The sequence below is a fragment of the Chelonia mydas genome, chromosome 1, assembly GCF_015237465.2.
Source record: "Chelonia mydas isolate rCheMyd1 chromosome 1, rCheMyd1.pri.v2, whole genome shotgun sequence".
NCBI classification, from domain to species: Eukaryota; Metazoa; Chordata; order Testudines; family Cheloniidae; genus Chelonia; species Chelonia mydas.
In genome coordinates, this window is record NC_057849.1 from 342,941,967 (window position 1) to 343,084,197 (window position 142,231).

General features: G+C 52.3%; 2 protein-coding genes and 2 non-coding genes across 4 annotated transcripts; 1 reads left to right on the forward strand and 3 right to left on the reverse strand.

Annotated features, from left to right (window-relative positions):
- Positions 1-12,213: 12,213 nt before the first annotated feature.
- Positions 12,214-44,398, reverse strand: SMO (smoothened, frizzled class receptor). Its single transcript, XM_037889427.2, has 12 exons — positions 44,026-44,398; positions 31,516-31,721; positions 29,657-29,866; positions 29,248-29,420; positions 28,647-28,866; positions 27,784-27,907; positions 24,112-24,204; positions 23,298-23,406; positions 22,241-22,426; positions 18,942-19,090; positions 17,035-17,169; positions 12,214-16,100 (listed from the first exon to the last, which is right to left on the reverse strand). The coding sequence occupies exons 1-12, from the start codon at positions 44,372-44,374 to the stop codon at positions 15,478-15,480; spliced, it is 2,577 nt and encodes an 858-aa protein (XP_037745355.2). The 5' UTR covers positions 44,375-44,398; the 3' UTR covers positions 12,214-15,477.
- A 7,476-nt stretch (positions 44,399-51,874) lies between these two features.
- On the reverse strand, positions 51,875-81,355 carry TSPAN33 (tetraspanin 33). Its single transcript, XM_037889428.2, has 8 exons — positions 81,129-81,355; positions 62,235-62,292; positions 61,721-61,848; positions 60,557-60,631; positions 59,740-59,835; positions 58,575-58,703; positions 55,760-55,921; positions 51,875-54,648 (listed from the first exon to the last, which is right to left on the reverse strand). The coding sequence occupies exons 1-8, from the start codon at positions 81,234-81,236 to the stop codon at positions 54,547-54,549; spliced, it is 858 nt and encodes a 285-aa protein (XP_037745356.1). The 5' UTR covers positions 81,237-81,355; the 3' UTR covers positions 51,875-54,546.
- Positions 81,356-132,180: 50,825 nt separating this feature from the next.
- On the reverse strand, positions 132,181-132,252 carry TRNAP-UGG. Its single transcript has one exon. It is a non-coding gene; the product is annotated as a tRNA-Pro (tRNA).
- A 5,990-nt stretch (positions 132,253-138,242) lies between these two features.
- Positions 138,243-138,314, forward strand: TRNAP-CGG. Its single transcript has one exon. It is a non-coding gene; the product is annotated as a tRNA-Pro (tRNA).
- Positions 138,315-142,231: the final 3,917 nt, after the last annotated feature.

Sequence of the window (142,231 nt, forward strand, 5' to 3'; positions counted from 1 at the left end):
TTTGTATTTGTGCAATTGCTTATGCCTTCCGAAGTGGAGTACTTTACATTTGTCCTTATTCAATTTCATCCTATTTATTTCAGACGACTTCTCCAGTTTGCCAAGATCATTTTCAATTCTAATCCTGGCTCCAAAGCACTTGCAGCCCCTCCCAGCTTGGTATCATCTGCAAACTTGACAAGTGTACTACCTCCACCATGATCCAAATCATTTCTGCAGATATTGAATAGAACCAGACCCAGGACAGATCCCTGTGGGACCCCACTCGATATGACCTTCCAGCTTGACTGTGAATGACTGATAACTACTCTCGAGTATAGTTTTCCAACCAGCTATGCACTCACCTTAGAATATGTTTGCCTAGGCTATACTTCTCTAGTTTCCTTTTGAGAAGGTCATGTGAGATAGTATCACAAGCCTTACTAAAGTAGAGACATATCTCATCTACTGCTTCCCGCACTATCCACAAGGTTTGTTTTCCTGTCAAAGACGGATATTATGCACAGGAGCCGGCTTCTAATTTTCCCTGAGGTGCTCAACCCCTGCTTAGCCCCACAGGCCCTGCCCCCTCTCCACCTCTTCCCCTATGTCCCCACCTCTGCCCCACCTCCACTCTACTGCTTCCCTTAAGGCCCCACCCCGCCTCTTCCCACTCCTGCTGCACCCCCACCCCGCCTTTTTCTGCCCCCTCCCCCGAGCGCGCCCTGTCCCTGCTCCTCCCCCTTCCTCCCAGCCCCTCCTTCACGCTGCAGAACAGCTGATCCGCAGCCTTCAGGAGGCGCTGGGAGGGAGGGAAGGAGTGGATTGGTGGAGGCCCCAGGCGGGATTGGGGGAAAGGAAAGGAGCTTGGCTGCCAATTTTTTCTCCATGGGTGCTCCAGCCTTGGAGCACCCACAGAGTCGGTGCCTATATTAGGTTGGTTTGACAGGATTTGTTCTTGACTAATCCATGTTGACTGTTACTTATCACCTTCTTTTTTCCTAGGTGCTTACAAATGGATTTTTTGATTATTTGCTCAATTATCTTTCTGGGTACCACAGTTAAGCTGGCTGGTCTATAATCCCCTGGGTTGTCCTTATTTCCCATTTTTATAGCTAGGTACTATATTTGCCTTTTTCTAGTCCTCTGGAATCTCTCCTGTCCTCCACAACCTCTCACAGATCATCGCTAATGCCTCAGAGATCTCGTCAGCCCGTTTATTAAGTATTCTAGGATGTATCTGTCAGGCCCTGCCAACCTGAAGACATCTAAGATCTGATCTACTCTAAAAAGTTCGGCTGGCCCAGTTATGTCGCTCAGGGATGTGAAAAATCCACACCTGTAAATCATTAGTTAAGCTGAACTAACACCTGGTATAGATAGCACTGGGTTGACAGAGGAATTCAACCTAGTTCCTGGCTCTTGGGAAGGTGGATTACCTACACTGACAGGAGAACCGCTGTAGCGTTTCAAATGCTAAACTTTTTTGATGAAAACTGAAACAAAAAAAGGCAGTTAACACTTCTGCCATTGCTACATTTTCTGTGATTGTCTTTCCCTCCTCATTGAGCAATGGGCCTTGGTCTTGGTCTTCCTTTTTGTTTCTTAGGTATTTGGAAAATGTTTTCTTGTTACACTTTGTCCCTCTCTAATTTAATCTCATTTTGTGCTTTGGCCTTTCTAATTTTGTCCCTACACGCTTCTGTTGTTTTTTTGTATTCATCCTTTGTAATTTGACCTAGTTTCCATTTTTTGTATGACTTCTTTTTTTGCATTTCAGGTCCTTACAGATCTCCTGGTTAAGCCAGTGTGGTCTCTTATCATACTTTCTATCTCTTCTACGCAGTGGGATAGTTTGCTCTTGAAACATGTACGGTGGAATGTCTTGTTTTGTTTTTAAAAATAGGAATATACCTGTTGTTATGCATTTATATTAGAGAAGGCAGGGTCACAGAAATCTCCAATGCACTTGGAGTGAAATGTGGTGAGACTTGATGAGGCAGAGAGACCCCACACTGGCAACAAGTGGGTTAAGGAGGCAGACAGGCTCTCCCCTGGCAATGAAAGGGTTAGGGAAAGCCTGTGGACCCAGCTGGCCCCGCCTCGCTATACATGCAGCCAGTGGTGGGCATGGAGAGAGGAGATTAAAGGAGAGGGCCTCGCCCAGTTGAGTGCTGACCAGGATGGAGGACAGAGCTTAGCTTCTCTTGGTGGGAGAGAAGCCTGGTTATAGACCTGAGACTGAGCTTTCTTGCCAAACCAGATCAGCCTCCCTGGAAAGAACAACCGGATGCTGGGAAGGGAATTGGTGGAAGCACAGACTATTTGGGAGACCAGCCCTGAATAGAAGGGTGGGGCTCCTGTCATGCTGTCTGGAGTGGCTCACAACCATGAGTGCCAACCTCAGGGCAGACACCCCAAATGGGTGGTATATTCTGTAATGAGATTTCACTAACCGTGTACCAAGTGTCAACTCCTAAAGTACTAGAACAGTCTTACCATGGAGTCACAGAGGGTCCCTTTGAGCTCTCCAGCCTGTCTTGCCACCCCGGCTACTTGGTCTTAGTGACAGATGGTCCCCTACACCAACAATCACGGCAATATTCAGGTTACTCTCAGTCCCAAAGGACCAGTCACTTACTCCAGATCAGCTGTACTCAGATCTCAAACCGAAGACAGTCCTTGAAGCCAATCCTGTAACAAACTAAGGGTTTATTAAGGGGACCGAGGGGGAAGAAATGAGAGTGATTTACAAGGTTAAAACAGGAAACACACACACACACAAATGAGTTACAGTCTTAGAGTTAAAAAGATAATAGAAGTGTCTCTAATAAGCAGCTCTACATACCCTTTAGGGCTGACTCAGGCCAAGCTGCATGGGGATCTCTTGCTTTTGTTTAGGAATCTTTGCCCCTCAGAGTCCAGACAGTGGAAAGAACCCAGTTTCTCCTTGCCAGGGATTTTATCCCCTTCACCCCAGAATCCAAGGTGATGGGATGAGTTCATGCACAGGTCTCCCCTTCCCAGAGGGAGTGAGGAATGCAATCAACAGGGTCTCTGTCCTTTGATGCTACACAATGCCTCATTTGCCTTCAGTGGACCATGTAGTGTGCAGGAGGAGCACTTTACCTTATTTAATGCTTCTTTTCCTGGTTGGTGAGTGACACAGTTAGAGGTTTACAATGCAAACTCTCCATATAACCGTATAACATGGAATACAGATGTTATAAAATAGGATTAATACATGCAGCATCCTACAAGCAGTTCATAAAGTCTAAACACTACAAACATGCTTATAACACTAATATCTGTTTTAACCATGCTAACCTACAGGTGACTTGTTTCCAGCTATGCATTTGTCAGAGTTCAGCAAGGTCTGGGGCTTTTGGCATGAGCTGGCACCTGGTCTGCCCATGTCGCAGCCTTACTGAAGGTTTGTGGGACAATCCCAATTTTGAGTTACATTTATTTTTGTTTCTGATTAACATTGAACCTTAACTGCCCTGAAAGGGATAGGACTGAAGGTTGCTCTGGCCGGAGGGACCTTACTGGGACAGGTTTCAGAGTAACAGCCGTGTTAGTCTGTATTCACAAAAAGAAAAGGAGTACTTGTGGCACCTTAGAGACTAACCAATTTATTTGAGCATGAGCTTTCGTGAGCTGTAGCTCACGAAAGCTCATGCTCAAATAAATTGGTTAGTCTCTAAGGTGCCACAAGTACTCCTTTTCTTCTTACTGGGACAGAGACCTGCAGCTGGGTGAGTTGTGTTCTGAAGAGCCACAAGATGACACCACCAGGCAACCCACTCTCCTGCACAGACTAGCTTTGCTCTTATTGTTGAGAGTTTCATTGGGCCAGAGGAGTGACGCTTTCAACCACAGTCTTCAACCCAGAGCTTTAAACAGTCCTTTAGTTAGATACCCTTGGCCCAGGCCATAGAGTGCTTTGAAGATAAGGACTGCGACCTTGAACTTGATTTAAAATTCTGTGGGAAGCCAGTGCCGAGAGGAGGACAGGTGAAATGTGTTTGCAGTTGCCTTTGTTACCGAGGAGATGCATGGCCCCACAAGCAAGGGGTCTAGTGGGGGAGGGTAAGTTTCCCATCACTGCTTTTTGGGGGGCATCCCTCCCAGAAGGACTGAAACCGTTTCAGCGCCTTCCCCTGGACCCTGCCACCTCTTGGGCGAGCCAGCGGAAGCTCCTGGCCCACAGTGTGGATCGCTGCAGAGAGGTCCAGGGGGCTGAGACCGGATGGCTGCCCCTCTCCCCACTGACAGGAGGAGCTCAGCCATCAGGGCAACGAAACCAGCTCCAGTTCCATGTCTGGGCCTGAAGCCATGTGGTGCTGGGTCCCACCTGCTGGCTACAGTTAGAGGAGTCTGGAGCTGGCCTTTGGCTGGCTTCTCTCTGAGCTTGCTCAGGAACGGGAGGTCTGACGCTCGGTGAGAGCTGGCCAGGCCTGACGTGCCCAGGGTGGTGTTGGAATTATAGGATACCACCATGACACCAATTTAACAGTAAATTCCTTTATTAAATTCGAAGGCCAAATGGTATTTGTACAGTCACTGCAAACGTGCCGTGAATGCCTATGCATTTATTACAGGCCTAGCCCCAGGATGCTGAAACCCATGTTGGCTGGTTCCAACAGGACCGGCAGTCACGAGTAACAAAGCCTCTAAGAGTCCACCCTTTTGTACCTTATTCATCGGGACCTACGTGAGCATGGTCACTACTTCTTGAATCCTTTTCGTTGCTAAAACTCGTCTGAACCATTCTTGATAATTGAGGTCTCTTCTTCCAAGACTTTCTTCCAATCTTATCAGCCACATTCCAGGTCCAGTGTTTCCAATCAAGCATACCATCTTTCAAGGCCTTCCCACCACCACTAAGAACCTGCACTTTGCACAGACTGCAACACATATGTATATACCTTTTAGACAAGCTAATTTAACCCTTTGTCTCTATCTAATCCCACATGTGGGTTTCTTCAGTGTTGGTCTGATTACTGCATGCAAGGGCTAAGGTTTCAAACTGTGCATGCAAATATTTGTATGTGCAAAGCTGGCAAAGTGTCCTTATTTGGCCTTTGGTGTCTATGGAGTTGCCTCTGGGGGTTCCAGGTCCTTGACTTAGGCTTTACAATGTCTCTATCCTCTCCTTTCCAAGGTGGGGGAGAAGAGGTTTATGCCCCTTCCACAAAGAGGGTGGGTGGTAGTGGAACCCAGATCCTCTGTCCCCATCAGGCTCCGACCCAGGGCCTTTGAGAGGCAGTGATTGCAAATACTCTGGAGTGCTTCAGGCCTCCTCCCTGGGCCACTCACTTCTCCATAAGGCCTCAAAAGTCCTTCCCCTAATGTCCAACAGAAAATAGCAGAAACAACAGACTCTTCAGCCTAGCGGGGTTTAGCTGGCAGCCTTTTTCTTTGTGGCCTCGCCCCCAGCTTCACAGTGGCCCAGGTTCCTGGGTTTCACTCCCACCGCCCAGGATCTGTCATGCTCTCCCTCTGCCCAGGGCTTCCGGCAGGCTGCAGTCCCTGATCAGCCCCTGTCTCCAGCCAGGCTTCCAGCTCAGGACTCAGCCCCAGAGAGAAAGCTCTCAGCTGGGTCTCTTCCCTTGCCCCACCTCTAGGGCCAGGGGTGGCTGCCGCCGCTTACAAGCCCCTCCCTTGCAGTCAGGAGCAGAGTGGGTTGGGTAGGATAGGTCATGTCTCCCCCTTCTGAGCCATCTGGCTCCCTGTTAAGCTCCTTGTCCAAGCGTTGGAGCAGGGCCTACAGCAGGTGCAGTGTTGGCTGGTCCCAGAATTGCTCCTTAACCCCTGTGGGGTTTATACACACCACCACAGACCCTAAGAAAGAGAGACCACGGCACATTCCCTGCTGCATGCCAAACCCACAGATGATTGCCATTCACCAGCAAACAACGGCAGAGCATCTAAAGACTAGAAGTTCTGGCCTTAGGAATCTCTGAAGGGAATATTAGATCATCTAGTTTGACCTCCTGTGGTAAGATGGGCCACTGAATTTCACCCAGTCACCCCCCACACACATATTGAGCTCAATGACTTGTGTTTGAAGAAAGCATCTGCCAGAAAGGCAGCCAGTCCTGATCCAAAGACATCAATAGAATCCACCGCTTCCCTGGATAGTTTGTTCCAATGGCTAATCGCCTGCGCTGTTAAAAATGTGTGCCTTATTTCCAATTGCAATTTGTGTGGCTTCAGCATCCAGCCATTGGTTGTTCTTCTTCTGTCTTTCTCCGCTAGATCGAAGAGCCTTTTAGTACCTGGTATTTCTCCCCGTGAAGGTCCTGATACACTGTGATGAGGTCACCTCTCCATCTTCTTTTTGATAAATTAAACCAGCGGTTCTCAAACTGTGAGTCGGGATCCTGTTTTAACGGAGTCACCAGGGTTGTCTTAGACTTGCTGAGGCCCGGGCCCAAAGCCCGAGCCTCACTGCCCAGGGCTGAAGTCCAAGGGCTTCGTCCCTGGGCGACGGGGCTCAGGTTAAAGGCCCCCTGCCTCAAGCTGAAGCTCTTGGGCTTTGGCTTTGACCCTCCCTGGCATCCAGGGCGGTGGGGCTCGGGATTTGGCTTTGCTCCCCCGCCCCCAGGGGCGGTGGGATTAGGGCAGGCTCAGGCTTTGGTCCCTCTCCTGCCCCTGGGGTTGTTTAGTCATTTCTGTTGTCAGAAGGGGGTTATAGTGCAATTAAGTTGGAGAACCCCTGAACTAAACAGATCGAGCTCTTTCACTCTCTCACTATGAGACATTTTCTCCAGCCCTGGCATCATTTTTGTGGACTCATCTTCTCTGCACCCTCTGCAATTTTTCAGCCTCGGGTTGCTGGGAACGTGATCACCAGCAGTACAAGGCTTCCTGTGAAAACACAACCCAATTGTGGAGGAAGCCAAAATAAACTTTGCAGCACAGGACGAGCAAAGCAGAGCTGCAGACTCAACCTCAGACACAAGCATCTCTCTTCCCTTCTGCTCCTACCCCCACTGGCAAATTGTGCTTCACTGAAAAGATCCCCTGAAGACTGAGAAAGACACCTCAGAGCAGAGAGAAGGGCTCATCCCACCGGCCTTCCTGGAGTTTGGTTGGATCATACAAAAGCCCAGGGCAATGTCTGGGCTGGTCTGTGTGAACCTGACCCCTGCACCTCCTGGCTGGTGAATGCCTGGCAAGGACACCCACACACATCACTGGATAAGACCATTCAAGCTTCCTTCAGAGCAGGCAACCCACCTGCCAGACTCGAACCCAACTACTTCTCAGGGAACCAAACGTCAGGTGTCAATGTGACGGTTGCCATCTTGGCCAGCACCAGGGATCTCCAGAGCTAGGAGCATGAATCTCTGCAGCTTAAGCTAAAAAGCCAGGCCGTGTAGCTGAGGGCTGGAACAGACTCAAATTTCTCCAGGGACTTGGGACACATAAACACATCCTGAGCTGTGATTTCCATAGATTCTAAGGCCAGAAAGAACTAGATTGACCTAATGCATAACACAGGCCAATAATAATTCCTGTTTGAACTAGAACAGATCGTTGAGAAAAACAGCCAGTCTTGATTTGAAAGTGTTCAGTGATAGAGAATCCACCACGACCCAGTAAATTGTTCCAGTGGTTAAAATCCCTCATCTGGCTTAAGCTAAGACCTTTCTTCCTACACCCCAGAACTAGATAAGTTCATGGAGGATAGGTCTATCAATGGGTATTAGCCGGGATGCTGTCCCTAGCCTCTGTTTGCCAGAAGCTGGGAATGAGCGACGGGATGGATCACTTGATGATTCCCTGTTCTGTTCGTTCCCTCTGGGGCACCTGGCATTGGCCATTGTTGGAAGACAGGATATTTGGCTAGATGGACCTTTGGTCTGACCCAGTATGGCCACTCTTATGTTCTTATGTCCTTTTTCTAAGCAAACACCCTTGAGATGGCCATGAAAATCCACTAACATCCTAAACCGTTCACAATCAGACTGAAAAACGTGGCTCTGGGTTGTGTGCTCTCAGGGCTGGACTCTCAACTTGAGAGCTCCTTAGGATGAGTCACCAAACCTGAGTGAATTCAGAGCACGGTGCAAACTCGGCTCTATCTGCATGGGCCTTTCTCCTGCTAACAAAGGCTGATGACTCTGAGGATCATTTCAGGGGACAACGGGAACAGCAATTTAAAGAGCAGCAGCTGGAGCTGAGAGCAGCAAAGGCAGCATATCAAGTTGAGAGTATTGGCTGGATACTGTGGCAGAGGGCAGTATTTAAAATGATGCTCACGAGGAGAGAGAAGACCGGCTGCCAGTCCCCAGGGAAAGGCCACTGGAGTGGGAATCCAAAGACACCTGTTGTATCTTGGCTTTCAGACAGCGAGCTCTTTGGGGGAGGTGTTGTAATGTATTAGATGCTTGTACAGCTCCCAGCAGAGTGGGGCTCAATCTGATGGAGTCCTCTAGGCGCTACCTCAATATAAATGTTTAACCACCACTACGACTAATGAGGTCTTGAACTTGACCTCCTCCATGTGCTTGATATCACAAGATACTAAAGCTCACTGATGCGGGTAACACCCAGAACACTTCTCGAGGGGAAGATTTTCTAGAACCTTATTACTCGGCAAGGAGAGACTCGGGAGAACTCCCGTAATACTGTGGAAAGCGGAGCAGCTCTGGAGCTCAAAGTCCTGGATTCAAAACCAGCAAAGCACGTGGCGTCTCAGAGACAGCTTCCACCGTATGCCTCAGCCCTGATCTGGAGACACTAGCCCACTGGGGGAAGAGGGGAATTCAGGCTCCAGAGCCACAGCTGTGCCTAGCCCCTCTGCTGAGGCTGCCAATAACGTGGGATAATCGGTGCCAGCGGGTTTCAGAAGCAAACACCTGTCTGCCTAGGAACGGGACTGCAATTCCCGTCACAAAGGCCGAGAACTGTTGGCGGGAACAACCATCAGCATCTCTCGATCAAGCCTGGATTTGAAGCAGGGATTGAGCACGAATTATACTGACTGCCCCTCAGGCCGGCCGCTCCTCTCGGGCTGCTGCTGTTCATCCAACATGCGTAGAAAGGCCACCATGCCACAGCTTTCAGCAGGAAATATTTACAAGTTTTTCTCCTGGAGGGCCTGCTGTGGGGTGGGACGGGAGCTGCTGGCCTCACTCCCAAGCAAAATAAAGAGGCGCTTTGCAGCGGTTGCCAAAATACATGCGTCTCCCCCTTCGACTCCCCGGGCCAATGGCTGCCGTGACGGGAATGCAGATTTGCTCCTGCCTGGCAGGACCAGAATAACCAGGCAGGCTCTTCGAGCCAAGCCAGCAAGCGCAGGACAGACTGTTCTGCTAAACCTACGGCCTAGCACAGCGCCCAAAAGCTGCACGGAGAACTGGCCCTACGCTGGGACCACCTTGGAGTTGCAATGGTCATTAATGACAGCTAGGCCCACAGCGCCATCTCGTGGCAAAGGGCTGCCCCAGCTTTTCCCTTCTCTAGACTGTATAAACCCCTGTGGAATATTTAGCGTCAGCGGGCCCCACCGGCTGCTGTGCACCCCCATGCAGGAGAACGGTTGCTGGATCGTGGCATTGTTACCCTTCCAAATGAGCGCAGGCGAGGGCGTCTTTGATCGCTCTTTCAGAAAGACCTAACTTAAAAATGGTGTGAATTTAGCAAAAATAAAGGGTTGATGCTACTGTCTTGAGTGTTACAGGAAGGGAGGTGCGCACAGCTCTGGTGATACCCCTCAATCCCGACCCACAGCCCCTTGTTATTCCAGCCCTGCCCCCAACTCTGCTGGTGCCCCTCAATCCTGTCTCACAGCCCCCTGTTATTCCAGCCCTGCCCCCCAGCTCTGCCGGTGCCCCTCAATCCCGACCCACAGCCCCCTGTTATTCCAGCCCTGCCCCCCAACTCTGCCAGTGCCCCTCAATCCTGACCCCCTGCTATTCCAGTCCTGATCTGTCCTGACGCACACTTCTGCTGATGGCCCTTAATTCAGCATCACAGCCCCCCCTGCCTCAACATTCCAGTCCTGGATCCCGCTCCCCTGCCCATCTCTGCTGCTGCTCCTCAATTCTGACCTGTGCCCTGCCCCAGCCATTCCAGCCCTGCGCGCTCCCCACCCGCACAGCTCAGCTGGAGCCACAGGTGGGGTATGGCAGGTGGTGGGGAAAAATGCTGCCCGCTTCTTCTCATCCCACATCTCTTCAGCGCCCCCTTCTCCTTCCCCCTGACCTCAGTAAGGCCTCCTGGCCGCCAGCCTAAACCACACCTTCCCCTGGAGCATGTGGCCACCATGAGACAAGATGCTGGATCACATGGCCCATCGGTACACAGGGCCAGGACAGAGCTGCCCTGCAGCTCAGCGGGGAGCAGGCAGACTAAAGGGCAAACTCAGGGAGGTGAATTTTCAGCAGGGTTCGAGCATGGATGCCCCCAACCAACTCCCGTAAACTCAGGCACCAGCCAACCCTGTTGCGTAGCAGTAACACAAGGAGCAGGGCTGTCCAGTGCATCCGCTCCACCTCCGGCATGTGGCCATTGCAATGCATAGTCCCCTCCCCTCCTCTGCTGCAGCACGGACTCCTCCAGGCAGCCCAGGCTGCAAGGATCCCTGGTTCTTGCCAAGGGGGACAATTCTTCATCCCAGGCCCCGCACATACACTCAGGCCTGCCCTGCACTCCCCCACCGCTTGGAGAAAAAGGCTTCAGGTTAACAAGTATGTAAAGCTAAGGAAGCAATCCGCTCCCCCGAGACAGATTGGCTGCCCTCCTGCGAACGAGTGATTGGAACTATAGCTAACAGAACTGGGGATTCCCCTATGCACCTCTCTATTCTATATGCATCAGGCTGACAGGTGTCAGCCTGGAGTAAGGGGGAAGGGTAACAGCCTGTTTTTTCCCCGCATTCTAGAGGCAAGTGGAGTTTGATGTAGCTAGTTTAAAAGGGACACCGTCCACCCAAAAATACTTTGTCCCTGTTATTCATTGTCCTCCTTCAAATCCCTTAAAACTCTCCTTTGCTGTGATGCCTACACAGAAACTTGACAATGATTAGGCAGCTGATGTGCTGAGACCACTGCTGATCAATAGTGTCTCATGGTTTCCTTGTACTCGCCCACCTGTCTGTATCCATCTGTTGTCTCTGGTCTTAGAGTAAGTTCTTTGCGGCGGGAACCATCTTTTTGTTCTGGGTTTGTGCAGCACCTAGGGACATGGGATCCGGGTCCTGGGTATTATCATAATACAAATAATAATGAGTTATAAGAAATACCTGAGATCGCAGGAGCAGAAAGAAGTTAGCAAAGAAAATCCTCTTTTTCCAACCTGGTTTCCTTTGTGCATTCGGCAGCATTTTATTTAGGGTCAATTTCCCTGTTTTCCCTGGATAGCTGGCTGGCCAACTTCTCTCTTGCTGAAACTGCCTTTGTAAATTTCAACAAGGGAGCAGAAAAATCCCTTATAAATATTTTTAGAAGAATTTTATGAAATCAGGACATGATATTGAAAGGGATTTTAAAAAATTAGTTAATGTCAAAAACAATCTAAATTAACACCAGGCCTTTAAGTATAGTGTCCAATTGGCTTATAAACAGGAGTAAAATAATCCATTTAGATCCATTTACACTGACTGATGTGCATTGTTAGAAAATAAGCCGGCCTCCTGGTTTTAGGGTGTTCTGTGGGCAGTGATGCAAGGGCAGGGTTAAGGCTGTTTGGGTGATCTCATCTGTGCATTCCCAATGTTTAACTCTGTCAACATTATCTCTCGACCTATGATATTAACTCTTTTGCTTGTTAAAAGAAAATAATTCTTTAAACCCAGTTTGTCACTCTTCTTGATCTTCATTTTATTTTTGCATGACTCATGATTCAGATGATGAAAAATTCCTGACGTCAGTTTCATTTTGGTCGGAGGCAGTTTCACCCAGAGATTCTCTGTGCTTTGGGTTCCCAAACGCTACAGGTGAAAGTTTGTGCATTTAAAAAGCCAATTGTTTCCACTGAAGTTTTTTTTTTTTAAGGTTGGGCAGACAGTCTACTGGCCTTCGGCTTTATAAAACCTCATTTTTACACCATTTAAATGTTGTCTGATTTAAAATGGAAATGCCCATTCACATGGACTTCTGAATAGGATCTCTGGGCTTTACAACATTTGGGTCTTGTAAAAGAAAAAGCTACCAAGCTTCTCTCCACCTGGTGGTGCTGGGTTATTTTTCATTACGTACAAATAAGGGGGCAGACAAATTGAAACGTAGCAAATTTAATACTGATAAAAGCAGTTTTTTTCTTTTAGACAGAAAAATTAACCTGTGGAACTTGCTGTCACTGGATATCATTGAGACCAGGAGTTAGCAGGATTCAACAAAAGTTTAGACATTTACATGAATAATAAACACTGACAGATAGAAAACATGTTAGAAAGGATATGAAACCTCATGCCTTAGGGCTTAGTCTGCCTAACACTGCCAGGGTCTGGGAAGAAACCCCGTGGAAGGGCTGATTATTCTATAATTGACCACTAGGAGGAGTCTTACACCTTCTTCCAAAGCATTTGGTGTGGACCACAGTCAGAGACAAGATAGTGAACTAGACACACCGGGGGTCTGAACCGGTCTTCCTAGGATCCAAAATTCCTACGTTCTTATGGAATCATTTACCACCTTAATTCCAGCATAAAGCCGCAGCATTTTTCCTGGGCATTATATTATCTGGAGAAACCCACTTAGCAGTGTGTGCATCTGCCAGCCTCTGTATACTGGGCCCTGTACAGGAATTTGCAGTGCAGAGCCCTCAGTGAGATAATTAGGGTCAGGAGAAACCAAAGACACTTTGATGCTTCTCCAACCCCCTTGCACCTGTAGAGCCAGGCTAGGAGTTTTGACAGGACTCAATGAGAACGCCAGCTCCAGTCCCCCCCAGAACTTTGGGGGAGTTCAGATCTGGCTACAATGGGCCTGGCTGCCCCCGTCCTTACAATGGGCCAAACTGGAACCTGGGCCCAGACCCGCCCCTGCAAACTTTATATCTTCAGCCCGACTTTTCAGCTCAGCCCCTCCAGTGGGAAGAGACTCCCTGCATGCCCAGAAATGCCACGAGGCGAGACTTCCTCCTGGGTCTGGGGCATTGCCAGCTGGAACCTGGCGGCTCATGAAAATGAGCGGTTTGGGGCAGCCGGACTTTTTAAACCTTCTGGAAGTTCCAGGTTTGAGTTCTGGGTCAAAGGTCGAGCTGGTTTTTACCTGCGTCTGGAATAGCTCCCCTGACCCCAGGAGGTCAACAATTCCAACAGACAGACCCTCAGACTGAGGGGAGGGGTTAGCACCAGCAAGTCTCCACCCCTTACGCCTGAGAGGTGGGGTTAGCCCTTGAGAGTCTCCGCCCCTTACACAGAAACAGTCAGATGGGGCGGGGCTTGCACATGAGAGACTCCGCCCTTTAAGTGAAAACAGTCACGACACACGTCCCATTTAACCACCAACTCTTGAGCAAAAGGGGATTCCAACACCTGGCAGGTTCTGAGGGCGCAAGCGCACCAGAAAAGAAGTTTTATTTGCCCTTTACATGCCCCCAGCTTGGGGAACACACCTCCTCCAACACCGTCCATCCAACACAGCTGCTTCTGTTTCGCCTCAGGCCAACTGCTCTGGTTTGGAGCACAGCTGCTCTCGGCCATCACTGTCAGCCAATCAAAAGCCACTTCCCTACCGCTTGGGATGCTGGGACACAGGAGGAATAAGGCTCTCCCCAGCAAGAATACATCCTCTGAGGCTGTGTCTTTGTGAAGGGGATCCCGGTGACCAAAGGGAACAGGAGCGTGCAGCTCTGATACAGATGAAGGGTCTCATTCGGTTCTCAGTTATGTCCTTTTCAATCCGGAGTAACTCCACTGACTTCAGTGGAGTGAAACTGGCGGGATGGGGGGCAGAACGAGGAGCCCCGGCTTAGAACGGGGCACATTTTGGGTGTGGGAAGGGCGACAATGTTTTATATTCCACAGTGAAAAGCACAGTAAACAAGATCCGGGCCCAAGGCAGGAGACACGACATGCTCCTGTAAGGGATTTCTAGCTGGGACATCCCCTTTATGGCCTTCAGCACCAGTAAACGTCTCTGTGTATTATACAGATACATTAAAAAACCAGTAGCACAACAGAAATATTCAAACCCACTAAGTAACATCGAGCTGGGCGGGGCCCAGTTAGCTTCCTCCGCACACAGGGATGGAGCCTTCAAAGGGGAAGGCTGAGTGTGTGCTTGTTTTGAACTGGTCCCATCTAGCAAGCCAGGAGGATCTCCAACAGGGGCATTAATAGACATATATCAGAGAGGACGGCAAGTTCCAAAATGCAAGGGACTACAAATCCCAACATGCAATGCTTCGTGAGAGCCGCATGGAGCACTACAAGCTGGGACTCCTTGCCCTCCAGCCGCTCACAGTCTGTCCCGCTCATCACAAGCCTGGCCCAGCCCCTGGTTCCAGGGCTGGGTAACATGTCCCCGCCCCCAGATGTACGGGGAACTATTAGATGCGCCCCAAGGAGGGTTGTGCTGATTGGCTGAGTCACTGAGGTTGATGCTGGTGACCTCCCTGTACAAAGTCTCCACCTCTCCTGGCAATAGCGAATGGGCGAAGATCCGGGAGGGACACGGCCCCTGCGCTTCGGAAAGCTGAATAGGCAGACCCCTAAATAAACTCTCCCGCTGTCTATTACAGCTGCCATGGCAAAGAGCTACCATCCCCTTCCTTTCAGCCCCCAGTATGGTTCATGGGACAGCCGGAAGCTCCTGGAATAAGGAAGCCACAGGATCTTATCTCTGCCCTCGGAGAGGCTCCTCTCTGTATAGACCCCCAACCTCCCTGATACCAGGCCATCAAGGGACGTTTCTCTCCTTCTCCTAGGCTCATCCCAACCCCCAGTCCAAAGATCGGGGAGCAAACACAGCACCCAGTTGGGGCAGAGCTGCCGGTGGGGGAGTCCTCAAAAAACTCCATGCAGCAGGGTGAAGAAAGGAACAATCCACGACTCCATCTGGGAGCTGGGGCATCCTGGATCCATCCCACAAGCCCCACAGGAGCCCGGCCTCTCGGGGCATCACCAGCAAACATCCGTTTGGTTTTGTTTCCGTCACCCGCGGAGCAATAAATAACAATACCTGGTAGGCCATGTCCAGCTGCTGTGAAACCAGCTGAGACGAGGGCTGGCGCCCTCCCGCGGGCAGGATGAGGGCCGAATGTCTCGGGTGGGAAGATCAGCAGGGAGGTGCCCGGGAAACCCAGGATGGGGAAGGAGTTCAAAAGCAGCCACAAACTACCAAGGAAGCATCAAGGTTTGCAGCAGAGAAGAACCTGCCTCTGAGCGAAAACCATTCTTGGTCGGAACCTGGAGTGTGAGCTTTAAACCCGTGTCTGTATGCCGGGGGGTCTGCAGGCTCCTCCACAGTCTGTCTCCCGATGAGGTGGTCTCCAGGGCTTATCCAGGCAGCAGAAAGGGTCTGGGTCCCTCCTGGCCTAAAAGTCTGAGTCGGCATCCAGCAGCTCGGCATCCATGAGATTTGTCTGGGAGTGGAGGGGGGCGAAGCCTGCCCTTCTGCCATGAGTCCTTGGCCCGCAGGGGACGCTCCCACCGGGCAGGGCACCGGGATCCAGGCCCGCGGCGGGGGGCCGGAACGAGCTGTTGTACTGCTGGTGTGCCAGGAAGCACCTCACGCTGCCCTCGAGGGCCAGATCTTCCTGGGGCCCGGTCTCGGGGCAGAAGGGGTTGCTGATCAGATGGAAGGCATCGTGTTTCCTGGAGCGGGCGGGTTTGTCCCGGGGCCCCTGGGGGAAGAGGCCTTCGTGCTGGGAGACGCTGAGCCCCAGGCCAGGGTAGGAGCCCAGGGGTGGCACCTCTTCCCCAACCTGAGGCTCCCTGGGGTTGGAGACCAGGCACTTCTGCCTTGGCAGCTTGGGCAGGCGAGGGACGGCACTGCGGGCCTGAGGGGTGAAGTAGCCCACATCGCAGATGGCGGGCCCCAGGGGGCAGACTTCCTTCTTCTTCCTCCTCGTCTTCTTCTTGCGGCTGGCTCTCTTCTCCAGCTCGGGCGAGATCTCTGTGTCCACCACCCACAGGTTCGCCCTTTCGTCCGGTGGCACTAAAGGCACGAGAGAGGGGAGATGGGGTGAGAGGGGCCTTCCCGGGTGGGTTCGCTGGTAAAACGCTGCAGGCAAACTCAGTGACCGGGACGGCAGGAGATGGACCCGAGTGCGGGCACAGCATGGGCAAGTGCGATGGATCCTTGTCCTCACCCAGCTCTGTCACTGCACCCGTCCCAGCCAGAGATTCCCGGCTGCCCCAGCCCCGCCAATGCCTCAATCCCAACCCCTGCTCCTGACTGTTCCCGTCATGGGGCCCCTTACATGGCTTTGCCCATGACCTCAATCCCAACCTGCAGCCCCCTGCTATCCCAGCTCTGAGCTCCCCCGAATAGCTCCCCACCCCCCTCAATCCCGACCTGCAGCCCCCTGCTATCCCAGCTCTGAGCTCCCCCGAATAGCTCCCCACCCCCCTCAATCCCAACCTGCAGCCCCCTATCCCAGCTCTGAACAACTCATACGCAGCTCTTCAGTGCTCCTCAATCTTGACCTGCAGCCCCCTGCTATCCCAGCTCTGAGCTGCCCCCATTTTACAGGTGGAGAAGTGACTTGCCCCAAGTCACGCACCAGGTTAGTGTCAGGGCGAGGAGGAAAACCAAAGTCTCCTGACTTCCAGCCCAGTACTTTCCATCTAAATGTGGAGAGCAAAGCTGGCCTTGTGGCTAAGGCACTGGGACGCAGGAATCCTGCATTTGATTTCTGGCTCTGCGGACATTCATCTTTCTGCCTCAGTTTCCCAGCTGTCAGAAGCTAGATTGCAGGGCGTGTCTCTTGCTGTGGGGCTGAGCAGCACCCACCACAAACGGGCCCTGACCTCAACAGAAACCTCTAGGTGCTACCGGGACAAAAAGTACCTGGTGCAGACACGCGTGATGTCATGACCTCATCGCCTGCCCGCCTCCCTCCCCGCCCCACGCTTTCCCAGGGACTCACCGGGTGTCGCCACGGGCGTGACGGAGATGTCCTGTGGCAGGATAGCCCCTCTCCTGGCCACCATCTTGGTGACGTGCTGGGCCCAGGCCGAGGACATGTCAGCTGAGGGCTCATTGATGTCGAAAGCCAAACCAGCTGGGACGAAAGCCACAGAGGAGATTCTTACAGCCCGTTCAGCGGAGGGGGGAATCCCGCGGCCTGAGCCGGGGTGCGGGGGATCTTCACTGATTCACCCCAATCTCCCGCCCCTCCAGCTGATCCCACAAGCAGCCCGTGCCGGAATCAACGCCCTGCGTTCCCGGGGCGCCCAGGAGGCCCTCCCATTCCCACACGATGTCCCCAGCCCGCAGAGGCTGGACCCTGTGCTAACGGCCCTGCACAGCGTGCAGACACAGTGAGGATGCCTTTTCCAGCTGCCTAGGAGCTGAGAGCCCAGAGGGTCTTTGCCGGGCTGTGACATCACCAACAGTAACGACGCGACGGCCAAACAGGCCAGAAGTCAGCCTGAGGGGTGCCTGGATGATGGTGGGGCGGGGCTGGGGGGGTGGGGGGGAGCGCAGAGTCTGGCCCTTTAAATGGATCTTTGGCCACAGAATGGCGAACTGCTGCATGAGTTGGGCTAGAATCCGGCTCCCTCTTGACTAACAACATACTGTAGTCACTTAATTAATTATTACTCTGTACACAGACAGGCAGATGAGCCAGTGGGTCAGCACATCTGGGTCCAATTCCCTGTTCTGCCAGATTTCCACTGTGACCATGGGCGAGTCACTTCGCCTCCTTCTGCCTCAGTTTCCCTTCTTTCCTATGGGGATAAGAGCCCCGGCCACTCAGGGACGAGCGAGGGTAATTGCACTAAAGACTCTGAGGCGCTCCGATACTGGGCCGCACAAGTAACTTAGCTAGACAGAGACGTGCACCTTCTGAGGTAACTTCCTTGGACTCATGGAGTTACGCCAGGAGGGAACTGGGTCCAAGGAGCAGATCTGTTGGGTAGGGCGGGGCCATTTGTAAGTCAGTCGCTTTTCCGACAGCGCTTTTAATGTGTAAATAAATCCTGCAGCTTGCCAGCTCCCTGGCACAGGACTGGGATATTGCTCTAGGGCAGCGGTTCTCAAACTTTAGCAACCCGAGGACCCCCATTTTGATTTTAATTTTTTCATGGATCCCCAAGCCTCATGCTCAGACCCAGGCCCTGCCCCCAACTCCACCCCTTCCCCCAAGGCCCCACCCCAACTTTTCCTGTCCCCACTGTTCCCCGGCGTGCAGGAGGCGCTGGGAGGGCAGGACAGGAGTTGATCAGTGGGGCCCGTGGACCTCCTGGACCCCAGTTTGAGAAACACTGCTCTAGAGAGATAGGGTCATCAATGGCTATTAGCCAAGTGGTCAGGGATGCCACCCCAGGCTCTGGGTGTCCCTAGCCTGTTTGCCAGATGCTGGGAATGGACGACAGGGGATGGATCACTCAGTGGATGCCTGTTCTGTTCATTCCCAGCGCCTGGCACCAGCCATTGTCGGAAGACACGATACTGGGCTAGATGGACCATTGCTCTGGCCCAGTCTGGCCGTTCTTCTCTTCTAGCTGCTGGCCCCTTTCAGGGACGCAGGGATTCAGCCACACACTTAATAACAAGGCAGCGCGATGGGCGCAGTCAGACTGGGCGTTACGGGCCGGTCTCACCCTGCGGCAGCCTGGGGTGCCCCCAGGCGCTCTTGGCAGTGCCCTCTAGTGAGGGCGGAGGGAGGCGCCTTGCTGAGAACCACGGCCCACGTGCCCCACAACAAAGCTGGGACCACAGAAGCGTCTTGCAGTGGGGGCTGCAAACCTGCCACCGAAGAGGGGGCCTACCGCCAGGGGCGGTGGCGTGTGAAAGCCCCCGTGGTCCCCGCCCCTGCCCGGGACGTACCCACGGGCCCGTCGTGCGAGACGGTGTGCATGCTGAAGGACAGCTCCTGCTCCGGGTTGTGCAGCAGCTCCTTCCGCTTGGAGAAGGCCTTGGCAATCATCTTGCTTTTCTTGATCCTCTTGGGCTCGTCGTCGCTCTGGCCGGTCAGCCTGTGGGGGAGGGAATGGGGGCCAGGGGGAGGGCTGGCTCAGCGGGGGAGGGCAGGGCACTGATCTTCTCCAGCAGGGGGCTGGAGATCCCCCGGGGTGGGGCTGAGGAGTGCCAGGGCTGCTGCTCCTGGGCTGCGCCCCTCCGCCCCTCTCCCGCTGAACCAGGAAGCCATCTGTTTGTCTGTTACCAAGGGAATCCCTCCACCATCCCAACCCAAAGGACTCGGTGTCCCGCTCCTTCCCCGCACCACGGTGGGGAACACGCTGGCACCAAGGGCTGGATTCTCCAGGGCCCTTCCCGCCACTCTGGCTGGGTGATGGGTCTGGAAAATGGGCATAAAATTCATTTCCAGAGTGGTGGCCAGGGCTTTGGTGTCCATGAGACTGGGGCCCCAAGCCCCATCCCTGGGATCACCCCTCCAGGAGCCCTGACCCCTCGGCACAAAAGGTCTTGGGGGACTCGCAGCAGCCCCCCGCAGCCGTGGGTCAAACTCACACAGGCGCCCCCACCACCCGGCACCTCCTAACTCCGGGATCTGCCCCTTCTTCGCAGCACCACGCGGCTCCCCATGCAGCTCGGCCGAAAGGGGGGGACTGCACAATGGGGTCTCAGCCCCCCTGCTCTGGATGGAGAAATCCCTTCTCCTCCCCCACCTCTTTAATGGGCATGTAGGGCTGGAGGGGCAGCCTGGGAGACCAATGCCCCCGACGGAGCCACATCCAGGTACGACACAGGAGATGCTGGCTGCACACGCTTCCCTCCCCCCTGCAGACGTGCGTCGCTCCCGAACCAGAGGGGCCGTAGCTAGGGGGGCCCAGGGAATTCAGCCTCCAGGCTGGGAGCTGATGAGCCATCCCTGAACGAGCCTGGGGAAGTCACATCTGGTGATGGGTCCGTCCTGCTCTAGGCTCCAGCCAATCCACAAGCGGGTCTGGTGACCCATGCTCCAGCCCTGCTCCGACTCCAGCCTCGTTCCCAATCCTGCTCCAGCCCTGCTCCGACTCCAGCCTCGTTCCCAATCCTGCTCCGACTCCAGCCTCGTTCCCAATCCTTCTCCAGCCCTGCTCCGACTCCAGCCTCGTTCCCAATCCTGCTCCAGCCCTGCTCCGACTCCAGCCTCGTTCCCAATCCTTCTCCAGCCCTGCTCCGACTCTAGCCTCATTCCCAATCCTGCTCCGACTCCAGCCTCGTTCCCAATCCTGCTCCAGCCCTGCTCCGACTCCAGCCTCGTTCCCAATCCTGCTCCAGCCCTGCTCCGACTCCAGCCTCGTTCCCAATCCTGCTCCGACTCCAGCCTCGTTCCCAATCCTGCTCCAGCCCTGCTCCGACTCCAGCCTCGTTCCCAATCCTTCTCTGACTCCAGCCTCGTTCCCAATCCTTCTCCAGCCCTGCTCCGACTCCAGCCTCGTTCCCAATCCTGCTCCGACTCCAGCCTCGTTCCCAATCCTGCTCCAGCCCTGCTCCGACTCCAGCCTCATTCCCAATCCTGCTCCGACTCCAGCCTCGTTCCCAATCCTGCTCCAGCCCTGCTCCGACTCCAGCCTTGTTCCCAATCCTGCTCCAGCCCTGCTCCGACTCCAGCCTCGTTCCCAATCCTGCTCTGACTCCAGCCTCGTTCCCAATCCTTCTCCAGCCCTGCTCCGACTCCAGCCTCGTTCCCAATCCTTCTCCAGCCCTGCTCCGACTCCAGCCTCATTCCCAATCCTGCTCCGACTCCAGCCTCGTTCCCAATCCTGCTCCAGCCCTGCTCCGACTCCAGCCTCATTCCCAATCCTGCTCCGACTCCAGCCTCGTTCCCAATCCTGCTCCAGCTCTGCTCCGACTCCAGCCTCGTTCCCAATCCTGCTCCAGCCCTGCTCCGACTCCAGCCTCGTTCCCAATCCTGCTCCGACTCCAGCCTCGTTCCCAATCCTTCTCCAGCCCTGCTCCGACTCCAGCCTCGTTCCCAATCCTGCTCCAGCCCTGCTCCGACTCCAGCCTCGTTCCCAATCCTGCTCCAGCCCTGCTCCGACTCCAGCCTCGTTCCCAATCCTGCTCCAGCCCTGCTCCGACTCCAGCCTCGTTCCCAATCCTGCTCCAGCCCTGCTCCGACTCCAGCCTCGTTCCCAGCCCTGTTCCGACTCCAGCCTCGTTCCCAGTACTGCTCCGACTCCAGCCTCGTTCCCAGTACTGCTCCGACTCCAGCCTCGTTCCCAATCCTGCTCCAGCCCTGCTCCGACTCCAGCCTCGTTCCCAATCCTGCTCCAGCCCTGCTCCGACTCCAGCCTCGTTCCCAATCCTTCTCTGACTCCAGCCCTGCTCCAACTCCAGCCTCGTTCCCAATCCTTCTCTGACTCCAGCCCTGCTCCGACTCCAGCCTCGTTCCCAATCCTTCTCCAGCCCTGCTCCGACTCCAGCCTCGTTCCCAATCCTTCTCCAGCCCTGCTCCGACTCCAGCCTCGTTCCCAATCCTTCTCCAGCCCTGCTACGACTCCAGCCTCGTTCCCAATCCTGCTCCAGCCCTGCTCCGACTCCAGCCTCGTTCCCAATCCTGCTCCAGCCCTGCTCCGACTCCAGCCTCGTTCCCAATCCTTCTCCAGCCCTGCTCCGACTCCAGCCTCGTTCCCAATCCTGCTCCAGCCCTGCTCTGACTCCAGCCTCGTTCCCAATCCTGCTCCGACTCCAGCCTCGTTCCCAATCCTTCTCCAGCCCTGCTCCGACTCCAGCCTCGTTCCCAATCCTGCTCTGACTCCAGCCTCGTTCCCAGCCCTGCTCTTGCTCCAGCCTCGTTCCCAGCCCTGCTCTTGCTTTGTTCCAAACCTGCTCTTGACTCGTGACTCCAACCTTTGGCTCCAGGTCCTGGCCCGGTTGCCACCACACCCACCACTACCACTGCTCCAGTCACTAGGCCTGACCCTCCCCATCTCAGCTTCTGACAAACACCACTCTGTGCCTCTCTGTTGGGAACACACCCCATCCCCTAGGAACCGGCTGAGACCCATTGCACATGGGCCACCAGACAGCTGCTGGATGAGAACAGCTACAGACCTGGGCTGGACTGGGCCTTGCGGGCGATGGGCATGTGGTCCCGCAAGCTGAGCCTCAGCTCCTGGGGCTCAGAGGATACAGGGCCCTGAGACCCCAGCAGCTGGGGGCAGGGCTGCTCCTACCTGCACCAGGTGCGCTTCCAGATGAGGAGGGTGGCTTTGGTCCACACCCAGGTGCTCATGGAAATGCCAGTGCCGAACATGGCAAAGAGGTTGATCTTCTCCACCAGCAGGCTGGGCCGGTTCTTGATCTCGCAGTTTGGGATCGGCTTGTTGGTTTGGATGGCGATCGTCACATTAGCTTCGCACCTGCGGCAGGGACATGGGGCATGGCAGCGGCATGAGGCACAGGGGCCAGAACCCACCCTTGGCAATGGGCAGCTGGGGCACCCGGGAAGCAACCTCCCACCCCCCATCCCCTGCGACGAAGCACTCTCCCCTTAGCGCAACCAGATAAAGGGCAATGACATACGCCCCCTGCAAGGAGCAGCTGCTGATTAGATTCAGGGGCTGAGTCCCCTGCCCACAGCTCGACGACCCCCAACAGCTGCCCAGATACCACGGTGTTGGGGGCCATGCGAGGGCAGGAAGCTGATGGCAGCCACAGGAGCGCCACGTGATGGGCTTTCTTCAGAAAGTTTCAGCAGAGCTTCACGGGGCGCGGCAGAAGCCCCCCGGTCTGAGCCGCGGGACCAGCCTGGCAGGGAACGACCCAGCACCAACCAGAGTGATGGGCAAATGGGCCCATCTTGGGTTCCTCCCGATGCATCTCACCGGGATCAGGCATGGCAGGGTGCCCCCGGTCTCCGTGCCGTAGCCCTAGGCTTTGCTCCTCGCTGAAATGGGAACAGGCCCGGGGCCATGGATGGCCTGGGCAGTCATGCCACAACGTGCCTGTGAGAGGTGACGTGGCATCCCCCGGGGATTGCCGTTCCCCCAGCATCAGGCGACACCAGGGCGGGAATCCACACGAGCAGCCAGGCTTCTGCGTGGGGAAAGGGAAGAGCATCATCACAGGACCTGGCAGCGGAGGGGAGGTCATGGAAAGCGTCACTTTCTTCCAACACAGAGCGAGGCGCTCTACTGGAATCCCCCCGAGACTCTTCCCGCCCCACCAGGTGGGGGCTGGGGGTGCCTGTTAGAGGGACTGGGGGAAGAAACATGGCCTGTCCCCACTTACAGGACATACTCCCGGAAGCTCCGCTCCCACTCAGCCTGGTTGAAGAAGTCGTAGAAGTGGCAGGCGAAGGTGATGAGCACGAAGCCGAAGGCCAGGAAGCCAAAGATGCCTGAAAGGAAGCACATGAAGGCCCGGGGGTTATTCCCACAGCCCCAGGGCCAGGACGCGGCATGCTGCCAGCCAGAGAGAAGCCCTGATGGAAACACAACAATCCAGGAAAAGTGAAGGGAGGGGTCAAACCAGGGCTTGGGCTCCTTCCGCGCCTCTGATGGGGTCCTCGTCAAAATCAGCTGCACCCGCTTTCAGCACGCCTTTCGTCCCAAAGAGCTTTACGTACCGTCTACACAGAGGTCATGTTACCCGGGAGTGAAATGCAGCCACCTCTGGGGAGGACCGTGGCAGCTGCGTAACAGTAGCACTACACAACAGTTTCGGACCAGAAAAGGAAGAATATATCCAACCTTCCCAGGGACTCCGAGGGAGGCAAAATGCACTCACTCAGGCTGGCGTTTGGCCAGGAGGCCTGGGTTAACTTGGCAGAGAGGCTCCGGGAGTGGCCAGGACTTGGCTTTCATGCCTTATCTGAAGGGCAGCCCCAGGCCAGGCTCGTGTTCACAACGGACTCAGAGGCGAGAGCACCCTCCGAGAGCCACGCATACCCCTCCCCGTGTCTTCTACTGGCCCCGCACCACCACTTTGTGCAGGCCCTGGGTTCCCCGGGAGGCTCCTACCCAAAGCTAGCCCTTTGGGACGTGTGAGATCCTGGCCCGGGTAACACGCAGGCACCAGCTGAACCCAAACCCGCCCGGCTTACCCAGCCGTAACATGGTCTCGTTGATTTTGCTGGCAGCTTTCTCGCTCAGCAGGCCGGGGTGGTTGCTTTTGATGGAGAACAAAGTCATGACACCTAGGGCAGACAGACAGCAAGACAGGCGCGTCAGCCGGGACTGGGGCTGCCAGATCAAGCAGCTAGGCAAGAGACCCCGGGATCGCCTGAGGTGGCCTCTGAAGCCCCAGCGAGACGGAGCAGGGAGGCCGAGCTGGGCTCACGGGCGGACGCAGCATCTGGCTCTGGTGTGGTCGCTGGCGGTGTGACCTCAGGGGACACGGCCAAGCGGGAGCAGGCAGCTGAGGAGCAGAGAGGAGCCTGGGCAGGTGCAAGTTCCCGCTGGCCGAGCCAACCCTCCCTGATCAGCTCTTCACTGGGGCGACACTCTGGGGACAGACCCCCCCCCGACCCTCCCGTGGGCTGCTCCAGGGCGTTGAGGAAAAGTTACCATATGTGACTCCACTTTGGTTTGGGGCCCACCATTGTCTAAAAGCAAACACATCATGCACTAGGAGGAGTGTTCCTTAGATACTGCATTCCTGTGAAAACCCTCCCCCTTGGCTCCAGCCTGTCTCGACTCCTGGTTTCTGTGCTTTGTCTGTTCCTAACTCCCTGCCTCCTGGCCTTGATGTGAGCCTCCCATCCTGATAAGAACGGTTACTGATGCATTACTTTAGGACCATGTTGTGTAGCTGAAGTAATGGTCTAGCACGGGGAATGTACCTAGCAGGGACAGGTGGTAGATAAGGGAAGGGTTTGTCTATTGGCTAAGGTTTCCGATGCACGAGGGCAACATGCTTTGCTAAAAGGTATATAATCTTTCTATAACCTGCATTCAGGGTCCCCTTCTGACTATCAGGGGGGCACCACGCTCGAGCGTAATAAACTTAATATCTTTGGGAACTCTGCAGTTGTAGGCTTTGTTCATGTGCCTCAGCCTAGACTCGAACTGCGCGTGACCTATCAGGTATAATTCGCAACAAGGGCTAGAGGAGAAGAGCTGTTTAGGGTGCGGGGGAGGAGATGGGCTACACCTGGCTGGTTTTCAGTACCCTGGCTGCTGGCCATTCAATGAACTACAGCAGCCCCCCTCCGCACTGGCTGGGGAAGTTTATCCCAGCCTGCACTGACCTTAAAACTCAGCAGGGTTCAGGGTAGCATCTTCCTTTCCAGCCACGAACCAGAGCCCACAACACACACCACCCCCTGGGCAAGGCCCAGCGTGTGTCACCCACATTAGAATATGGTTTCTGTGTCTCCCTCTAGTGGCTGGTCCACGTAAGAGGATAACAGTCCACTATAGCTGCCAGCTGAGCGACCGCATGCAGTGTGGCTGTAGCAGTGTCTGTCCCAGGATATGAGAGAGACAAGGCGGGTGAAGTAATATCTGTTATTGGGCCAACTTCTGCTGGGGAGAAAGACGAGCTTTTGCGCTGCACAGAGCTCTGCTGCAGGTCTGGGAAATGTACTTAGCCTAGGCACTGAGTTTTTCTTTTCCTCCACCCCCTGGCTCTTCCTCGAGGCCCCATCCCCACTTCGCCCCCTCCCCCGAGGCTCCACCCTTGCTCCGCCTCTTCCCATCCCTGCTCCGCCCCCTCCCGGCTTTCAGCTAATCAGGGGTGCTGCCAAACAGCTGTGGCTGGTGGGTACTCAGCACCCACTATTGTTTTTTCTGTGGGTGCTCCAAGCCTGGAGCAGAGGTCAGACCAAGGGTCCATCTAGCCCAGTGTCCGGTCTTCCGACAGTGGCCAGTGCCAGGTGCCCCAGAGGGAATGAACAGAACAGGGAATCAGCAAGTGATCCATCCCCTGTGGCCCATTCCCAGCTTCTGGCAAACAGAGGCTAGGGACACCATCCCTGCCCATCCTGGCTAATAGTCATTGATGGACCTATCCTCCATGAACTTATCTAGTTCCTTTTGAACCCTGTTATAGTCTTGGCCCTCACAACATCCTCTGGCAAGGAGTTCCACAGGTTGACTGTGCCTTGTGTGAAGAAATACTTCCTTTTGTTTGTTTTAAACCTGCTGCCTATTAATTTCATTTGGTGACCCCTAGTTCTTGTGTTATGAGAAGGAGTAAATAACAATTTAACAATCCAAGTAATAATTCCTTATTTACTTTCTCCACACCAGTCATGATTTTATAGACCTCTATCATATCCCCTCTTAGTCGTCTCTTTTCCAAGCTGAAAAGTCCCAGTCTTATTAACCTCTCCTCATACAGAAGCCGTTCCATACCCCTAATCATTCTTGTTGCCCTTTTCTGAACCTGTGGCTGCCCATTGAGTGGATGTTTTCAGAGAACTCTCCACAACGACTCCAAGATCTTTCTTGAGTGGTAACAGCTGATTTAGACCCCATCATTTTATATGTACAGTTGGGATTATGTTTTCCAATGTGCATTACTTTGCATTTATTAACACTGAATTTCATTTGCCATTTTGTTGCCAAGTCACCCAGTTCTGTGAGATCCTTTTGTAGCTCTTCGCAGTCTGCCTGGGACTTAACTGTCTTGAGTAGTTTTGTAACAGCTGCAAATTTTGCCACCTCACTGTTTACCCCTTTTTCCAGATCATTTATGAATATGTTGAATAGGACTGGGCCCAATACAGACCCCTGGGGGACACCACTATTTACCTCTCTCCATTCTGAAAACTGACCATTTATTCCTACCCTTTGTTTCCTATCTTTTAACCAGCTACCAATCCATGAGAGAACCTCCCCTCTTATCCCATGACAGCTTACTTTGCTTAAGAGCCTTTGGTGAGGGACCTTGTCACAGCTAAATACAAGATTGGCTGGTTTCACTCACATTTAATGCCCCAATAACAATTATGTGAGTGAAACCAGACAATCACAACACTCTCAAATGAATTCTCACAGGAAAAGGATAAAAGACAAAAACACCCTGTCACATGTGGGCAAACGCTTTTCGCACAGCGATCACTACACAGCTGATCTCTCAGTCCTCATCCACAAAGGAAACCTGCCCAACACCTTCAAAAGATGAGGCCGGGTGCTTAAATTCATAACTCTGCTAGACGCTAAAAATCACGGACTGACCAGAGACAGTGGATTTATGGCTTATTACAACAATCTGTAACCCATTAACAACCCCGCACCCTGCTGCCTTCCTTCCCTCCCTCCCAGGACTGGAGGGGTATTAATGGGCCACTTCCCTTTGAATGGTCCCTTAGAATATGTGTTAACTACTTATGCTGAACCATCTGTCGCTCTTGTATTTAGCTAAAAGAAAAGGAGTACTTGTGGCACCTTAGAGACTAACCGATTTATTTGAGCATAAGCTTTCGTGAGCTACAGCTCTGAAGTGAGCTGTAGCTCAAGAAAGCTTATGCTCAAATAAATTGGTTAGTCTCTAAGGTGCCACAAGTACTCCTTTTCTTTTTGCGAATACAGACTAACACGGCTGTTACTCTGGAACCCTGTATTTAGCTGTGACCCTCTCAGTACCTTTCCCAGACCAAAGAGCTCTGGATAGCTCGAAAGCTTGTCTCTCTCCCCGAGAGAAGTCGGTCTCATAACAGATATTGCATCACCTAGCTATGGGATTGACTCCCTTGGCTCAGGGGACAGCATTTCCTGCTTTTAGCGCAGAAGGTCCCCAGACCAAACCCCGCTGAGTTGTTAGCACCCACCTCGGATCAGGAAATAGCCTCCCACGATCAGCACCAGGCCGATGGGAGCCAGGACGAAGCCAGCGCGGAACCGATAGTTCTTGTAGCCCACAAAGCAGATGCCGCTGACGGAGTCTCCATCCACCTGGTTGGGGCAGAGTCATCAGTGTCCGTCCGTCCCCAGCCTGGAGATTGGGCTGGAAATCTCATGAGAACGGGCTGGCCAACAAGGGGCTGTGCTGTCCCTTTACCAGGCAAACGGGGTGCCCATCCAGTGATGTGGCAGCCGATGGCTCTGCCATTTGGTAGACCCAGGTTTTGTAGATGACCCTGGTGTCGGGTGCTGACTGGGGAGGGAGTGGGATGGAGATGGTGGCTGGTGCCCCCTATAGGTCAGTTCGAGCAGCCTGGGTATGGCCTTTGGGAACATAAAATCATAGAATCTCAGGGCTGGAAGGGACCTCAGGACGTCATCTAGTCCAACCCCCTGCTCAAAGCAGGACCAACACCAACTAAATCATCCCAGCCATGGGCTTGGAGATAAGCGGGGCCCCATGCAGTCTATCAGTGCAGGGAAGGCACGAAGTGGGGAGGGAGCCAGGAACATGGGGGGCTGGGAAATGCTGACCCTCACCTGGAACACCCAGAGGATGTTCACAGATACAGGGAGCCTACAGGAGGGCCACAGGCAGTGGGGTCAACAAATGGACGAGGAATGAGATGAGACGCTGAGCTGGGATGGTTCTTGCTCACCAGTGCAGGGTTAAACTGACCACCCCCAGGGCAGAGTGGCGGGACCTTCCCCCTTCCACTGAGAGGGGAGCATCCCTTAGGGTCCCGAGGGTGGGGTGGGCACAGAGGTCTCCATGCCGGGCGCCCCGTACCTGGGCGACGGCCAGGATGGCGACAGTGAGGACGAAGGGGATGGACCAGGTGACCAGGTGGAAGTAGGAGGTCTTGCCCAGCAGGGGTTGGTAGGTGGTGCCCAGTGCTTTGAAAGAGGTGTGCCAGGCGTAGGTCAGCATGACGAACCAGATCACGCCCGACATCAGCGAGTAGTAGACGATGACGAAGATGATCACGCAGGAGAGCGTCTCGTTGGAGCTGGGGAGGCGGGACGGGATAGGGCTGGAGGTGGGAGGGGGGTCTCTCCCCCATTCCCCACTCCACTCTGGCTTGTTCCTGACTGACAGATAGGTGCTAGCCTGGCTCAGGACCCAGAACGTGCCCACGCCCCCCGATAGAGCACCTTGCAGTCTGCAGGATCCCATCACCTTAAGGGGCTGTGAGCCAAACCCTGATCCTGTACGAGTCAGTGGGAGCTTTGCCCAGAACCCCAGCCCTGTCCCCAGTCCCACCGGTTCCCTGACCACAACCACATCTGCTGGGACTGCTGCCTTTCGCACTGCCCCTCCCATAGCGGGCCAAGGCAAAGAGATGGGGGTGGGGGTGGGTGCGCCTGCCCTGCGGGGCGGAGGTACCTACGTCGGCTCTCCCAGCCGCATGGTGCCGTCGGCTCGGCACACAATCTCGCCGCGGGCCCCGTCCATGAACTGCGCCAGCCAGCCGATGCTGCCCACGAAGAAGCAGGCGTTGACGTAGAAGAGGATGACGGCCGGGTAACGGTTCGAGTTCTTCCAGTCAGCAACAAATGTGGCCTGGGGCGGGGACAGGAGAGAAGAGCCGGCGGATGGGCCAGGGTCTATGGCTGTGCATCACCCGTTCCTGGCTTTGCTCCGGAGCCCTACTGGTCAGCCTCGCAGCCAAGAGCGGCAAAGGCCCACGCCAGCCACCAGGAGGTGCTCTGAGCCAATGCAGATTTCACTCCCCCCCTCCGCCCCCCCCCGCCGTGGATCAGCTCCCATCCGGCAGCCCCCCGGCTCGCTCCGCTCACCAGGGTGAAGAAGGTGCAGAAGATGGTGACGGAGCTGAAGGCGGCGATGTAAACGTGCATGTCGCGATGCTCGTGCTCCGTGAAGAGGGGGTTCTGGCACTGGATGCCGCAGCCCTCCACGTCCTCGTACCAGCTCTTGGGGTTGTCCGTCTGCACCAGCGGGGCCTCGCAGTGGCCCGAGCTGTTGAACTTTAGGTTCTGCACCTCGTTCTGGGGGTGGGCGGGAACGAGGGGCGGGACCAGAGAAGAAAGGAAAGGGATCGTTAGGGGTTGGAGGGACACTGTCATGAGAGGACGACCCAGGCTGAGGGCTGGGAACCAGGACTCCTGAGTTCTTAGTCCAAGACCTGCCACTGACAGCCTGCCTGCCTTTGGGGGAACTGCGTACCCAGCCTGCCTCAGATAGGGATTACTCCACACACCCAGGGAGGTGTGACACTGAATCCATTGGGTGAAATCTGGCCTCGCTGAAATCAACGGCAGTTTTGCCATCGATTTTCACGGGACTGGGATTCCAACCCAGAGTCTGTAAAGCCCCTTCCAGCCGAAGTCCTTCTTGGGGGACCCTGCACTAACCCAGCATGGCGTGGAAGCATTTCAGTTCTCCCAGTGCGAGGATGGGTTCCTCTTCCTTTAGCTCTGCGAGGGGAAGGGACATGGGAGGAGGGCTGGAGAGGGGTCGACCCAGATGCTCTGAAGGGAAGGGGCTAGGGGCAGATAGCGTTGGGAATCTCCCTCCCTCCCCCCCCTGGTCAGGGTTAGAAGAAAGCCAGTCTCGCTGCGGTTCTGTACCAGTCACAGGACGCTCGAAAACTGACTGTCAATAACCCTCATCTTGGTCTCGCTGAAGCTGTAAAAATCCCCCCCCCAATATTTCAATTGCCACCAAGTTTTCTAAAACTCTTCCCCTCGTGAAACACACAGTTTGGGCCTAAACCTACGCGACTATGCCTCTAGAGGGAGATTTTGTATTTCCTGTCCTCAGAGCAGGGGCAGGAATACCTGGTATCTCACATTTATACAGCACCTCCTAGGGGACCTCCAAACTACTTTACAAGGATCTCCCAACCACTGCTGAAATGCGGCCTCCTCTGGTGTGGAACAGAGTAGCTCAACAGTGCTGCACAACAGCCCTTTAGGGAGGGAAATCCAGAATAACTTCCCTGAGATTCCAGGGGGGATCTAGCTGTAGACAGGAGATAACTGTCCACTTTGTTTTGATGTCCCGGGCACAAAACAACCCCTCTCGTAGCACAGCGCCCCCTAGCACCATGCAAGGGCATTAATTCAGTCCCAACCCACTCCGCAGCTAACACCACTTCCTGCAGCACCAGGGTTTTGCTTAAGGGCTTCCCATCCAGATGAATTTAGAGCCTGCGAAAGGGGCTGGACTGACAGCCCTGGAACAAGAGGCCTCTGTTTATCTCCAGAGCAGGCAGAGCAACGTGTTTCAACCCTGCACAGGGAAGGGCAGTTGCTATGCTCCAGTCCGTCCATGGGACCAGAGGAACCGCCGGATGGAATTGGATCGGGGGCCAGAACTGTGGGTGGCCCTCCTGGCTATATAAAACGTCTGATCCTTTGATATTTCTGTGGACAGAGAACTTGCGGTAACTCCGGTGATGTGACCACCTGTCTCCTAGGAATTGAAACGAGACCCACCAACTTGTGGCCATTGAAGAGCCATCAAATGACTCAACGCCAGAGCTAACGCTCCCCGCTCTGGCCAGGATCGGCACCCCCACCCCTGGCTGCATGGAGGGCGCTGTTTCTGCGGCCTGGAAGAGGCACGGGGACAGGACGGCCGTGCCGTCGGCTGGACACCGGGCACAGCGGCGAGGTGTCAGACGCCTGCTTACCGGGCAGCCCTCGGGAAAGCGGTCTGTGGTGCACTTGAGGAAGTCGGGCCAGCCCCGCTCCCGCTCCACGATGGTGCACGGACCCCGCGTGGCCTGGCACAAGGTCTGGCTGGGCAGCTCCACCTGGCCGTCCTCACACTTGGGCATGTACACGGCGCAGAGCAAGGGCTGAATTGCGTCCCAGCAGCGAGGGGCGTTCCGCAAACCTGGCCGAAGGAAAAAGCAGCGGTGGAAACTCGGCACGGGTGTAGCACGCTGGCTCGGCACCGCCCCCTAGTGGCTGGGCCCACTGACTACAACAGCCAACCACCTACAGCTCAAGGAGTTATTTCATTAGCTCAACCAGGAAAGGCCTGGGTTTCTGATGCTGAAACTCCCAGTTCAATACCCGAGGGCCACCACGGTGTCTGTACATTAGGACATGTAACGGAACCAGGTAGGTCTGACATGCTCCATCCAGCGCTAGATAATGGCACACACACCCGCAGCCCCCTGTCTCCCAGTCACAAAAAACGGGATTTACTTTTGGACCCGCTCTGTTAAATGGTACAGGGAAAAGATCAAACTCCCAGCACGCATGTCCACACAACACTCCTCCGCTCTTCCTCTATCCCCCTTCATCAACGACTAGCTGTCAGGATGAGGTGGGGTGGCTGCACGCCCTGGCGCTAATAGACCCTCCGTTCCCAGATAGTTCCTGTGTCACAAATCCACCCTATGGCGAGTCCTTTGGCTATTATTTTTAACGTCACGCCGATATGTTGCCTTTTATAGCACCTTTGTGAATGATCTCCACATGCTTCACAAGGCACAGACATAGCGCACCAGTGGAAGGCAGCCACCTCTGGGGTGGAGGAGGACAGCAGTAAGGAGAAGGGCATTTTGGGCTGAGATCACCAGGGTAACCTTCCCTTCTTAGGAAAAGGGCCATGGGATGGTCAGCCCACCCCCGCAGCACAGACAGGGCTTTTGAACTGACACCTCCTGCTAGAGAGCCAGGCCCAGCTGGTTGCACGGAGCAGGGGTGGCCAAACTGACCGACTGTCCGAGCCGTGTACGGCAACCTGCAGAAGTTTGAGAGTCGGGATGCACCTGCCGGGGCTCGGGGCTTCAGCCCTGCTCTGGCTGAAGCCCCGAGCCCCAGTAGTCATGTCCTGTGGGGCTCAAGCCCCTAGACCCCGCCCCCCCTGCCCTGCTGGGCAGAAGCTGGAGATGAGGTGACACATGGGTGGGGTCATGTGCCCGCCCCCCCCGATTTTTGCCAGGTTCACATGGTGCCACCAGGCGCCCTCCCTGCACGGCAGCGGCTGGAGCCGGCAAGCCGGGAGCTGTGGCCGTGGGGCGAGGCAGTGGCAAACAGCTGGGAGCTGCTGCTTTTTGCTGTTACCCCTCCCCAGGGAGCTAAAGCAGAGACCCCTCCCTGCAGGTCCCAGCTGTCTGCCACTGCCTCTCCACGCTGCGCTAACGCTGGGAGATGCAGGGACTAGGGGGCGCTGGGGGGGGCGCACGCCTGGGGGGGGTGACTCAAGCTGTTGGGGAGGGTGAACATTTACATTGTGCTCCCCCACTCTCAGCAGGCACCAGTCGTCTCTGGCAGCAGCCCCTCGCCCCACCACCGCGCCGGAGGGCAGAAGCCCCGAGCCTCCCCCACCAGTGGAGACTAGAAGGGGGCACTGCAAGCTGCACTTTCACTGTAAAAGAGCCGCAGGAGAGTCATGAGCCCCAGTCTGGCCACGCCTGGCATAGGGGTCCGTTGATCTAGCCACGGAGGAAGACAGGCTAAGCTGACTCTGCTGGGATTTGAACCTACAGCTCCAGGGAGACGGGCAGAGCACTGAGCCGGTTATCATCGAACTCGCCCTTCGTTGCCAGCGAAAGCCCTACTTTAAAAAAAAGCAATAAACGTAGCGAGTGGTCCCATGGCTTCTCCTCTAACCTGGGCCCATGCCTAGGCTGGGAGGGCAGCTTGGCCCCTGAGCGGGGATGACCCCAGGGCATTCCTCTCCCCAGGAGCAGCTCTTCAATCCTCCGGCTCCCTGTCATCTTGTGTCAGTACCGTCTGCCGCACCGAGTCGGCCCACTGGGCCATCGTGTTTGAAATCCATCCTCCCTCAGTGATCAATTACTGAATCTCCCGTGAAAGGCCGAACAAATCCCCCACAATGCGCCAGGGCAATTGTGCCAACACTGGGGGGTGGAAAAACGCCCCCGCCCCGCCGTAGTGATCAGAGAGCTCTTCCCCAGCAGCATCGAGGCAGCGGTGCTGAGCCTGCAGCTGCTTACGTAGTATTTGGCTTCCCGGGCACTCCAGGACACTCGGTATCATCTCCGATCACAGGGCCGTTCCCTGCTGTCTCAATACCCACTCGCCACCCTCTGATGGGAGCAGCGGGCGTTCACTGCTAGCCTAGGCCACATCTGGGCTGGGGAGGCGGGTGGCCGATTCTGTATCTCCTTCCCGGTCTCTTGAGCTCGGTGATTGATGCCCTGAACCTCCCAACCAGCCCCGGGGGCCAGGCTGCTGAGTGATCGAGGGCAGCCCCTGCAGGGACATGTCTCCTGCTGCCGCGTTGTCTGCAAGGGTTCGGTAACGAGTGGCCTGATTGCAAACAGGCCCTGTGATTATCCCGGGTCCGCAACCCTCCTGCTAACGGGACTTTCTGAGATCAATAAGTGAGCGGTTTGCACAGACACTGGCAAAGCAGGTGAAGCATCATAGACATGAGCTCGCTGCAAAAGCACCCGGGAGTACGTTTAATACCGAAGTATCCACAACAGTACGACATCTAAACACGTTCCCTCAGCAGCGTCTTCTCTTTGCCTGGCCTCTCTGCAACTTTAATTAGCAGCGTCTTCCCCTTCTCTCTCCGTAGTGAAGTATTGTTCCTTATGGAGAAGGCAGTCTGGTCTAGTGTTTAGAGCACTGGTGCAGGAGTCATGACTAAGGCTCCGTGTTTGTCACGGAGGTCACAGAAGCCGCAGCAGGAGTTTGGGTGTGGGGGGCTCAGGGCTGGGGTGCAGGGTGATGCTTAGGATTGGAGGGGCTCCCCAGAAGGGCGACAGGAACTCCCCTCCCTCAGCACCTAGCTCCACGAGCTGCCCCCGCCCCCGCAGCTCCCATTGGCCGTGGTTCCCAGCCAATGGGAGCTGCAGAGCCGGGGCTTGGGGCAGCGTGGAGGCAGCACGTGGAACTAGGAGCTGGGGGTCCCCACTTCCCAGGAGATGGGTAGGAAGCCTGCTCCAGCCCACCAACTCCCCCCCTCCCAGCACCCGCAGCGCCCCCCAAGGCCGCAAGCCCCCCTCAGCACCCGCGACGCCCCCCTGGGCTGCGACTCCCCCCCCGCCCTGAGTGCCCATGATGCCCCCGGCCTGCGACTCCCTCCCCAGCACCCACAGCGCCCCCCAGGCGGCCCTCCCCCCCAAGTTTTAGTCAAGGGGTATATAGTACAAGTCATGGACAGGTGACGGGCCGTGAATTTTTGTTTACTGCCCGTGACCTGTCCATGCCTTTTACTGAAAATACCCGCGACTAAAATGTAGCCTTAGTCATGAGTCCTGGGTTCGCGTCCCAGCTCCATCATTGACGCACCGTGTGATCTCAAGCAAGTCATTTAGACCAGTGGTTCTCAACTAGGGATACATATACACCAACTCATCTCGATATTGGCCTCGTTTTACAGCAGGCTACATAAAAAGCACCAGCAAAGACAGTACAAACTCAAATTTCATACAGACAGTGACTTGTTTATACGGCTGTATACACTGACATGTGAGTACAGTATTTATAGTCCCATTGATTTATTTGATAAGTCTAGGGCAGAAAGGGAGACAGTCCGTACATTTTCGGTAATAGTGGCTGTGACTCTTTTGTATTTTTAGGTCTGAATTTGTGAGCAAGTCGTTTTTAAGTGAGGAGAAACTTGGGGGTACGCAAGACAAATCGGACTCCTGAAAGGGGACCGTCATTGGGAAAGGGGAGAACCCCTGATTTAGACCTCTTGGTTTCTCCACTCCCTCCTACACAAAGTGGGGATAATACTGCCACCCCTCAGAGATAAGGGGTAGCACCATGCCTTGGGAGCTCATTCAGTCCATAGCCTCCCTGCTGCGACTGCAACCAGGCTAGTTAGCGAGTGCCAGGGGTGACACTGGTTTGCCCTGTGGACACCTGTTCACGAAGAACATATTGCAGTTATTTCACTCAGGCCACTAAACTGCCATCCCTGCGAAGACAGCAGCCCCCCGAGCCAGCCAGTCCTCCAGAAATAGAGATCTTTGAAACACACCATACACCGTTCATCCATGGAACTCACTGCTTCAGGACAGAGACAAATAGCAAGATTCAAAATAATAATGAGATATGCATCTCACCGAACAAAAAGTCATTAAGGCACCATTAACACTTTAACCATGTCACGCTAGCAAAGCCCTTACTTAAGAGAACTCTCGAGTTGAGAATTTAAACATAAATTAGGCAATTCTAAGTTGAAGGGATATGACACGGCCAAATTTCACCCAAAGCTTATACGCTTTGTAAAAAACCAACCACAATCTCAAATGCTAAAGTTAATAAGTATTTTTTATTAAATGTAAAAATAAAATAAAATAGAGACCACCTACGAGCAAAACTCCTTTTTAGCATTTGCAAAGTAACACCGTGGCATCATGCTAGAGCCCCAGAGGTTGGAAGTGAAAGTGACAACAAGTTGATGAGAAAGGGGGAGGTGGAAGCGAAATGGATGTGAGCAGCTGGCATAAGAGAAGCAAATTAAAATTTTAAATCATTTCCATGTTCATTATCTCACCTGTTGTTAGTAGAATAGGAAAGGCCATTTGTTTATTAAAAACATTTGGATTTTTACCCTGACCAGCATTTCAGCATCAGTTTTAACTCCACCATTGGTGCTCCTGCCAATGTTGGTACATGGTACATATCCGACACGGCCCTGGTGTCCTCACCCATCCCCCTCTTACAGGTCTGAGTCCTTCCCAGACCCTGCTCGCTTCTATATATGGATCACAGACTCCCTCACAACTTCACCCAGCAGCTTATACAAGCAGAAACCACCCCAACCATCTCGCTGTGGGCCTGGAAGGTCAGTGGATTATATCACCATGTGATAAGATGGGGCTATAGTCATGCATATTGGCATGGAAGCAGAGTTCGTTCCTGGAGAAGCGAGCATTTCCTGTCTGTATGTGGAGGGTTGATAGGGGACATGTGGGTCTATGTACTGGAAAGTTATGCATGAAAAGAGTGTGTTGGGGGGGGGGGGGCGGGTCTGTCTCTGGCTACTTCAAGAGAGTGGATGGTTACAGGACAGCAGCATGGGGGCAGAGTTAAGGTTAATCTGGGAACTACAGCTGCATGAACACTGCTGGCTCTGCATCCCACTAGATTTAGATGAAGGTCCCCTTGCACGTCTGAGGATTACCAAATCTTTTGCCTGAAGTCCCTGGTGTCGTTTCAGAGCACGCGGAGCTTTTAAGGGGTCCGGGTTTCATGTGTATTTAGTGAGCGCGGTTACTGAGCTCAGAAGGAAGCAGGTGCGGCTCCCAAGGAGCTGCGGTGTGAGACACAGACAGTCTTGTACGTGCAAGCAGGCAGAAGGCTGTACAACGGCTGAGGAGCATGCCTGCGTCCGGCTGATTAACAGCCAGCGTGAACGAGCCCTGATGGGTGCTGGCCTCATGGGCTCGTACACCAGAACCAGCTTTGGCAGAAGGTTTGGCCATGGAGACGGAGGCTGCCTGGTGACTCGCGCAGGAGAGGGAGGAGATCCAAGGGGGAGAGGCCTGGAAGAAGGTGGGAAGAGAGATGGGCGGACAGGAGCTGAGAACAGGGACGGAGGGAGGAGAGGGTGTTGCCGCGGGGGGACTCGGAGGGGAGGCAGACGGCAAAGTGAACACAGAGGACGAGGGGTGCGGCTCACGGGATGGGAGTGGAGGAGGTATCCAGGCTGGGCGCAGGGAGCTTTTCAGCAGCAACTGGGTGCGGAGGCAGAGGGGAAGGTTTAGAGGAAAGTTCAGATCAGGCGTCCTACCTGAAACGTGACAGGGGGACCTCCTGGAAGGGGATGAGAGGTGAGCGTGAGCACAGACTGGGGTGGGAAGCCGCTTATTTGGGGCCGAACTGCTGAATCCTGCTGTTCGAACAAGAATGATCTGAGGTCTGGGAAACCGGCCTTATAGCGACAGGCCAGAGAAGCTCAGTCTATTTAATTCACCCAAGATAAGGCGAAGAGGTGATGATGATGGTAGGGGGAGGAGCTTTGCTAGCAGAGGGCTCGGCTGTCTAGCCGGCCTTGATTCTGCAGCCTGCATTAACCATGCACCGGCCACAGAAACGCTTAGGCTCTTCTACTTACTGTCTGTGCTAAATGAGACACAAACACACCCGAGAGCTCATCTCTCAGACACCGAAAGCCGCTCTCCTCTCTCACTCCTAGCAACAAGCAGACCACGCATTCTCTGCGGCAAGGGGAGTCTGGTCCAATGGTCAGAATATGGACCTGGGTGCCAGGACTCCTGGGTTCTATCCCCACCTCGAGGAGCGGACCTGGTTCCACTCCCAGCTCTACCATGGATTCTCTGTGTGACACGCTGCCCGTCACATCACCTGCCCAACAGGGATAACACTTCCCTAGCTCACCGACGTGCCTGTAACACGGGATGAGATCCTCAGTCGGAAGTCACTAGAGCAGGCCCAAGCCTTATATACACCAACGTCTGATATTGATCTTGGGGAGCGGGGTTCATCTTATAGGCTGGCCACTGGGCTGCCTCCATGCTGGCGAGATCCTTTACCCTCTCTGCATTCACTCCAGCTTTCCCGCTCCTGCTCTGTTGCAGGGCCGTGGTCACAAGGCTGGGGGTACAGATGGGGCACCCCACTAGCTCCAAGAGGAAAGAAAAAGGCAGCTCCCGGGCCACCCTGGGAAAGAGCACGTCTTCCCTCCGAGTACGGGGAGCTTTTTAGTATAATGTATGCCTGGAGTAGGAGCCTTCTGGAGAATACCCCGGTGCACCGAGCCACCCCTCACTTCATCCACCAGCCCAACACGCTCTGTGCAAGCCGGGGAATGCAGGGGCCCCAGCACCCCTTTGCTTCCCAACAGGGGCTCCTTTCCTCCCTCCACACAGGCTCAGAAGAGAGGACGGGGGGGAACCTTCCCCTCCCAGCGGGCACTGAGGGCTGGGGAAGGGATCCTAGAACCATTGCCAGCCAGGAGGCAGGGCTGGCTCCTTTCCAGACAGTTGCGAATGCACCGTTTGCCTGCGCCTGTTGGAATCTGCGTCAGCTGATGCCGTAGGCCCCAATCTGCTGCAGCTGACCGACCCCTCCACAGAACGTCACAGTCCCTGGAGGATATCAAGCCTCTGAGAAAGGCTGGCATTGCTGGAAGGAGTTTTCTGTGGCAACCCCATGCAAAGTTTTCCAAAGGGCTCAGCGCTGGTCTAATTCTGCTCCGCGGAAGTCAATGAGACGCTCATTGGCATCTACGGGAGCTGAGTTAGGCCAACGTGGAGGGTTTTTGAAAAGCCCAACCCGACAGCTTCTTCAAGAAGTGCAAGCTGCAGAAAACCCTGCTGCCCGCAAAGGAGTCATGAAGTCGGCTAAGGAGACTCACCCCCCACCGCCCCAGTGACCAAGCTCCGGCCAACAAATCCTTTAATGCTTTTTGACAGGTTTCAGAGGAGCAGCCGTGTTAGTCTGAAGTGAGCTGTAGCCCACGAAAGCTTATGCTCAGATAAATTTGTTAATCTCTAAGGTGCCACAAGTCCTCCTGTTCTTTTTTTAATGCTTTTTGTATTTAGAGATTTAAAAAAAAAATCAAATTAAGCCTATTCCCTACTTTGCATTGAAACCTAAAGACAAGTTAGAGGGGGATCCAAACAGGGCTGGGAGCGGAATGGGTCTTGCTACTTCACTAGCATCTGCAGATCACAGCAGCGAAGGAAAAAAAAAATGACCGGGGCTGTCAATGCTTCAGGCCACGAATTGAGGGAATCAGGAATAAATGTCTTCCCGTGATACAGTGTTGCTCTATAGTCACAGAGTTCAAGGCCCGAAGGGGCCATTAGATCAGCCTGCCCTCCTGTGTAACTCAGGCCACAACATTTCCCCCGGTTTCCCCTGGGCTGAGAAATCACTTGCATTTGACTTAAGCGTGTCTTCTCGACAGGCCTCCCTCCAGGTCTGATCTGAAGACAGCAAGAGCTGGCGAATTCACCATTTGTTAAAGACGACATTAGGACCCCGTATTTCCTCCCCACGGATGCCGCCATACACTGTCATCAAGTCACCTCTTGGGCTTCTTTTGGAGAAGGTAAACGGACTGAGCTCTTTCGGTCCCGCATTGTGAGGCATTTTCTCCATTTCTGCGGCTCTTCCCTGCACCCGCTGCAATTTTTCAACGTTCTTTTTCAAACGCAGAGGCTACGCCTGGACAAGTGTATTCCAGTATTTTGCCATTGACACAGGTAAAATCACCTCCTTTCTCCTATTCCCCACCCACCCCGTTTACACATCCCAGGACCACGTTGGCCCTTTTGCTACAGGATGGCACTGGGAGTTCATTTTGAGTAGCTTGCCCACTTCCACAGTCACTGCTTTCCAGGATGCAGTCCCCCACACTGCGGCAATGTCCCATGTTCTCTGTTTCTAGGGGTAGACCTTTGCATTGGTCTGTATCAAAACACATATACAGAGGCAGGTTCTCATGCTGCATCCATCACCATGGTATCGGAGCACCAGGAATACATTGTGTGGTCCTTTTCGTCTTCCTCTAGAGCGCACGGCATGCCAGACGAACCACTGGTTGACTCAGATATGGGCACCTCTACCTTCCTAGAGCTATAACTCTCCCCCTGCCTCCCCGATATCATCCTCGTGTTGAGGGATAGCCGACGACAGCTCTAACAACGCAGACTAATTTGGGATACAGAGTCCAGTGGGCACATCTAAAGGAGGGTTCAATCACACCGACTAGGCTCTCCAGCCCAGAATCAGAGAACCCTAGGGTTAGACGGGACCACAAGGGTCATCTGCTCTAACCCTCTGCCAAGAGCCAAGATAAACCACCCAAGACAGATGACAGGTTTCAGAGTAACAGCCGTGTTAGTCTGTATTTGCAAAAAGAAAAGGAGTACTTGTGGCACCTTAGAGACTAACCAATTTATTTGAGCATAAGCTTTCGTGAGCTACAGCTCACTTGATGAAGTGAGCTGTAGCTCACGAAAGCTTATGCTCAAATAAATTGGTTAGTCTCTAAGGTGTCACAAGTACTCCTTTTCTTTTTGCCAAGACAGATGGCGACCCAGTCTCTTTTCGAAAACCTCCAGTGAAAGAGATTCCCCGACCTCCCTAGGCGCCTGTTCCATGGTCCGGCTGGTCTTACAGTTAGCAAGAGTTTCCTGGGATTTAATCTAAATCTGATTCCTGGTAGCTTTGTCTACAGGCACACGGTCCAAAAAGGAGACTATGCTAATAACAACAGTGCAAGGTGAGTTCAGGCAGAGACAATATTCGCCACGTATGACCCTCATACACTGCAAGCCAGTTGGTGCTGTTGGTTTCCTCCATCTAGGATACATGGACCTCTTCCGTCTTTAACAAGGAGGTGCATCCTATGGACACTGCTTGCCCCGCGTCCAGTGCCTGGTCCTGTTGCATGCAGGGCTCTGTAGTTTCAATAGTATGCACACAGATACAAAAGATGTGGCTAGTTTCAGTGCGCTCCAGCTAATGCAAATTAGATTTGGTGCATGGGATCCTAGCAGATTGCTCGTGCAAGTGTCGGCTGGGGAAAGGTTGGCTGCCCCCATGCCTCAGGGCGTGCTGATGAATGCTCAGAACAAAAGGGGCGCCCCAGACCACCGGGGCAGCAGAAGCTCATTTCGTTTGGTGTGCCCTGATTTTATCACGGTGAAACCCGCCAGACACACTCGGGGAGTGAAGTTCTCCGTTCAGCCACCCCCCGGGCACAGCCAGAGCAACAGCACCGTTCACAGCCCCAAACGAGTACGTCTGACTCCTGACACCCGCCCCCAGGAGGCTTTCACGGCCCGCTCTCTTGGGAGTTCTAACGAGGGGGCCAACCCTGGTTTTGTTTCCTAGGAGTTAGGCTGAGACCACCGTCTCATCGCAGGTGGTGACTTACAGCTCCTCCTGTCACAGGCCGGGTCAGAACTGGCATGCTAGAGATCAAGGAAAGAGACAACGGCTCATTACCAGTCTCCTAAGCCAGTGACTCTCACCCTTTCCAGATGACTGTCCCCCTGTCAGGAGTCTGATTTGTCTTGCGCACCTTGCTTCCACCTCACTTAAAAACGACTTGGCTACAAAATCAGACAAAAATACAAGGGTCCCAGCACACTATTACTGACAAATGGCTGACTTTCTCATTGACCACATAACTACAATAAATCAATTGGACTGTAAATACTGTACTTACATGTTAATGTCTACTATACAGAGCAGTCTAAACCAGTCATTGTCTGTATGAAATTTTAGTTGGTACTGACTTCACTAGTGCTTTTGATGCTGCCTGTTGTAAAGCTAGGCCAGTATCTAGATAAGTCAATGTAACCCCTGGAAGACCTTTGTGTACCCCAAGGGGTACGTGTACTCCTGGTTGAGAACCACTGTCCTAAGCCACCCAATTCCCCCAGCTCCCTCATTTGCACCTGACCAATTCCCTCCCCATCTTTCTACCCTCATCCTCCAGGGCAGGGCCTTGGAGCGGAGCCCCTGGAGCAGCTCCGGAGCACTGGAGCTGCAGGTTTCTGCTGGAGCTGGAGCGGAGCCGGAGCCCAGCTCCAAAGCCCTGCTCCAGAGACAGCGGCCTTTGGAGGGTTCCCCCTCCGGGGCTGGGAATCAGCTGCTGCTGCTGCGATCAGGATTCATTGAAGCCCCGGAGAAGTGGCTCTATGGAATTGTCCCTGGTAACCGCCGGCTCCTACCTGTTTAGATTACAGACAACAATGGAAGGCTGGTCCTGGCCCTCCTGGCTGCACGGAAGAGCAACAGATTTACTGGGGAGAAGCAAAGCAACCCCCCGTTCTGCCTGAGGATCAGCTGTGCAACTGCCCAGTCCTGAGGGCAGGCAAGCCGCAGGAAAACACCCAGACCCTGGCTGGAGAGCGCAAAGAACCAACTTTCCCCTTTGCACTTCCAAGTGCAGACCTGCTCAGGGAAGCCACCAGTCGGAATTACCAGTTGCTTTCCTGGCCACCTCTGCATATCCGAGCGCTGCGCCCAGCTTGCCATCCACGGTCCCACATAGCTGGGCACCGTATGAACCTAGGGTCACCGTAGGGCTGGTGTGAGGACACATTGCGCGCTGTCGGTGGGGCCTGAACCCTGGACCATCAGTACCAAAAGTACAGACTGGTGACGCTTGAACTAAAGGAATCCCTCTGCCAGCTGGCAGCAGTAAAAGGCTCTCACCACTAAGGTAGGCCCAGCCACTTTAAGCTGGTGCATTACAGCCAAGGGAATAAAGGGAGCCCAGGATGCATCTGTAAGGAGAACTACACTCCCCTGTGACCTGCCCCCCAATTCCCCAAGCCCCCCGTGAGCTTGGCTTCTTCTCTCCCCATTGCCACCTGCACTCACCCACCCACTGCCCAAGTGATCTACCCCTGTACGGTGTGCCCTGAAATACGCCCTCCATTTGGACCCAATGGCCCCGTAACACCCTGTGTGGCCTGTCCCCATGCTCCTCCAGGCTCCCTTGTCCTTTGCCCTCCCTGCACTTCCCCCCAATACCTCCTGCATTTGCCCCCAGCACCCCATGATGTGCCCCTTCCTCCAATGCCCCCTGCGGGACATGCACCCTCCTCCCAGTGTCCCCTTCCTCCTGCATTTCCCCTCGGCCTCCCCTGATGTGCTCCTTCCCCCCATGTTCTCATCATGGTCTGCCCCCTCCTGCTGCATTTGCGCCCCAGTCCTACATGATATCTCCCCTCCCCCAAGCCTCCTGCATGACCTCCCCCTCCATTTGCCCCCAGCCCTTCCCCCATGCCCTGCCCCTTCCCACAGTGCTCCCTGCATGACCTGCCCGCTTCCCCTGAATTTGCCCCCATGCCCTGCCCCGTGCATTTGGCCCCTGGCCCCATTACCTACTCCTCTGCATTGGCCCCCAGCCCCCTATGTCCTGCCCACTCCCCCTGCATTGCCCCCCCATACCAGGCCCCCCTCACCCTGCTTTGGCCCCCAGGCCCCATGCTCAGCCCCCCGGCATTGGCCCTCGGCCCCCTATGCCCTGCCCCTGCATTGGCCCCCCATGCCCTGCCCCCTACACTGCCCCCCATATCCTATCCCCCTCCCCCTGCACTAGCCCCCAGCCCCCCATGCTCTGTCCCCCCTCCATTAACCCTCAGCCACCTATGCCCTGCCCCTGCATTGCCCCCCCCCATGCCTTGTCCCTCCCTCCCCTGGCCCCCCAGCCCCCCATGCCCTGCCCTCCTCCCCCCGCATTAGCCCCCTGCCCCCCGCCCTCGTACCGGACCAGAGCAGCAGCTTGTCGTGCGCCTCCTCCTGGGAGCCCGAGTCGGCGGCCAGCAGCGTGGAGGTGGCGGCGTAGGGCAGCGCCGAGCCCAGGCAGGCGCTGGAGCGGAGGCGCTCGCAGGGCGCCGCTCGCTTGCAGCGGTCCCGGGCGGCCGAGGCGTTGAGCTGCGCCCCGCGGCAGGCGGGCGGCCCCGGGCCCAGGCCCAGCAGCAGCAGCAGCCCCCAGAGCAGGGGGCCCCGGCCCCAGCCCGCCAGGGCCATCGCCGGCCCCCTGCGCCCCCCCTCGCCTTCCCTAGGGCGAGCCGGGCCCCGGGGCCGCGGGCCACTCTGCAAACTCCCAGCCATCTTGGCCAGCCTCGCCCCGCGGCCCCCCCGCGCCCAGGATCATCCTAGCGCCCCCCCCCCCTCAGTATCCACCCCTCAACCTGCCCCCTTCGCTCCCGCAGCCCCGGGGGGCATTCCCGGGGCAGGCTGCCCTGCCCCCAGCACCGAGCTCCCCAAAATGTCCCGCGGGAGGGAGGGACGGGCCTTGAAAACGCGGCTCCCCCCCCCTCCCAGCCCCCGATCCTTGCGCGCACAACCCAAAAAGTTTGCAAGGGACAAGAGGAAAGTTGGAAAACAGGCCACCCCCCCCCCCGGAATCCTCCGCCTCCCCCCGCGGACTCCTCCGCCTCCCCCTGCTAGAAACTTGTCTTGCGCCTTCTCCTTCCCTGCCTCCTTTGTTGTCCTTGCTCCTTTCTCAGGAATGCACAGGCTGGAGGGAGCCAAAAAGGGCGAGAGGGAGCGAGGGAGCGGGGCCCTCCCCCTGCTCCGCACGGAGAGCGGCAGGAGAAACGTGGGGAGCAGAAAGGAAGCCCCTCGCCTGGCTGCCCAGCAGCGGGGATCGGTCTGCAAGTAAGGGGGAGGCAGCCCCCAGCCCCAAATCGGGGGCCGGTCAGCCGGCAGCACCGCCCGGGAGAAGAGAGCTGCCCTGGGGCTCGAGCTTTTAGGGCACATTTTGGGCAGGACAAAGGGACCGCACAGCGCCCCGGAGCAGGGGAGAAGTGCGTGGGGATGCGTGTGTCTTAGTCCAGCTCCAGGTTGTCCCACTTCCAGGCGCTGCCCTTCGGCATCCGAGCCCGATCCCGCCCGCTGCCCTCTGCAAGGGAAGCCAGGTTCATAGGATCCTAGCCCAGGAGGGTTGGAAGAGACCGCAGCAGGTCCTCGAGTCCCCTTCTGGAAGCGCCCTGCTTTGGAAAAGGACTCGCACCCCCGATTTGTCAAACGCGGCTGGGAGCTACAACCTCCGTCTGAATCCGCCCCCCCTTCAAAGCCTTTGGCTGCAGACCCTGGTTTGGATCGCAGCATCCAGACCCCCCTGGGCAGTGGTTTTCAAGCCGGGGGGGGGGTCTGTGAGCCCCCTGGGGGTCCGCAGACTGTGTCTAAGATTTCCAAAGGGGTCCGCTCCTCCGTTTGAAAATGTTTGGGGGTCTGCCCATGAAAAAAGGTTGAAAACCCCTGATCTAGGGCAGTGGCTCTCCCCCTTTCCAGGCTACTGTCCCCCTTTCAGGAGTCCCATTGGTCTTGTGTACCCCCAAGTTTCTCCTCACTTAAAAACGACTTGCTTACAAAATCACATAAAAATACAAGTGTCACAAAAAGAAAAGGAGGACTTGTGGCACCTTGGAGACTAACAAATTTATTAGAGCCTAAGCTTTTGTGAGCTACAGCTCACTTCATCGGATGCTGTAGCTCACGAAAGCTTAGGCTCAAAGAAATTGGTTCATCTCTAAGGTGCCACAAGTCCTCCTGTTCTTTTTGCAGATACAGACTCACACGGCTGCTACTCTGAAAAGTGTCACAGCCACACTAGTACTGAAAAGCACGCGGACTTTCTCATTTTTACCATATAATTATAAATCAATTGGAATATAAATATTGTACTCACATTTCAGTGTATCCTAGATACAGCCGTCTAAACAAGTCATTGTATGAAATTTTAGTTTGTACTGACTTCGCTAGTGCTTTTTACATAACCTGTTGTAAAACTAGGCCAATATCTAGATGAGTTGAGTACCCCCCCGGAAGACCCCTGCATGCCACCAGGGATATGTCTACCCCTGGTAGAGAAGCACTGACCTAGGGCAGTAGTTTGGGGCTGCTAATGCCCCTCCCCCATCCACCTAAGGTTTTTGGAAGTTCCCCGTTTCTGGCCCAGATCTGTGATCATTCGTTTTCAGTAAATCCTTTCAGTGGATTTTGTATCACTCCAGAACATATTTAAATATATATTACACATTAATGATATATATTATTATTTAGCTATTGCTCACCTATAGAAGAGCTACATATTAGCTCATTTCATGGAATATCAGGGTTGGAAAGGACCTCAAGAGGTCATCTAGTCCAACCCTTTGGGGCATCACCACCAATCCCCAATTTTTGCCTAAATGGCCCCCTCAAGGATTGAACTCACAACCCTGGGTTTAGCAGGCCAATGCTCAAACCACTGAGCTATCCCTTCCCCCTGTAGATTCTCCAAGCCACTTTTAAGCCCCATTCTGTAGATCCTGGACAAACTAAACATAAAAAACCAACAGTCCCTTTGCACCAGAATTTACAATCCGTATTTCCCCCGCTGGTTCCAGGCCTGTCTTTGCCCCAGTTTTTGTTCTACATGCCCACTAGCGTCCTCCCCGTGGTGCAGACCCCCTTGTGGTGGCACTCACGTTGAAGACGGCACAGATGTTTTTACCACTGGCTCCAATTCAGAGCAACTGTCAACAACGTGGGGATAAAAACGCCAGCAGGGCCCGGTCCCCGCTAGTTCCCAGGGGGGCTGCCTGGGGAACACTATTCATGGATAGGGTAGATAAATAGCAGGGCCTTCAGCAACCCAGCTGCTGCAAAACTTAGCGGTGGGGGGAGGGAGGCTGGACCCAAATGCACCACCCCTGAAACAAGCCTGTGACCTCAGCTACATGCTGGCGCTCCAACCACCTGCTAACCTACAGTGCCAGGCAGCGAGCTGCCTGCAAATTCCCCATCAGCATGGCGACTGGGAAGTGGGTCCCAGCCAGCATCAAAGAGCAGTCTACTGGCCCAGTCCCAGACAGCGCTCCCCTTTCAAGTCGACTTTTAGGACAGTGAGTGTACATCTGTATGAAGAGAGGCAGCACAGGTCTAATAATTAGGATGGGGGAATGGTGCCAGATCACCTGGGCACCCCATTTAAACCACCCCTACCTCAATTTCCCCCTCTGTAAAATGGAGATAATATGCATGCTGGTAAAGAGCTTTGAGCATTTTACCTGACAGATATGAGTACACAGTTATGGTGAGCCCCTTTGTGCTAGTGGGGGAGGCTGCTGGGATTCAACAGCTGGGGTTCCAAGGTCAAGCCTCCCCAAAATTAAGCCCATTCAATGTTTTGTATTTAAATATACAAACACAGCTGCTTAAATAACAATCTTAGGTTCTTAACCTCGCAAACGTATTGCTTTAACCCAAAACCACCCTAGGAAAGAAGGAGGATGTGTTGTGCTAACCTGTCCAAGGTTTTAGGGACTTTTTAAAACCGAGGAATTTCAGCTTAGGTACTGCCCAGCTAAGGGTGAGAACGTGGCCCCCTCACAGAGTCACTTACTACTTCGTATCTGAGAATTTCGATGATCTGCTTTTAAAGTAGTAAAGAGATTTCCAGGGAAAGATCCAGGGGGTGCTGGAAAAGGCCATGGACTGGGACTTGGACTCTATTCCTGGCTCAAGCACCAACTTCCTGTGTGACCTTCTCTTTGCTTCTGTCTTGTCTGTTTAGACGGTGAAGCCAGCTCTCCACTCCAGACTTACGTCGGTCTAACTACGTCGCTCAGGGGGGTGAAAAATCCACGCCCCGGCAGGATGTCATTTACTGACCTAACCCCCGATGGAGATAGCAAAAGGAGAGCTTCTCCCATCAACATAGCAACTATCGAGGGGGGCTGGATCACTTGGCGATTCCCTGTTCTGTTCATTCCCCCTGGGGCACCTGGCACTGGCCACTGTCAGAAGACAGGACACTGGGCTAGATGGACCTTTGGTCTGACCCCACATGGCCGTTCTTATGTTCTCTCGCGGAGATGGATTAACTATGCTGACAGGAGAGCTTCTCCCCTCGGCCTAGGAGCATCTCTGCTTAAGCGCTACAGGGGCCTAGCTGCATGGGTGCAGCTGCGCCGATGCTGCATTTTAAGTGTAGACCTGCCCTAAGCGTGACGCGAGCAGACCAGGCGTCAGCTCGTGCCAAGGCCCCGAGGCCCCCATGGAACACTGGCAAACGTATGGCTGGAAACCACTCTGGCTCACGTGTGCTTACGTGCTGGTAAAACAGAGGCTACGTTTAGAAGAACGTGTTTAGTCTTTATGGAACGCCTGTCGGACGCTGCATGTAGCAATCTCACTTGTAAGCTGTAGCCCACGTTATAAGGGGTTTGCCTTGTAAACCTCTGCAACTCACCCTGCAGGAAAGAAGCATTAACTAAGGTACAATGCTGGCTTCCTACAAAAGGTGTTAGTCCTGCCCCCCAAGAAGGCCCATTGAAACCAAACGAACCATTGTGACTCATCAATGAACAAAGATTTTAATTGCATTCCTCCCTGCCCCCCTGAAGAAGAAACCACCATGTGAATTCATCCCAGCAGCTCCAACTCTGGGAGGAAGGGAATAAAAATCGCCAAGAAGAAACTGCGGCTACATCCACACTAGAGAGCTTACAGAGGCACCGCTGTAATACTCTCATGCAGCCGCTTTATGCCAATGGGAGAGAGCTCTTCCACCGACACAATTAAACCACCCCCAACGAGCAGTGCTGGCAGGAGCAGCTCTCCCATCAACACAGCGGTGTGCACACAACCACGTGTGCTGGCAAAACTTACGTCGCTCAGGGTGGGGTTTTTTCATACCCTTGAGGGACATAAGTTTTGCCCTCGTAAGTGGTAATGTAGACTGGGTCTCTGTGCTGCTTGGACTTCAGAAAGGGCAAGATTTCTAAGCATAAGCAAGGGATCCCCAGCTGCTTGGCCTGGGTTAGCCCTAGAGGACATGTAGAGCTTGCATATTACAGCAGCTTCTAGTACCTTTGAGTCACTCCAAGCAGCTTGACAAACTCTTTGGGAGTGGAACAGGGTCTTACTGTGCGTTCATACAGCTCCTAGCACAATGGGGCTCTGAGCACAGTTGGCCTCTCCAGGCACTATTCGTACAAACAGCAGATCAAGCTGCTCCTTACAGGTGATTAGTAAAGAACAACAGCTGGGTTGTGGCTTCTGTGATGTCTAATGAGAGTGTGGAAGATTTCTCCCACCCCCGCCACTTAGTGCTTGCCTAGAATCCTCCAGTCTGGCTTTCCCCAGTTTTTGCTGGAGGTCTCTTTGGAGAGCCAGATAAGCAGGGCAGGGTCCTTCTGTGCCTTTAATTGATAGGACAGCAAGGGTACTGGTTCAGCAGAGCTCTCATCTCCTGCCTGTCCCGTGTTTGAGTTACAGAGACATTAACAAGAGAGACATGTGCAGCGCTTGGGGGTGGGTATCTTTGCTGACCCCCCATGTCTGGTCAGGAGCTATACCCCTTATAACACTAAACTAGGCCTTCCTTATCTCACTTGCCAGCCATGTCTCCAGCCGTTCAGGAGTGGACTCTGAAGGAAGTCCCACGCCTGTCCAGCTAGGTTGGAGGGACAAGGGCTATGATGTGGGGAGACAGACAGCTGCTCCCTTAGGGAACACAAGAAAATCCATCGAAGGAAGTTTTCCTCCTTAAAGGAGATTGGCCAGTGCTATCAGTCAGAGCTGATCCTCGTAGGGCTCAGCCCTGATTTATGACAGTCCTTGAACCAGCCCAGTTCTACTGTCTTGGCTTCGGAGCCAGGTCTCACCCAAGCAGAACTTGGAAAAGCAGACTGCTTGTATTCTCTACCCCTGGGCTGCTCGTCTGGTGGGACACGACCCAGCTGGGATGAGGGGGGTACTCACCCAGCACAAAGCCCACATCCCAAAGCGGCAGAAAAGAGACGGCCAGGATGCAAATCCCTGCTGCAAAGGATGGGGGGAATATGGAGGCGTGCCGGACAATTTGGTGGCTCCAAAGGGAGTTGAGAAGCGCAGCTCTGTTTCTTCATGCCAGCCCTCCTCCTAGCCCCCAACAAAGCCCCCTGCCTTAGCACAGCGGGATAGGTGTGTGCAGTGTGACTCAGCCATTCCTTGCCTTACTCACACACAGTGTGTTTGGTCTGCACGCCCCAGGCCCGCCCCAGTCATCTGCACGGAGATGATCTAGCTTTCTCCAGCAAGAAAATCTGCTCACAGCTGGGCCCTCCAGCCGTAGGGCCGGACTGGACACTGCTCTTTTACTCGCCCCTGGAGACATTAGCGCAGAGTCCCTGGCTCAGTCTCTCCCAGCCCGTGGAGCTGAAACATAGCCAAGGCGCTGGGGTGGGGGGTGGGGGGCAGAGGAGACACGCAGGGGGACCACACACCGAGCCCAAAGCTGGCAGCTCCAGCCAGGGCTGAGCCCTCCCTGCCTTTCCCAGCAAGCTGAATGGAGCCAGCCGAAGAAAACCCCACCCCCCTTCACAGTGAGCGCGGCCTGCTGAAAAGCTGCAGCAGGGCCATCCGACCTGGGGGAAGGCACCGGGGGGGCCCGTTTCCAGGGAGGGAGCCTGGGGCCAGCTCCAGCGGCTGGAAGTGCAAGGGGGGCGGATTCGGAAGCAGCGGAGATGCAGCCCATGCAGCCCTCTTCCAAACAGCCCAGGGCCCAGTTTGTCGGGACGCCAAGGAGCGATCTCCGCTCAAGACCCTGAGCCCCTTCTTATCCCCTTTCAAAGAGGATGGGGGGGAGAAGGGGCGTGTGGGAAGAGAGAGTTGTACTTCTGTGACCTCTCGGTGCCGTCGTCACCCAAACCCACGCGGTGCCTGCATGGAACCAGTAAGGGAGGAGAGGGCCCACTGCAACCCAGCAGGGCAGCGAGCAGCATTGGGCTGCAATTAGAAGAAAGCTCGGCTGCCCAGAAGGAAGAGGTTCCTGACAGCGAGGGGTCTGCTGGGCTGGGGGCACTTATGAGTAGACAGGACAGCCTCCTCAGTGGTACAATTCTGTCCTGGCAGGCATGCTGGAACAAATCGGTGCTGAAAGCCACCGCACCAAACTGTAAACCCTGCATATAATGGAAACCACTTCAAGCCGAGGGGCAAGGAGGTGGTAGGACCCCTAGTTCCAGCACCCATGTGCACAGGTCAAGGAGCATGGCAGGATGGATTCAGAGCCTGGAAAGGGACCATCACGCAGATCGAACATGACGTGCATCACGCTGGCCTTGAATTTCACCCAGCCGTTCCTGCATTGAGACCAGCAGCTCAGCATCAAACCAGGGCAGGAGCTGCCATCTTGTCCCCAGCACTGTTACCAAGCTGCATTCCCCTAGCGCGTAGGAGCCCCCCGTCATCAACCAGGCCCCTGCTGTGCTCGATGCTGTGCAAACAGGACAGATGCATTAGGAAGGGAGAGATTCTCCAATAGGCACAGCTCCAGGCTAGCAGCCAATTCCCCTTCCCAGAGTCCTGTTCAATCAGGCCAGGGGCGGGGGCCTGAGCAGCTTCTACACCTTGCCCCTGCCTACACACAGGGGCAACACACACTCGAGACAAGCGCCACCCCACGAGCTTGGTAGACAGCGATTCTGATATACGCACTGACCCAAGTAGCGTAGCAGGCTGCTGTCGACTACGAAACCTCAGATGCTCCTGCTGCAAAAAGCACAGAGCACTCTGCTCCTTGAACGGAAGGAGAATCTGCATGAGCAATACAGTGCTTATGACCCAGTTGAGCTGTTCTGATTCCATCCAGCAGAGGGCAGGAGTGCGCGCACGCACACGCACACGTGTTTTATTTCAGGGCAGGTGCAGTACAGAGAAAACCAAACTATAACTTCAGCCAGAACCCGACTTGCTTTCATTCTCCGCAGAAGCAAAGGGAAACATCACAGAGGAGTTAATTTCACAGATAAATATCGAACCCACGTGTTACTTACAAACCTCCAAAAAGAGAGAAGTCTGTGCCGTTCCCTCCCTTTGCACAGTGTTCAAAATATCTGTCTGTGCATGTTCCCAGAGGCCCGTTACAGCCTCTCCATGCCAGGAGGAGATGCTGCCTCTTGGGGGCAGGAGAGAACACGGGCAGATGGCCATCCACAGAGGTAACACACACACAGATCATGGGGTCTCGCCCTCCACCGTGGGGCAGCTAGTGGTGTTTGCAGGGCGCACGCTAACTGAGCGTTACTGGCGGAGGAGAAGGATGGTTGTACCTTCCTCTGACCACCTGGCACGAGCCCCTGTCCAAGATAAGCTGCCCACAGGCATTAGGGCTGCAAGGGACTGTTACGAACATCTCGTCTGACTTCCTGCAGCGCACAGGCTGGAGAATTCTGCCAAGTGACGCCTGGATCAGGCCCATAATGTGTGGTTGAATTGGGGCAACTTTTAGAAAGTCACCCAGCCTCGATGCAAAGGGCCCACCTGATGGAGAAGCCGCCCCATCCCTGGGGAAGCTGTTCTAATGGTCCATTACTGGGAACAATTTGCACCATATTTCCAGTTTTAACTCTGCCAACTCCCAGCCCTGGGATCATGTTCCACCTTTGCCTGCTAGGCTAAGGAGCCCCCCAGCATCAAATATCTTCACTAGATGGATCAGCCACTGGTTCGGACGCAGCAAACCCTATGGGAAGACCCTACGCTGTACTGCTTTTCCTTTGTGTTCTCTCAGTCCCACCCTGCTTGGGACACCCACGCCAGGCTGACGACTGCAAACCCGTTACCCCGATCGCTGCCTTACGCAATGGGGTAGGGTGGGCATCTCTCGCCAGCAATGCTGGATAGGTATAGAGCGTTTGGATACAAAACTGCTTACCTCCTCCTACCTCTGTGCTAACAGGGTGACTTCGTCCCCCTTAGCGGTGACACCGTGGACGCAGGTTTATGAGCCTGCTCCTGTCTGAGCTAACAGACTTGGTCCTTTAGCTCAAACAGTAGCAGCTTACGTTTCTAGAGCCAGAGATCGCAGGTTCAATCCCTGCGGATGGATCCAATCAGGAGCATCATCGTACATACAGCAGAGAGGGCTCAGCAAGAGAGCAGCTGCTCTGAGGGTTTAAACATCCCAAAATTCGAGGCTTGGGGGAGCTGAATTCTGTGTAGTCAGACTGGTAGAAGCGACCACCACTGATGGCCCTGCCAACCGGACTCTTCTGTGCCCAGAACTGGTCACTCCACTGCGGTCTCTGCTCTATGCTTGAGGGTCTGCTGCTTCAGTCCCTTCCCACAGCCAAGCACCTGGGGCTGCGGGCCACATCGGACGGACCTGGAGTAGCCAACGCACCCTCTGATCTTTGGCTGTGTCCACTGAACTCGAGAGTCCAGAGCCAAGACCCACGAAGGCCTCCGGCTAGACTACAAACCCACAGACCGAGGGCTTCCCAGAGCCGCTGACAGCTGCTGCCTGCCACTGGGATCAGCTTTGAGAAACTCGGCCTCTCGGGAGGTTTCCAAGAGCCCAAACCGTCACCTCCATGGCAACCCAGCTGTGTGCCACGGGGATACCAGCCCTGCCAAGGACCGCGGTGAGTCTTCCCCGGCAGAGAGTAACAACGGTCAGCACTGCCTGGGCAGGGACTGGAAGCCCTAGCGGTGAAAGGCTTCATATCCCGTGCCCAAGACCCACTTCAGACTCAGACGGTGCCCCCAGACTGGAGTCAGCGCCCTGGAGGGCTGGGCTCCAGATCCCATTCCTGCCCCTCCCCCCCCGGAGTCTGGTTTTTGGCAACTAGTTACATCCTCTAGCCCTTCCTCCCTTAGCAGCCCCCTCTTGATATATTTAAGCCAGAGGAGCATCAGTAACGATCAGTGCAGGGTCGGGGGCTGATCATTCTCCTGTCTGGTGTCACTCCCATCTGGATACAGGCAGCTGGTCCAGGGCTGGGAAGCTGGCAAGGCCCCCCTCCCCGTGCTCCAAGACCACACAAGAGGAAAGACGCTTGTACCTGCATTATACCCCACCCCCCCACTTACCTCCCTTCCATACCAGCCAGCCCAGCCGTGCCCCAGTAGCACCAATGCGTCAGCCTTCTAGGGGAAGACACAGCCAAGGCAGCTCTCAAGGCAATTCCCAGAGAGGGCAGCTGGGAAATATTTTGCTCTTTTCCCTCTTAAAAAAAAAACAACCCCAAAAAACGCTGCCCAAAAAAGGGACCACGATGTCAGTTACTTGGGCGGGGACGCTACAGATGATGCCTGAGATGCAGCAGCTTCTCGCTGCCGGCCTTGGGGGCTGCGGGGGGGGGTCTTCTGCTCTCCTGGGGGCTACCCCCATGTCCCGTTCCGTGCAGGGCAGGGTGAGCAATCACAGGGGAAAAAGGCAGGTCTCTTCTTCCTCCCCACTCCGTTCCCTGCCGGGGGGCGAGAAACACTTCCGCAGCAAGGAAGCCCTCGCTCTTCTCGGCTGGGTTTCAGTTCCAAGGATCTGCTCGGTGCTGCTGATTGTAGAGCTGCAGCTTGATCTGGTCTTTGATCTGGTTGCTGAGGATCTGGGAGAGCAGGATTCCCACCAGCTGCAAGGAGAGGAAAGTACCACAAGCTGAACCCACCCGGGAGGGCTCAGGAACAGGTGAGCTCGCGGCTCCAACTGGGAACGGCCGGCATCCCCTCCTGAGGCGAAGCCAGTCGGAAAGCTCTCGCCCAGCGACAAGCGCACGGCTATTGACGAGAATATCCGTCGTTTACGTTTGGTGTTAGAATCATAGAATATCAGGGTTGGAAGGGACCTCAGGAGATCATCTAGTCCAACCCCCTGCTCAAAGCAGGACCAATCCCCAATTTTTGCCCCGATCCCTAAACGGCCCACTCAAGGATTGAACTCAGAACCCTGGGTTTAGCAGGCCAATGCTCAAACCACTGAGCCATCCCTCCCCCCTCTTGAGAGAGACTCGCGGCCCAGGCTGGAGCTGGGAAAGGGGCGAGCGGGCCAGGCAAGGGCTCCTTCCACACCCAGTAACTCTGCCGAGCCCGACCCACAGCCTGCTCCAGCCCTGGGCTCCCCCCACAGCTCTGCCAAGCTCCGCAGCCAGGGCACCAGTGCAAGCTGAGGCTTCCTTAGGATTCCCCCTGAGTTACACGCCCAAAGTTAAAAGGCCCTGAATTGGAGCATGGGAAGCAATTCTTCCCCACTCCCGTCCCAGGGCACGTTAGCACAGACCATGGTGAGGGTTTTTTCCCTGCTCTCTCTGAAACACCCAGCAGGGATTCTTCGCTAGGGTTAGATGGGTCCATTCTGCACTCCAGCCCCTGCCACGTCACGGGTGGGGGAGGGGGAAATAGCCCTTCCCAGTCGGAGTGCTTCTAGCATCCCAGACCCACGACTGACGTGGGGGGTGTGAATACACCCCTCAGATCTAGGAGTGCCCAATCCCCCGGCTCCAAATCTAAGGGGCCATTCCCTTTTAATCCCTGCTCCAGATAACCTGGCTCTCATTATCCTGTGGGGGTTATACCAAGTAGGCTGGGCCTATCTCCTGCTCCCTTCCGCCAGAGCTAAGGGGGGGGGGGGGAGGGGGGTGCAGAAACCCCTCTCCCCCCCCCCCCCCCCCCGCAGTTTGAGTGCAAACACCAGACCCTCTGGCCCCAGCAGAGCACATCCCGGGGTGGGGGCCGGGGGAAGCCTACCTGTGGAATGGCCAAGCCGAGGGCGATGCCCCCCAGCAGGAAGAGGTTGCTGTGGATCCAGTTCACCAGCTTGTCGATGCAGCCGTTGGTGTAGATGAACTCGCTGGCCTCCAGGTAGTTCATGGCTTGCATCCCCTGGCCACACATGGTGTTGATGACGGCCTGCGGGGAAGCACCAGGGCAGGTGACAGCGAGCCGGGCCCCGGGGATGGATAGCCTTGTGCGGCCACACCTCGCACACTGCCACGGGCCGCACAAGTCGCTCCGGTTCCCTCACACGCCTGCGGGATGGGGGTCGGGCTTTCCCGAGCTGCTGCCTAGTGGCACGTGGGACAGACCCAGGGACAGGTCCCGGCTTCCTTAGCCAACATGTCCTTGTTAACGTCAGGTTTCCCTGTATGCTCTCTCTCCCGCAAGCCCAACCCCCAGCCCTTCCCAGTCCCCCCATCACTGGGGTGTCTGGGCTCCGCAGCATGCTCCGAACTGGGAGAGCGGCCTCCTAGGGAACGGGCAGAAGCTCCAGTGCTCGTGACTTTTCGGGAGATCAGGCTGCAGGGCATCACCTCGTCTGGTGTGGGACAGGCGGACTAGAGGGGATCCCATCCCTTCCGGACGAGGCAGCCAGGAGGAGCCATGACGTACAGGACCTCACGTGAGCTGCTTTCCCACCCCACGGCATGTCCGCCGGGCATTTACCGACACAAGCCATACAAGTTTCACGGGACTCCTTTTCCACCCAGTGTCTACAGCGAGGGTGTCTCCCTCATAGGAGCTGCTGGGGGGAAAAGGGGGGGGCACGAATGCATCCCTAGCGCAGCCTCATTCTCCTAGACCCACTCGGAGACCACAGGGCCAGTACCTTGCCGGTCCCAGCCTGCATGTGATTGGTGAGAGCCTGGGAAACCCCAGAATCAGGCCCCTCGTTTGTCACCCAGGATCAGTGATCGGATCCTCCTTTTTCCTCGGGCTCAGAAACAAACAATAGCCGTTTCTAGCTGTGACTGGGCCAGGGCAGCACCGGCCACCTGAATTGGCTCCCCCAGACACCCTGCCTCCAGAGGGAGAAGAATTAGCAGGGCCTACATCGATTCCTATATAATACCCCCAGCCCTCTCCTCTTACCGCCTTGTCACCCAGCTGATGGAGCTTCTTCCAAGCCAGCCAGGAGATGGCACGGAGAGGGGTCTACAGCCAGCCATGGCTACAGCCTGGTCAGCTGGAGCTGTAGGAGCCACTGGGCTATGAGCACCCCCTAGTGGCATGAGGGTTTGTCCAGGGGCAAAGGGATCACATGGGGGACATGAGTCACAGAAGTGTAGGACTGGAAGGGACCTCGAGAGGTCAGCTAGTCCAGCCCCCTGCACTCAGGGCAGGACTATGTAATGACTAGACCATCCCTGACAGGTGTTTGTCTAACCTGCTCTTAAAAATCTCCAATGACAGAGGTTCCACAACCTTCCTGGGCAATTTATCCCAGTGCTTAACCACCCTGACAGTCAGGAAGTTTTTCCTAACGTCCAACCTAAACCATCCTTGCTGCAATTTAAGCCCATTGCTTCTTGTCCTGTCCTCAGAGGTTAAGGAGAACCATTTTTCTTTCTCCCTGTAACAATGTTTTGAATACTTGAAAACTGTTATGTCAGTTTCTCAATCTTCTCTTCTCCAGTTTAAACAAACCTAATTTTTTCAAATCTTCCCTCATAGGTCATGTTTTCTAGCCTTTTAATCATTTTTCTGCCTCTTCTCTGGACTTTCTCCAATTTGTCCACATCTTTCCCCAAATGTGGTGCCCAGAGCTGGACACAATACTCCAGTTGAGGCCTAATCAGCGTGGAGTGGAGCGGAAGAATTACTTCTCGTGTCTTGCTTACAACACCCCTGCTAATACAGCCCAGAATGATGTTTGCTTTGTTTGCAAGTGTTACACTCTTGACTCATATTTAGCTTGTGGTCCACTAGGACCCCCAGATCCCTTTCCGCCGTCGTCCTTCCTAGGCCGTCATTTCCCATTTTGTACGTGTACAACTGACTGTTCCTTCCTAAGTGAAGTACTTTGGATTTGCCCTTATTGAATTTCATCCTATTTACTTCAGACCATTTCTCCAGTTTGTCCAGATCATGTTGAATTTTAATCCGATCCTCCAAAGCACTTGCAACCCCTCCCAGCTTGGTGTCGTCCGCAGACATTATAAGCGTACTCTGTATGCCATTATCTAAATCATTGATAAAGATATTGACCAGAACTCATCCCTGCGGGACCCCACTCGTTATGCACTTTCAGCATGACTGACAGCTGCTCTTTGGGAAATGGTTTTCTAACCAGTTCTGCACCCACTTTATAGTAGCTCCATTGAGGTTGTATTTCCGTAGTTTGTTAATGAGAAAGTCAGAGACAGTATCAAAAGCCTTTCTAAAGTCAAGATATCTCACATCTACCACTTCCCCACATCCACAAGGCTTGTTACCCTGTCAAAGAAAGCTATTAGGTTGGTTTGACACGATTTGTTCTTGATAAATCCGTGCTGACTGTTACTTATCACCTTATAACACCTTCTAGGGGTGTTTGCAAATTGGTTGCTTAATATCTTCTCAGTTACCTTTCCGGGTACTCGAGTTAAGCTGATTGGTCTGTAATTCCGCAACTTGCCCTTATTCCCCTTTTTGCGAATGGCAGAGGGCACATGGTGGAGGAGTGCAATGCTACCCAGCTACCCGATTTAGAGACTTCCTTGGCCCTGGGTGCAGGGCAGCCACCAGAATTTGAGGGTGGCAAGGAGAGGTCCTGTTCTCAGCAGAGCAGCGGGGCGGCTCTTACCTGGTCAGCTGCATGCAGGCAGCAAGAGTAAGGCACAGAACAGCGCTCCCTGCTGGGGTTATCGGCCGTGCAGTTGAAATACATGTTTTGGGACCAGTCCTTGTAGGAGATCCCCCCACAGCAACTGAACTGTAACGAGACAGCACAGGTCAAAGAGGGCCAGGGAAGGGGACATTGGGCCTACGCCAAAGGGCAGGTCTTTAAAAAGAGGCCAGGTCAATTTGAATGGGCTTTTAATTTTTAGTAGGTCCTACATAAACAACAGCTTAAAAACAAAGGTAGCAGGGGAATGAAAGACTTCAATAAATACATTACTCCCCACGGAGGAGAAGAAACCTTAAGAACCAGGGAGACTGTCAGTTCGGGTCCAATTTGAAAGTGTTTGTAACGTGGCTTCATACTTTTCCAGGGTGAGAACCTGTGTGTGTGTGGGAAGACAGACAGAGGGAACTCAAAGGAACCATGATTGTATTTCTTTAGCACTAGCCCCATTCCCTCCAGCCTCTATCCCCAGTCCAACATTTCTCATGGCCTACAGACAGCACTGGAACTGGGAGAACAGGGCTCTGGGAGACAAAAGCTTAATAAGGGTCTGAGCAGAGGGGTGGGAGTATATTTAGACTCCAGATGTGCAACGCCAGCTGCACGACAGTCCTGGGACCAAGCCCGTGGCAGGAGAACAAAGAATCATTTGTGCGTACGTGCGAGAGAGTTCGGCGGGTACTTGTGACGAGCACGACTGGACTCAAACTGGGCGGGGTGTGGTGTCCGATGGCACCGCCCTCCCGATGGAAAATGGGGGTCCACAAAGAAGCAGAAGGATGTGGGACTAGTGGAATGGGGTCTGATAGACAACGAAAGGGAACCAGAGAACCGTGGACACCCACAGCTCCAAGAAGGGACAAAGGGGAACAGATCCTGGCCCTGCAGCCTCGGCGAGGAGAGAGACCGTGATATGTGCTTTGAAAGGGAACTTGGGTCAAGGCAGGAGAGATGATTTCAGGGATGTTTTAAAGAGAGACTCAGCCATCCCCGCTACAGGGCGGAGAGACCCAGCTATCCCCATCACAGAGGAGGCCAGAGAGCTCGCCCAGGGCCCGTCACCCCATAGGAGGCAGGAGACCTGTTGGACGGCCATGCGTGCTGGCTCTTTAACTGGACCCACCTCCTTCTGCCCATAGTCGATCAGGTTCTGGAGGTCCAGGTCGTCGCGGTAATGCACGACGGCGTTGTTGATGATCTCGCTCACCTTCCCGCGTGCCTGGGGGAGGAATACCGAGAGGTCGCCAGGGAGATTTCCCTCCTACCAACGTGCTTGCACACCCCTCGCCACTGCGGCGTCCGAGCACCTCCTCCCCTACGATTTAAGCTCACAGCTACGCCGGACGGGCGTCACCCCCGTTTGTAGATCACATGTGGAGCCAGGGACCTGAACCCATGTTGCTTGAATCGCAGGCCAGTGGCCTCACCCCAGCCCATCCTGCCCTGCCCCCTCCACTCGTTTGGGGTGGGAAATATACTGGAAATCAAAATGCTGGCCACCGACAAAGACAACGAGGTCAGGGACCAAACCCTGGGGCAGACACGCCTCCTGCAGTGACAGCGAACCCACCCAGCCAGCTGCACTCTGGTGCCCACGCCCCAGCAGAAGGCTCATGTGTTTGGGTCTCCAAGTCTGCCAGGGAAGCCTTGGATCAAAACAAACCTTTTCATTTAAATAAGATTTTAAAAAGAGGACAGTCTCTGTTCACGCCCAGACACCTGGCCTCCCGTTTGCGGTTCGGCCTCTCTGGCCCTCCGTCCCCATGCGGAACATCCTTTCTCCAGAGGATCGCAGCTTAGTGAGGGAAGAAATCTATTCTCTCTTCCCAGGCAGCTCCCTGCCAATCCAGGTCTGGTCCTGCAGTTATGTTGGTGGATCCTACTCCCCCCACTACCACCTCAAAAGAACAATGCTCACCCCAGCTCTCTGGTATATTTACCTTATCAGAGAAGACAAAGCCCAGCACTCCAGCTGCCAGCTGCAGCAGGAAGACTAAGGTCAGGCAGATTGAGAACTGCAGAAGAGAGAAAACAGCTGTCAGCAAATTGCCATGGAAGAGACAACAAAGCACCATCTCTTACGGAGCCAGAGTTGCACCACCGTGACCCAAGCAGCTGCAAGGTCACAGGGCAGCAGGACTCCAGGCCCGTCACATTACATTCCCGTAGTGCCTTTTCACAGATTCCTATCTACTGACCACTTCACCCAGCACTGAAACGCAGCCACCTCTGGGGTGGAACAGAGCAGCTGCATAGCCATGCACAGAGGACTGGGACAGGAAGAGAGAAAACGTCACCTTTTGAAACTGCAGGGGACGTCAGAGAGGCAGGGTGGAGTTAATGCCCCGTGCTTGCAGAATATGCTGTGGGATCTTTACCATCCCAAAGTGCTCAGAGCCTGGGTTTTACATCTCTTCTGAAAGACGGCACCTCCTGGAGCACAGCGCTCCTGTGGCACCTTGCCGGGTCACCGGTTCAGGGCTGAAGCAGACACAACCCACCTCTAAAGCGTTGTCCACGTCGGTGCTAGCAAACCGATCCACCACGGAGAGCTCGCTGCAACCGCAGGAGAGCTGTACAGACTCCAGCGTCTGTTCTCCCCTGGCTATGCAAGCAGCTCTTACCAACACACATCCAATCAGCTGGAAGGAATGAGAAACCCTCCGTCTCTTCAGCAGAGATGCCCGGCTCAATGCCATTAAAGGCACTTTGAGTGGAAAGGGTCAGTTTCCCTGGGAGGCGCATGGTTAAGTATCTGCTGGGGCACCAGAGTTCCCCAGCTCTGGCCACTAGAGGGAGCCACAAGCTTTCCTGTAATCAGCATGGCCGGGCACCAGCCGAGATTTCACGCCAGTGGGTGGGGAAGGAAATCGGAGACAGAGCAGAGAGACCCTGGGTCCCATTAGTCCTGACGGCTGCCCGAGGTGCCAGTCATTGAGGGGGGACCCCCAAGCCCACTCCTGGTGGTTTCTGCAGGCTGCCCAGGTAGACAGCGGGGTCCCCATGAGGCTTCCCATCCCCTGTTCTGGCTATAACCCCCATACGACTGTTCCCTGCTCCCCCGCCAGCCCAGGCTGGGATCCTGCGGCCTCCCGTCCCCTCACCGTCTGCAGCAGGCAGATGTTCTCACGCAGGGAGCCGATGCAGCCGCAGAAGGTGATCAGGAACATCAGGATGCCGACCACGATGAGCAGGATGGCGGGATCCACCGCGAGGCAGGCCATGGCCGCCTCTGCCAGGTGGGAGCAGAGGGGGTGGGGGAGAGAGAGGATGCGAGAGCACAGAGCCGTTAGTCCAGCTGCACCACCCTGCCAGCAGGCCCGTGACAAACGGGAGTGGGGATGCGTCCAAGCCCCGTTTCACTGGACAAGAGCGGCAGCTTCTCCCCTCTCCCCCCAGATAGGGTTGGTTGCTTGGGTTAAATGCCAGCCGCACACAGCAGGCCGTGCTCCCCCCACAGAGACCTCACACCCCCTTAGCTGCGTTCCAGCCTCAGACCCAGGGAAAGGCTCTGCTCTCCTCCCCAAACCCCTCTGCTTCCAGGGCAGCCAGTCTCCAGGGTCCCACCAGAAGGAGCGATCCCAGAGCCCCGACAAGGGGAAGGCGGCAGTCGCTCACCTGCGTGCTTCATCAGCCTGGCGTAGATGCCCACGGCCACCATCACCATCGAGATCATCTGTGGAGACAGGACGTGGAGATTCAGAGCCAGCCACTTGCTCGGCACCTCAGCCCACACATGCCGTGTCCCTAAATGAGGGGAGGGCACTGGGGGTCTCCAGAGGGCTCAGGGGATTGGCAATAGGATAAGGAGCCCCGCCCCCGCACAGGCACAATATCAAATCCTGGTCAGCCCAGCCAAGGCTGAAAGTTACCACCATCTGAGGGGTGCTTGGGGCCTTGCTAAGTGTTAGAATATGGATATTCAGGCCTGCCCGGAAAGTGTTAAGAACTTAAGTGTATTTTTATCACTTAGCTAGTTACAGGGTATAAAATCAGAGAATCAAAATCACAGTCCGCCTGTGTAGGGGCCTTCTCTCCCTAGGAGAGTCGGAGGCCTGGTTCTTAGGCAGGGGCGGCCAACCTGTGGCTCCGGAGTTAATATGCGGCCCCCTGTCTAGGCCCCGACTCCGGGGCTGGAGCTACAGGTGCCAACTTTTCAATGTGCCAGGGGGTGCTCACTGCTCCACCCCTGGCTCTGCCCCAGGTCCTGACCCCACTCCACCGAGCCTGCCGTGCCCTCGCTCCTCCCCCCCACAGCCTCCTGCACGCCACGAAACAGCTGATCGGGAGGTGCAGGGAGGGAGGGGGAGGTGCTGGGGGCAGCTGACGGGGGGCTGCTGACGTATTACTGTGGCTCTTTGGCAATGTACATTGGTAAATTCTGGCTCCTTCTCAGGCCCAGGCTGGCCACCGCTGGGCTAAGGCCTTCGGCTACGCAGCAGGGGCAGCCATAAGCTGGGAAGTGAACAGTCATGTCCTCCCATCCCAAACCAGTCACGTTGAAATAAGGTGGCGTTGGGCTGTTAGGAAGACAATCCTGTCCTGATAGTGCCCATCACCGCCAGATAAAGATGGTTAAAGAAAACTTAGTTTGATAGCACCCTGTCTGGCAAGAAATCACTTCTCAGTGGTCGTGAAACCCTCATTTCTGTATGTTTATCTTTATGGCCCCCACTTTTCTATTGTTCATCTGTCTGGTTCTCTAATTGTTTGTGTCTGCTATATAATTCATTTTGCTAGGTGTACGTTAATTAGGATAGTGGGATATAATTGGTTGGAGAATGATGTAATTATGTTAGGATTGGTTAGTTAAATTTCAGTAAAATGATGGGTTAAGGTATAGCGGAGAATATTACTATATAAACTGGGGTCAAACAGGAAACGGAAGGGAAACTGGAATCATGCTTGCTGTCTGCATGACAAGAACCAGGGGAGAGGGTGAAGGGAAAGCCCACTAACACTAAGCAGTGTGGATAGGGCCCGTGGGCTCTGTACCCACAGCTGCTATTCCTCTGTTGGGTGTCCTTGAATGAGTCACTTTGTGCCTCAGTTTCCCTTTGTCAGCAGGTACTGGCCGAGCTTCGTAAAGCACCCATCAGCCCCAGGGCTCAGAACGCCGAGTGTCACGGTGCCCAGTGTCCACAGAACATGCCGCCATGGCAGGTGGACGGCAAGGACGGGATGGGCCCTACAGAATGCACTCCGCTCTCACCCTGGCGGGGGATCCAAGCAGGGATAGGGGCAGTACACCGGGGAAGCGTCATCCCCTTCTCTGCGGGCAGGGACTTCGCTCTGCAGGGCTGTCAGCCAGCTCCTTTCACCAACTCTGTATTCACACCCACACACAGAATCAACGCCTGGAGTGATGCTCTGCAGCCAATCCGTGTAGGGGGCGTGCGTGCCATACTCTCTCCAGGTTCACACACACACCCCTTCCCCCTCCCACGCCCGGCTGGCTGAAAAAAGCCGCAGTATTTCAAGCAATCCTGTTCTCCCACCGCTCTGTTCACCCTGGAACAGCCAACCGCCATAGCCAGGAGCTAGCCGGGAGGAGTGGAGGTCGATTCTCTCTGTTCCACAGGCAGGCGGCAGTTGTGATCTGCAGACCCTACAGCCCCCTTGCCTCCTGCTCCGTACAAGGCTGCCTGGTGCTTTGTGCTGGCAGACAAGTATCAATGCCCAGTGGAAGAGGCCATCTGATACCTGCGTCTAACCAGATTCCCAGCGAGGCAGGAGCAAACCCAGAGGGGAAGCTGGCGCCAGCGCCGGGAGGTAAAGGGGAAGCTGGCAGCAGGCAGGTGGCTTGCCTCAGAGCCCCCTCACTAAATGCCACTGCAAAAGGAGGCTTAGAACCAAGGTTGGCCCCCTCCGGCCCCTGGGGGAGAAGCCTTGGTAACAGGCTTTACCAAGAGGCCATCATTTATCCAGCGCTGCCCAACCACTAGCCTGCTTTTTGTAGCTGGAGGAAACTGAGGCTCAGAAGCGAAGCTGCTGGCCCATGGCCGGTGCCTGGGGCAGAGCTGCGAATAGAGCCCAGGCGTCCCTACCCAATGCTCAGCCCACCAGACTGCGCAGCCTCTGCTAGCCACTTCCTTCACTTGGGCCTCACATGGTACGTCCACACTGCCGTTAAAGACCCCTGGCCAGCTGGCCTGGGCCAAGGGGCTGCTTAGCCATTTGGGCTGGGTCTGGAGTTTGGGCTCTAGGACCCTGCAAGGTGGAAGGGTTGAGCCTCCACACAGCAACTCAACTGCCCCTTAGCCTGAATCAGCTGGCACGGGCCAGCCACGGGCGTCTAATTGCAGTGTAGACCTGCCCCTGCAGGCCGGAAGGTAACAGATTCCCTCCAGGCTTCCCCTTGGGCTGGATTCTCTGTATTGATCTCATTACAGGAGGCACCCATGACAAGGCCGAGTTCCAGTGTCAGTGCGGTGTGAAAGTGCCAGTACACAGCAAGTGTGAAAAATCGGGACAGGGAGTGGGGGGTACCATACGCCTATATTAGACAAAGCCCTGATTATCGGGACTGTCCCTCTAAAAATCGGGACATCTGGTCACCCTAAGTGTCAGCCACGTGCCCCAATTCCCAGGTGCTCCCATTACAGGGGAAGCAGATTGCTCCCCATGCCCCACTGCCAGGAATCAGGCCTGCTAACCCTGCACCCTCCCCACCCCACCCCACAGCAGAAGGAAGTTGCATTCTCATTGTTCTCCACTTTGAATGCAACCCTTTTTTGGGTCCTTAAAGGACAAATGGAAGAACAGAAGGAGGGAGTGGAGTGAACTTGACCACCATGGCTGCCACCCCCACCACCCCCTGGGACCCTGGACCTTCTTTCCTAAACCTCAGGGACATCCTGACCAGACCAGGCCAGGGAGAGGGACCCAGAGGGCATTGCCACCTCTGCTGGCTACAGCGGAATCCCAAACACCCGCTGGGATGAAACAGGATCGGACTTTAACAGCAGCATCGCGACTGACTTCTTCTCTGTCCTCCAGAAGGACGGTAATCACCATGTGTGACAGCATCAAAGAAACGGTCTAACAAGGGGGGTTTCCATCTAAAACTCTCTGCAGCTCAAGGGTAAGGGAACAAGGGAGGCTGTTAAAACGAAGCCTGACTCAATACTTCACATTTCAAATGCTTTAGCTGCTTTTCCTTCTTTTCTTTAACTTTACTAAATACAATGGTTTTTACCGGGTGCGTTTGCCATGGTGCTAAGCCGGCTGAGGGCTCTGCACAGCCAGCCTGGTTTAACACTGTTCAGTGAAGGACAGCGACTGGGTTAGGATAACCCCTTTGACCCATTTATTCCATCTAAATTAATACAACACCCCTCAAGGGCCTTTCGCACTGCTCCCAAGAGCCATTCGTTGCTGCAGGGCCCGCGCAGGCTGCGGCTGTCCTTTCCCGGAGCCCGCAGGGTGAAGGCAGACGGAGGCCGGTGAATTCAGGCAGTTTCAAGACAACTCTCTCGTGTTTGTGGCCCCTGCATCGCTGCCCCGATAAGACAGACCGCTCGCTGCTCCCCGGCAGCTCTGAACCAAGGGACAGGGATGGAGGCTTACAGGAAAGTCTGTCAGGGTCACAAAGGCGGCCCCGGCTGGGGAAGGACAGTCAAGCCAGAGGCTCTCCCCACTTTGGCTTCCAGCCGTTCCCCTTTGCACAGCAGCTTACGCCCGTTCCTTCCCACCCGTTCTCCCAGGCGGGAAGCAGCTTGGTATCCCCGGAGCACAGGGCCACCCCTACGCAGGCAGGGAGGCCTCTTGTCACGCAGAGCGGGCGCAGGGCAAGCGGCACATCCCTTGCCTGGCTAATGGGTCTCATTCTAACTCGGAGGGGCCAGCTGCAGTTCAGTGTCCACTGCCCCCTACTGGCTGAAAGCAGAGTGCAGCTGCCCCCTCTGTGCCCTGTCTTGGGTAAGCAGGGCTCGGCCGCAGCACCCTGCCCTTGTCCTTCGTGCAAGGAGAGCCCCCCCCGGCAGCTAACCGCCCGTCCTAACCCCCCCAGACGGAGCGCGCTAGCCAGGCTCACCGAGCCGAGACACGAGAGACGTCCAAGCCTGACGGATGCCAGGCGCACGGAGCCGATGCTTGGACACGGAGGCACTTGTCCTCCATGCACCGCAAAGCAAGGGACGGGAGACGCACGTCGCCCTGCCCAGCCCCAGCCGCCACGGGGAGAGGGGAAGATGGAGGCCCGGCCGCCCGCTGCGCGGCTCGGGCTTCCCACGAGGGCCTTGGCACCGGTGACCTCTCCCGACGGAAGGGAGGTTGCGAGCAGGGGTGGGAGGTGACGTGACGGCTGCTCAGCCTGAAGGAGCCCTGGGCACCAGCCTCGGAAACAGAGACTGCCACAAGATGGCTGACAAGGGGGGCGCCAACTCCCTGCTTCCCTCACCCACTGCTAAAGCACCGAGGGGCAGGAAGAGGGGAGAAATCTCCCCAGCTGTCCAGTCAGCCCCCAACCTGAAGCAGGTCTCCCAAATAGCGTAGGGCCAGGCAGTGCCCTAAGCAACCAGGCAGGATGCCCGGGGTGCAATTCCTGGCGCTCGTGGCCTATTCCCCAGGCCATCCAGGGATGGGAGTGCCGCACACCCACCAGCCTGGCAGGGACCAGCCACTTACTGTGACAGGCCAATGCCCGCACTGGCACAGCACGCCCAGACGGCGTGGAGGGGACGTTCTCCCTGACCCCACGACGCCCGAGTCCACGGTCCGTGCACCCACTGGGCCTTGCACAAAATGCCATCTTAGCCTGTACCCGGAGGGGCAGGGGGAAATAGCAGCTTCCTCGGCTTCTCCTTCTGCTGGGGAACTGGTCAGCACCGGGGGGGTGTTTGCTGCCCTGCAGAGAGAGGGAGTCAGTCCGCCCCCTTCCAGCACCTCCCACCCCCTCAAAGACTCTGTGCGGGTTTGGAGCGAACGTAAAGCACCAGAGCCAGACACAGGACACATCACGTCTCCTCTGCCTCACCAGCCTGGACGCGGGAGGCTCCTGCTAGCCCAGGCAGGAGCTGAGCCCTCAGGGCAGAGAGGAGGGGAGACCTACATTGTAACAGCAGCTACGGGGGCTGCCTGTGGCCCCACTGTGTCCCCCCCCGGCCACCTGCACCCCTTCGCTGGGGCCATTTTAGTGGGTAGAGCAAACCAGTCAATGGCAAATTGCTCCCTCTCTCCTGAAGCCATGAGGTTACCCCCTGCCCCACCCGCTCAAGCAGTGACCATCCATCCCTCTGGGGCTGGTCGCATCTCTGCCCCATCTACCCCCAGCTGTGACCTCTCCCCATCCTCTGCTTACCTGGGCTCACTTCACCCACACGGCTGGAGGGGCAGCAGCCCCTTCTTTCCTGCAGGGGGCGCTCGGCAGGTCACCAAACCAGCCTGAGTCCCTAGCAGAGGTCTCCTGGTGGCCACAACAATCCCACCCAGCCCCGGCAGGGTGCAGAGCCAGTCCGCTGTCACTGCACAGCGACGGCTCCCATTGCCTCATACCTGGGATGGGGAGCAGCTGTCTCCGAGCAGGCATCCCTGGCTCCTCGTCCAGCTGGTCCACACCAGGGCCAGCCCCAGGCACACACGGGGGAGTTCACACTCTGGTTTATACTCTGCTGTTAGCATTTCACCAGAGGACGGGCTGGGCCCAAGGCTGGAGCTGCTCTCTGCATCACTCACCCCCACACCCCGGCCGCCCGAGCCCCGAGAAATAGCCGACCCTGCCCTCGGGCACATGGAAGAGGAGGCTAGGCCAGGCCTGAGAGCTCACTGACCGGCCTTGTGCTGGAACCAACCTCTCTATTTCCAGTACTAACGCCAGGCGGCCCAGCCGAGCGGGCAGGAGCCAAGCACAGAGGCCCTTGGGCCGTTGCACGCGAGCCGGAGCGCTTTCCTGGGAAGCCTAAGGTGGTGTTAGGAGGCTAACAGGTTCTGGGGGTTTAGGGCACCCTAGCAGGAACAGCCACCTCACCCCGGGGGCTTTGCTTCGCTGCTTCTTCTGAGAGCAACTGGGAAGTAAAAAAACAGCCTTGAGCATTTACATTTCAAACAGGACAGCCCCATGTTAAACAATAATCTAGGCGTTTTAAACACCCTTTATTATCTGAGCACCAGCCAAGTGCTCAGCCCCGTATCAAGCACAGACGACGGACAAGGTCGCTGCCCGGAGGAGCGCAGACTCTTAAAAATAATTTTAAAAAATCGTATCACCACCCAGCTCTGCCACAGAGTCTCTGTGCAACCACGGGTGTAACAACCCCTCCCACCCTTCACATCCGTTCAGCCTGCAAGCTCTTCAGCACGAAGGCTGTCGCCTACCATAATGCAGCCTTGCTGCTCTTGGTTGGGGCCACTAGGCAATTAAACAAACACACACACACACACTTTTACAGAATCTACATTTTTGCTTAAGTCTGATCTGAAGTGCAGCTACAGGCAGGAGAGAAAAGGGACCTTTTCCACACAGCCCATCTGCTCTATGCAGTTCCCCATCTCAGCTGCATTGGTTCTCATACATGCATCTACCCCTGTCAGCCCTGCAGAACCCACACAGCTAGAGGAGGAAATCTGTTCTGCCTCCTACCCCAGCTGGTTTTCCCACTTGCACCTCTGTGGCCTGTACGCCTTACATCAAGCTCTCTGCTCCTTTAAATTGCAGGCAATCCAGGAAGTTTTTGGAGAGCGTTGGGGACAACTTCCTGGTGCAAGTGCTGGAGGAACCAACTAGGGGCCCTGCTCCTCTTGACCTGCTGCTCACAAACAGGGAAGAATTGGTAGGGGAAGTACAAGTGGGTGGCAACCTAGGCAGCAGTGACCATGGGTTGAGTTCAGGATCCTGACAAAAGGAACAAAGGAGAGCAGTAGAATACGGACCCTGGACTTCAGAAAAGGGAATTAGTTCCCTAAGGGAGTCTGATGGGCAGGATCCCCTGGGAGGCTAAAATGAGGGGGAAAGGAGTCCAGGAGAGCTGGCTGTATTTTAAAGAAGCCTTATTGAGGGTGCAGGAACAGACCATCCCGATGTGCAGAAAGAATATCAAATATGGCGGGTGACCAGCTTGGCTTAACAGTGAAATTCTTCAGTGAGCTTAAACTCAAAAAGGAAGCTTACAAGAAATGGAAACTTGGACAGATGACTAGGGAGGAGGATAAAAATATTGCTCGAGCATGCAGGGGTGTAATCAGGAACGCCAAGGCACAACTGGAGTTGCAGCTAGCAAGGGATGTGAAGGGTAACAAGAAGGGTTTCTACAAATATGTTAGCAACAAGGTGGTGGTCAAGGAAAGTGTGGGACTCTTACTGAATGGGGGACGCCATGCAGTGACAGATGATGTGGAAAAAGCTGAAGTACTCAATGCTTTTTTTGCCTCTGTCTTCACAGACAAAGTCAGCTCCCAGACTGCTGCACCGGGCAATGCAGTATGTGGAGGAGGTGAGCAGCCCTCAAATGGTGAAAGAACAGGTTAAGGACCATTTAGAAAAGCTGGACGTGCACAAGTCCATGGGTCTGAGGGAGTTGGCTGATGTGATTGCAGAGCCATTGGCCATTATCTTTGAAAATTTGTGGTGATTGGGGGAGGTTCCGGACAATTGGAAAAAGGCAAATTTTGTGCCCATATTTTAAAAAGGGAAGAAAAAGAACCCAGGGAACTACAGACTGGTCAGCCTCACATCATTCCCTGACAAAATCATGGAGCAGGTACTCAAGGAATCCATTTTGAAGCATTTGGAGGAGAGGAAGGTGATCAGGAACACTCAACATGGATTCACCAAGGGCAAGTCATGCCTGACCAACCTGATTGCCTTCTATGATGAGATAACTGGCTCTGTGGATATGGGATATCTTGACTTTAGCAAAGCTTTTGATACGGTCTCCCACAGTATTCTTGCCAGTGAGTTAAAGTAGTATGGATTGGATAAATGGACTATAAGGTGGATAGAAAGCTGCCTAGATTGTCAGGCTCAACGGGTAGCGAACAATGGCTCGATGTCTAGTTGGCAGCCGGTATCAAGTGGAGTGCTCCAGAGGTCGGTCCTGGGGCTTGTTTTGTTCAACATCTTTATTAATGATCTGGATGATGGGATGGATTGCACCCTCAGCAAGTTCGCAGATGACACTAAGATGTGGGGAGAGGTAGATACGCTAGAGGGTAGGGATATTGTCCAGAGTGACCTAGACAAATTAGAGGATTGGGCCAAAAGAAATCTGATGAGGTTCAGCAAGGACAAGTGCAGAGTCCTGCACTTAGGACGGAAGAATCCCATGCACTGCTACAGGCTGGGGACCAACTGGCTAGGCAGCAGTTCTGCAGAAAAGCACCTGGGGGTTACAGTGGATGAGAAGCTGGATATGAGTCAGCACTGTGCTCTTGTTGCCAAGACAGCCAACGACACATTGGGCTGCATTTGTAGGAGCACTGCCAGCAGATCAAGGGAAGGGATTATTCCCCTCTATTTGGCACTGGTGAGGCTACATCTGGAGTACTGCGTCCAGTTTTGGGCCCCCCACTACAGAAGGGATGTGGACAAATTGGAGAGAGTGTGGCGGAGGGCAACAAAAATGATTAGGGGGCCTGGGCACATGACTTACAAGGAGAGGCTGAGGGAACTGGGCTTATTTAGTCTGCAGAAGAGAAGAGAAGAAAAGAGAAAGGGGGGATTTGATAGCAGCCTTCAACTACCTGAAGGGGGGTTCCAAAGAGGATGGAGCTTGGCTGGTCTCAGTGGTGGCAGATGACAGAACAAGGAGCAATGGTCTCAAGTTGTAGTGGCGGAGGTCTAGGTTAGACATTAGGAAACACTATTTCACTAGGAGGGTGGTGAAGCACTGGAATGGGTTTCCTACGGAGGTGGTGGAATCTCCATCCTTTGAGGCTTGAGAAAGCCCTGGCTGGGATGATTTAGTTGGGGATTGGTCCTGCTTTGAGCAGGGGGTTGGACGAGATGACCTCCTGAGGTCTCTTCCAACCCTGATATTCTATGATTCTACGAAATTGCCACACAAACTCCACCTGCTCAGGATGGCTGCACCCCGGAGTCTGTGCTACACTAGAGATTTTTGCACAACTTTCTCAGCATTGTTCACACTGCTTCAGCTCCACCTGGATTAGGGTTAGCGTTATCCACACCTACTCCATGGGGTGGTCTGCTCCCCTCGGTTGGTGGCTGGGCCATATATAGACATTGACAAGCTTGTTACAGCTTTAGCTTACAGACCTGGGGTCCTCAGATAAGGCCCAGGCTTTTAGATCCAGAGGTCTTAGGTTTGATCTCTGCTGCCAAAGACCTCCCCAACTGCAGCACAGCTGGGCTGCCAGGACCGCAGCCAGGGCTGGCTTCGGGCAGCACGTTTGTATAGCACTAGGACGTAATGCAGGACGTTGGGTTGTTAAATCGAAGTGAATAATCAAATCCACTGAAGCGTTAGCTATGTTCCGATGGCGGGGTTACTTGGGATCACGGGCGAGGCAAAGAGAACAGCTGGGTTTTCACACACGACAGGGGAGGCAACGGAGAAGAAAGAATCAGTTTGAGACTTCCATGCGGAAGCAGTTTCCTGAGAGAAAAAAAGAAAAAATGCAGAGCCCCACGGTGCCATATTTTCTTGATCATTACAGCCCTTTACACAGACCCACAGATGCTGAGAGTGCCCCGAGCCGCCAGAATGCCAGTCATTTCACACACACCTCCCACTGTAGGGTGTGTCTGTGCCAGGCCATTCCCACCCCCTGCCCAAAATCCCCTACTGCCTTCATCTGCATCAGCATCCACTGGCACTTCAGCAGCCTTTGACAGCTAACCCTACACGGAGCAGGCCTGGGGCACATGCTGCTTAAAACGCTAGGGGGAGGCAGTTCTGCACCGACATTACACCAGCCACCCCCCCATTGCAGTGCTGCTAACTGAACCAAGGTCACAACAAATCCCAACTCCACTGGAGCGATGCAAAGTTCTGCCCGGGACAAGTGACAACATTTAAATGCATGTAAATGACTCAGTTCCCCCCCCCGCCCCCCACACACACACTGAGTTCTGGATGACTGCACACGGGGCCTGCTTTACTGCTCCAATGCAGACATGGCTGAGTGACGAATCACGCGCACCAAGCAAGCAGCAGGAGAGACCTCCAAAGGGGCACAGCAGCCCCAGGCTGGAGTCTCTTGGCCAGAGAAGAGTGGGCAGGAGAGAAACGCAAGAGCTGAAAAGGAAACAGGCCCACACAGTTTGAGTTTAGAGGTATCCCTGCTCGAGGGGCTCAAAGGAGCCCGTACCTGTTGAGAGAGAGAGAGAGAGTGTGTGTGTGTGTGTGTGGGGGGGGCAGGCCCTATACCCAAAAGGGACTTGACCCCTTCCCTATGAGATGGAACTATGAGCATCTCCAGCCCTAGCAAGGAGCTTGGAAGGGCCAGGAGACCAGCAAGGGACAGGCCAGGCCAGCCCTGCCGCAGGAATTCCAGCTGCAGTTTCATTTCATCCTGTATGGACCAAGATTTTCTTTTTCTGCTGGCTATCTTTCTTCATCCCATTCAGACCAATTTTATCCCCCCCAGGCTGGTGAGTTTTGCACTACGCGCTCCCTGGCTCACTCGTGCTGGCACGCTGCACGTCCGCCTCACACTCAGAGGACATCCAGGATGCAATTCTCTCGGATCAAGGGAGCCCTGGCACTGCCTGAGGGCCCAGCTGGCTGCCTGGCACCTCTGTGGGGCACCCCTTCCTCTCCCACCGCACCCATGACCACCACAGCCCAGCTCCAGAACCCAGGTGCAACTGCCGGGGAATATCAGTGGCCCCGACACGGCGGGCGTGTATAAGCCAGAGAGATGACGAAAACACAAGTAACTAGTCTGGAGGTGGTGGAGGGGGAGCAGCAGGCAAACAAGCATGCCAGGGCTTTTCAAACGGCGCCGAGTCAGCCAGCATAATGGCTCTCAGGAGAGGAAACAAATCTGTGCTGGGGGAGAGAAATCCAACAGCAGCCTTCGCACAGCAGGAGAAAGAGAACAGTGCGGCATGAGCGCTTGGGGCAGTCCCCGCTTTCGATTTTAAAGGGACGCAGCCTAAATAGGAGTCATTTCACAGTGTGCCCTTCTCTTGGTTACATCATTAAAACAACAACATTTTAGCAAAGCCCGATTTACTTTACTAGGGGCATTTCATGCCATACTTGGCATTAAACTTGACCAAACTAGTCAGTTTCCTTCCATAGGCGCTCACTACTAGTTCCCCGCTCCTGGGGAGGCGTACGCCTTTACCTCTCTGATGCTTTTCCTCATAATTTCATGAGAGCTTTTATACCCACAGTGAATCAAATCCATCCCCATGGATACCTAACGTACGGCCTCCTGTGCGTCACTTTACCTCCTCTATGCTCCAGAGAGAGAGAAGGCGGATGAGGTAAACACATCTTTTACTGGACCAACTTTTGTCAGTGAAACAGACAAGCTTTTGCGCCTAGGGAACACTGCAAACAATAAGGGGCTTAAGTGATACACAGACACCATATGCTGGTCTAATGCAGGGAGTGAAATTCACACAGCATTTTTTGGTAAAGTCCTTTACAAGATTTTAATGTGCTGGGCATTACGCAACTGACAGCCCCCTTCACCATCTCCCCCAAAAACCACCGTTCTATTTTCTAAAGCATCTCCTTAGCACAGTGGTTCTCAAACTGGGGTCTACGGGCCCCTGGGGGTCCATGAGGGTACTCCAGGAGGTTTGGGAGTCATGTGTGGCTCCAAGGGGCCGTGAGCCATGTCCAAGGCTGCTGGCCCCACTGATCAACTCCTCCTCCTCCCCCCCCAATGCCTCCTGCATGCCGCAGAACAGCTGTTCAGCAGTGTGCAGGAGGGGCTGGGAGGGTGGGGGAGGAGCAGGGATGGGGCACGCTTGAGGGAAGGGGTAGAAAGAGGCGGGGAAGAGGGGGAGCAGGGGTGGAGTGGGCACAGGAAGAGGTGGAGTGGGGACAGGGTCTGGAGCTGAGCAGGGGTTGAGCACTCCCGGGGAAAATTAGAAGTCGGGTTGGGGAGTCCCCGAAAAATTTTAAATCAAAATGGGGGTCCTCGGGTTGCTAAAGTTTGAGAACCGCTGCCTTCGCGGATTCGTTTTCTTTTCAAATATTTTGAACAGACTGAAGTTACAGGGGTTACAAAGACATCTTCCATGGAGGCAGTTACGCAAGATAAGAGGAGATAATTTCACACACTTCTCAGTCTCCACCGCCCCCCCCCCCGCCCCCGCCCCGGGGATGCATGGAACCCAGGGTATGTCTACAGTGCAAAGAAAAACCCACACAGCGACTCAGCCCCTGGATCATCTGACTCAGGTTTCCAGGGCTAAAAAAGCAGAGTAGAGATTTGGGCTCAGGCTGGAGCCCGGGATCCGAGACCCTCCACCCTCACAAGGTTTCTCAGCCCGGGGTTCAGCACAAGCCCCAACTTCTACATTGCTTTTTTCGCCCTGCAGCCTGAGTCCTGTGAGGCCAAGTCATAGAATCACAGAATATCAGGGTTGGAAGGGACCTCAGGAGATCATCTAGTACAATCCACTGCTCAAAGCAGGACCAATCCCCAATTTCTGCCCCAGAACCCTAAATTGCCCCCTCAAGGATTGAACTCACACCCCTGGGTTTAGCAGGCCAATGCTCAAACCACTGAGCTATCCCTCCCCCCACAGGTGACCTGGCTCTGAGATTCGCTTCTGCTGATCTTTTATGGCAGTGTAGACAGACCCATCGTGACCTGCTCAGAAAGCAATGACCAAAGGCAGGTCTGCAGGGCAGAGATAATGGGTTGATTCTCGACACCGCGGAGGACCACAGTTCCCACTGAAGTCCATAGGGGCTGGGGGCACCAGCCTGTCTGGGAAACAGTCCCTAACTTTCCCCTTGCTGCTTAACTCGGCGCTAAGCCGGGGTCAATCGTCTGCATGCAATTCTCTCGTCCGGGTTTGCTCTTCCAAGCACCTAAATCTGCAAGGCTGATGGTGACCCTGATTAGCTCGCCCTGTTGAGAGCAGAACCACATCACACCAAGCCCTGTGTGTAGAGGATTGGGGTGAAAGAAACTGAGAATTTTCCCTATTACAGGCCCTTAAGTTTTACAAACTGCATCCAAGTCCCCGCACCTCCCCCCAGTATAGAGAAGATTCTACAGCTCGATTCTGCAAGGGGAATTCTATACAGATGCTTCCCTCTCCGGCTTCTGCATTTCTTTAACTGCATTCAGGTGGCCGCACTTCCCCAAAGGGGCCGGGGAACAGGAAAGCAGGTCCCTCTTCCTCAAATTGCCAAGAGTGCCTTGATGGGACTGCACTGGGTATGGAGGGCCCAGGATTGGGCAGGAATTGGGCGGGGGGGGGGCTGTATTAATATTCCCAGCTGTATTAATATTCACTTCACTGCAAGCAAAGCTCCCTCCCGTGGAAGTTAAAGTAATCAAAGCCACCCAGTCAGTGCATCTCATTACAAAGCCAGGGGAAAGCGAGTCACGCCCGTGGGACTCAGCCGAACCCTGCCACTTTCCTCCAGGGGCCCCGCCTCTGCCCCAAGGCCATTACACTCCTCTGTTCAGCTGCCAGAATTGCTCATTAGCTATATAAGGTGCTGTAATCTGCATCCCGAGGCTGGGGCGCGCCCTCTCCGTTGGGCAGCCAGACGGAATATAATTCAATTAGCGGCCCGGCCGGGAACACAAGCCAGGGTTTCCACTTAAGGACAGGACTCTGCCCACCCCTGCTGAGAACCGAGTCGTCGTTACACACCAGAGCCCTGCTCCATGGGTTAGTTCAGCCCATATGGGAGGGCTTCCCCCATGAATGTATCCCCCTGCCGTGCCACTTGGCGTAACCTCGAAACCTAACCAGCCTGATTTAACTCTTTACTTCCTACCCGTGCTATTTGCCATGGGTGTGGGGGGGTGGAGGGGTGTGTCAGCTCTGTGACCTGTCAAAACCTCCTCCCCAGGCAAGCCACATAAAAACAATCACGCTGACAATTGACTGCATTAGATGAGCTGTGAAGGAAAGTGCCAGGCAGGTAATTGGATAACGCACGCAGCAGTAATTATGGTGCTTGCAAGCCGCACAGGAAGCCCTGGCACAGCTGGCTCAGCCTGGCAGGTCTCTGCTTAGACACATGCAAACAGCATTTCTTTTGGGGTGGGGGTTTTGAAGCAGGGGGCCACTCCTTCACTCCCCCCCATCACGTTTTCCATCCCCACCAGCCAACGGCCCCCAAATTCCCATCATTCTCTTGGGACACGCAGCGAGGACAGACTCCACAGGGATGTATGAATTCAGAAGGCCGGTGGTGAGGTCTGCAATGCTCATCCTGGCCCGTGGCCTGCTCCAGCCCCCAGCATTTCTGCAGCATTACAAGGGGGCAGACCAGGGGTGGGGGGGGGGGGGAAACGGGGACTCCTGCACATGCACATGGAATTCATTTGCACCTTTGACCAGGAATTGCTGTGCCCATCTACAGCAGCAGTGTCAGCTAACCAAGGGGCAGGGCTGGTGGGCTCTGAAAGGAGCCCCCCTCCGCCCAAGGACGTTCTGAGGGACACCGGTTCCTCTTTGCAAAGGGGAAGTGTAACTACTACCATACTGAGCCTGGACGTTTTGCCACCACTGTCCCAATCTCTAGATCACAGCGCGATCAGGCCGGAGAGAAGCATCTGGAGTGAAAGCCCATCAGACCAAACTAAGGACAAAGAAATAAGCACAGCACAGGGATGTGCCTTATAAGAAGAGAAGGCAAGAAACTGCCAAGAGCTTGTCTTCCTCCATGCACTCTTCTCTCGGGCTGCAGATTCCCTTTGGCCCAGATCATGCCAAAGCTGCACCCGCAAGGCTGAGGTTTGTGACAGAAGTCCCCCTTACTAGGGGGCCAATTCGGCTGGGTATGGAGCCTTTATCAGAGCGACCCTCATCTGACCTCGTTACACCTTCTGGCAGAAGAACTCTGTGTTCTTTGCAAGGGACAACCAGTTAATCCTCAACTCCTCTGAGTCAAATCCCTGTTTTACAGGCAGGGAAAGTGACCTACAGTGGCCTGCGGCAGGTGTATTTAGAGCTACACTTAAAAGTTTTGCTGGAATAGCTATGTTGGTTAGGAGTGTGAACAAAAGAATAAATACACCTCTAAATAATACAGTCATGCTGGCAAAACCCCAGTGTAGATGCAGTTATATGGTGGGGTGTAAGTCCTTTTGCTGGTATACCTTCTTGTGTAGGCAAGGACTGGGAGTCCAATAGCATAGCCAGGAATATAACCCGACTCACAGGTCCACCAGCTCTGACCACTAGACAGCGATGTAGATACTCACTGAAGAGGGGCCCTTTACAAACAGATCAAGGTAAGAAAGCTAGAAGCACAGGGTTCTGCTAGACTGGAATTACAGGGGGCTTTTGGGGCAGTTCCTGGCAAGCTACAAGTGACAACCCTGTGAGGTCTTGCTTCCCAGTTAGAGGGCCGCTCTAAGGATCTCAGCTATTAAAGAAAATATCATTGGCCAAGGAAGGGTTCGAAGTGCATTGGGGGAGATAAACAGGTGACCCAGTAGGTATTTCCAGCTGTACATTTATTCTACGCTAGAAATCAGTCAATTTCATGCTTACACTGAGCTGGTCCAAGTCCATTCAGATGCATGAGATCAACTAGTGAAAGTACCATATTCGATGCTTCCTCCTCTTCTTGGCATTTTACAGGGAGATGGTTAGCACCATAGTGTTCAGAGGCGACAGGCACTGCACTAGGACTGCAGGGGTCAATGCAAAAGGAGGCCAGCCAGAGAAAACTAACCATCAATGGATGTGGGAGGCCATTGGGAAAGGAGATGGGACCTCAGCTCCGTTTCCAGGGGACCGGCGTCCACCCCACAAAAAGTCACCTTTCTAACCAACTCTCTCAGCAGAAAGAAGAGGAGTACTTGTGGCACCTTAGAGACTAACCAATTTATTTGAGCATAAGCTTTCGTGAGCTACAGCTCACTTCATCGGATGCATACTGTGGAAACTGCAGAAGACATTATATACACAGAGACCATGAAACAATACCTCCTCCCACCCCACTCTCCTGCTGGTAATAGCTTATCTAAAGTGATCACTCTCTTTACAATGTGCATGATAATCAAGGTGGGCCATTTCCAGCACAAATCCAGGTTTTCTCACCCCCCCCCCCCAAAGGGACAAACGTGCCACGGAGACTGAGCTGCTCTTACTCCAAGGTGGCCCCGGACACAGTTAGAGAACATGGACAGGAAGCTGTGGGAAGGCTGCCATTGTCCACGCGGTCCCTGTTCGGCAGCTAGGCACCACAGTACGCGAACGCGCGTGCATTGCTAACACAAGACCCCGCTGGCACGCGGCTCAAAGGAGCTCCTCTGAAGCCCCCGCCCGTTTACAGGAATTTGCTGGGCACAGCTGTAAGGTTCATAAGTTCATTGGGAAAGGCACATCTGACCAAGGAGCTGTTTACAAGGCTGACCAGGTAGAAAGATCTGCTCTGATTTGTCCTCTGGCCTGTGTCAATCCCTTCTCAGACACTGTGGTCACCTAGCAAAGGTATTCTGACTATGGCTCAGTGAGCGCCGAACACTTGGCTGAACTATACCAACCTGGGAAGAAAGAGAGCAAAACAGCTGAACCGCAAAGGATATTCTACATGGCACCAGCTTCACGCAACAGCACTGGAAACAACCAGCCAACCCGACGGTGCCCACAGGGTAGGGCTGGGCAGACAATCCTAATTTGTAGTCATTCTAAGCTCTAAAAGCACCTTCTTCTTACCCCAAGACATTACTCCAGTTAGTAAAGTGAAGTGAAGTCGCCATTGATATTAAACAGGCCATGTCAGCTAGAAATACAGTCGATTTAAAAATATTCTAAGTAGCGTCCCCAGTGTTGCAGTGTAGCAATCACATTTTCCTTTAAAAATAAAGAATCTCTCGGTCTCTGGCCTGTCATTCTCAAGAAAACCCCCACAAAGTAGAAGTGGAAACTGACTGTATAAGACAGGAACAAAGTTCTGCAGTGGGTTTAAAAAACCACCGAGGGATGTGTGATTTTTAAAGTCAACGTCCCTGTAAATTCTACAGACTTTGAAGGGCAAGGAGAGCCATGGATACATTTTTTTTCCTTACCTCCCTTAACTGAAAGGCCTTTTTTGAAGGGGGGAAAAGAAAAAAGAAAAAAGAAAAAAGAAAAAAACCAGACAAGTATACGAGATATGGGAACAAGTCACCCGATAGCTGACTGGCCCCCCCATTCCACAGCCTCATTCAATGCAGCACCACGTAGGTGCCTGTGTAATAGAAATGCACAGAGCAAAGAACATCAACAGAGACAAAAGGTGTCCAATTTACGTTCAGCTGGTTATCCAAAGGGCCAGCATACCCTGACATGACGCCACTGCTGATAATGGCTGAAGGTCCATGAGAAACAGTTCCGTCCAACTACTCACACAGCATGTGAGACATTTGCTTTGCATGTTCCCCCCGCATCCCCCCCACTTTTGACCGATTTCACACAATAATCAAAGTCTAAGTCTAAACAACCACCAAACGTATAAATAGGCCCCTTTAAGTGTAGTGTTATTTGCTGTTCCCCAGTTCTCAGCCACGTTCACACTAGGTTAGAGTTGCTGTCTTACAGTATCCAGGCTGAACGAACTGATGCGATCACTATTCAGGGACCTTTCAGATATTATTCTAAGCTCCACTCCCTTCTTAAAGGGATACATCTCACAACTTAGGTTAGAGACAACCTTTACCATGCGTGCACCTGTGTTGGAGGGAGTGGGGGAGACAGACAGTTTTACGAAACCTACCGAGAACAGAAATGCATTTTGTTTCTGGTTTCCTGGATTTTAAGATTCCCTGCTGGGAAACCGGCCACAACAGCTTCATGCTAGGCTGCAAGAGGCCAGCCACGAAGGGCACTGGCTAAAGTGAAGCCAGTCCTCTTTCAGGTGCAGGTGAAGTAAATGAGAATTTACCCTCTTCTTTCGGTTTTCCTTTCAGAAGCCCAGGGAAGGGTTTTTTACGTGTACAATTTTTGTCAGGACAGCATCCTGGCGACTAGGTTTGTTCAGAATAAAAATATCAGCCCCCCCCCCAGCCCAGCCAAAATTAATGAACAAGCAGAGAGAAGGGGAAGAAGAAGGAAAGTGTTTTTTCCTCTATTACATGGATAAAAAGAAACTGACTGTGCTCCTTAAAGAGCTGTGAGCCCTGTTTGGAACTGGGATGAAAAGAACATTAGCTGGGTTCGATTTTATGGGGGTCATTTTCCTCCACCCACGGACCGTCTCACCGCCCTCCCCTCCAGATCCCCCACACCTCTGCCCTGAGGGCTCATCCCAGGCATGGCAATACCCTCGGGCCCCCCATGCCCTGCTGGCCCTCCACGCTCCAGGCAGGGGAATCACCCCCCCAACCTCCGCCATGCCCCCCACACTCTGCCAAGGGACGGGGCTGGCTGCCCCTGTGCCCCCCGCCCCGGGTCTCGCCCCCACGCACCCAGAAGAGCAGGTTGAAGAAGAAGAGCAGGTACTTCACCAGCGGGCTCACGAAGGAGAAATCCTCCCCGTGGGGGCCCGCGGGGGGCCCCGCCAGCCGCCTGGGCATGGCCCCGGGCCCGCCCCGCCCGCTCACTGCCGGCCCATGGGAGCCGGGGCCGCCCTGGCCACCCGCAGCCACCGATCGACCCCGAGCGCCAGCGCCAGCTCCGCCAGCTGGCAGACCCCAGCCTTGCCCCGCCCACCGGCCCGGCTGACCCCGCCGCCTGCTTCCCTATTGGTCGCTCTCCCCCCCCGTCACTCCACGCCCGCCGCGGCCCCGCCCTGCTCAGAACGCTCTGTATCCATCCCGTCTGGCAACACCTGCCAGGCGAGGCAGGTCTTAAAGGGGCAGCGCCTGCTTCCCAGGGGCGGGGGGGGCAGGGGAAGGGCAGAGACTCAGAAGGGTGGGGGAGGGGAAAAGTTCTTAAAGAAGCAACGTGCCTTCTGCAGGCCCAGGAGAAGGGGTAGGGGTGCCCGTGGCAGACCAGCTCAGCTGGAAAAGGGGAACCCCACTGGAGTCGGTGAATGCCCTTTGCCCAGAAGGCTGCCGGCCTAGCTGCACGGGGATCTCGGGGCAGCTGCCACTGTGCAAGATGCGGCTGCAGTACCCGCACAGGAGCGTGCTCGCGTTCGCTGCCAGGGACAGCCAGCAGCGGTTCTCAACCTTTCCAGGCTCCTGTCCCCCTTTCAGGAGTCTGATTGCGTACCCCAAGTTTCACCTCACTTAGAAACGACTTGCTTACAAAAATCAGACATAAAATACAAAGGTGTCACAGCACACCCTTGCTGAAAACATGCTGATGTGCTCATTTTTACCATATACTGGTAAAACAGGGTGGATAAAAATCAATGATTTTTTAAAAAAAAATTTAAAAAATTGGATTTTTTTGATAAAATGCTTTTTGAGGAAAAAAACCTGTCTCAAGATAGTTTTAATTAAGATACATTATAGCTCAAAGATATCTCATCATAGAATAGGGATTATAAATTCTGATTCTACTGTATGAGACAATATATTCATGTAATGTTTAAGAAAAGTTTTGTAAATGAGTTCCAATATGTAAGGGGACTGTTGCCCCCTTACTAACATTCAGTGGGGGTGTTTTGGTTGGCTAGCTCCCAGTACTAAAAGGGGAAGGGTCTATGGGAAACCAGGACCCTGAGACTCATAGTCCCCAGGAACAATGGGGAGAGGCCAATGCTCCTGGTCAGCCTGAATGACAGGCTAATCAGAGAGTCAGGAGGCCAGGGAGGTCCCGTCCTCGTCCTTCGTGTGAGCTGGATTTGCCTGGGTCAGACAGACAGAGCGGGGCCCAGCTAAGGAGAAAGCAGGGGCCCAAGGTGAGCTGGGGAGCAGAGCTGTGCCAGATCCCGAAGGACCAGAAAAGCAGCCCAGAGAGAGCAGACCCTGTCCTGGGAGCAGAGCTGCAGCCCCAAAGCCAGAGGCACAGCCCAGAGAGAGCAGACTGGCCCTGGGACCAGAGCTGCAGCAACCAGAGCCAGAGGGGCCAGAAAGCAGCCCAGGAAGCAGGTCAGTGCTGGGCGCAGAGTCACAGAAGCAGCCTGCAGAGCAGACCTGTCCCGGGAGCAGAGCTGCAGCAACCAGAGCCAGAGGGGCCAAAGAAGCAGCCCAGGGAGCTGGAGGCAGAGCAGTAGCCCGGAGGAGACCGAGTGGTGCAGCTGGGGCTGGAGCTGTCTGGAGCTGGGTGCGGTGAGCAGCGGGGCAGAGCGAGGGGGACCCTGGGCAGCGGGCCCAGCACAGGGAGACGCCTCAGCCAAGGGGCTCTGCAGGCCAGGCTTGGATCGTAACCCCGACAGGGCGGGGGCGACACTGGGAAGAAGGGTCCTGCCACTTAGAGCCTGAGAGCGTGTGGCCACCACCAGAGCGAGTGTCCAACCCACAGCATCCCTGCAGCACAGCCAGGGCCTGAGAAGAAGGCCTGGGACTTACAAGGAACAGACTGTGAACTGCCCTGACGTTCCAGAGACACTGTTTGTGATGTTCCCTGCCACAGAGCGGGGTGATGTGTTTCCTTTAACCTTTCCCATTTTTCCTTATTCTTTTTACAATTAATTGTTGATTAAATAACTTGCATTTGCTTTAACTTGTATGTAATGGTCAGTGGGTCAGAGAAGTGCCCAGTGCAGAGAGAGTACCCCGGAGTGGGGACACCCTAGCTCCTGTCCTAGGTGACCACAGCAGGGTTGGGGGTCGAGCCCCCCAGGAATCCTGGGCCCAGCCTTGTTGGGGTTACGAGGACTCTGCCAGACAGGAGAGTGGAAGGGGAGTCCTCAAGGGCAGGGAGGCCACTGGGTAAAGGAAGTGGGAGTGAGGACTCAGATCCTTTCGCTAGCCCACTTCCCCGGGGTAGTGCAGAAGCCAGGAAAGTTCCCCACAATAGTGGGACTATTGACCTGCTTACAAATAGTTCATGGATTAGGGACCCAATTTTATGGGGTTCCAGCGGCTTCTGTATAGATTATTTAGGTTAATCTTTCTATCTACCCAATGGGACTCAGTGCTCAGTCTAGAAGATACCATCAGAGATGCTTAGTTTTGCAGTTCTCAAACTGTGGATTTGTGTCTCCAGAGATAACATGCTTGTTAACCGCAAAACTGTTCTAAAATAAATAAATATAGATAGGTGAGAAATACTAGACCTCAACCCTATTGTCCCTCTGAAAATTTGTATACACAGAGTCAATCCCTTACCTCTCTCTAAAAGTGCAAAGTTTCAAAAAGTTCAATGAATAGCATATTGTTGGGGGCAGAATAGACCTGGACAAGGAGAAGAAGTCTGGAGATAAATGTGAGAAGCGAGGAACATATGCTTGTTTTGTTAAAATATTATGTTTGCTGTTGAAAATAATCCAGAATACTTAATGTTGTTGTTTTAGTTAAATAAAACAATTTAAATGTCTGTCTGGTGATGTTCTCCCCCTAATACAGCATGGCAAGAAAATCCTCCAAATATTAATGATTAACTTGTTGAATTGGAGATAGTGCACCTCCCAATGACTTCATAAATACCTGCTTCAATGACCTTTGATAAATGAAATAACCAATCATTCATTTTATGATATAGCTGTAAAACTAATCTGAAAAGTTTTCAAAATAAATCACTGTTTAAAAATGTATAGCATGTACCTTTTAAAAATGAAACCTACCTCTATCTCTGAGTTGTGAAGAATATGTATTAAGGTTATAACAACCAACAAGAATGCACTTTTATATAGAAAACAATGATTAAATCGAGTCTTTCTGACTAGTGATTTAAATCATGATTTAAATCAGTTTGATTTAAATCAAATCCACCCTGTTGTAAAATAAATGGATTTGAATATAAATACTGTACTTACATTTCAGTGTATTGTAGATAGAGCAATATAAACAAGCCACTGACTGTATGAAATTTTAGTTTGTACTGACTTCGCTAGTGCATTTTATGTAGCCTGTTGTAAAACTAGGCAAATATCTGGATGAGCTGATGTACCCATTGGAAGATCTCTCTGCCTTCGTCTGCCCCCCTCTCCGCTTCTTCTTTCTCCCCCTCCTTCTTCCCTCTTTCTGCTTCTGCTCTTCTGCCCTACATGTCCCTGCCAGTCACTATGCGTACCCCTGGTTGAGAACCATTGCTGTACAAGACACAGGCAGAGACCATCCCTGCACTGCGACACTTACAGTTTATCAGAAACAGTGGTCACTCGGTAGAGTGAGAGGGCTATGGAATTGACTTGTTATCCCAATCCTAAGTGTTCAAAAAAAATCACACCTCAGGCTCCAAAAGAGATTGGCTTAAAAATCATTAAAAATAATACAGTTTTGGGTCTTTTTATTTTCCTTCCGATTTCTGAGCTTCCGGGGGTCATGTCTGCAAGTTTTTCTCTCCAACCATGATCAAGGTGAGAAATGTACTTAAAAGGAAGAAGAAAAACAAATGAGATTCTCACATAATCACAGGCCCCTAGGGGCTAGGGCTTTAAGAACATCAGACATCACCTGGCAATAAATGGCAACGACCAGCAATGTCCTGGGATGCCCGGCGTAAGGGATCACCCTCTCTTGATCCTCACATGCTTCCACAGATTCTCCATTCATTTAAGCTGTCAGAGAGCCACCGGCTACCCCCAGGATAATTTGCTATTTAGAGCGCTCTTCTACACAAGAGATTGGCCAGTGGGAGACCCGTGAGCCAAATTCCTCTCATGGAAGTTCTACAATGGGGATCAAAGCTACCATCATCTTAAATGTGGAGTAACAGTGTGCAAAGAATACAGGTCCCAGTCTGGTGTTCTAGCCCTGCTGTCTCTGCCATCTGCTATATCGCAGATGATGGTTCTGCTCCAATTTAGGCACGTTTGCTGTGCATATTGCTGCTAACGATTAGCCTCCCTTGTTAATGGAGCAGAATAACCTGAGTTTCACGCCTGCCAACAACTGCAAAGTCCATATGGTGGTGGTGTGCACAGCGCCTGACAGCCAGGAGGTCTGTTGTGGCCGCAGATTATTACAACTCCTCTAACCTACACGTCCCTGCCAGTCGCTTCTGCATTCAGCCATGAAGGAAACCCACAAGCAGAGCCTGATTCTCCTCTCAATATACACCAGTCTAAAGCAGAGGAACTCCAGTGAAGTCAATGGGGGACATGGGTGTAAACCTGGGGTCAGGGAGTGGGACGCTTGAGCTTTCCTTGGCAAACTCTACCTCTGAACTCCAAAATCAAGGAACGAGTTTCTGCAGCAGGATAAAGACAGACTCCGGACGCCGCACCTTGAAATGGGTTAGAAAATCATTAAGGAACCAACAACAGATTTTTAAGCAAACCTGTTGCAACGTGCTGCAGGTTGTGATGTGTACATTCCCGCGTCTAGGGCACAGCCGCATTTAGGAGGTAGCAGAAGGATATTTCATACAAAATGGGTACAAATAAGTTTGAGATCCTCATTTCACTGCAAAGGCCATCGCTTCACGCAGGGCCTGGAAAGCGATCTGAGACGCAGAACTTTATTTTGTAATTGAACTGTGTTAATGAGAGAATCACGACAGGGCCATGAGGCTGGTGACTTCAGCAATTCTGGGGCTCGAGCCAAGGAGATCCTAAGACAAAGCAGCCAAGGAGATTTTAAAGGGTTAGGAAACTTTTAAAATAAATGTAATTCCATACTCTCTGTATTTCTCTTCCCTCATTCTTTATTATGAATATAGTTGGAATCAGACACCTCCATTGCTGTCTGGGGCTCCACGGATGCCACGATGCTGGCCACAGATTGTCCTGCTCCAAAATCTCAGGGCCCTGACACCTGAGCCAGGAGTGGCAGAAGCACCGTACAGGTATGGGGGGGGCTACAGGCACCCGAACCGTGGCCCCATTCCCTGAAGCCCCACCCCAATTTGCTCCTCTCTGCCACCTCACCCCCATCACTCACACTTATGGCTAGCATGGCCCCCGGTCCCTCTGTTCTGGTGCCCTTGACCTGAGCTAAAGGAGAGTCTCCTTTTGGAGACACCGTACAGCCATGTCACGTAGGCCTTGGGGATTTTAGCAAAATATTCCCAATGAGTTATCACCAGTGGGAATTTTTTTACTAAAAGTCCTTGCTGCAGAGTCTTTTGGGAGGCATTTTTATGAAAGGGATTTTTGATGTATCAGGGCTGCGTTTGGCTGGGATGACTTCTGCTTTGTTGTCATTTGAAATTTTGTATAGCCTTTTCTTTAATAAAGGAGAAGTGGCCTAAATATTGATGCTGTCCAACTGGCACAAAGCACATTGTGAAGAGAAATGTTTTTATATTCCTTTTAATGTAAAATACATTTATATGTCAACAGCCCCCAGAGGGGATGGGCACTGAAATGGATCAGCATTATGCCAGTGCCTGAGAATCAGGATGTGAAACTGGTCTGAGAAAGAAGATGAAATTTACCATTCTGGACTCAGTATCCCAGCTGAGAAAATGCAAAAGAGTTAACGAAACTGCAGATGCAGCATTGCCCACTCTTGCAATGGTCTCAAGAGTCTTGCAATTGGGGTCGGGGCTGGGCGGGGGGTTCTTAAAGCCCTTGATTGCTGGAATCATGTGGCTGTCTGAAAATCTCAGCTTTCATTAAACAAAAAAAGTAAATTTCCAGCCCTCCTGGCTGCAGAGAAAAACCCCAGGGGGTGTGAACCCTAAAGTCTCCAACATCAGAAGACAAAAAGAACCCCACATTTATGATTTTTTGAAATTTCAGCATTTTTGAGCCCATCTGAAGATGTCCAGGGTCTGACTCGTGATTTGGAGTTAGCAATACTGCAGAGGCATGCTGCAAAGTAAATGAGGTTTTAAAAACCACTCAGTTTGAACAATCTGGGGTGTTATTAGTAACAGATAAGGAATTTGGAGGTTTTAGGCTATAATTTTTACCTTGTGAGGATCACTTTAAAAAGATAGATGGAGGGTTGGGGTGAGGTCAGTTGGGGATTAAATCTAGGAACTTTGGCTCATTATTTATATCATACCAAAAGTGTCTCAATGAGTATTAAACGGGCTCTCACTCCAATTTCTCCTGATGACACGGATTGGTTACCTCACCACCTGAAAACGCTGTGCCAGGCTATACATGGCTGAGTCATTCCCATTACCTGGAGTAAAATTAAACCTTGCACAGAGCTGCATTAATGGTTTTCTTTAATTACCTTTCTAAGTGCTTAGAGCTGAGAATTTCTCCATTGCTGTCAGCACACCAGGCTGGTGCATTTTCACACAGGGCCAAGTGAATCCGGGTGCAGCTGATTCGACAGCTTCTTGGGGAGGGAAGGATGAGGCATGAAGTTGAACAAACCTGAGTCAGCAAAAGAAAGTCCCTGAGGATGGTTTATGGCTCTGCTCTGGTGCAAAACGATAACTCCTGGTTTGATCTTTTGTGTCACATTTTGGCCCATAAATCCGTGACTAAAGGCTGCAGATCATCCATATTTCAGCCTCTCGTCCACTGTCACATGGCACTGTTAACCCAGCATTCATTACAGAGTCCAGTGGGAAGGAAACAGCCCGTCTCCATCAGGCTAGATTGCCTACCCCAGAATTACTCCCCAAAAGATCAAAGGGCTATAAGAACTGAAAGCTTCCTGCTAACCAACGCCCGATTTCAGGGTTCTGGGTTTCCCGTACATTCACTAATGACATCACAACTGACATGCAGAGCAGGACGAGAGTGAAATGCCTTACATTGCTTTAAGTTTTAGTGATAGCAACAATTATCATCTAATGTAAAACATCAAATCATCCCTGAGATCGGTCCAATAAAAGATATGACCTCACCCACCTTGTCTCCCTAATATCCTGGGACCGACCCAGCGACGACTACACTGCATACGTTTGGCAGATGCCACAGACATTGGGGGCGTGGTAAATAATGAAGAGGACAGGTCACTGACACAGAGCGATGTGGATTGCTAGGTAAACTGGGCCCAAGCGAACAGTATGCGTTTTAATACAGCTAAATGTAAATGTCTGCATCTAGGAGCAAAGAACTTCAGCCAGACGTACCGGATGGGGACTCTATCCGGGAAGCAGTGACTCCGAAAAGGCTTTGGAGGTAACTGTAGATAATCAGCTGAATGTGAGCTCCCAATGTGGCACTGTGGTGGAAAGAGCTAATGGGATCCTGGGATGCCATAAACAAGGGAATCTGGAGTAGGAGCAGAGAGGTGATTTTACCCCTGTACTTGGCACTGGTGCGACCACCACTGGGATCCTGTGTCCAGTTCTGGTGTCCACACTTCAAGAAGGATGTTGTTAAGCTGGAGAGAGTTCAAAGAAGAGCCATAAGAACAATTAAAGGATTAAAAAACCTGCCGTACAGTGATAGATTCAAGGAGCTTAATCTATTTTGCTTAACAAAGAGAAGGTTAAGCTGTAATCAAGGGGTGACTTGATCACAGTCTATAAGTACCTACCTGAGGGACAAATATTTAATAATGGGCTGTTCAGTCTAGCCGAGAAAGGTCTAATGTGAACTAATGGCAGGAAGTTGAAGCTGGACACTCCAACAGGAAATAAGGTGTAAATTTTTAATAGTGAGAGTAATGAACCACTGGAACAATTTACCAAGGGTTGTGATGGATTCCATCACTGACAATTTTAAAATCCCGACTGGATATTTCTCTAGAAGATCTGCTCTAGGAATTATTTTGGGGAAGTTCTATGGCCTGTATCATGCAGGAGGTCAGACTAGAGGATCACAATTCTCTCTTCTGCCTGAGAATTGATAAATCTCTGAAACCCGACAGACATAGGCTGTGATCCTGGCACTGGCTCTATACAGGTTTGGGACGGTAGTCTGGAAATCTCAGCCCAAATAAGGAAAGTTATGTTTTAAATGTGGCATAGAAAGAACTTTCTCCCAGCAGGCAGCTGACCCACCAGGAAATGTCTGTACCTGCTGCGGGCGGATCTGGAGCTCCAGATGGGTCATCTCAGGACCTATATGTAAATCCGTGGTAGAGATCATCCTCGAATCAAGGGATTGCTGAGGATGACGAGGATGACGATGATTTTTCTAACTAAGGAACAGTCAGTAAATGTCCTTATGGTTGGTGCCTCATCCTCTGTAATACGGTTTCTATGATACAGTTACTATTGAGTTAGTAGAAAGCAACCTTGGGAGTGTAACTATGTAACTGCTCCTCTAAATTGCAAATAGTCTGCTGGGGGCATCTGCCATTTTGTGTTCCTTTCCCATGCTGCCTGTTGGCCAGAGGATAATAAACACACTGTGCTCTCTCTCACAGAAGCTGTGCATTTGGTCTTTCTTCTTGTGTTGTTTTTCCCTTACTTGAAGTGTGGACACCAGAACTGGACACAGGATCCCAGTGGTGGTCGCACCAGTGCCAAGTACAGGGGTAAAATCACCTCTCTGCTCCTACTCCAGATTCCCTTGTTTATGGCATCCCAGGATCCCATTAGCTCTTTCCACCACAGTGCCACATTGGGAGCTCACATTCAGCTGATTATCTACAGTAACCTCCAAAGCCTTTTTGGAGTCACTGCTTCCCGGATAGAGTCCCCATCCGGTACGTCTGGCTGAAGTTCTTTGCTCCTAGATGCAGACATTGACATTTAGCTGTATTAAAACGCATACTGTTCGCTGGGCCCAGTTTACCTAGCAATCCACATCGCTCTGTGTCAGTGACCTGTCCTCTTCATTATTTACCACGCCCCCAATGTCTGTGGCATCTGCCAAACGGATGCAGCGTAGTCGTCGCTGGGTCGGTCCCAGGATATTAGGGAGACAAGGTGGGTGAGGTCATATCTTTTATTGGACCGATCTCAGGGACGATTTGATGTTTTCACTGATAAAGATGTTAAATAACGTAGGGCCAGGAACTGATCCCCATGGGGCCAGCCAATGCCATTTGGCTTTCTGGCTTTCCATAAATGGAAAGACTCCTATTGACTTCACCGGGCTCGGATCAGGCCCTAAAGGAGTTGCCGTGTTGTTCAGCAGGATGGCTGCTACTGGTGGCTGAAATGGTGAGCGACCATCCACAGAAGCTGGACACGTGCAAAATCCCCTTACAGTGCGAATGGCAGAGGCGATGGGCCACTTTCTCAGCCCTGGTACAGCTGTTCTATGCCACTCTGGTGGCAAAAGCACCCTTACAGGGAGCAAAACGAACTTCGGCAAAGTGACCCGCTCACAGCATAAGCGGTATTGAGTCCTGACTGCAGCCGGCCCTTCAGCCCCTGTGGCGATTTGTAACATTTTGTGCACCTGTCCTGGTGTTTTAATTGTATTAGAGTTTAACAACTGGCCTGTTCAGTCCCAGCGTCATGGCAATAGGTGTATATATAGGGGTCTGACGGTCCTCACTCGGGGGTTGGTTGGTCGGGTAGTGGCACCTAGTGGTCAGACTAAGGCTGCTATCTCCCACTCCATCGGGCTCCCACCCAAGGCCCTTTGAGGACTATCTATGATCTGATGGCTGAGGCTGCTCAAGTGTGCCCCCCCCCAGCTCACTTCCTGTCTCCGCCCCCGGCTATTGTCCCAAAGTCACTGTCTGGGTTAAGGCAGTGTGCAGGGCATCTGCTGACCACAAGGCACTTTCCAGTGCTGTCATGCACTGGTAGCTCTTTTTCTCCTTCCAGGTTATGACCCCCCCCATCTCCTGGGCCAGCTCAGGCCCAGGGCTTTCCCTGCTGGGGTAGTCCAAACAACAAATAAAGGGAATTCCCAAAGTCCAGAGTTCCTAGGAGCAGGAGAGTGGCGTGCTTCCCTCTCTGGCTGTCTCTCAGGCAGGTCTTTCCTTGGAGGGACCTCCGGGCAGGTGTCTTAGGGAGAGATTCGCCTTCCCTTCGTTCTCCTCTGCTGGAGCTGCAGGTCTGTTCTGTTCCCTGGTCTGCCCCCAAATGAGCTGTTCCCCTGCCTTTTAACTCCTCCTCCAGATGGAGGATTTGCTCCAGGTGTGGCGGGGCGGGGCCCAGAGTAGTTCCTTAACAACTTGTGGCCCAGTGTGGGGTTTGTACACCCCGTCACAAGAGGAGTGTGTTATATCCTATATAGACAACACCTAGCTCTTAGGTAGAGCTTTTCATCAGTCGATCGCAAAGAGCTTTGCCAAAGAGCCCAATATCATTATACCTTTCTTATACATGGGGAAACTGAGGCATGGGGAGATGAAGTGATGTGACTTGCCCATGCTCACTCAGGAAGCTGAGCCAGGAATAGACTCCAGTTCTCCTGAGTCCCAGTCCAGTGCTCTTTCCACTAGGCCACAGACCTTTTCACTAGACCTGGCTGAAGAGTCATTGTCCAGTCCATGAGCTGACAAATTTTTGCCAGTTTGGGGGCTGAATTTATTTAAGAATTCAATTTTTCTGGTATTCATCCAACTCTGGAGCTGCTCAAACATGGCCCCGATCCTGCAATGAGCATCACACAGGTAGACCCTGCAAGGAGCTTCACTGATTCTGCTCAAATGGTCTTTGCAGGATTGGGACCCATATTTACACAATAACTTATGCAACAAATATTTTCTCTGGTATTTGACCAACTTATTAATACTCAGTCAATGCACAGGTGTTACCTTCCAGTGCAGATTCCAGAGGACCTCAGCAAAAGACATGGGAACACCTAGGCAGCCAGCAAGACCAGAGTGCAATCAGAATACGTACATGGATTCAGGACTCTGAGGGATCACTAGCCAGAATAAGTGGTCCATGAACTCATGATAACAGGAAGCTTCAGGCTGGAATGAGCAGCATTTTGGGGACAAAACAGAACTAGGAAGGGAGCCTTTGTCTTGGATTCCAAACAAGTCATTTCAGGCAGAACGTGCTTTCGCCGAGATTTTCACTGAAAACTCCCATACCCTGTGTGGCTAGAATCAACAGATCTCAACATGCACCCCCTTTCCAATTTGTCTCATACAAGGCAGACATCAAATCAACAGCAGCATCCATCCCAAGGCAAAGTTTACCTTGACTCTTTGGGTTGGCCTTTTAAATCTGTATCTCTTTCCCTGACTTCTTTGCATGTTATGGTTACTCGTTTTAAAGCTTATCTTTTCAACCAAAATATGAAGTTCCAACATAAAACCATAGTTATACCAGGACTGTAATAGGAAACAAATTAAAACAAACAGACCAATAACTGTTAGCTATTTCTTCTCATCATGCCTTTATTGGGGAATATGCAGATTACATAGGAACATAAGAACGGCCATACTAGGTCAAACCAAACGTCCATCTAGCCCAGTATCCTGTCTTCTGACAGTGGCCAATGCCAGGTGCCCCAGAGGGAATGAACAGAACAGGTAATCACCAAGTGATCCATCACCTGTCGCCCATTCCCAGCTTCTGGCAAACAGAGGCTAGGGACACCGTCCCTGCCCATCCTGGCTAATAGCCATTAATGGACCTTTCCTCCATGAACATATCTAGTTCTTTTTTGAACCCTGTTATAGCCTTGGCCTTCACAACATCTTCTGGCAAGGAGTTCCACAGGTTGACTGTGCGTTGTGTGAAGAAATACTTCCTTTGGGGTTAGATTAGTGGGAATATTTCCAGTTCTATTTCTTGACCAGCAGGTGGTGCTTGGAACATAACAGGAATTCTGCGCAGGGCAGGTCTACACTAAAAATGCTCTGCACCGATGGAGTTGTGCTGCCAGATCGCTGTACTGAAGATGCTCCTGTGCCGAATGGACAGGGCTGTCCCATCGGCGTCATTAATCCACCCCTCCGAGAAGCAGTAGCTGTGTCGAGGGGAGAAGTTCTCCCATTGACTTAGTGCTGTCCACACCACGGGTTCGGTTGCTATTACTGTGTCGCTCGGGGGGGTGGATCTTTCATACCCCCGAGTGACTCAGTTATACTGAGGTAAGTCTGTAGTGCAGACCCGACCTCAGTTCTCATTTAATCATTGTCTCCTTTAAAATCAGTGTAGAGGGGGAAGGGAAAAACTCCCCAATCCAGCCCCATCTATAAATAACTCAGAGTAGCGTGTGATGGATTTCACACAAGCAGTAGCCACTGGATGAGGTAATTCGTCTGTGATGACTCCATAGTGACAGGGAGTCATCTTCCCCGCTCCTGTTATGAGCCTGGCATCGGTTTCCACCCAGCACTTTGGCTCATGTTCCTCAGGGTTTCATTCTTTGTGGTTCTTGTCATCCATCTCTGGTTTCTGCTCTGCTTTGTCCATTCTTGGTCCGGTGTAATTGACTTGGACCATACATTCCAGTCTCTCAGGTTGCCTTGATCCAATCACACAATACGATCTCCAGCGAAAATTGATCTCCCATCCCCGGTCCAGATTTGTCATCATCACAAAAGAAAACCTGCTGGCTGGTTGGACTAATCCAAGGTATAATTCTGTTTTCCCCTAATCACATGGTAATATGAGGTCATATCTTTTATTGGATTAACTGCATCCTGTACTGTGGGTTCCAATTTACAACTGATTTCTGCAGGCTTGTCATAGTGCAAACGTTGTACTGCACTGAAGGTTAATATGTTGAATTTTCATGCTGGCAATTACTGACTCTGGAATAGTATGAAGTGCACAATGTAATAGACAGGCTGGTGTGGGCAAGCATCTACTACATTTGGCTACCTGTGGATGATTTGGAGGCGTGACTGTGTATGTATCATGGTGATACCGTATTTTAGCCAAATTGCCAAGCGATATTTAATGCCGCAGCCACAAATGGCTGTTCTCCATGTTGTTCGGTGACAAGATTGCCCAGGACTGTGGCTATCGCTGGAAGAGGAAGAACTGTCACCTCCGGGGGCTCGATGTTCCCTCCATCACATCCGTGGCCTAGTGGAAGTGTTACCGTTGCAGCACCGGGTCGCTAAAAGCCTTGTAGTGTAGCCATGGCCTTAGAAACGCACTAGTTTTTAGTGCACAAGAGCTGACTGAGCAAATCTGAGCTCGTTCGAAACATGATCCTTAATTAGCATGGGATGGGTGCTGACAGAGCATGGAGTGTGTCTGGCAAGTGGCAGAACAGCCATTTCAACCACCGGATAAATTCAGCCCCACTTTAGGCAAAGGAAGGACAACACGAGGCCAGATTTTCAGCTCGGTGTAAATCAGCACGTCTCCTGTGACTTCAGAAGTCTGAGCAACCCCTAGGCAGCTCTAACACAGGCCAGGGCCTGCACAGATTGGGCCCTAGCCTCAGGAATCTGGAACCAGCTCTCTGGTGCCCTTTCCCAGATGTGCTGGGTAGATCTCTGCACCATTACGGTGCAATGACTTAGTTAGTCCTAAGATTTGCTTTCATGGTGGCCTTGAGAAGTTAATGGCAGGCCACCTGGGGGCTCAGTTCCCGCATGCTCTTTTCGCTTGTCTTGGTTCAATCCTCCTTCAATAGGCCTGGTGACCCTGACTCCCTCAAGGTCTCATCTTTTGGTATAACCAGGAACCAGGCTGGATTCTCCCGGATGTTCCAGTTGTCGCATAGGCCTTGCGCGTCTGAGTTCAGAGGGAGCATTTTCTGCTCACTCTCTATCTCACTGGATGACTGCATTAGCAGTCCTCTGGTTCACTGCAGCTCTTTGAGTCTAGTTAGAACTATGGCAGCTCCCCCATTTTAGCATCACACTCAGACACTCGCACTGCCACATACTGGCTTGTGCTTGGCTGGGCTACCTCCTGCCGGAAGATGGCAGTGGTCCTTTGTGTTAGTGACAACGTCCCTTGCTGCTCATCGAGTTCAGGTGTCCTACAAACCAGCCAACACTGAACAGCACTGCCTCAGTTTCCCCATCTGTAGCTCACCATCACGTAGGGAAATCAAATTTGTGTTTGTAAAGTACTTTGAGATCCTCAGAAGGAAGAGCCAGGCAAGGGATTATTAACTTAAAACAAATGCTGCCAACAGAAGCAGAAATTTACCAGCTCCAAATACAGCCAAATGCAAAAGCTAATTAAATAACCAAGCTTGCAGGCCCACATTCAGGGAGCAATAGGTGCAATCCCATGGGAGCTGCCTGGGCCTCTCACCCCCAACCTGCATTTGGCCTTTAGTATGGCACACTTTGCATCTCAGAAATAAGATGGGAAATCCCCATCAGGCAGCTTTCTCAGCTACCCACCAAAGCACAGGGACAACAGCATGAAATGCTTTGCCGTTAACATCTGACAAGAGAACCAACCTATGTGCAACCTACCTGCCAGGTACCAAAGGCCACAACAAGGGCTGGGTTCAGCCTGTCCGAGGGCCCTTCTCTAAAATACACCCAATGACAGCTCATGCTGGGCTCCTATTTCTGGCTCTGGGAAATTAAAATAAACCCTGGCAGAGCAACGTTGCAGGTGGGTCTTCTCCACTCGTCAGCACTCGGGGGCCTTGGGAATATGGAACCGGATGGATCTTTTGCTTTAGCGAAAAGGGAAGTCAAAAGAAACATGAAAACCCTACAGATAAATATTTTACATACAAGAAATCGAGTGAGCCAGATCACTGCATTAGGAATTTGATTTCAATGGGAGTCAGGTGCCTAAATACCTTTAAAATCTGGCCCGTCCTCAACCCCTTAGTTCCAAGTAATAACTGGCCAGGCTTCTTGAGGCTCAGATCTCATAGTCCCAGCACAACCCATCTCAGAGGTCCAATTAGTCGCGGTGGTAGTTGAGTGGTGGCTGTGCTGCACCAGTTCAGAGAACCGCTCCGTGAGCTCCTGCTCAGCTGTGCAGCTGCCTACTCCAGTTCTGTGATATCTGCCCGCCGCCTCCAGCCTGGGGATCGACGGGCCGTACAGCGGTGTACAAGGAATTCAGTGCCACAGCTGGTCCGGGCAGGCCTGCTATGAAGACAACTATGTGGGTGAAGCCAGACAATCACTACACTCTCGCATGAACTCACACAGGAAAATGATAAAAGTCAAAACCACCCTATATCTGATCACCCTATAAGTGATCACTCTATATCTGACCTCTCAGTCCTCATCCTTAAAGGAAACCTGCACAACACTTTCAAAAGACGAGCCTGGGAGCTTAAATTCATAACTTTGCCAGGCACTAAAAATAATGGACTGAATAGAGACACTGGATTTATGGCTCATTACAACAATTTGTAACCCACTAACAATCCCCTGCAGCTACCTACCCCCCCTCCCTTCCTTTCCCCCATGACTGGAGGGGTGTTAACAGGCCACCTCACCTTGTCTGGTCCCTTGAAATATGTTAACTACTTATGCTAAACAATCTGTTCCACCTTGGATTTAGCTGAGATGCTCTGAGTATGTTCCCCAGGCCTGAAGAGGAGCTCTGTGTAAGCTCGAACGCTTGTCTCACTCACCAACAAAAGTTGGTCTGATAAACGCTATTACCCCACCCACCTTGTCTCTCTAATATCCTGGGACTGACATGGCTACAACAACCCCACATACAATGCATAGCTTTTGTCTTTCTAAGTTATTTCTGTGATGCACTGACCCAGGCAGTTCAATATACCTCCAGGGCTGGTCAGAGCTGTGTCAGGTGACTTCAGCTCGGAGAGGGGTTGAAGGTGACTGTAAGTCCCTTCTGAGATGACTGTCACATCCACCCTTGAGTCAATTTTAAAGTCAATAGTTTTGCCAGGAATATTCAGTTTCACTCTCCAGGCAGGCTCTATGTCATCACACATGATAGATCCCAGAAACAATGGCTCTTAGTTGTCTGTAATACGAGTCAACTCACTGACTGCTTTGGTGCAGCGAATAGCTGCACAATATCCATATTTCATGCATGTATTACGCCTTGCGTCTCTGGCTGGACATGCATCATCTCTTGGGATATGGCTTTTTCCACACCTTGTGCACACAAGCTGGAATTGGTCCCTCTTAGCCTGGCAGTGCTCCCTCCTTGCCTCGGGGGTTCATAATAATTACTTTTAACACTCAAGTGGCTGTTTACAGTTTCTAAACTAGTTTCAGGTTTTTCAATGTTTGTCAAGTTTGCTCTAGGTTTTGCAGTCTCATCATCTCAGACTACTCTGCTCTCTGTATAGGCGAGGCTAGAGTTAAATCTCTCTACAGTTGTAGCTGCTGTGAAAGGGTTTTATCTGTTAACCCAATAACCAGCCTGTCTCTGATATTTTCATGTTTTGCATTCCCCAAAATCATAGTTTTCAGACAATGCATGCAGAACTCTTATAAAACATTCAACATTACCCCCCCCCCCCAACACCAGTTCTTGAATTCTCTGGAGAAAATATGCTTTATCATACACCACATTTCTCTGAGGTGTAAAGTATGCAGCAAAATAGCCAGAACCTTTTCATAGTCATCTTTGTAACTGTCTTCAGTAAAGTCAAAAGATTTAAAGATATGCTCTACTTGCTTTCCCATAGCATAACTTAAAGACAATACCTAGATATCTCCAGTTTCTTCGTGCAGCTTGATAGCAATGCAAAATCTTGCAAAATCCTGCTTCCAGTCTGTCCATTCTGAAGGTTTGTCAACGTTGAAGTGCTCTGGAGCATTGAAGAGAGGCATGCTGATGAGATACTGCAACCTTTGTTGCTTTGTTCCTTCTTGTCTCTGTTCTTAGTTTACTCCTGACACCATGTCTCGTACTTCCATACCAGATCTGTACTGGTTACCAAGCTTGCTTGTATACTCCAGATGTGTTCATCATAAAATCCTTTAACACTCTTCCAGGTATGGCTGAGGTTAGCTTAAATCAGCAGTTCTCAAGCAGGAGTCCGGGGCGCTCTGGGGGGCCACAAGCAGGTTGCAGGCGGTCCACCAAGCAGAGCCGTCATTACACTCACTGGGGCCCAGGGCAAAAAGCTGAAGCCCTGCTGCACAGGGCTGAAGCCTGGGGCCCCGAACCCTGCCACCCGGGGCTGAAGCCGAAGCCTGAGCAACTTAGCTTTGCAGGGCCCCCTGCGGTGTGGGGACCTGGGCAACTGCCCGGCTTGCTACCCCCTCACGCCGGCCCTGGCTTTTGTATGCAGAAAAACCAGTTTGTTGTGGCCCAGGTGGGTCACAGAGTTTTTACAGCATGTTGGTGGGGGGAGGGGGCGCTCAGAAAGAAAAACGCTGAGATGCCCTGGCTTAAATAAGGTATTTTACAAACCCTGCCCTCAGCTGGCGGAACGCTTATCATTCCCTGACAGAGGGGATCATTATGGTCACAAAGCGCCGCACTGATGTCCCACAAGGCATTGCGCCAGACAGCGGCGTGGGGGTGTACCGGGACACCTCCCCTCTGCGTACAGCATTTTCCATCGATGCAGCCACACATGGGGAGTAAGCACCGCGCTGACGCAAGCCTGCAAGCCTGCATGCGCCCAAGCAATGTACGGAAACCAGCAGCTGCCCTCCAACGTAACTTACGCCAGTCAAACTTCGTAGCATTGAGCTGGCCCTAGTCTGCTTTGCATCGCACAGAACAGTTCGCCCAGCGATCCTGGCACTGAGGAGTCCGCCTGTACCCGGCTCTGGCAGCCAGGATGCCACCGTGAGAAATGTCAGAGCATTTGCCAAGACTGAGATGCTTTGTTGAACGCTCCATTGATCAGCATCGAATGCCTCCATTTCCTGGATACTTACTTTTCATGAAGCAGCCTAGCAGGTAAATAAGGCAAAGAACCACAGCTCCTCCAAAAATAAATCTGATGAGGATGATGGGCACAGGTAACAATGCAGCTGCAGACAGGGGAGAGAAGAGAAATGCATTTGTTTATCACTGCTGATCCCTGCTGAGTAATCATCATCAGCATTTTATACCAAATGGGAAGCAAACAGTTAACATGCCAGAGCCCTAACAGGTGCAGGAGGGAAACAATAACATCTGGATCCCATTGCTGAGCAAAGACCTTCTCAATGAATGGTGTCCCCAAGAGTCATGCGGTAAATACAGAGTAACAAACCCTTATGGCCCTGCTGGCACTGCGGTCTTACCTCACCATGAGCCAACATCAGCACACGTCAGTGTGTGGCAGGGCAGGGGTAAAACCCCTTTTAAAGCCCTGCCAAAATGCTGGCTGCAGACGGCTCTCTGGTCAAAAGGCCAGGTAGAGAGACATGGGTATACAACAGGGAGCCCAGGTGTAAGCCCTAATGAGGGCTAGCTCAGAGCAACAAGCTGGGCTGAGTGGGAGAGCTGGGCTAAAGACTGGGACGGCTATGAAAGCCCTGGGAAAACCTCTGTGAGGGGTGGCCTGGGAGGAGACAGGAGGGCTGTTTCTCTGTCTCCTTACCTACTGGAAGGAACCTCAAGGGCAAGAAGACCCTGGGAAGGGTTTGTGGTGTGATTGTTGTTGGGGGGAAGTGGGACTGCACTGTAAATAAGGACACTGTAAATAAGGACACAAAGGTGAGACCACTGAAGAAGGTGGTGGGACTCTTTATTACACCAGCCTAAACACAGGGTGCAGGCTCAAAAGTGGGAGTGCCGGCATAGACCCTGTGACACAGTGCAACACCACAGCAAAGCAGAGAAGCAGCCAGACAGGGACTCGTCCAGTAGCCTGAATCTGACTGAGGCCAGCACCAGATGTTTCAGAGGACGGTCCATGGAACCCCATATTGAGCAGATATGGGGTAATCTGCCCCCTCCTGCCATATTAGGTCTCCTAATCTCTTTAATGAGAGTTGGTCTTAAACCCTGAAGCATGAGGTTTAATCTCCCAAAATTTACATTAGCATTGACTGTATCAACTCCAGACATTCTTGCTAGCCATGCAAACGTCCAAACCTTTTTTGAACCTTCCTATGTTTTCAGTCTTGACAACATCCTGTGGCAAGGAGTTCCACAGCTTAATTACCTGTCGTGTAGTGTAGTAGGCAGTTCATCTCCAGGGTGCCATCTTGTATCTGGGCATGGCATCGTGGTGAGCCTGCCTCTAGTTGTTTGCCCTCCACTGGCTTCAGTCCCTACTTATGGGATGCTACTTACTGAGGTTTGACCACAGAGTTAGCTAGGGCCTCATTCCTCTTGGGATATGCAAAGAATCTGGCAGCTGATAATCCTAGGATCAGCCAAGAGGGTCTCCAGGCCTCCCCTGAGACTATGTTTTGAGGTCTCTACTCCCTTGGTTTTGGGGCTTTGATTCCATCCAGGTTCTCTAATACCAGGGTAGGCTTGTGACCCTCGGCACCCCCTAGGGGTTAGTAGGGGAACCCGAGCCCACCCTCTCCTTTGCGTTCCAATCCAGGGCCCTGTGGTAAGCAGTGAAGGTTTGCACCCAAAGGTGCTGTACTTCTCCTTCCCTGGATGGCTTCCTGCCTGTCCCCTGCTCCAAAAGGGCAAACTGAAGACATCAAATAAAATAAATCAGAGCTCAGAGCCCTTCTGCGTGTGGAGTGGCCTTTCTCTCAGCAGGTCGAGTAGAGCCCCAAAAGCTGGTGGCCCAGGCAGCGGAACCTCTCGCAGGAGGAGTTGAGGGCGTAGGTCAGGTCCCCTCTGCTCTGTTCTGTTTGCTCTTCCTTTAATCTCCAACCCAGAGGTACTATCCAGGGACAGCAGGGTGGGGCTGCCTGGGCCCAGAGTAGCTCGTTAACCTCTCCCTTTTCCCATGTGGGGTTTGTACACCTTGTCACCCGTGGAAAAACATTTGCTTGTATAGGTGCAGGGTTGGACCATTGGCCGAGATACGCCATTCCTGCTGATACAGGATCAGGCCTCTTGAAGATCAGAGTGGGGTCAGTCATCGCTGGCTAGTGCAAAGACTGGTACTAAATATTCCCTAAGTCAATGTTAAAATACAAAAAGCAAGATAAGAAGTGAAGGTGGGGGGGGGTGGTTAAATTATAAAGCCTGGGGAAGGGCTACAATTCAGGACGGAGCAGAGAAACTAGCACTTAAGGGCTTGTCTACACTGACCACGTACAGCGCTGCAACTTTCTTGCTCAGGGGGGTGAAAAAACACCCCCCTGAGTGCAGCAAGTTTCAGCACTGTAAAGCGCCAGTGTAGATGGTGCACCGGCGCTGGTAGCTACGCCCCTCCTGGAGGCGGGGTTTTTGAGAGCGCTGGGAGAGCTCTCTGCCACGGCCACACAAGCCACGTTAAAGCACTGCTACGGCCAGTGTAGACTAGCCCTTAGAAACTGCACTAGGCAAAAAGACAGATATGTCCACACTTCTGGTATCAGAGGGGTGGGGTTTTTTACCCACGAAAGCTTAGGCCCAAATAAATCCGTTAGTCTTTAAGGTGCCACCGCACTCCTCGTTGTTCTTCCACATTTCTGGTACTTTAGAACTGAGTAATTTCATCTCATGCTCATCCCTAATGCATCACAGTGAGAAGTCCTGGGCGTACATATGTGACATCTTAACTTCCATGAGAATTATGCTGCATGCGTCAAGAGGGTTCGTGGTGTATGTAGCCATATAACTGTTATGACTCTTTTCTCTTCACTGCACCTTTAAATTACTAAGGCGTCTGCCTGCCTGTATAGGCAACCGCCATTTTGGAAGGCAGGCGGCATGCAGCATGGTACAGAAACACACACACGCTGTGCTCTCCCTCTCTCATAGAGACTTCACTTTCTAGCTTGCATGATTGCTTCCCTTAATAGAAGCCATTCAGAGTGAACATACAGGGTTGGCCTTTGTGTACAGAGAAAAATTCAGAGCAGGGTGAATATCCACCCAGTACTCAATAGTGTTTGCTTCTGTAGAGGAACAGAGAACGAGCAGTTTCGTGCAAACCTGGGCCCCTAACCACATGCCGTAATTGCTTCCTCCTTACTCTTTTCTGCTCTACGGTCACTCAGTGGATGTGAAGATAAGGCCTGTGGCATTGCTCAGACCAGAAGCAAGTGCCCAGCTGCTGCAGTGTTTGAGCAGGTTAGCTTGAAAATTACAAAAAAGATGGGCCGGGGGGAGGGGAGGGCCGGGAGTGCTCTCATGGCACTGTAGAAATTCCAGTACACTGCATGGCTGTGCATGTCTGAAGCAAAATCAAGCCACTGCAACACACACTGGCCCTCTCCAAACTGCACCCAAGGCAAGCCAGCAGGCTGAGTACTTATGGCTAGAGCAGAGCGATAATTGGCTTTTCGGTACAGTAGCCGAAACAAAACATGGAAAATATTTCGTTTCGGGTGGAACACAATGTTTAGTTTCACCCAAAACGATTATTTTTGTTTGTTTTTTCATTTAATTTTAACGTGTTTTTTACCCTTTAAAAAGAGAAATCTCGCCACATTTTGAAATAAAATTCCCAATTCTGAGAGGGCGGCTGGGGATTACTGCCAGTGTTTTATCTGGTAGCTGTATTGTGGTCAATAAACAAGCCCCAAGGAAAGGAGGAGTGCATGTGTAACACAGGCAGACCTCGGGCATCAGCGCGTGGGATCAAACCTGGGACCTCTGGAGCTTAGTGCATAAGCCTCCACCGCATGAGCTAAAAGCCACTGGCTGTTAGCTAAGGCTGTGGAGCAGACTCATTAATCTCTCTCTCTCTCTCTTAGTGGTCTTGGTGCCACTGGATGGGACAGAGCACCACCCCCAGGAGGTGTGTGGGTTACACATGGAGCTTGATTTCCTTTCCCTGCCTGGTGGAAATGCCCAATAGCCTGCAGCATTTACACCTGTTCAAGAGAGCCTCTGCCCCAATGAGTTTGCAATCTATCCATCCCACGAGACAACACCACGAGGATAAAAGAGAGACGTGGGATGGAGAGGGGAGGAGAAGGTAAAGAGTTAACCATTAGGTGTGTAAGTTACTTATGGAAGCCATACTCTTAATAAGAAAAGGAGGACTTGTGGCACCTTAGAGACTAACCAATTTATTTGAGCATAAGCTTTCGTGAGCTACAGCTCACTTCATCGGATGCATTCAGTGGAAAATACAGTGGGGAGATTTATATACATAGAGAACATGAAAAAATGGGTGTTTATCACTACAAAAGGTTTTCTCTCCCCTCCCCCCACCCTACTCTCCGGCTGGTTAGTATGCATCCGATGAAGTGAGCTGTAGCTCACGAAAGCTTAAGCTCAAATAAATTAGTTAGTACAAAACACAGCAGAAAAAGATGGCCCAGTCTCAAAGAGCTCACAATCTATGACAAGAGATGACAGGCAAGGTAGCAAAATGAGCCAGTATTAATCAGCATGCTGGGCCGTGGTCTCTGGTTCTGATGGCCAATCTTCACATCATCTTTTCGATGTGCAAGTAAAGTTACGTATGGATTTGGTTCTGTTGGAAAATAGCTTTAGGTACAGACAGCTCCTGCACTCACTAGAAGCCTAAAATGAATGGGACCAGCGGGACATTTAACTGGACAGAGGTCTGCTCTGACATGGCAATCGATGAGCCTGCGAGTGCATTTCACACCCTTCAGGCTGCGGCTCATCTCACAGGTAAAACAGAATTAACAATAGTGACCGCACTGAAGCTGCCGTTCAGCTGCCGGACGGACAGGAAAATGGAAACTTGGGGTTTTGAAGTGTGCCAACTTTGTGAACAAACCACGACACTAAAAAACTCAGCTGCCAAAATATGCTTTAAAAATCATTTAAGGCCTTATTCAAAGCCAGTTGAAATCAATGGAAAGCCTCCTGTGGGCTTCAGTGGGACCGCAGGCCCGGAATCCTATGATTCCTATGGCGGGGGGGTGTTCATTTTTGACCAAGTTCGGAGCCATAGCAGGATGTCATTTGCACAACCACTTGCTTACAAGGACACAACTCATTTGAAACCAAGTCCGTTTCAGAAAAAGCAAGTTAAAGAGCAGTGTCAGGTGGGAATTACAATTTCAGGTGTCGTTTTAAAGTCAATTTTTTCTACTTATTAATATATTTCTCTCTTCCCTGTTGCTGAGTGAAAGACTCGCTAAAATGACACAGAAAACGAAGGGTTTGTCTACACATGAAAATTAATCCAGAATAAAGTCAAGTGTGAATTTAAAGGTGATTAATTATTCCTGATTATCCACTCATGGAGTTACTCTTATTCCAGAATAACAGTGCCTTATTCCAAATTAGTTTAATCCACCAGATTAAGCTGACTCAGAATAAAACACTCTAATTCTGGCATAAGAGTATCCACATATGGAGTTAATCAGGAATAACTCCCCGCGTAGACAAACCCTAAGAGTCAAACCTACAAATGCCCATGCAAATGAGTTACTTATGTGTGCAGATGTTTGTAGGATCAGGGCCTACATCCCCAGTTAAGCAAAGCACTGAAGCATCCATCCCTCCACTTAAGACTGTGCTTAACTTTAACTACATACTTAAACACCGTCAGTCCGTGGTGTTTCAGGACAGGCTTAGTTTTAAGCATGTGAATTCAATGGGATTTAAACATCTGTTTCAGTCTTTTGTGAACAGGGAAATGGACTAACTAAACTCAGCCTAATTAACTCCGCAGAGGAAGCAGTGAAAGTGGCCACACACAAAGGGCTGTTGAATGCAAGGTCAGCAATCCGTTTCCTTTAGCCTCTGCCAGCTACTGGACTCTCAGCTGTGCCTTGCAACGAAAGCAGGTCTGAAGTTTCCAGACTGAAGCCCTCTATTTAAGTTCACAACATCCCATTAAAGCCTGGGTGGCGCTGGTGCATAATTTGCATGTGCAATGGGGGCAAGTTTGGTTATTATTATTTTTGATTTAGTGAATGCAGCCATCCTGCACTCTGGGCACACGGTCAAACCATTTTATAAAAGTCTTTGGCACCTTCCATTGTCTCCCCACTCCCTTGATGCATCAAGTTCAAGCTTCTTGTCCTGCGCTACCCAGCTCTTTCCTCTATTCGATGCTTTTATCTCCTCTCAGGTTGCCCCCTGCACCTTCCACCCGACCAGCCATGACTGCTTCTATCCCAGCCGTCTTCACGCATTCCCCCACAGCGCTCCTACACCCGGAAAGCCTCTGCATTGCTACATAAGGCCATTACCCCCTCAAAGAGCCAGGGCTCCTACCTTTATTTTTTGCCCTGGGTATCCAGAGAACTCTGCGTGTCTCAGCTGTGAGCTGTCTAACCAAACAGGTCACTTCCGTCCCATTCTGGCAGTCGGTCATATTCACCCAGGCCTGCAGGGTCATGCTGAAGGTCCCATCACCAGTCACTACAGCTGAAGCATTGTCCGCCAGCGCCTCGTCTATCCCGCACGTGGCGTTCAGTGTGGCGTACAGAGATTGTGGATGAAAGTCCCTCACCGCACAGCTCACTTGGGCCATGGGAAGAGCTGCCTCCCAGGGAGAAGAAAAGAGCCAGACATTGGGCAAAGCTGCAGAGGAGAAGAGAACCAGGTCAATCAGATTACAGATCGGGGTGGAAATGGAGATCTGGAGGTCCCCGTTATGACGACAGGCATCTGTGTGGCTATTTGTTTGTTCAGGTACGTTAGAGAGTCAGAGATTCGCAGACCCCTATTCTGAGCCATAGGCGCCGACTCCGTGGGTGCTGGAGCACCCACAGGGAAAAATTAGTGGGTGCTCAGCGCTCACCAGCCACCCGCCGATCAGCTGTTCGGTGGGCCCTGCCAATCAGCTCCTCCCCCTCCCCCTTAGTGCCTCCTGCCCACTGCTGATCAGCTGTTTGGCAGTGGGTGGGAGGACCTGGGGAGGCAAGGGGGAGGAGCGGGGACGGGGTGCACTCCGGGGAGAGGACGGAGCGGGGGCAGAAAGAGGCAGGGTGGGGGTGGAGCCTCGGGGGAGAGGGTGGGGAGGGGGCGGGAAGAGTCAGAGTGGGGGTGGGGCCTTAGGGGAAGGGGCGGAGTGGGGGCGGGGCCTTGGGGCAGGGGTGGAGCACCCCTGGGGAAAGCAGAAAGTCGGCACTGGTGTTCTGAGCTCTTAAGTGGGATTTAAGTGGTGACTTTATGCTGGTATAATGTGCAGGGGTGAATTCCACCCGTAAAGAATGCGACACAAACCCCAGCTCTCTCTCATCCCTCATCTGAGCTGCAAGACAAACTCTACCCCTCAATGGACAGGTTTCACTGGATTTAGGTCCTGGAGGCCAGGATTTAAGCTGGATTTAGGTCCCGGAGGCCAGGTCCTCAGCTGGTGTAAATTGGCTTAGTTCCATGACTGCTGAGGTTCTGGCCCATGCTACCTGTGTTTCGTGTCAATGATCATTACCATAGACTTCAAGCTGAGTCCCGGGTCCATTCAAGATCACTGTAGGAGGTGGCACGTTTTTAATCATTGTACACATGTAGGTTCCCTGGTCGTTTATCTGCAGGTTTCTAATGAGCAGCAAAGATCTTGAGTTTCTCTGGTGCGTCAAAGAAAACTTGTGCCCTGGGTCCAGCTGTTTGGAATTGATGGCCGTCTTCACGGCCAGGATGGTGACTGGGCCCCCGTTTCCACTGGTGAAACGCCATTCGGAGTGGAAGTCAGGGTAGTTACAGACGTCACAGGAGCAGGCCAGAGTCACAGACTCCCCTCTAAGGGCTCTGACAACTGGAGGCTGATCTAAAACCAGGTCTCGTTTGGACACAGCTAAGGAAAAGGAGAGCGTGGAGTCAGTCACAACGCAAGCGTTCAGTCTGGAGTAACTCCAGTAGGTTCTGTCTACACAGCAAAGGCAGCCATGTCAGGTAATCTGGTTACGCTACAGTTGCCTCCCCGCCATCCAGTTGCAAACATTGCTGCAAGTTGCAGTGTAGACGTGACCCTAACCACCTGCAGAACGTCACAGAGATTTCCTTGCCTACTAAACCCCGTGTCACTTCCCTGACAGAGCTGCCCGATATTAACATGGCTCCTTGGTACATTTTCAGCGTCACACACTGGGCTGGTTCTCTAGGAATCTCTCCATCCCCCAAGGTGCTTTTCCACAGAAGAAAGCTGTAGGCTCTAGAAAGTGACCATTATAAAAATAATGCCTATGTTGATAACTACTTTGCTACTTTGTACTTGGAGCGTGAAAGTTGCAGAAGAAGATAAATCAAGGGAAAGCGGTGCTGCTTTAAGAAAAATCACAGGTAACGTGGAGATTAAACGGGTTTTTTTTCCAAGGATGATCTAGCAGGCAGACAAAACAGCAGGGTGTTTGTACAGTAAAGACTAGGATGCAGGTTCATTTCCTTGTCCCTCCCAGACTTCCTGTCTGACTTTGGGCAAGTCTCTCTGTGCCTCAGTTACCCATCTGTAAAATGGGGATAAAAGCCCTGCCTCACCAGCGTGTCATGAGGATAAATACCCTAAAGATTATGAGTAGGGCTCCGCGTCTGTCACGGAGGCTGCGGAAGTCATGGATTCCGTGACTTTCCACGACCTCCGTGGCTTCTGCAGTGGCCAGTGGAGCTGACCCCAGGGCTGCCCAAGCAGCTGGCTCCAGGGCCTGCTACTCAGGTGTCCCTGGGGACAGCCACACCGGCTGCTGCTGGAGCGGCTGAACAGTGGTCCCAGGTTGGCTGGAGCAGCTGCTGCTCGGCGGCCCTCAGCAGCTGGTGACGCTGGCCCTGGCCCTCCCCCGCCAAGAAGTGCCTCCCCCCAGGGTGCTCCCTGAGCAGCACCCCTGGTACCCTCCCCACACACAGCAGCATCCTCCCCCACAAGATTTAGTCAGAGGTATTTATAGTATAAGTCACGGACAGGTTACGGGCCGTGAATTTTTGTTTGCTGCCCATGACTTGTCCATGGCTTTTACTGAAAATACCCGTGACTAAATCCTAGCCTTAACTATGAGCTGCCCAGATATTAGGGTAATGTGGCCCATATAAATACCCAAAGCAGAATGAAATCCATCATTTGTCTAACAAGTTACTTCGTAATAATTCTCACAAATCTCCTTAGAATAAAAACACAGGCCACATTCTGCTTCTGCAACCTGCTGATTTCAATAAGAGCAGAATTTGGCCCATACATCTACAAGACACCACGCAATATTTTTATTTCTGATGCACCAAAGAAGTGAGCTGTAGCTCACGAAAACTTATGCTCAGATAAATTTGTTAGTCTCTAAGGTGCCACAAGTCCTCCTTGTTCTTTTTACAGAATATATAATAAATAGTACATGCACGATATACTATACAGTATTAGACACACAGAGTATACTCAGACGTGTGTGTGTATTTTATCCCCCTCCACTTAGCCGACTCAGATGGATTTTACTCAAACATTCCATCCACCTCTCGCTTCTGAGGCAGGCTACTGAGAAAATCTCTAACATTTGGAAATGCTGACAAAAAGAAATTCCACGTATTTCTCAGAATTCCCTCCCCCTCCCAATTTTAAGCCAGCGCTAGTGGAAACCAAACATATGACATTTAATCCCAGAAGGATTTTTTTCCTCCAGAGAGTTAGGAGCGAATAAAAAGAGAGACTTTGAACAGAAAGCTCTTCTCAGCCTCTCATAGATTGTCCACTCCATGCGAACAGTAACACACAGGCACACCTTTCAGAGAACGACTACGCAAACAACTAACTAGGGCCCTGCTCCTGCAAAGACTTAAGCACGTGCTTGCCTTTATGCACTGTGAGTAATCTAATGGACTGAATTCTAAAGTCAAGCCCATAGGAAAGTCTATGTAGGCTTGGAACCGAGGTGTATATATACCGCGCTCATCATCGGAAAAGTGAATGCCTGTAATATAAACTTATAAACTTGAGCTTATGCTCAAATAAATTTGTTAGTCTCTAAGGTGCCCCAAGTCCTCCTTTTCTTTTTGCGAATACAGACTAACACGGCTGCTACTCTGAAACCAGTACTATAAACTGTATGTTACAATTAACCTGAAAAAGGTAAAACATTTGCAATGTTGTATTCACACCTTGTCATTTGCTATAATATGCACCTCTATTTGAAGATTGTTTCTGCTGATATTATGGTACTTAGAACATGGGGCTACATCAAATTCTACATACACAGGACAGATTTTCCAACTCAGAGAGAGAGCTGTCTGCAATAAGAGACTGAAATTCTGCACAAAGATACATTGCTTGCAGTTGATTTGCAGCTTGATTTCAGCTTCAGCCCACGCACAAGACCAACAAACTACCACAGGCTCGCAAGAAAATGCAAAAACTTGTCCTAGGGTAAGACTACGCTTGCCGCTATACTGCGCTGGAATAGAGAGCACAAAGATTCAGAGATTCCTCGGCCAGGAGGGGCCATTGTGATCATCTAGTCCAACCTCTCGTACGACCTGAACCAGGGAACTGCCCCACAATAATTCCTAGAGCAGATGGTTTAAAAAAAATATCCAATCTTGATTTAAAAATTGCCAGTGATGGAGAATCCAGCATGATTCCTGGTACATTGTTCCATTGGATAATTACTCTCACGGTTCAAAATTGACACCTTATTTCCAGTCTGAATTTGTCTAGCTGCACCTTTCAGCCCTTGGATCATGTTAGATCTTTCTCTGCTAGGCTGAAGAACTGGTTATTAAATATTTATTCCCCGTGTAGATACTTATAGACCGTGATAAAGTCACCCCTTAGCCTTCTGTTCTTACCTCTACACAGCCCGGTCCCCAGAAGGTAGAGAGAAAATGGCAACCACGCCATGTTTCATCGGAAACTGTAACCAGTCCTTGAGCTCTCCTCCAAGCCAAGAGCAGCCACGCCCATGGGTCACTCATTGCAAACTGCTTGAAACCCTCTTGAAAGATGCTGAGATCCTGCACATTTCTCCTCCTGTCCCCAACAAAATTAGGCCTGATGTAAACAAGCTGAAGGAAGAAGTGAATCTTGACACCTGCCCGGTGCAGTCTCTTGATCGTTATCGTTATTGTTCTTGATTGTTAAACAGAGAGAGCAATTCCCCCGAGACAGAAGAATTCAGGGGATGAGGCTGCGTGGCGGAGAGGAACAGCTCAGGGGGAGAAGATCAAACTTTGCATTATTTTGTATGTCTGGCCACCTAGTGGAAATGGAGGGCGTGGCAAACAATTGAAAATAGCTGCAAAAACCTGAAACCCAAACCCAGAAATGACATTGAGGGGGAAAGAGGGGCAGGAGATGCGTACAGTAGGAAATGAGAAGGTGGAACTGTTTTGTCTGCTCTGAGATGACTGTCTAGATAACATACAGTAACTTCCAAAAAACAGACACATCGTCACCAGAATATGCTCGCCTCCTCCATTCTTTTGTTGCTGTGTGTTCTGTCTTCTAACCGTTGTGTTCCCCAGACCCTAGGCCCCTAAACATAAGACTTTTATCATTCCCGAGCTCTGATTAGTTTCTCTTTGCTGCCTCCCTAAGCAACCTGTTGCTCTGCATACATTAGAGCTTGCAGTTGCCTGGCAGGACAGAATACTCTCCCTAGCCCTGGAGAACTTCACGGGTATTTTTAGTAAAAGTCTGGACAAGTCGCAGGCAGTAAACAAAAATTCATGGCCCATGACCTATCCATGACTTTTACTATATACCCCTGACTAAAACTTGGGTGCTTTGGAGGGAGGGGTGGCCCGGGGGTGCTGTGGGTGTTCTGGGGGGGGCGGGCTGGGACCACATTGGTGCTGGGGGGGGGTGACGCATGGCCCGGGACCCCCTCTAAGATGGGGGGAGGCGTGTGCTGGCGGGGCTGACAGGCTCCCTACCCGGCTCTGCACAGCTCCCAGAAGCAACTGGCATATCGCTGCAGCCCCTAGATGGAGGCCTGGCCAGGGGGGGTCTGTGTGCTGACCCCGAGCGCTTGCTCCGCAGCTCCCATTGGCCGGGAATCATGGCCAATGGGAGCTGAGGGGGTGGCACCAGCGGGGAGAAACAGTACACGGAGCCACCTGGCCACGCATCTGCCTAGGAGCCAGACATGCCGGCCGCTTCCGGGGAGCCCTCACAAGGTAAGCGCTGCCCAGAGCCCTCACCCCCTCCCACGCCCCAGGGGAGAGATCTGCTTTTCAACAGTTTCTATTTTAATATCAAGATCGAGAAGTGTAAATGAAACATTCTAGTTCCTCTGGCAGCAGAATGTGCCTATCTGCAATTAAAAAAAAATAAAAAAATTGGTGTGGCATAAAGCAAGTAGAACAAAATATTGTTCACAGTGAAACTGCATTTAATATGGATTGGAACTGAAATGCTTGCTTGGTCATATCTGGCAGAAGCATCCCTTATGAAAATGACCAGGAATTGCATTTGCAATGCCTTATAACTCTGACCTTCACGGGGTGTTTTTCTGCGTAATATGCAAAACTGATCTATCCTTGCAATGGGGTTGGTTCGATACGGTGCAGGGGCCAAGTGTGCTTGCGGGGGAGATGTAGTGGGAGAAGGACAGAGCCCCTCTCCCTCTTGCCCCGTCAGGCCAAGCAGAAATCTGGGGGGACACTTTAACCCACATGCCCCCCCCGATATGTCGCCCATGCCTGTCCTTATAAAGTTTTTCCTAATATCTAATCCAAATCACCCTTGCTGCCGAATAAACCAATTATCCCATGGGCACTGATGATAGGACACAAAGAATTATTGATCCCTGTCCTCTATAACAACCCTTAACATATTGGAAGACCATTCTCAGGTGCCCTGTCAGTCTTCTTTTCTCAGGACCTCTGTGGGTGAGACATCCAGCATGCTTGAACCCGTAGGGCCCAGAGGCTCTTCTCTGCTTCACCGGTGGTGGCCCTGTGGACATGTCAGCCACCCAAGAGCTAGCAGGCCCAGCCCAGGTTCATGTATGTGGTATACGGGGCAAAGGAGGGGGTGTATACTGAGGATGGAAAAGGTGTGGCCAGAGCATCTTGCCCTCCAGCTTTCCTGGGTTGCTGCACCAAGAGGGAAAATTAGAGCAGCCCCTGGGGAAAACCAACCAGCTGCCCCCAAATCAGTTGGGGGGGACAACAAAGATAATGTAAAACCACATTTGCCCACTCCACTTTTGGGGCTGTGTTGAGTTTAGAAGCATAGAACCATAGGGTTAGAAGGGACCGCAAGAGTCATCTGGTTTAACGCCCTGCCACAATGCAGGATTTTAGCTTGATGGCAGCCCAGGACTGGAACTAGGGCTGCAGTCTGGGCCTCTCTGTGATACCTGCCCCATTTGGAAGGAAGGAGGGGAAACCGGCAATAAAAGAGGATCCTGGCTTCAGAGGGCTGGCTGCTTACAGGCAAGATTTCTCTCTTTGTCTGGGAGAAACTGAAATCAAGGGGCCTACGCACAAGAGCTTACCTGGAAGACAGGGGTTTCCCTATAGTAACTGAGTCGGCTATATGCATTGCTTTCTTGGGGCGTGTGCTGAGATAATTTCCTTGATTATTTAAGAAAATTATGGAGCCTGTTTGATTTCAGATGTCAGCAGCTGCCAAGTGATGGGCCATATTCAGACTCCTGCTCTGGCTGAAAAGCAGCCAGAGAGCTCGTTTAGTGGGTACCTGATAATTCCTGCTGGGTCAAGGGACTTCCGGGGTTTCAAGGTTCCTTCCCCACTCTGAACTCTAGGGTACAGATGTGGGGACCTGCATGAAAACCTCCTAAGCTTACTTTTACCAGCTTAGGTTAAAACTTCCCCAAGGTACAAATTAATTTTATCCTTTGTCCTTGGAATATCCACTGCCACCACCAAACTCTAACTGGGTTTACTGGGAAACGTAGTTTGGACACGTCTTTCCCCCCAAAATCCTCCCAACCCTTGCACCCCATTTCCTGGGAAAGGTTTGGTAAAAATCCTCACCAATTTGCATAGGTGACCACAGACCCAAACCCTTGGATCTGAGAACAATGAAAAAGCATTCAGTTTTCTTACAAGAAGACTTTTAATAGAAATAGAAGTAAATAGAAGTAAAGGAATCACCCTTGTAAAATCAGGATGGTAGATACCTTACAGGGTAATTAGATTCAAAACATAGAGAATTCCTCTAGGCAAAACCTTAAGTTACAAAAAAGACACACAGACAGAAATAGTCATTCTATTCAGCACAATTCTTTTCTCAGCCACTTAAAGAAATCATAATCTAACGCATACCTAGCTAGATTACTTACTAAAAGTTCTAAGACTCCATTCCTGTTCTATCCCCGGCAAAAGCAGCATATAGATAGACAGAGACCCTTTGTTTCTCTCCCTCCTCCCAGCTTTTGAAAGTATCTTGTCTCCTTATTGGTCATTTTGGTCAGGTGCCAGCGAGGTTACCTTTAGCTTCTTAACCCTTTACAGGTGAGAAGATTTTTCCTCTGGCCAGGAGGGATTTTAAAGGGGTTTACCCTTCCCTTTATATTTATGACAGGGGTGTAGGGCCGTCTCCTAGCGCTGGGCTCATTCCTGGAAGAAAGTGGACATGGCTGGAACTGCTCCTGCTGGCTGCCAGAATGGCTCCTGGGGTTCCTGGTCAGCATCTGACACCTTCACAGGAGTGAGAATGAAGCTGAGTTTCCGGGGGTGCTGATGGAATGCGGGTGCCCAGGAATCGTTTGTAGAGAACACTGCTGTTAACCTGTTTTTTATGATCAGCTCTGCTCTAGGAATTATTGTGGGGAAGCTCTCTGGCCTGTGTCCTACAGGAGGTTGGACTAGCTGATCACAATGGTCCCTTCTGGCCTCGGACTTGGAGTCTATGAACTGCTGGGTGCTTCTTGTTTGTGTCCTTGTCCTACAGAAGTAAAAGTCCAGCTAGGTGAGATTTGGAGAGTCCTGCAAACTAAAGTATGGCATCTACTGCTGAATATCCATAGCATATGAAGTCAGTGTGATGCCGACAAGCAGAACTACTACGTAACACAAACGGAACCAGGACAAGGGGAAACACCAAGGCCTTTTAAAATCTCTCCCTAGTCCTTCCCTGGTCCTTCAGCTTCGGAAACTTGGGGTTCTAGCATTTGAAATCAACAACATCTTTTGCTGGTCTCTTATTCCATCCCTTTCGCACAGGTATTTGCCAGCCCTTTATGCTCACCTTGGGATCTGAAAATCAAGCTGGGTTCTCTCTTGTGCATCATTACATGCAATAAATATTCAGCAGCCAATGTGGCCAACAGTTCTGTAATGATGCACAAGCCAGAAGAGAATCCAATTCCCACTCCATGGCTGGGGTATCTCTACAGGGCTAGCAGGAATAAAAACTTTAGTCAACTGTGACATATCGGGGTGCAATCCAGACCAGTGGGGGGCTGGGTCACCCCTGCCCTGCAACCTGGGTGCCTTGCAATGCTTTGCTTCTGTTGCCTCCAACTGGGACTCCTCACAGACAGCCTCCAGCATGCAGCCTGGCAGTAACACCCTGGATCTCACCAGCCTTTGGCTATACTGTAGGGTGACCCCAACTCACTCCCAGTCCTGGATTATCCCCCAGAAATGTATGTCTTGTACTGCCCAGCCCTCTCCTGGACAGTCCAAATATATTAAATCTGCTATTCCTTTCAGGGAATAACAACAGCTCACCACCTTAAATGAAGTTACCCAGACATTTCAACGTACACACTGGATTAGACAAAACAAGTTTTTTAACTACAAAGAGCATTTTAAAAGAGCATAAGTTATGAGGCATAAGAGTCAGAAATAGTTACAAGAAAAATAAAGATAAAATGCTTTTTGGTGCTTAACTTAACAAACTATATTAGATTCAAGCCAAGTTTCTCACCACATGCCTCCAGCAGTCCAATGGCTATTTTCCTTTGTCTCTGTAGGTGCACTGCCAGAGACAGACAGGGAGAGAGAGGGGTGTCTGGGGGCATTTGCCCCGCCTTTTTATTGTTTTTTTAGTCCCTCTTTGAAAAGCCAGGAGAGAGGCCGTCTGCTGCAGGAAGGAGACTCCATGCTATTTCATGGCTAAGATTCAGATCTCTTTCCTCTGCTCCCCTTTCTTGCCAAAGTTTGACCACAAGGTAGGTGATGGCCCATTAATTTTGCTGACACCTGGCTGGGATGTCAGCTTGGCCCTTTGTCTTTGAGGAACTGGTTTAACCACTCCGCAGAGTTATCTGGGGAACATACGTCACCATGATTTCAGCTTATGTTCATAACTTTACGTATAATGTTGATAGATGCATGTTACTATAATATCACTGACCAGCAAGTTATGAGTTTTCAAATGATACCTCCCAAGGCATGCCTTGTACAAAGATTATTACACTAGTGTGGAGGGTGTGAACATGTGGGTGTATTCCATCACATCAACACAATCAGTTGGTCTGACCAGTGATAGATGCAGGGAGCAGATCTGCTCTGTAAGCAGAGGCTATTTTTAGCAGTAACTCTTCTGACCTTTAAAATTCATGCATTGTCTGGCAAAAGTATTTTTACTGGCCTTAAAAGAGCCGGGGCATTTGTTTGTTAAATCCTCTTTGTCAATGAACTGTGTTGCGCTCCAAATACAAGACAGAACAAGGCTTTAAGCAAGCAAGCAGGCTGGTCTGCCGACGGGCTGGTCCGCCTGTCAGCTTTCCACCCTCTCTTTTATTTCTCTCCCTCCTCCTGCGCATTACATACTCCAACAGATAAAAGGAATACACTGGCTTTGTTTAATATTCTTATTTACCAATTTCTATCTACCGCATTCCTTGCTCTCGGGCCTTGAGCCCAGTCCTGGGAGGCTTCCCACGGTTCATGTCATCTGGGCGAGATTCCAAGGTTCATGCCCTTGAGAGGAGCCGTGTGTGCACTGCTCCTACACAACACTCTGGGTGTGCCCTGAATGTTGCCAAGTGCATGAACCCTATATGAATGCTACAGAACTGCACATCTGTGGTACCTGTATTCCCTTTTAATTGCAGATTCCTTGGTCTAGCTGCCAATGCCAACTGGCTTGTCAAACTCTCCCCTTGAGAAGGCTGTCCTTATATCCAGGTGCTCTTTAGGGAACTCCGGTTTCTCTTTGCTGTCGCTGGAGCTCCCTCACTCCTCTCGCAGACATCTGAGCAGGCAGTCTGTCCTGTAACAAGGAGGGAAGCATGAAGACAAAAATGCATTGCCAGCGATGTATTTCATGAACAGGGATCTAGCAGGAAAGAGCGCTTGTAACACCCCTTTTAATCTCTCCACTGACCCCCTCATTTCCACTGCATCAAGTTCAAGCTACTTGTTACCCATCACAACTCTGCCTGTCCCTGTTTGCCTCACTTCTCTCTTCCACCTGCACAGATCGGTGTCGCTCCTATTGTTGAGAGTTCCACTGGGCCGGAAGAGTGAGGCTTTCGACGAGGGTCTTCGTCCCAGAGCTTTAAACAGTCTTTTGGATACCCTGTGTGATGCGGTGTGCCACGGGTAGCTCTCTCTGAAAATGCCAACTTCAGGGCAGGCTACAAAAGGGAGAGCAGATACTCCCAAAACTGGTGGTTAACACTGAAGTTAAACTCACCAACCAGCCACAAACTGTGCTTCTGATCCCCCACACTCGTTATCAAGAAGCTGAAAAAGAAACCACACAGGCCCCCCCGCCCCCATTGCATTCCAGTTCTCCGTCTCCCAGTCAGCACCTCGGTCCAGTACAGTGAGAAGTTATTTAAAAACTCTGCTCACTATACAAAATGTTCTTCTGACCCCAAAGGGTCAGCCACGTTACAAGGTCAGTATTAGTTTGGATCTTACCCAAAATACCACGCTGCCAGCCAATCCTTTAGTGTCAAAATCTAAAGATTTATTATAAAGAAAAAGGAAAGAACAAGAAAAGAGTTGTTAAATGGTAAAGCACTCAGATACATACCAAGACTTCAAAGTCTATATATCAGGTTCTTAGCAGTATTGGTGAGTTTGCTGGCTTGAAAGTCCCTCTGGACAACATCCATAGCTTGGATGGGTCATTCAGTCCTTTGTTCAGACCTTTGTTTGTAGAAAAGTTACTCCAGAGGTGAGAAACAGGACTGAAGACAAAATGGAGATGATGCAGCTGCCCTTTATATTCCTTTTGTTATGTGACTTGTACTTCCTGTGTCCCAAACACAAGCGTCACAGCACATGGCATGGAAAAGCCTTGGAGTTCTCTGTCCACAGGCCTGCCCCTACATGCCTTGCTGAGTCATAAGATGTATCCCTTGGCTCCTTTCCAGGGATTCATTGTACAGCTGATGGGCCATCGAACAGGCTAGGCAGTGCTGATGCCAATCTGTCTGGGGGTGTGTCACCCAGAAACACAGCACAAATTTGGAAATACAGAAATACCATACATATCTGTAACTCATAATATAAAGGTGATACAAACACATAAACAAGATCATCGTACTTGGCAAATTATAACATTTTCGCAGATACCTCACACTGCATATCTGGTCAGATACCTTGCAATTTTATAATATTGATATCAATAATATCACAAAATGTTCCACATATTCCATACAAAGTCACACCCTGGGCCCAGGCCGGGGAGTGCGTTGAAGATAAGGACTGAGACTTTGAACTTGACCATAAATTCTCTGGGAAGCTAGTGTAGGAGCAGAGGAAAGGCTTTCTTTTAACCAGTTATTAACCCATGAAAGGACCTTCCCTTTTATCCCAGGGCCTCTAGATTTGCTTAAGAACCTTTGGTGAGAGACTTTATTAAAGGCTTTCTTAAAGTCCACATACACTATATCCACTGGATGACCCTTGCCACATGCTTGTTGACCCCCTCAGAGAATTATAACAGATTGGTGAGGCATGATTTCCCTTTACAAACACAACGTATTGTTTTTAGCTATGTGTCTGATCATTCTGTTCTTTACTAGAGTGTCAACCAGTTTGCTTGGTACTGAGGTCAGGCTCACCGGCCTGTAATTGCCAGGATCGCCTCTGGAGCCCTTTTTAAAAATAGGCTTTACAGTAGCTACCCTACAGTGGTACAGCAGCTGATTTAAGCAACAGGGTACAGTCCGCGGTTAGTAGTCCTGCCATTTTGTATTTGAATTCTTCAGCATTTGGGCCTGGTGACTTAATACTGTTTAATTTATCAATTTGCTCCAAAACCGTCTCTATTGGCTCCTCAATCTGGGACAGTTCCTCGGATGTGTTGCCTACAAAGAATGACTTGAGTGTGGGGCTCTCCCCCACATCCTCTGCAGTGCAGACTGATTTAAAAAGTCAGTTTTTCCCTCTGCAACAGCCTTGTCTCCCTGGGGCACTCCTTTGCCACCTCGACTGTCCACTGGCCCCTCTGACTGTTTGGCTCCCTGCTCCTGATACATATTTTTAAACTCCTGCTAGTTTTGTGTCCTTAGCTTGTTGTTTTTCAAATTCTCTCTTGGCCTGTCTTATTACACTTTCACACTTGCCTTGCCAGAGTTTATACTCCCTTCTCACAAGGATTTGACTTCCCATTTTTAAAGGATGCCTTTTTGCCTCAAACCACCTCTTTCACTCTGTTGTTTAGCCATGGTTCAGGCTACGATTTAATCAGGGGAATTTATGGTATAAGTCATGGACAGGACACGGGCAAGAAACAAAAAATCATGGCTGTGTCCATGACTCATACCATTAATACCCCTGACTGAATCTTGGGGGTGGGGGGAAGCCTGGGGGGGGACCATGGCACCAGCTGTGGGGGGGAGTCCGGGGGGCCCGCAGCACCAGCTGCTGGAGGGGGGGAAAGCCCCAGGGGCCCCGCTGCCACTCCAGCCACTGCCTGGGTGGGAAGCCCTGGGGGTCCCACTGCCGCTCCAGCCACTGTCTGGTCGGGGGAAGCCCTGGGGGGCCCCACTGCTGCTCCGGCCTCCGCCTGTGGGGACGCCCCGGGGGGACAGCCGCTGCTTTGGCCGCCCCGGGACTGCTGCCAGGAGCCACCGAGCTGTGGCTGCTCCCTCCACTCCTGGGTACCGCTGCTCAGGTACAGAACAGACCCCTGGGGACACCACTATTTACCTCTCTCCTTTCTGAAAACTGACCATTTATACCTACCCTTTGTTTCCTATCTTTTAACCAGTTACCAATCCATGAGAGGACCTTCCCTCTGATCCCAAGACAGGTTACTTTGCTTAAGAGCCTTTGGTGAGGGACCTTGTCAAAGGCTTTCTGCAAAATTAAGTACACTACATCGACTGGGTCACCCTTGTCCACATGCTTGTTGACCCCCTCAAAGAATTCTAGTAGATTGGTGAGGCATGATTTCCTTTTACAGAAACCATGTTGACTCTTCCCCAATGAATTATGTTCATTCATGTGTCTGACAATTTTGTTCTTTACTAGAGTTTCAACCAGTTTGCCCGGTACCGAAGTCAGGCTCACCGGCCTGTAATTGCCGGATCACCTCTGGAGCCCTTTTTAAAAATTGGAGTTACATTAGCCATCCTCCAGTCATCTGGTGCAGAAGCCGATTTAAATGATCGGTTACAGACGACAGTTAGTAGTTCTGCAGTGTCACATCTGAGTTCCTTCAGAACTCTTGGGTGATACCACCTGGTCCTGGTGAGTTAGTACTGTTTAATTTAGCAATATGTTCCAAAACCTCCTCTAATGACACCGCAGTGTGTCCTCAGATTTGTCACCTAAAAAGAATGGCTCAGGTTTGGGAATCTCCCTCACATCCTCAGCTGTGAAGACCGATGCAAAGAATTCATTTAGTTTCTCCGCAATGGCCTTATCATCCTTGAGTGCTCCTTTAGCACCTCGATTGTCCAGTGGCCCCACTGGTTGGTTAGCAGGCTTCCTGCTTCTGATGTACTTAAAAAAAATGTTCCTATTACTTTTTGAGTCTTTGGCTAGCAGTTCTTCAAATTCTTTTTTGGCCTTCCTAATTATATTTTTACACGTCATTTGCCAGAGTTTATGCTCCTTTCTATTTTCCTCCCTAGGATTTAATTTCCACTTTTTAAACGGTGCTTTTTTGCCTCTCACTGCTTCTTTTACTTTCTTGTTTAGCCACGGTGGGACTTTTTTGGTTCTCTTATTATGTTTTTTCAGTTTGGGTATACATTTAAGTTGAGCCTCTATTATGGTGTCTTTAAAAAGTTTCCATGCAGCTTGCAGGGATTTCACTTTCGGCACTGGACCTTTTAATTTCTGTTTAACTAATCTCCTCATTTTTGTGTAGTCCCCCTTTCTGAAAGTAAATGCTCCAATGTTGGGCTGCTTTGGTGTTATCCCTACCACAGGGATGTTAAATTTATTTATATTATGGTCACTAGTCCAAGTAGTCCAGCTATATTCACCTCTTGGAACAGATCCTGTGCTCCGCTTAGGACTAAATCACGAATTGCCTTTCCTCTTGTGGGTTCCAGGACCCTGAATGGCCGAATGCACCCCTGAATGACTGGATTAGCCAACCTTTTGTAGCTGAGGCAGTGACCCTGTCCTGTCTCTCAAATGAGATTCGGGAGAAGTTGTTTGAATGTCAGAGTGATAGGACACTGGGCATTCAATTTAAAAAATTGTCTTTGGGGAATTTCTGATTGAAAGGTGTCTCAGAATATCCAGCTTTGTCAAAGTGTGCGATCACAGCTCTTTTATCGTTTGGTTCATCTTATTTGTGAGAGATTGGATTCTCCACACTGGCTGTGCCAAAGACAAAGTACCGTTCGAGACTGGAAGTGGAGGACAACCTCAGAGCGTTGGTTTCAAAAATCTCCCCACAAATAGATAAGCTGCCCATGGAGAAATAGGCACCCCCTTCACATTAGTTGGCAAGTGAAACTTACAGGTGTAGGTAATTTCATTAAAGTTGTGTTAAGGTCTCCGTTAGGTTTATGAGTAGGCTATCAAGCATACTTTTGCATGTGTCTATTTTTGTCGGGGCGGGGGGGGGGGGAGAGGCGCAACCAAAAATTGTAACACAAAGGGGCGGGGGGGAGAGTTCAGTTCAAAGGTTTGAAAACCACTGCCTTAGCATCGAACAAGGTGTGTTTAGAATACACTATGACCCACTTTCTGATGCAATTTGTTATCTAGTAAAATACGGTGAAACATTCCAATACCACCCTCACTTTCTTTTCAAAAAGCTGACAAGTGTGTTAACTGGCTTCAGTGTACATGAGGGGTTGGGAGGGACTTGTTAAGTTAGGTGGTCCAGAGAGACTGCTGCAGAGGAGATGAGAGGAAGGGACCAAAACGCCACAAGAGGTGAGGGAAGCTTCAGCCTTAAGTATAATTTTTTTCCTAATACACATTTCACTCCCTCAAGAGAGCATGAAATGTCAGTTGAACTACATAAAACAGGGGAGCTCTACATCAGGTAGATCTGCCTGCAGACTTTAGTAAGCAAGCGCAGAGAAATACCTGTCTATTTTATCCCAAGTTAACCCAAGACAGCTAGAGGGAGGGAAACAAGACACAAAATGATAGGTGCACAGCTCTTGTTCCTCCCTCCAGATGAGCCAGCAGAAATTTTGCTAATGTGTCCATAAAGGAAGATCATGCTGCTAACAAGATGTCCCATTCCACACATTGTTGCTATATGCCGGGGTACAGAACGTAGGGAAGCAGAAGAGGACGTCAGAGAAAAGCAGCGACATGCGGCTTTGTCTAAAGCGTCTACGAACTGTAGAACGTAAAACTCAAGGCAAGACCTATAATCTCTTGGACGTTTCTTCCGGATTAACACAAAATTCTTTATGCTAGGTGCAATTAAAGAGCGGGCCAGTCCTCTGCGACATAAACAGCTCTGCAATCATAAACAATCTCTGCCTTTGAGGAGTTTTGCAAACCTGTGCTCGTTGCGGACTGACAATATTTGCAGATTTTCTTTTCTTCTTAAGTCTGGGATTAATTTGGCACGATTTTTTCCTCAGGGGATGGCATGCAGAGTACTGACACCGGCCCCACAGGTGTCAATAGCAGTGCATAGAGAGGCACAGTTTAGGCCAGGGGTGGCCAACCTGGGGCTCCGGAGCCCCATGCGGCTCTTCAGAGGTTAACATGCGGCTCCTTGTCTAGGCCCCGACTCCGGGCCTGGAGCTACAGGCGCCAGCTTTCCAATGTGCCGGGGGGGGCTCGCTGCTCAACCCCTGGCTCTGCCACAGGCCCTGCCCCCACTTCACCCCTTCCCACCCCCTCCCTGGAGCCTGCCGTGCCCTGGCTCCTTCCCCCCCGCCCCCAGCCTCCTGCACGCCAGGAAACAGCTGATCGGGAAGTGTGGGGAGGGAGGGGGAGGAGCTGATTGGCGGGGCTGCCGGTGGGTGGGAGGCGCTGGGAGTGGTGGGGTGGGGGGAGCTGATGTGGGGGTGCTGACGTATTACTGTGGCTCTTTGGCAATGCACATTGGTAAATTCTGCCTCCTTTTCAGGCTCAGGTTGGCCACCCCTGGTTTAGGCAAATAAAGTGCCCTACAAGACTGCACTCCCAGATTATATACCCTACAGGGCTACATGCCCAAGCAATCGCTTCCACAGCTACACTGCTATTTTTAGCAGGGTAGTGTCCCATTGCCTCCCCCCGGTGGTACGGTACGGCGTACCAGCAAAAAGCCGGTACACAGCCAACCATACCAGCAGGGGGCAGCTTCCCCAGGCTGACAATTTAAAAGGGCCCTGGGCTCCCAGCAGTGGCCTGAGCCCCTGGCCCTTTAAGTTGGTGCTAGAGCTCCGCTGCCAGAGCCCTGGGGTAGCAGCAGCCGGCAGCCCCGGGGCTCTGGCGGCGATTTAAAGGGCCTGGGACTCCCGGCTGCGGTAGTCCTCGCTCACAGACAGCCCCCCAACCTGAAGCAAATACTCTCCAGCAACCACACACCACACAACAGAACCACTAACCCAGGAACCTATCTTTGCAACAAAGCCCTTTGCCAACTCTGTCCACATATTTATTCAAGTGACACCATCATAGGACCTAATCATATTAGCCACGCCATCAAGGGCTCTTTCACCTGCACGTCTACCAATGTGATCTATGCCATCATGTGCCAGCAATGCCCCTCTGCCATGTACATTGGCCAAACCGGACAGTCCCTTCGTAAAAGAAGAAATGGACACAAATCAGACGTCAAGAATCATAACATTCAAAAACCAGAAGGAGAACACTTCAACCTTTCTGGCCACTCAGGCCTGGTCTACACTATGAGTTTAGGTCGAATTTCGCAGTGTTATCTCGATTTAACCCTGCACCCGTCCACATGACGAAGCCCTTTTTTTCGACTTAAAGGGCTCTTAAAATAGATTTCTTTACTCCACCCCCGATGAGGGGATTAGTGCTGAAATTGGCCTTGCCGGATCAAATTTGGGGTACTGTGGATGCAATTCGATGGTATTGGCCTCTGGGAGCTATCCCAGAGTGCTCAGTTGTGACCACTCTGGACAGCGCTCTCAAATCAGATGCAGTGGCCAGGTATACAGGAAAAGGCTCATGAACTTTTGAATCTCATTTCCTGTTTGGCCAGCGTGGCGAGCTCACCTGCACAGGTCACCATGCTGCGCTCATCATCACAGGAGACCATGCAGTCCCAGAATCGCTGAAGAGCTCCAGTATGGACCTAACGTGCTGGCAGAACTCCGTTCGAAAAGATGAAATGCCAAAATATTTGAAAAAATCTCCAGTGGCATGAAGGACAGAGGCTATAACAGGGACCGGCAACAGTGTCGCGTGAAAATTAAGGAGCTCAGGCAAGCCTACCAAAAAACCAGAGAGGCAAATGGCCGCTCCAGTTCAGAGCCCCAGACATGCCACTTCTATGATGAGCTGCATGCCATTCTAGGGGGTTCAGCCACCACTACCCCAACCCTGTGTTTTGACTCCATCCAAGGAGTGGGAGGCAACACAGAAGTGGGTTTTGGGGGCGAGGAAGATGATGATGAGGAGGAGGTTGTAGATAGCTCACAGCAAGGAAGCGGAGAAACTGGTTTCCCCAACAGCCAGAATCTGTTTATCACCCTGGACCTGGACCCAGTACCCCCCGAACCCACGCAAGGCAGGCTCCTGGACCCTGAAGGTAGAGAAGGGACCTCTGGTGAGTGTACCTTTATAAATATTATACATGGTTTAAAAGCAAGCGTGTTTAATGATTAATTTGCCCTGGCATTCGCAGCCAATACAGCTACTGGCAGTCTGTTAACGTGTCTGGGGATGGAGCGGAAATCCTCCAGGGACATCTCCATAAAGCTCTCCTGAATGTACTCCCAAAGCCTTTGCAAAAGGTTTCTGGGGAGGGCAGCCTTATTCCGTCCTCCATGGTAGGACACTTTACCATGCCAGGCCAGTAGCACATAGCCGGGAATCATTGCAGAACAAAGCATTGCAGCCTATGGTCCCGGTGTTTGCTGGCATTCAAACAACAGCCGTTCTTTATCTCTCCATGTTACCCTCAGGAGAGTGATATCATTCATGGTCACCTGGTTGAAATAGGATGGTTTTAGTAAGCGGACGTTCAGAGGTGCCCGTTCCTGCTGGGCTGTTTGCCTGTGGCTGAACAGAAATCTTCCCCGCTGTTAGCCACGCGGTGGGGGGAACGGGTGAAGCGATCATCCCAGAGAATTGGGGTGTGTGTGTGTGTGTGTGTGTGGGGCGGGGGGGTTAGTTGGGTTTCTGCTGCACATGAACCTGGAAACTACAGCCCCTCCTTTTAAATTGCCAACCCATTTTAAACGGCCAACCCCACGGCTACCTCGTATGGGAAAAGAGGGCGCTGCTGTTTGAAGCCATTCCCACATGTTATGAAGGTTAAAGAAACCAAAACACTGTGGCTTACCATGGCTGCCTGCAAGCCAAATTCTGCTGCCCGGCCCCGCATGAGTGATCTCTCACCCCAAACTGGCAGACCCTCAAAAAGAGGCAAAATGCGACCTTGTAATGAAAGCACATGTGCTGTGTAATGTTAACAGCAAGGTTTTACAGTGAAAGAGTGTACCCATTGTTCTAGAAAAAGTGTCTTTCTAACTACCACTCTCCCTTTTTTTTTCCTCCACCAGCTGCATGTGTTTCTCCTTCCCAGAGGCTAGCGAAGATTAGAAGGGGGAAAAATCGCACTCGCGATGAAATGTTTTCTGAGCTCACGCTGTCCTCCCACACTGACAGAGCACAGCAAAATACCTGGAGGCAGACAATGTCAGAGTGCAGGAAAACACAATATGACCACGAGGAGAGGTGGTGGGCTGAAGATGGTAAGTGGCATCAGCTTGCTGAAAGAAGGCAGGAGTCGATGCTCAGGCTGCTGGAGGATCAAACTCATATGCTCCAGCGTATGGTTGAGCTGCAGGAAAGGCAGCTGGAGCACAGCCCCTGTGTAACCAACCGCCCTCCTCCCCAAGTTCCATAGCCTCCTCACCCAGATGCCCAAGAACGTGGGGGGGGCCCCCTCCGGCCACCCAGCCACTCCACCCCAGGGGATTGCCCAAGCAACAGAAGGCTGGCATTCAATAAGTTTTAAAGTGCAGTATGGCCTTGTTCTTCCCTCTTGCACCATCCCACCCGGTGCTTCCCTCCTCCACCACCCCTCCTGGGCTACCTTGGCAGTTATCCCCCTATTTGTGTGATGAATAAATAAAGAATGCATGAATGTGAAGCAACAATGACTTTATTGCCTCTGCAAGCGGTGATCCAAGGGTGGAGGGGAGGGTGCTTAGCTTACAAGAAAGTAGAGTGAACCCGGGGGTGGGAGGGCGGGTTCCATCAAGGAGAAACAAACAGAACTTTCACACCATAGCCTGGCCAGTCACGAAGCTGGTTTTCAAAGCTTCTCTGATGCGCACCACGCCCTCCTGTGCTCTTCTAACCACCCTGGTGTCTGGCTGTGTGTAACTAGCAGCCAGACGATTTGCCTCAACCTCCCACCCCACCATAAACGTCTCCCCCTTACTCTCAAAGATATTGTGGAGCGCACAGCAAGCAGTAATAACAGTGGGAATACTGGTTTCGCTGAGGTCTCACTGAGTCAGTAAACTGCGCCAGCGTGCTTTTAAACGTCCAAATGCACATTCTACCACCATTCTGCACTTGCTCAGCCTGTAGTTGAACAGCTCCTGACTACTGTCCAGGGTGCCTGTGTACGGCTTCATGAGCCATGGCATTAAGGGGTAGGCTGGGTCCCCAAGGATAACTATAGGCATTTCAACACTCCCAACGGTTATTTTCTGGTCTGGGAATAAAGTCCCTTGCTGCAGCTGTTGAAACAGACCAGAGTTCCTGAAGATGCGAGCGTCATGTACCTTTCCTGGCCATCCCACGTTGATGTTGGTGATCCACCAGTGCTTGCAGCACTACTGAAAATTACCCCTTGCCGTTTATGTACTCGCTGGCTTGGTGCTCCGGTGCCAAGATAGGGATATGGGGTCCGTCTATGGCCTCACCACAGTTAGGGAATCCCATTGCAGCAAAGCCATCCACTATGACCTGCACATTTCCCAGGGTCACTACCCTTGATATCATCAGCTCAGTGATAGCGTTGGCTACTTGCATCACAGCAGCCCCCACTGTAGATTTGCCCACTCCAAATTGATTCCCAACTGACCGGTAGCTGTCTGGCGTTTCAAGCCTCCACAGGGCTATTGCTACTCACTTCTCAACTGTGAGGGCTGCTCTCATCTTGGTATTCTTGTGCTTCAGGGCAGGGGAAAGCAAGTCACAAAGTTCCACGAAAGTGCCCTCACACATGCGAAAGTTTCGCAGCCACTTGGAATCGTCCCAGACATGCAACACGATGCGGTCCCACCACTCTGTACTTGTTTCCCGGGCCCAGAATCAGCGTTCCATGCCATGAACCTGCCCAACTGACACCATGATGTGCACATTGCAGGGGCCTGTACTTTGTGAGAAGTCTATGCCCATGTCCTCATCACTCTCGTCACCGCTCTGCAGTCGCCTCCTCCTCGCCTCGTTTCCCTCTTCTTGCAGGTTATCGTTCTGCATATCCTGCTGGATAACACGCGCGGTGTTTACAGTGCTCATAATTGCTGCGGTGATCTGAGCGGTCTCCATGTTCCCGGTGCTATAGCGTCTGCGCTGAAAAAAGGCACGAAACGATTGTCTGCCGTTGCTCTGGCAGAGGGAGGGGCGACTGACAACATGGCTTACAGGGAATTAAAATCAAGAAAGGGGGTGGCTTTGCATCAAGGAGAAACAGAATGGCCCCCTAAAGTATAGAACTTAAAACCCTGGGTTTAGCAGGCCATTGATTTCATGGAGGGAGGGAGGAAGGGACGAGAAAATGAATACAAAACAAATCTGGTCTATTTCTTGTTTTGATCCACTTCATCTATCTTTATACATCTTGGTGGCAGCAGACGGTGCAGTACGACTGCTGGCCATCGTCGTCTCCTGGCTGCTCATTAGAAGACAGTGCAGTAGGACTGCCGGCAGGACTGAATCGCCATGAGATGAAACTTAAAAGGGAAATGACCTGGCTGAGTCACTCCCATGTTTGCCCAGGCGCCCCGACCGACCTCACCGAGGTCGGCTAAAAGAGCACCCAAGACTACATCGACGATGGCTACCAGTCATACTGCACCGTCTGCTGCCACAAGGCAAGGGGTTGCTGCTGCTGTGTAGCAATGCAGTACCGCGTCTGCCAGCGCCCAGGAGACATACGGTGACAGTGAGCTGAGCGGGCTCCCTGCTTGCCGTGGTATGGCATCTGCACGAGTAACCCAGGAAAAAAGGCGCAAAACGACTGTCTGCCGTTGCTTTCACGGAGGGAGGGAGGGAAGGGGGGCCTGACAATACGTACCCAGAACCACCCACGACAATGGTTTTGCCCCATCAGGCATTGGGATTTCTACCCAGAATTCAAATGGGCAGTGGAGACCGCGGGAACTGTGGGATAGCTACCCACAGTGCGACGCTCCGGAAGTCGACAGTTGCCTCGGTGCTGTGGATGCACTCTGCTGACTACATGCACTTAGAGCATTTGTGTGGACAATGGACTGTATAAAAACGCTTTCTACAAAACCGACTTCTATAAATTTGACCTAATTTCATAGTGTAGACATAGCCTCAGTAAAAGATTTAAGGGTGGCAATTTTGCAACAGAAAAGCTTCAAAAACAGACTCCAACAGGAGACTGCTGAGCTACCATTAACTTGGGTTTGAATAGAGACTGGGAGTGGATGGGTCATTACACATACTGAATCTATTTCCCCAGGTTAAGTATCCTCACACCTTCTTGTCAACTGTCTAAATGGGCCATCTTCATTATCACTACAAAACTTTGTTTTTTTTTCTCCTGCTGATAAAAGCTCATCTTAACTAATTAGCCTCTCTCAGTCTGTATGGCAACTTCCAACTTATCTGTATGTATATATCTATCTTCTTACTATATGTTCCATTCTATGCATCTGATGAAGTGAGCTGTAGCCCACAAAAGCTTATGCTCAAATAAATTTGTTAGTCTCTAAGGTGCCACAAGTACTCCTGTTCTTTTTGCAGCTACAGACTAACACAGCTGCTACTCTGAATCCCTAAGCCATGATTCAGTTTCCAGCAAATTTCCCTAGTTCATGTGGACTGAGAAGAGTTCAATCCTGGCAGCCAGGGAGCTCACACAACCTCCATCAGCCACATGAAATCTTTTTCTAAGATGGAAAACCCTTTGTACAAGGCTATGAAAGAGCTACATTGACCACCCTCAATACATGCCCTAATTTGCTGATTTACATGCCCTAATTTACTCCCTGCGGCCTGGGGAGTTGCCAGGCTGGAGCTCCCCAGCTCCTCCTGCCTTTCCCCAGCACTTCCCTACCTCTGGTACCCTGCTCCCAGGCAGCCAGGTTCTCTTCTCTCCACCCCTAGAGATCAACTGACCCAGCTCCTCCCTGAGTCCTTATAACAGGGCCAGGTGTGGCCGGATTGGGGCGTGGCCCCAGCTGTGGCTGCCTCCCCAATCAGCCCGGCCTTTTCTCTCCGGAGCGGGGTCACTGCCTCGCTACAGGTGGGTTTCAGTCAGGGCAGAAGGTTAACGGGGTAGCTCAAGGGCCTGCACTCGGTCCCATGGTGTTTAATGTTTTTATTAACGATCAGGAAAGGGGGGTGAGGAGTGAGGTAGCCAAATTTGCAGGTGAGTGTTGGAATGATTAATAATATTTAAAATTATTAATATGGGAAACCCCCAAACCCTGGTCTAACCAGAAATTCCTTTATTAAATCCAAAGGCCAAGAATTGCTCTAAACCAGGGGTTCTCAAACTGGGGGTCAGGACCCCTCAGGGGGTCGTGAGGTTATTACATGGGGGATCACGAGCTGTCAGCCCAAACCCTGCTGTGCCTCCAGCATTTATAATGGTGTTAAGAATATAAACAAGTGTTTTTAATTTATAAGGGGGGGGGTCACACTCAGAGGCGTGCTATGTGAAAGGGGTCACCAGTACAAAAGTTTGAGAGCCACTGCTCTAAACAAGACTAAAAAGCCAAGCATTTGATCAACCCTATTGGTTGGCTCCAGCATGATCAGACAGGGATTGGCAATGAACCCTTTTAGAGTTTCCTTTTTATACCCTCTAACAAACAAGTGATGTGATTGCCAACGACTGACATCAGCTAAAAACCGACAGGAGACAATTCACCCTGACTTCCAGTCTTAATCCAGAAAAGATTCACAACCTCCTCTCCTCCCAAGGTCTTTCCTCCCCTCCTGGCTGACCAGCGGTTTTTTTCGTTGCACCTGGGTTCATGCAGGAGATAACTCTGGTATGTGGGTGGGAAGGTCCATGTTGGCTCCTTTTAACAGAGATTCTTCTTGTCTTGTTGAAAACCATCTGCAGTCACCTCTGTCTGTCAGAGCCTTTTTAGAAACCTCCCCTCATTTCGTTAGTTATTCTTTGAACCAGACATCCTCCGTACTTTGTTCCTTCTGGCCTTATAGCTCATTATTTTCAAGGCCTTCCTTCTGCTTGCTACTCATCGGTTTTCTTTACCCCACCCACACACACACACACACACACTTCCTTACCCAAACTTAAGCTAACTTTAATTCTTCAGTGTTATGCGTATTCTACATTGTCAATTATTTAGATTAGCCAGGGCCAGAGAGCACTGTGAGGAACCTGAGAGACCTAACAAAGCCAGGAAACGGGCAACACGACGGCCGATGAAATTCAGTGTTGAAAAACACAAAGCCTTGCACATTGGAGGGAGAAGATTAAATGACTCATACACCTTACAGGGCTCTAAATGAACTGTATCAATTAAGGAAGGGACCTTGGCGTCGTTGCAGAGTGCGCAGTGGGCAGCTGTGGTCGGAAAAGCAAACGAGATGCTGGGATGTGAACCAATGCCCGGGCGCAGGAACTAGGGGTGCGGCGGGTGCAGCTGCACCCCCAGGTCTCACTGTGGAAAGTTTGCTGGTGCTGTCAGGACGAAGCTAGCGTTATTCCGTGAATCCTGGAGCTGTGCTGCACCCGTGTGGTGTGAGCGGGAATTGCACTTTGCTTTTGGACACACACATAGTTTAAAGAACAGGAGGACTTGTGGCATCTTAGAGACTAACAAATTTCTTTGAGCATAAGCTTTTGTGAGCTACAGCTCACTTCATCGGATGCATTCAGTGGAAAACACAGTGGGGAGATTTATATACACAGAGAACATTAAACAATGGGTGTTACCATACACACTGTAACAAGAGTGATCAGGTCAGGTGAGCTATTACCAGCAGGAGAGCGGGGTGGGGGGGGGGGACATTTTGTAGTGATAATCAAGGCGGGCCATTACCAGCAGTTGGCAAGAACGTGTGAGGAACGGGGGTGGGGGGTGGGGGCATAAACATGGGGAAATAGTTTTACTTTGTGTAATGACCCATCCACTCTCAGTCTCTATTCAAGCCTAAGTTAATTGTATCCAGTTTGCAAATTAATTCCAATTCAGCGGTCTCTCGTTGGAGTCTGTTTTTGAAGTTTTTTTGTTGAAGAATTGCCACTTTGAGGCCTGTAATCGAGTGACCAAAGAGATTGAAGTGTTCTCCAACTGGTTTATGAATGTTATAATTCTTGACGTCTGATTTGTGTCCATTTATTCTTTTACGTAGAGACTGTCCAGTTTGACCACTAACCCAGGAACCTATTCTTGCAAAAAAGCCCGTTGCCAGCTGTATCCACATACCTATTCAGGGGACACCACCATAGGGCCTAATCGCATCAGCCACACTATCAGAGGCTTGTTCACCTGCACATCCACCAATGTGATATATGCCATCATGTGCCAGCAATGCCCCTCTGCCATGTACGTTGGCCAAACTGGTAAGAGGTGCAGCTAGTAGAAAAGAGATACTAGGATGGTAAGTGTGATAGTTTGCAGCTGTGGCTGAGCATGCATGGCAGAGACGTGACCAGGGCCCGGGGTTGCCCGGTGCTGCGGGGATGTGACCGGGGCCCAGGGCTGCCCGGCGCGGCGGGGACGTGACCAGGACATGGGGCTGCCCGACGTGGCAGAGACGTGACCGGGGCCCGGGGCTGCTCGGAGCAGTGGGGCCCTTACAATACCCTGGTATAGCACAGCAGTGCCCAAACCTGGCTTCCAAGGCCGCATCTCAGCTTCCCCGGGGTCGCCTCTCCTTTGCGTATTAACTGGCACCAGCTGAAACATTCCCACCCCTGAGATCGGCTCGGTTTTGGCAGCCGAATAGAAACTGTAGCGGAGCCGGCCATGGAAACCAGCCGCCCGCAACGTGGGGTGTCAGAGCAACATGGGTGGGGAGCTGCAGGGAGGCACTTAGGGACTCTAAGGGCCACCCCTGGCTTTTGCTGTAAGATCGGCCAGGCAGGAGGAGACCCCAAAACATTTGAGGTGGGGGAACGTTCATCGTTCCCATCCAGCTGTGACGTGGCCTTTGCAGCCAGGCTGGGCACTGCCGTGGATTTTAGGCAATAAAATTCCTCTGCCTCTTCACTGAGCTTCTCTTCTTGGGGGAAATCGCTTCATTCTGGCAGATCCCCCAACCATTAAAAATGGGCTTGTCCGGGATTTGAACCCGGGACCTCTCGCACCCAAAGCGAGAATCATACCCCTAGACCAACAAGCCAGCTGGTAAAACAGTCTGCCAGATGCTTTCTTAGAGGAGACCTTGGCAGGGCTGGCAACCACAAGACCATGTGGCCTCTGAGGTTCAAGCAGCTGAAGAGCAATCTCCCCCGGCTCCTCGGCACACTTTACAGCACTTACAGTTTACACCGTGGGTGGCTCAGACACAATAGCCACTAGACCCTGAGTCAAGCCACTTCCAGCAAACCAGAGCCCCCACAAAACCAATCCCTGGCTGCTTAAGGGGCCCGTTGCTTGCGTCTCCCTCTAGGAACGTTGCTGCGTTGGCGATAAGCCATGCTGAGAGGGGGGAGCTGTGACAGAGGATTCACCTCTGGGTGACGGGGGGATGGCGCTTCTGGGAACATGCTTTACAAACTGACCCCTAGGCCATGCTGCCTTCCAGGTCTGCATCCCCCCTTGGCAGCCGGCTCTGCCCCCAGAGCATGGGACCTTACCGCTGCTTTGTCATGGGCATGTGACTTCCCACACCGGTTTGTTGTCCTGGCCTGGAGAGCCCAGCCCTGGGCTCCGTCCCGAGTGGCAGCTTAGCTCGGCCTGAGCGGCCAGCACCCCTCCTAGCCAGCTGCCCCGCTCATGGCACACGGCTCCTGTGCAGTGCGGCGAACCGGACAGCCCGGGTGCCAGGGCAGTGGATAAGCTACAGAAACCCATTGATCTCTAGGGCTCGGTGCTGCACAGAGGTTTCTGGGGGCCTGGGGCAAAATATGAAACTGAGGCCCCCCACCCTTCTGAAACAGTACCACTGAGAGGGGCTGGGGGGCAGGGTGCTGGGGAAGGAGCCCGCCCCACACTCACCACACAGCAGCGGCTCCTGTGTCCCATGGGGCTGGGGCTGACTCCCTGCTCTGGGCCTTGTGCTCTGCTCGGGTTCGGGGGCCCTCTCAAATACAGGGCCTGGGGCCGACTGTCCCTCCCCTCCCCCACCCTGGGTGGTCCTGAAGAAACTAATGGCTTGACAGCTGGGCCCACAGCTCCAGTGGGGGGCGGCTCCAGGGGGCCCTGCATGGGTCCAGCGCCAGCAGGGCCAGAGCAGGGGATCCAGAGAGCCCTTAAAGGGGCCAGGTCCTGTTCCCCCAGCTGCTTTCCCACCCCCACCCCTCTGGAGACAGACTGCCTAAGGGCTGGTCAACGAGCCTGCATGTAACTGCAGCTGGGTGTGTCCCTAGCTGGGTGAATGCTGGTGAAAGTGCAGGCTGGAGAGGGCTTTGCAGCATGTCACAGCAGTACAGTGTGAGAGGGAGCCCAGGCTGGTGGGTTGGGCGGCTCAGTGGTACCCCAGTTCCAGGTGGATCCGGGGGGGAGCTGGGGACCCTTCACACCTGTATTGTAAGGTAACGTTCGAGAGTTTCGCTCTGTGACAGTGCATCTCACCAGATGGGAGAGAGGCCTTAACTCGTGTGAAATGCTGGTCTCCGACAGAAGGTGTTCTGCCCTGCTCCACGAGGAAGGCCCAGCGACGCCAGACGGACTAGAGTGGAACGTTACAGAGGACGAAAGACGTTGTTGTTTACTAACCCCCTGCCCCATGAAGATGAGTCTTGCAAGTGAATTCCTCCCATTGGCTGAGTTTGCAACGGAAAGCAGACGGGGGGTAGGAAATAAAACACCCCTGACAAGGAGGAGCTGGATCTCATTGCTGCTTGGACTCCTCTGGGTGGCGAGACAGATCGGAGCTCAGCCAGGTTACAGCTCCAAAAGGGATCCAACAGACCTGCCTTTCCCACGACATCCGTTGAACCAGACAAGCATCCCTCGGCACACCCCAAGGCCACAGCCACTTCACCTCCTCCCACCGCTCAGATTGGGAGGAGCCGTCCAAGGAAACAGAAGTAAGAAACCAGATTCTACACATCTGACGCCAGCACACGGCACAGGCCCACCACCTCGGCCCGGGCCGGGAGCGCACCGCAAACTGAAGCTGACGCCGATCAGTGCAAGAGCTGCCACTAACAAACAATGCACGACCTCATCTGGGAGGACACCCCTGATGTAGCCTGCCCCATTGAGACCTGGCTGGAGAACCCCGCAAGCCCCGTGCTAGCCCAGCTCGCCCTGCCAGGATACTCGGTGCACTGTGGACCTGGAGAGGCCGAGAAGGCAGGTGGCGCTGCATCCATCTTCTCTGCAAACATCAAATGCAAGAGAGGTGCCTCCGGTAAGACAACTTCATGCACCTGACAGGAGAAACCAGAGCCAGGGCTCACACTGATTTTAGGTGGATTTCCAGACCATCATAGAGAAAAACACGCAGAAGCACACTGGCGCACGGAGAGGCACCTCAGCTTTGTCCTCCTGGGAGATCCTGAAGTCCTCAAATCATGGTTTAAAGGCTTCAAGTTACAGAGAATCCACCATTTACACTAGTTTAAACCTGTGAGTGACCCGTTCCCCGAGTTGCAGAGGAAGGCAAAAGACCCCGCTGCCAATCTGACCGGGGGAAATTCCTTCCTGACTCCAAATCTGGCGATCAATTAGACCCTGAGCGTGTGGGCGAGACCCACCAGCCAGACACCCGGGAAGGAATTCTCTGTAGTAACTCAGAGCCCTCCCTAGCTAGTGTCCCATCCCTAGGACTTTCGCAGGTCATTTCGGTCCAGCCCACACAGCTGGTCACACCTGGACTCCCTACATATCAAGACTGAGGACATCACAACCCACAGACCATCCCCTGACTAGGGCGGTGCTCAGAGACCTTCCGGTACTGGGCATCAAGAAAGACCCTGATTCAACCACGAGGACTCAGGACTCCAATGAATTCCAGAGCCTGCTAAAAGCACCTGGACCCCACCCATGGGACAAGGAGTTGAGGACCTGGTGACCTGCTGGCCCCGAAAAGGCTCCTCCCTCCCTCCACTGAGGCGGCCAAAACCCACCCCAAGGAGCTCTCCAGAGGGGTAAATGGCTTCCTCAGTCCTGAGGGCCTGCCGCAGAGCTGCGCACCAAGCACCGTAAGAACTGTCACCCTCCTTCATTGAACTGACCACGAACAGCCTCCTCAAACAGCAGGGGCCTGCCGCGCTCAGCCCCGCCAACCCACGGCCTCCAGCAGAGACCTGTGACTCCGACCCGGGCCCTTCCCGGCTGGAGAAAGAGTCGTGTGCAACTGGCCCCACTCCTGAGCGAACCAGCCAGCTCCTCATTCAGGGAGGGAATCCGCCCTCCATCCTTCACGCATGCACTGGGGCAACCCACGCTGGAGAAACCCACCCTGGGCACGTCAGGCCTGGCCAGCTCTCGCCCGGCGTCAGACCTCCCGTTCCTGGGCAAGCTCAGAGAGAAGCCAGCCAAAGGCCAGCTCCAGGCTCCTCTAACTGCAGCCAGCAGGAGGGACCTGGCACCACCTGGCTTCAGGCCCAGACATGGAACTGGAGCTGGTTTCGTGGCCCTGATGGCTGAGCTCCTCCTGTCAGTGGGGAGAGGGGCAGCCATCCGGTCTCAGCCCCCTGGACCTCTCTGCAGCGTTCCACACCGTGGGCCAGGAGCTTCTGCTGGCTCGCCCAAGAGGTGGCAGGGTCCAGGGGAAGGTGCTGAAACGGTCTGAGTCCTTCCTGGAGGGACACCCCCAAGGAGCAGTGATGGGAAACTGCCCCTCCCCCCCCAGACCCTTCGCTTGTGGGCTCCACCAGGGTCAGTTCTCTCTCTCCGGCCCTTTTCAACATCTACATGCAACCACCAGGTGAATGGGCCAGACGACATGGACCTTTTGGGGGCCGGTAAGAAGAGTCTTGAGGGGGAAAAAAGGAACTTTGACCATCGCCCCGGCTGGGGCAGCAGAACTGTTGCCGTGACCCCCCAGCCTTGGTCCTCCACAGAGGATGCTTGGCCAGCATCGCTCCACTAGGGAGAACCTCAGCCTGACACATGCGAGATCCTGCTCCGAGTCCCTCCCTCGTGTGTCCCTTTCCGTCCCCCACTATCTTCCTGCTGGCTGATCTCTCTCTCGGCTTTTCACCTGACCCTGAAATCAGCCATAGTGCCCAGCACCAGCACGGCCAAGTGAGATGTCCCCCAGCTCTGCTCGGCCTGCAGAGAACACTGACCCGGCCAGACCAACCAGATGATGTCCCTGGCCGGGGAGGCAAGCTGGGGTCAACAGGTGTCATGGCCAACCCTCCCGCCCAGGACACCTGTCCATGCCTGAGCAGCCGCCTGGTATCCTGAAAACATCAGCCAAGCTGTATCCCCCCGGCTAGCCCATTTCTTCTCCCTCTCGCGTCTGGCTGTTGTGCTGAAAGCAGGAAGGTGACTGTCCTTCCCAGAACTAACCCGTCCTCCCCAGCAAGAAGGACTGTGGTGGAGGGGCAAACGCTACCTGGTATCCAACATAGGTTTGATTGTTTTAATTCACTGCTCAACTGCGGTTCCAGCTCTTTTTGCCTTGTTTCGATCCCCCCGCCCCCCTGTTTTGTGTGTTCTAATCAATGAATGTCTAACCTTTGGCATGAGCGGCACGGTGCATCTGCCAGGACACAGCCGGCTGAGGTCTCTGCGTAGCAAACCCCAAAGCGTGTCTCACAGTGTTCACTGCGGGACAGTTTCAGGGTCACGTGAACACCTTGTGACTCTTTGGGCCCATCTGTTCCTTCTAAACAGCAGCATGTCTCCTCAGCAATGGTGGGCACATCCCACCTGTCCGCTGCTCCCTGCACCGGCTTCCTCGGGAATTTCACACCCAGTTGAAGGCCTCAGTCTTTCTCTTCAAGGCACTATATGGCCTGGGCCCAGGATGATTTAGTTGGGGATTGGTCCTGCTTTGAGGATCATTGGACTAGATGACCTCCTGAAGTCCCTTCCAACCCTGATATTCTATGATTCTATGATACCTAAAAGACTCAGTCTCCTGGAGGAAAACCATGGCCCAATGGAGCTCTCAATAATATGAGTGCCGCTCATCTGTGGGGCAGACAGAACCGTCTCTGGGGGAAGTCCCAGACCACAGAACAAAGTCCCCCAAGAGCTAAGGGCCATCACAGACCTCACCACCTTCCCTACCGGATGCATTTCTTGGACCCATCCCTTCTCTACCATAAACAAAGGGCAATAGTCTATTTAACAAAACAAAGGAAACCCTACCAAAACTAGACACTCCCGACCACATGCGTCTCCCTCTGGGCCTGGGGAGGGGATGAGGGAACCAAAGTGTGACAGATGTGTAGTCACAGTGCAGAATGCATGACCGCACGGCGCTCAGACTACACTGATGAGCACACTATTAAAACCCAGGTAGATTAATAACATTGCTTATCAGACGCCTTACAAAGCCCCTAGGTATAACCTGCTTCAGCTGGCTTGTTGCTTTAGGGGTATGAGTCTTGCTTTGGGTATATCCTAGATCAGCCTATTTCCCCTCCCCCATTTAAGTAGCACGTCTGTGCATGACATAACCAGGGCTTGCCCTTCTCCCCCACCGGATAAAAAGGGAGTGGAAGTCATTGTACAAGGAGACAAAAAATATTTTGGCAGCTACTCCTGGAACGCTGGTGCCCAAACCAGGTCAGATGGGCTAAAAGCAACGGGGCCCAGCGGGCTGAAAGTTAGACGGAGCGGGTGATGTGCCGAGAGGGACTTAACATTGCTTTCGAGCTCCGCAGAGGTCTGCTGCAGGCCCGGGACAGCGTGGCGTGTGCATGTCACCCCACATGGGGGATACGCCATCCTTCGCTGTGCAGGCTGGCTGGGGGCAGGCAAGTGCCCGAGGCTCGGTAGGAAGGGACGTGAGAAGCAGGGTGCTGGGTATGAGAAGCCTCCATGGCCAGCTGTAGAGAATCCTTGCTCAGCGGGTGCTGTGAGGCTCAAGGCTTGTTTGTCAGGGCTGCAGCCACAGCGGGCAGTTCCCTTCTGCTCTGCAGACTCCCCAGGAAGGCGGGGTGAGGCAGCAGCCAGCCCCAGTCAGTGTAACCTGATCACCAGGCTGCTGCTTTGCTGAGGTGGCACCTAGAGCAACAGCTGGAAAAACTGGTACAGGGTGGCTCGTTGGTCTAGGGGTATGATTCTCGCTTCGGGTGCGAGAGGTCCCGGGTTCAAATCCCGGATGAGCCCTGTTTTGCATTTTAGTGTGGGGAGGGTTTCCCAGAGAATTTCCTTGTGAGAAAACCCCCGGAGGCCAGTGATCCTGCCTGAATTGTTGGGTCCAGCCAGCCAGAGGCTATCAGGGACAAATCCTCCCCCCAGATCTTGCGGGTGCAAAGACACCACTTTGCTGGGTGCTGCCGCAGCTGGTCCGCATGTGTCCCGGTGGCAAAGTGGGAATTTCCTGCCATATGTCGGTGAAGGAGACGCATGGTGGCACCGACTTACTTGCCCAGCGATCGCTCCCCACTTCCCAGGGCGGGGAAAGGGCTCAAACGCTGCTTTGGGGGCCGAACGGGAGATGCGAGGGGGGGTGTCATGTGACTGTCTGGGTGGGATGAATGGGCTGGCCGAGACTGACCCAGATCAAGGGAGAGTCTGGAAAGACACTAGGAACCCCAAGGCTGGGAAATTCCAGCAGGCGGAAGGTGTGAGCTCAGCCTGGGTCTGCAGGAGAAGGACAATGGACCAAGAGGTGACACGGCTGGGATCATGGGCGCCAGGTTTGTATAATTTTTGGTGGTGCCCAGAATGGGTCCAAGCAGAGCCGTCCCATCCGTAGGAGGGACCGGGGCAACTGCCCTGGTCCCCGTGCTTCGGGGGGCCCTGCGCTTCAGGGGGACACCGGGTCCAGGGTGGCCTGGGAGGTTAGCGGGGGGCCTGGCACCGGCAGCAGCGAGTGATCCGGCCCCAGCCTGCCCCTACTTCACCCCCTCCCCGCCCCCACTCCACCCCTTCCCCCAAGGCCCTGCCCCGCCTCTTTTCGGCTTCCGCCCCCTCCTCCGACCGACGCCGGGAGCTGGTGGGGCGGGCTGGCCCTGGGTCGCTCGCCGCTGCTAGCGCCAGGCCCCCCGCTAATCCCCCAGGGCGCTCCGGACCCTGCGTCCTCCTGAAGCGCGGGGCTCCCCAATGCGCGGTAAGCCCAAACATTGGTGGAGCCAGGCCCACGTTCCTAAATATTGGTGGAGCACGGGCACCACAGGCCCATATAACTTGCCGCCTATGAAGAGCTCATGCTCTAGACAGGGACTATCTACAAAAATTAGTAGACCAGTCATTAAATGTGATATGATGTGTTAACCAATAGTATTAAGTATAAGTGTGTATAGAATTCATGATTATCTGCATTGGATGTGTGGTATATCCTGTGCCCATCCTCTATGCTTGGCCTGATCAACTTCAGTGTAGCTTGATTGTCTGCCAATAGAGAAACCTCGGGGATAAGTTCAGAGTTGAGCTGAGTGCTTGGGAACTGAGTGAAGAAGGTCTCAGAAGCCATCCCGACATCAACACAACCTTATCCAAATCACATCATAGCATAAATCCTTAAATCCAACCTCAGTGACGTTGAGACAGTTAACTGAAGAAGGCAAGAAGGGACTAATTAGTAGGAGGAAAGGTTTTTCATAGATTCATAGATTCCAAGGCCAGAAGGGACCATTGTGATCATCTATAACACAGGCCAGAGAACTTCCCCCAAATAATTCCTAGAGCAAATCTTCTAGAAAAATATCCAGTCTTGATTGAAAAATTGTCAGTGATGGAGAATCCACCATGATCCTTGGTAAATTGTTTCAATGGTTAATTACTCTCACTATAAAAAATTAACATCTTATTTCCAGTCTGAATTTGTCTAGCTTCAACTTCCAGCCAATGGGATTGTGTTAGACTTTTCTCTGCTAGATTGAAGAGCGCATTATTAAATATTTGTTCCCCATGTAGATACTTATAGACTGTAAACAAGTCACCCCTTGCCCTTCTCTTTGTTAAGCTAAATAGATTGAAATGCTCCTTGAGTCTTTCACTATAATGCAGGTTTTCTCATCCTTTAATCATTCTTGTGGCTCTTCTCTGACACTTCTCCAATTTATCAACCTCTCTGCTCCTACTCAAGATTCCCCATTTATGGATCCCAGGATCACATTAGCTCTTTTGGTCACAGCATCACACTGGGAGCTCATGTTCACCTGATTATCCATCCCCACCCCCAAATCTTTTTCAGAGTCACTGGCATAAAATACAGCATGCTTTTACAAATCTTTCTTTGAGAAGATAACTGATTTTTTAGACAAAGGAAATGCACTAGATCTAATCTACCTGGATTTCAGTAAAGCATTTGATACAGTTCCACAGGGGAAATTATTAGTTAAATTGGAGAAGATGGGGATTAATATGAGAATTGAAAGGTGGATAAGGAACTGGTTAAAGGGGAAACTACAACGTGTCATACTGAAAGCTGAACTGTCAGACTGGAGGGAGGGTACTAGTGGAGTTCCTCAGGGATCGGTCTTGGGACCAACCTTATTTAACTTTTTTATTACTGACCTTGGCACAAAAAGTGGGACTGTGCTAATAAAATTTGTGGATGACACAAAGTTGGGAGGTATTGCCAATACAGAGGAGGACCGGAATATCATACAAGAAGATCTGGATGACCTTGAAAACTGGAGTAATAGAAATGGGATGAAATTTAATAGTGCAAAGTGCAAGGTCATGCACTTAGGGACTAACAACAAGAATTTTTTCCATAAGCTGGGGACTTATCAGTTGGAAGTGACAGAGGAGGAGAAAGACCTGGGTGTATTGGTTGATCACAGGAGGACTATGAGCTGCTAATGTGTTGCAGCCATGAAAAAGGCTAATGCAGTCCTAGGACGCATCAGGCGAGGTATTTCCAGAAGAGACAGGGAAGTGTTAGTACCATTACACAAGGCACTGGTGAGACCTCACCTGGAATACTGTGTGCAATTCTGGTCTCCCATGTTTAAGAAGGATGAATTCAAACTGGAACAGGTGCAGAGAAGGGCAACTAGGATGATCCGAGGAATGGAAAACCTAATTTATGAGAGGCTAAACAAGCCAAGCTGTGGAAGTCTCCTAACCAAAAGAAGGTTGACGGGAGATATGATTGCTTCCTATAAATACATCAGAGGGATAAATAACGGGAAGGAAGAGGAGTTATTTAAGTTAAGCGCCAATGTTAACACAAGAACAACTGGATACAAACTGGCCATCAACAAGTTTAGGCTTGAAATTAGATGAAGCTTTCTAACCATCAGAGGAGTGAAGTTCTGGAACAGCCTCCCAAGGGGAACAGTGGGGGCAAAAAACAGGGGCGCCATTTCAGATTTTGGTTGTGGGGGGGCAACTTTAATCATGATTCCAGTGGCTACTTAGACACCTGAAAACTCTAGTTTTTCTTCCGATAATTTCTGACAGGAGCACTGTATCTAATTCCTATATAAAGAAAGAAAATATACACACACAGACACTTATTAAAGCCATATTTTAAATTTACATGCAAGTTTTGAACAATCGGGAGACAATACAGCAAACTATTCCCAGTCCCAAGCCTTGAGGTATCAGTTCTGGAGCTCTAACACAGATTTCAGAAACACACGTTTGATACTTTGTACACTCTCTTAAGCAGATTTTATTTCTCTCTACTAACCCCGGCAATTGTTGTTGTTTTTTAAATGTCTTGTGTTCCAAATTCCGAAGAGGAGAATGAGACACTTAATTTGTTCCAGGAATGCTTAAAGGTAAAGAAATGATTGCAAACAAACAAAAAACACCCCAGAGACGAGCTAAAACAATGGATAACGCCCCGGTCTCATCTTGGCAAAACTGCCAATGGCCTGATATCAGGTGTTTTGAAGCTTCACATTCACAGGCTAAAATTACCAAGTTATTTAAAGAAAAGGAGTACTTGTGGCACCTTAGAGACTAACCAATTTATTTGAGCATAAGCTTTCGTGAGCTACAGCTCACGAAAGCTTATGCTCAAATAAATTGGTTAGTCTCTAAGGTGCCACAAGTACTCCTTTTCTTTTTGCGAATACAGACTAACACGGCTGTTACTCTGAAACAAGTTATTTAAGTGCCCT

What these genes read in the sequence shown, in the direction of transcription:
- SMO (XM_037889427.2), bottom strand. Translation starts at nt 44,374, where the DNA reads ATGGCTGGGAGTTTGCAGAGTGGCCCGCGGCCCCGGGGCCCGGCTCGC. An exon ending in TGGAAGCGCACCTGGTGCAG is followed by an intron (nt 19,091 to 22,240) that starts GTAGGAGCAGCC and finishes CCTCCCCCACAG; the next exon opens with GCTGACCGGCCAGAGCGACG. An exon ending in CACGCCCGTGGCGACACCCG is followed by an intron (nt 16,101 to 17,034) that starts GTGAGTCCCTGG and finishes TCGTGCCTTTAG; the next exon opens with TGCCACCGGACGAAAGGGCG.
- TSPAN33 (XM_037889428.2), bottom strand. Translation starts at nt 81,236, where the DNA reads ATGCCCAGGCGGCTGGCGGGGCCCCCCGCGGGCCCCCACGGGGAGGAT. An exon ending in CAGGCTGATGAAGCACGCAG is followed by an intron (nt 61,849 to 62,234) that starts GTGAGCGACTGC and finishes CCCACCTGGCAG; the next exon opens with AGGCGGCCATGGCCTGCCTC. An exon ending in ACATCTGCCTGCTGCAGACG is followed by an intron (nt 60,632 to 61,720) that starts GTGAGGGGACGG and finishes TCTCTTCTGCAG; the next exon opens with TTCTCAATCTGCCTGACCTT.